This window comes from Oreochromis aureus, linkage group 7, assembly GCF_013358895.1.
Source record: "Oreochromis aureus strain Israel breed Guangdong linkage group 7, ZZ_aureus, whole genome shotgun sequence".
NCBI lineage: Eukaryota > Metazoa > Chordata > Actinopteri > Cichliformes > Cichlidae > Oreochromis > Oreochromis aureus.
The window spans coordinates 42,709,579-42,822,054 of record NC_052948.1 but is presented as its reverse complement, the minus strand read 5'-3'; the positions used below and the strand labels follow the sequence as shown (position 1 = coordinate 42,822,054).

The following is a 112,476-nucleotide window of genomic DNA, read 5'->3' as shown; positions in this document are numbered from 1 at the left end:
ATCTCTCAGAGCAAACTCTTCAGGGGCTTTCACCTCGCCGTACGTCATCTCCTCACGCACGCTTGCGTCAATCTCATTAAGAGCCTTCCACTGCTCTTGTGGGTCAATTATGAGTTGTAATGATTTGCTGATATGATTTTTCCGAAGTCTGCATTTGCGTGCAAAACAAAATTGTTGCTGGACAGTGCCAGGCAAAAATGCTACTCTTGTAAAACTAATCCAACCCAGTACTCCTTTAGGAAAGCTCACTTTTTATGGGAGAAACATGCATTTAGGAAATTATCCATCTTAGTTGTCTGAGACCTTGTGGACATTCCTGTTTGTAACCCCTCTGTATTTGGGGGGCTTTGATGAGAGGTTTCAAGTAGCAGAGCAGCACGTGTGGGACAGGAAGCGGAGTGGAAGGTGTCAGGGGGGCAGACAGATGCTCATTGAATGGACAGTGAACAGGAAGTGTGTGCGTTCCCTTTATCACTCTCCCTCAGGATAACAGTAGCTGGGAATATAACTCTGATGATCTCAGCTCCATCAGCTTTTTCTGACACTCTGTGATTTGTAATAGGAAATGATAGCACACACCTGTTTGGTTTAAGCCCGGGGTTCCCCTGATCTCTTTTATAGAAAAGTTACAGCTAAGCAAGCAATCACCTAAAGAAAGATTTCCTCTCTTTGCAGCCTGTACAGCAGAGCATGAAGTGCAGGATAGCAAAACTAGAGATTCTCTTCATACAAAAGATCCAAGAAGATGCAAAGAAATCGCTGCCTTTATAGGCTAAATATAATTTAAATTTATTGGGTCATGTCAAGTTTTACACATTAACAGAAAAAAAGACGTCATATAGTTTTGACTCAGTGAAATTATAATATTCTTTGGTTACTGCAGCTCTGTGCACTGGCACTGACAGTTAATTTGCCAATTTTCCACCCAATTTCAGTATGCTTGAAGTTGGCTAGGCTCTTGGTTACTGAAGCGAGATCGATCAACTGTAGACCAGACAACAAACGACGGAGGCCCAGAAAAGTGCAATCAAACGATGAGTTTATTGACAACGGAGAACAACCGTCAGCATATGGCTTATTTGCTCTGACAAAAATACACTGAGTTCTGGTTTTATAGCATAGAGGATCACACCCCACATACAATACAGGTCAAAAATACATTATGTCCAGTCATTGTTTACAGACAAGGGTACATCTTGTACATCTCTAATAACTATAAACAGACATATAACTTTTTTTTTGATAACACCTTCCTTTTAGGTAATAACTTCAAGCTTCAGGGCCTCTAAGGGCTAATAATGGACCCTCGTCCTCAATCACTAAGTAGACTGAATTGGCGCAGGTCTCAAATAAGAAGCAGAAGACACTTGGGATTCAATGCAATATGAACCCGGTAAACAATATTACTGATAAAATAATACTGTAGAACATGTTATTAATGCATTTATCATAAGGCAGATTATATGGCAGCAATAAAAGAATCTCTAAATCCCAACATTACACAATAAACAACCTCTACTCCTATCAGGTTTTCTGTTTTAGTAACCTCCATGTGACCTCTGACCTGCTGAACCTCCCCCTCTGTTTCAAGTTGTTTTCGTTTCACCGCGTTCACAATCTCCTGATTAGCCTTTGTGTTTCAATTTGCGCGTTTTCTTTTTGGGATGTCACTCAAACACTAGTGCCGTGCGATACTGCAAAGCCTGGAATCGATCTGATATCAAGTGAATACAAGGCCAGTATTGCCGATACCGATACTTTTAGGCAGCTTATGTAGGAGAGTGTGCCATGATTTATGACATGAATCGTCAACTCGCAAATTCTGAACACATTTTAATGCCGACTAAATCACTGTGATGTTAACTTTCTGCAATAATCAATATCTATCCTACCACACTAGTGTCTTTCCAATACCAATAACAGGGTTGGTATCGATATCATAGATATTTGGCTCTATCCACCTACCTATATCAAACACTGTATAACAATGTACATTTAAGCCGATGGAAGCCTGCAGGCTGGACTGCTCAGCATGTTTATTACATTCATTGCAATTGAAGCTGTCAGAGGATGATTATACTTTATCTATTTGCATATTTAAAACACAGAGGAATGCTTCATAACTTAAAAATACCTACAGCTCTAATTCACTGTGGTTAAACCATTCCAATTTTAACATATGATTATAGTAATTAGCTAAAGTCATCCAGTGATGCTTTTAATCTATAACGGGTGTTTAACATGCAACAACTACTCATTTTTTTGTTTTGTTTTTTGTAAATCAAAAGCCAGTGACAATGAAAATGTTGTAGCTCATGAGTAAAGTTTCAGCAGTTTCAGCATATTTTGTATTATGTAGGAGATGTTCTGCTGCTTTAAGGTGTAAAATATCCCATAACAAGACCCGTCTCATGTGAAGATTTTTTGGCACTGTTCGTGTGGCATGTTTATCTCTTCACTAGGGGATGTTTGTTGACTCCGCTCTGCTGCGTTGATGATGTTTTCCACTAATCTGTATTGATCTAAAGCCACTTCCTGCCATTGTTTTGTCACATCCCCACTGTCTCCTCTCTTCCTGTCCATCTAGTCCTCTTTTTCCCCGGCAAGGAAACCGGGGGCTTGAAGAGGATACACAAAGAAGGAGGGGGTGGTAGTGCTGTAGGTGAGTGTTTTAGGTCCGGGCATTACTCATGTTTTAGGGCCATTAATCTGTTTACAGGCACGTGAGGGGGACAAAAAGAACAATATTTCATTGAAATTTCATTCAAATTTTAAGATGAAGCTGTCTTTATTATATGAAGGTCAAACCTTGGGATATGTTAGTTGTGGCATGCATGTGTCTGTGTGGGAGGGACAGAGTCTGCTCTGACCCTGATAACGTAGCCACTGGTGAGTAGAAGCACTTGCCAGCATTTGATAACACCAACAGAAACGTCAGGCAGATCCTTACATCAACAAAGACCTGGAGAAGTGTGAAAAATACTGAGGTTAGTGAGTTGGGCCTGTCTTTATAGAGAATCAAAGTTCCTATCAGAAATGTATATCATTTGATTTATTATAGTGGATCTTGTTTTACTGGGTTTCCTGGGTTACAGCTGGGTTTGTGACCCTAAACTGGATAAGCAGTTATAATATTTTTAAATAACTGCATGAATAGATGGATCTTATTTTTAGACACAAAGCAGTATTCTGGCTCAGCTTCAGTGCAGTATACTTGTTGTAGCTGTACTTGTACACAGTTTTTATATGCAATTAGCGACCTCCCAGAAAGTAACACAGCAGTACAAGCTTCTACAAAAACAGCATGCTAATACAAAGCTAACAACCCTAGCTAACCCAGAGTTACGTTAAACAGCCAAGGAGTCACACTTGTGCGGTTGAACCCTTCATTTCTATTAGTACCTTCTTCTGTAGTAGAGCAGCAGCTACAGCAGCTACAGCACTTTCTGTGAAGTGTTCTTTGGGTTGTTTTAAAACTTTAAAACAGCTTTGAGTTAATCCTTAAAAATCAAATAATAGGTGTTCTATGTGTCCTCACAGAGATTGTGGCCAGTATGAGGGACTGTAGCCCAACATTTATACTGTTAACTCTTAATTATGTGATGTGTTTTCCGTTGGACATTGGTTGCATTTTCACCCATTTTCAGTCCAGTCCTTGTACTTGACCAGTTTCAGAGGATTTCTTTGTTCTTTTTTATTTTAAGTTAAGCACATCATCAAGAGTTTTGCACAGTACTGTACTAAAGGGAGCTAATAAGCTAATAAGTAATGTAATGCTTTACGTAACACACTTTTTTAAAATGACAAGTAATATGTAAGACATTGCCTAAAAAAAGTAGCAACCCCAAGCAGTTACCATCTTTATTTTCAATTATATTGTAACAAGCGTCTGTGCACATATATATGTTATTATTTTTATATAAATGTGGAGAGATATAAGTTGCTTACAACATGTACGTTTTCAAAAATAATCTTCAGGCGTCTGTAGCTTCAAATGTGGTGCAGATCGTCTGTCAGTGTTTCAGAAACAGAAATAATTAGAAATATCAGGTGGATAATTATGCAACTTTAGTACGTCCAAGTAGGGTCTGAAATCTATAAACAGCTGTCTGCACGTGTTCCCCACTATGTAGCAAACACTAGTGGATGAGTGAGTGAACAAGTGGACAATCTGACCACAGCATAAGAGGAGGATACATCATCAACCAGTAGTTAGCTAAGGAGCATTGAGTTTACATTTTCATTTTATGTGTATAAAAGTGTCAGACAGTTAAATGCTGTGATTATCATTCCTCTCGCAATGTTTTGGGGCCACACTAATCTGTAGAAATTCATGCTACACAAGTAAGTGCATAGTGCACATAGGATACAGTGGTAGGGAACTAATGGGAGCATCCTTCAAATACTGAAATTCTCAATAACAGTAAAAAAAAAAAACTAATAACAGGCACTAAGAGAGCCTATATTCTTGTCTTAATATTTGCTTTGTGTGAGTATAAGTGTGTCCACTCGAGAGACCGAGAGAGAGAGAGAGAGAGCAAGGGATGTACGTGTTAACACACGCCAGCAAGTGACCTCATAGCCTTTTATAATTTTGAACTAATGGCAAAAGCACATGTCCATCAAGACCTCTGGTTTGAGGTTACAATAGCTTATTGTATTGCATCCAGTGCAGCATGGGTGTAATTTTATGAACATGCAGGATTTTGTGGATGTGTGTGTGTGTCCATTTCTCAACCTTGAAACTAAACCAGAGGCTTGTGTTTCAAAAACTCTGTGAAGTTTGGACAGCCATAAAAATCTATAAAAATGTTCATGTTACATGTGAGGGATAAAAGACTCAAACACTTACTAAACCCTTGAGGTTCATTTGGAATAGTTCACACAGTTGTTAGGCTACCTAGTGATCTTGTGGATAACATTGGTCTTCCATCGAGAAGAAGAAGAAGAAAAATAAGGCGAAGGAATGCAGACGATAAAGTTTTCCTGCCTGCTGGATGATCCCTGCAGGAAGAAGGATGTGTAACTGTGGGTTTTACTGCAGGGAACCACTGGTCCTATCTCTATTGTTCCCAAACGGTTTGGATCGTCAAATCTGCATGCATCCTCTCCCTCAACACATAACATTCACATGCATAACTGCCAGTTAATGACACAGCTACAGATTCAGTTGCCACTTAGTCTGCTATCAGTAAATCCACTATGTTTTTCTTTTTCTGCCCAACACAAGTGGAAGACGGGTGGTTTAAAGGTATTTGACATGTCTAATACAGCCTATGTCCAGAAGGCAAGCCCATTAGCTATTGTTTTAATTCACTGAGACCACAATGGTAGAGCCAAAATGAGCAATCTTGGGTGATGTTGATAAGAAACACCTTTGAGAATTTTTAAGTACTCTTTTAAGTACTTTAAGTAAGATTGGTGAGACAAAGAGTTTTTGTTCACAATGACAAGAGGTATCTTTATAGGAGTAAAGGTGAGGCGTTCAAACTTAAGAGCAGTCGAGCAACTGTTAAGCATGGTGGTGGTACCGTCATGCTCTGGGGCCGTATGTATATATTTGAGCCTGTGCAGATGAAAGATGCGTGCTATAGAATCATTCTACTCTGGAAAAAAGAACAGTTACAAGAAATTAATAAAAACCCTAAAATTACCATTCACATTAACATTCGTGCCGATGATGATTGCATGAAAACTTCTGTACATTGCACCTCATAGATGGACTACAGCTAGTGTTTTTCAGTTATTTGTTCAGTTTTATATAGACCTTCTTGTTGTATACATACAGCTTGCACCTGCTGCTAACTAATATCAGTTACTTCATCTTTCATCACTCCTGTAATGTTACTATTTGAGCTTTGCATAGTCAGTAACTGCAGTTGTAATCTGTAATTCCTATCTACCTGATGCCTTAAAAACTTTCAGAGGGTCCCGTCCCCATGTCCTCACCCATCCCCCCATATTAGCAACAAACTGAGCAGGCTAAATCCTGCAGCATGCATAATACAACTCCAGTCTGCAGCTTCAAAAGACTTCAACACTCAAACCAATAGTGAGTAGTAAACATCGTCACGTTCACGTCTTCTAAACAGAGTCAGCTCTATTAAATAAGTAAATAAATACTCTGAGCAAAGCAGGTTTGCTCACCAAGGCTGTGACCTGAAGACGACACAGTCACATCTCATACTTCTGTGTCTTTGTAAACAAGGGCGGTACGAGTTACTGTACATCTCTCACTATTATATGCTGTATCTGTTTCCTACCATCACCAAACAAACAAACCTCCTTATAGGTCATTATCCTGCGGCAGACAGGAAATGAAAATGCACTGATACAGCGCTCTGTGGCTGTAAACAAGGCGCTGTTGCCTTGCAACAGTGCTTCTATAAATCACCAATTAGCTCATCACGTTTTGTTTATGATCAAAACTCTTCTCAGCTTGAGAGACGAGGAGACGCTCTCTGTAAATATTCTATTTTCACGAGCGATCCAGAGTGCAAGTCTGAGTTATTTATAAAAACAAAAAAATATTCAGGATTTTCCTGTCTTGTCCTCGGATTTGTATTTGATAAATATTTCTGTCTTGGCTCAGAAGACAGCAACACTTTGGAAAGCAGGAAGATTTCTATCAACAGACTGTCCCGGCCAGATGACCTACAAACAGAAAACACTAACAAGTCTGCAGTGGGTTGACCTGTTGTTGAGATTAGCTGCTGTTCTTCTTGATATCTGAATGACACGCAGGTCAAAAGTGCACAAAGAAAAAAATCCTCTGACCTCTTGCACGTGTGCTGCAAGGAAACAAGAAAGCGCAGTATTAGTATTTACACAGCTCGGGTGCTGCAGCATGGCTATTCCCTGATCTTTTGTGACCTTTTATTTAATATAATTGTTCTCCAAGTACTATACGTCATGTATTCATTATGCCAGTGAAAACGAAAAACAACTGAAACAGTGCTAAATGTGAGGAGGACAAATAGAAGATAAGAAAATCTATGTATTCAGTACTCATAGCTTCTGTGCCATCCTGCTGTATCTGGACCAAATGTGTCACTGAGGATATCATCTGTTCCAGTAATACAGTTTGCATTTTGTCAACAAATCCCACAAAGAGTCTGGAATCAACAATGATTTGTTTCTGTTAATAATAAAAATAATAATCCATCACCCAGTTATTAAATTCGGGAGGCATGGCTGGAGTCTAAGTTACACACTGGAGAGGCCATCAGTTCATCGCAGGGATAACACAGAGAGACAACCACACTCCCTAACATCCACACCTATGGCAAATTTACAATCACAAGAATACCTCAACATGCATGTTTTTCTACTGTGGGGAGAAGCTTGACTACCTCAAGGGAGAACATGCAAATGTCACAGAGAGAGTTGGGGGAACAACCAGGATGTTCAAAACCAGGATCCTTCTGCTTTGAAGCAGCAGTGTTAACTGCTGCTCTTTTAAAAAAAATAAAAATATAACAATAACTTAAAGTAGAGCTATGCAAGACTCAAGTGAGACATCCAAAATAAAAAAGTTTGATCGTTTTACTCTGTATCATCTGCAAGAGAAAAGCTACAGAGGAAAACTTTTTTCCCCACCCACAGTCTGGCAGGGCGACTGGGCACCAGCTGCCACAAGTCTATGCAAGGTAATCACTTCTTAAAAGATGAGCTCAACACTGGTTCAGCCAAACAAATGTAAAGCTGTAAAGCTCCGTAGTCTCTGCGGAAATATTTATGCATAAACTTCCACCCTGTTGGTAACAACTTGGTGTCAATCACCCCAGCGTCTCTTCTTAAAAGACCAGAATGACACCCAAATGGTCTCGCTCTCCAGGAGCGACTCAAGTGTTAGCTTTAATGAGTTTCTCATAATTAAAAGTGGATATCAGGCTGTAATTGAATTGCTAATATCACCGGTGCTGATCAGTATCTCCTCAGGGGTTATTTTATCATCAGGGCTGTTAAACTGCTCTCGGGTGTTTGTATCAGACGGGCAATATCATAACTTTTCCACACGAGTCTGACTCAGAGTTCGTCAGAACACAAATAAAGCCTTTGCGGAGACAGTTGCCTTGGTAAAGTGGGGGAAGGCGGGGGTGCTGGTGTGCATGTGGTCTGACAACTTAACACACACATCAAACAACTGTCAGACCCCCACCAACTCTCACACACACCTAAACAGAGAGAACACACACCTCATGCTCCTCTAGCGCTATAAGGCTATAAGTATCACTGAAAGAGGTCCATAAACACGCAAACACACGAGGCTGCGATAAAAGATCAGAGAGGCGTTCTGCAGCCCTGCAGACACACTTCCACTGTAGCGTGTGTTTATGTCTTTGTGACGGATGACAGCTGAGTGAAGGGCTGGGATTAAGAGTGAAATGCCTTAAAGTGCTTGAAGAAAAGGCAAAACACAAGGAGCATCTTTGTGCATTCATGGCATGTGGTTTACAGCACAAGGCCACACATGAGAGTGGACTACAACAACAAACACTACGGCACACACAGGTGGCCAATTAAAGAGGAAAAACAAGAGCTGGACATTGTGGAAACAGGCTCTGATGTGATTAAGTGAAGCAGTCGATGGTCTGCAAGGAGTTACTCAGTATCCAACCTTCAAGAATAAAAATAGAAGGAAAAAATACTTTTTTTGTGGTCTCAAGAAATGCATGCATCACACAAGATTCACAGATTCTGTCTTGATGTGTTTTAAAGGAGACTTTTTAAAAAAATTTCATCTTCCTAAAACTCCTCTACAAAGCATAACAAGGGTTTTATTTTTGGGAAAAGTGAGTGGGTGGCGGGCTGATTATCGAGGTCTGGTGTTTTATTCAACTATATGTTCACATTTCTGTCAACAAACAGCTAAAAACAGACTTCTGTCCCACCAGAGTACAAGAAGGAAGCTTGCTTTGATTCACTTTGCTTTGCTGTTTTCCTGTTCTGCCCAATGAACTCAGACCAAAAAAAAACAAAGAGCTGGATGGACAATCAAGGCTCACAATGTGGAGGCAACACAAATGCAGTCACATCACTGTGATTACCCAGTACCGCAAGCTAACAACACATCACAATAATTGGCAACAACAAACAGCTCTGTAACAGTAAATGATGTTGGTGAAAGGACGGGAGATGGGAATATATCCTCATCTTCATAATCAGAGGAAGAGGGGGATGACTAAGGAGAGGACAGGCGAAGCATGGTGGAGTGGTGGAGGAAGGGATCAGTGGAGGAAGATTGTTGAGTGATACAGTAGTTGTGTCTAAAGGTCTGTGCCCTGGCGCCACTGCTGCCACTGTGCTGAGAGACGGAGCCGACTGAAGACTGAGATGTTCCACCTGGGCCAGCAAAACAGCAAAGAAGAGAAGAAGACTTTAATTTGCTTTGTTTTGTTTTCTCAAGAGGAATTGAGGGTTGATTTTTAAATAAAAGCAGGGTGACCAGAGTTGTTTTTCAATTTCACACAGGGAAAACATGATATGAAGTGACATAGTGTGTGTGTGTGTGTGTGTGTGTGTGTGTGTGTGTGTGTGTGTGTGTGTGTGTGTGTGTGTGTGTGTGTCATAATTGGCTAAGAATTTCTAAAATTGACAGATGTGACTCAAAAAAGGTAATTTATGGCTGCATTTCTACTGAAACCCAAAGACAGAGCAGCAACTGAAGTAACCATGAAATCACAGAGAATACTGTGAATATATATAAAGACTTTCACATGAGACCCTAAGAACAAACTTCAGCTTTTTTATCATTCTTAATATAAAGTTGCCAAAAAGTTGCATTTAAAAATTTCATTTGACTGCTTCCCAATATAAACATGTCCCACTTTGTCCCACACAAACACTGTTTGTCCCACATTGGGATGTGGTCACCCTATACAAATGTATATCCAAGTTTCCAAAATTTAGGATTGGAAGACGTTCAGACATGAAACTGTAGGTAAACACAGGTGTTACTAATGGTGTTGATTAAAGCTCTGCACCTAACAGAACTTTGATTAATGTCATTAGCAGCACCTGTACCACCCACGGTGGCTACTGTGTCTTTTGTTTCACACTGGTTGTAAGTTTTGCTGCTTACAGAGGCACTTTTTAGCATTTATTTTTAAAATAGATGATTAGTATTACTATTGTGTTTTTATTTTTTTCATTTATAAATATAGATCTCCAGCAAAATAAAAATTCATCTCAAATAAATTGCAGAATCTATCTTTTAGTTTATCTTCAAAGGTAATATTAAGGCTGTGATTGAAATCTTTGCCTGTTTTAACGGTTTTTGTGTCCTTTAATTCAACAGACCAAAACCATTTTGTGGCTCCACATGTCTGAGCATGTACTGGCAAGATAAAAACAAAACAAAACAAAATCCAGGTAAAAAACCTTCAGTTTCTTATTCGGGTTTCGGGTAATCAGGATCGCCCACTACCAGAACGACTCTCTATTGATATGAAAATTGGCCACTTTAAGGAACTTGCTGTGCCCAGGTGTAACTCTGAGCTCCTGTCCAAACATGTCTGTTTATCTGATGAACTTTCATTAATTATGTTATATTTGTAAGTTAGATTTTAGGTTTGTTTGTTTTTTTTGTACAAACTGAATATGGGAAATTAAATGTGTGGTTTTTTTTTTTTTTTAAAGTACAAAAAATGTACAAAAAATGCACAAAAAAAGAACAATGTTACAAGTTTTTTTTGTTTGTCTTTGCTTTTCTTTGCTCATAATTACTTCATTTTTCATTTCCTGTATAGAATTTTATAAGACATTTTTTGCACTTTTAAACTACAGGGGGAGTCAAATTTGTAGTTCTTTGGTGGTTTTGTTTGCTGCTTTTCTGTCTGAGAGTCTGCACAGTTTAAGTTTGCCTCCAGAATTCTGTTCATGTTGAAAATATTTTGTGCACAAAAGTGAAAAATTACCTGTAAATATATAAAACTTTGACAGGCTTTAATGAAGTTACTTCACGGTGTATTAGCTAGTGTGGGAGTCAGTGGAGAGAAGGGGGTGTATGCAAAGGAGGAAGGAGGAGGGCAGTGGGAGGGTGCGAGTCGGGTGGGGGTATATAAGTGGAAGCAGAATTCACACACAGCAACAGACTTGAGTCCTGTCAGCTGCTGTGAACCAAGTGGGGGTTTTTTTTCACCCCGTTCTCAATTTTTAAAAAAAAAAATAAGGATAAGAAAAGAGGAAAGGGTGAATATGGAGACAACTGTGGGCTACGAGTACTACGAGGACTATGAGGAGTCAGACAACTCCTCAATGTGTGACTACTCAGAGTGGACGCCATCATACTCTGTCATCCCAGTACTGTACATGCTCATTTTCATCCTCGGCCTCTCTGGCAATGGAGTGGTCATCTTCACCGTGTGGAGAGCCCAAGGCAAACGGCGAGCTGCTGACGTCTACATCGGAAATCTGGCCCTGGCCGACCTCACCTTTGTAGTCACGCTACCTCTCTGGGCTGTTTACACAGCCATGGGTTACCACTGGCCCTTCGGAGTGGCTCTGTGCAAGATAAGCAGCTACGTGGTGCTGCTCAACATGTACGCCAGTGTCTTCTGCCTCACCTGCATGAGCTTTGATCGCTACCTAGCCATCGTCCACTCCTTATCCAGCAACCAGCTGCGCAGCCGGGGTCAGATGCAAGGCTCCCTGATAGCCATCTGGCTGTTGTCTGTTATACTGGCCGCTCCGACTCTCGTCTTCCGCACCACCAAGTACGATGCAGAAACCAACCGCACATCCTGTGCCATGGACTTCAGTTTGGTGGTGACACAGAAACACCAGGAGAACCTGTGGATTGCCGGCCTCAGCATCTCCTCCTCCGCTCTGGGCTTTCTTCTACCTTTCATGGCAATGATGGTGTGCTACGGCTTCATCGGCTGCACCGTCAACCGCCACTTCAACACCCTGCGCAAAGAAGACCAGCGCAAGAGACGCCTGCTGAAGATCATCACCACACTGGTTGTGGTGTTTGCTGCATGCTGGATGCCCTTCCACATCCTGAAGAGCGCTGACGCACTCACCTACCTGGACTTGTTTCCCGACACTTGTGATTTCCTGCGCTTCCTCCTGCTGGCTCACCCCTACGCCACCTGCCTCGCTTATGTCAACAGCTGCCTCAACCCCTTCCTTTACGCCTTCTTCGACCTGCGCTTTAGATCCCAGTGCTTGTGCCTACTCAACCTGAAGAAGTTCCTGCATGCGAGCCCGGCTAGCTCCCTGTCCTCACAGAAGACAGAGATTCAGTCTCTAGCCACAAAGGTGTGACTATGGATTAACACCCAGAGGCACGCTGGGGTCAAAATGAACACTGCAGAACAATGTAGGTGAATCAAAAGTTTCCAGTACTGAGTGCTTGTTTATGGTCCAGCAGCAGCCAGTTTCGGGGTGTAACCTTTGCTTGCTCTCGCTCTGGACTATTGACTGAAGGCTTGTGGTTTTGGTGTCAGACCACACCGAAACCCACTTTTTTTCTTTTTCTTTTTTTCAGCAGCACTGAAACTGAGCTACATAAGAGAGACTCATTTAAAAATAAGGGGAATGTACTTTTATTAAAACTGATATACTCATCAGTTCGTCTTCTCCTGTGGACTTTCTGCAAAAGTACTGAGCTATGAAGTCTCAAATCATGTTCTCAAGTCATGGGAAACTATATTAGGTTGATTATGACCATGCAATTTCCCCCTCCCTTTCCTGTTTTTTATTAATAAACTCTTGAGGTGGAGGTGTGACATATTAGAAACTGTGCTCTTGAAATCTGTCTTGACTGATCAGTATCTGCACCGCAGCCAGCAGGACTACGTCTGTGTGGGGGGGGTGTGTGTGTGTGAGTGTGAGAAGGGTGTGAGTTAGTCAGCAAGAGGTGTTTGAGTCTGATAAGAGTAGAGTAAGAGGTTGGGGGGGTGGACAGACCAGACAGACAGATGGCAGCTGACAAATGTTTTCTAGTTGCAGAAAGCCCCGATTAAAAGGTGGCTGTATCGACAGGCTCTGATGTGTCTGCCTTTGAATATGAATGAATTTGTTCACTAGTAACAACATAAAACCCATTTTTGTGAATATACATTATTTTTTGAATTTATGTCTATGATTTGTAATTAAAAGCCGGTGCTTTGAAGGGAAAAAAACCCCCAGTCTCTCTCGCTCTCTCTCACTTTGTTATACCCTGCTGTGATATCTTGTGGAATGTATTTTCTCCAATCCAGTGAATACGCGTCTTCCTGTTTGGTGAGTTGCTCAGAGGAGGCAGCCTTCCCTCCTATTGTGTTTCGGGGGGCCGAAATCAAAGCATACAGTATGTCTGGAGGAAATGCACGTCGGTCTTCTGTTTCCCTCTTCAGGCGTGTTTGTTTCTTCTCTTACAATTCTCCCCAAATTAATCAGTGAGCACAAATGGGATCAACCGCACGGCATTTGGCTTCGTCCCAGACAGAGTAGGATCTTAAGTGTTAATTACCAAAACTTCACTCGTAATCCGTGCTGCTGTGTATCCCAAATGCATCTGAATTATTTTGGTAGATATCAATATTAATGTGGTAGCACACTGAGCTTTAATTCAGAATAGGAATAACCAATTTGGACTCTAATGAGCTTTTTACAGGATAAAATCAGTGACAGCGGGGAGACTCGGGGATTGGATTAATCCTGGGTTACTAATTTGTAGTGGACTTGCCGTCTCTTTGTAAAAACCTTAGATGAAGCAGAGCTTTGTCTAAATCAGTTAAGACTGAACACCACATTTAAAGGTGACACTGTTGGAAATTATAGTAAAGAACTGGGAGGAGGATTTCCTTTAGCTTTGAGCTCTTACTTCAAAATATACCTACTATACTCTTCTATATAGCACAGAAACCCATACAGTACAGCACAGTATAACCTTTATAGTGATATTTCTCTCATGAACCCTGAACTCAGTTTCTTGCCTTTTTAAAAAATCTTTACTATGGTAACATATCAGCTTTGTTGCAGCAAAACTTTTGGAGAGGAACTGAGATCTTAATTGCTATATTAGTTGCACTCATAATAGTCGATACCTAAACAACAGATGCATTCACACCAGTCAATATCTAAACATTAAATAATAAAATACAGCTACAAAACGACTAAATTAATGATTTTAACTTAAACATTTACATTCCGATGAGTTTTGGCACTCACCACAAGTAAAATACCATATTACACTGTAAAAATTCTCAGGTTTACTTTTCTTTTTACACAAACATGTGACTGTATTTTGGGTAAATGTGACCAAATTGAATTTCTTGTAGGAGGAAAACTGCAGCTGTGACTTCAGTTTGGGAAAGTCGAAAAAGACTTTGTTATTTTAAAAGAAGGAACTTCAACAGCTGCAGCCACACTCGCTCTGCCTTCTCAGTCACAGTCTCAGTTTTCCTTAATCTCTTCTGAGCCACGACACACACACACAGACATGCAAGAAAAATCTTTATCCGAATTTAGTCTAGAGGACGAGCGCAAACATCTTGAGCTTTTTGTCAATTTTCAGTCTTAACATTTTCAAACTGGGACAAACATCCAGGTGCAAATTAACTAAGGACAAACTGTATACTCGAGCCAGTGCAGCTAAATATTTCTAAGTGAAACTTCAGAGTCTCATGCAATGGCTATTTTGTTTTACAAGATGGCCAGTCACATTATCCTCCACAGCATCAAAGTGAAAGCTAGCTGTGAAACATAATCTGCTCAGATTATTTTCATGGGTTTCCAGGATTTATGAAGCTCACATGTTCATGTTACAGATTTGCTAAACTACACCAGAGAAAAGAGAATTACTCCCTTTGATTGGGTGACTGACATGACTATTCAGGAATTATTACACCAATGTTTTCATTCTCCTGTAATTACAGTGAGCGTGAATTAAGCATGTCTAGACTGGAAGCAGGCTTGCCGCAGGGAATCCCGAGAGCAGAAACAGCCTTCATTTCCCACTCAAATGAATCATATACAACCGGGACAGTACGTTCTAGGATAAACACAAACATGGAGTTATTTGTTTTTTTAATCTCAGAGAAAACCTGACAATTAGCACAGCTTTCTGTTGGTAACTTCTGCAGCTTAAAGGTGCATTCATGCCTGCGCTAAGATGGACAGTAGCTGTCCTGTCTGGGGAAAAAATCGAAGCTATGGTGTATAAAATAAATTACCAATAATTATGTACATTCATAACCATACATGCCTATGTGCTACCGAGAAAATGAAAACCAGCCAAAGAGTCATTCAACAGTTTTAACGAGAAGAATTTCTTTGCCCTTAAGTCCTGAAACCAAAGTCTGAATTTAGTTTAGTTTCACTTTATTAAAGACACACACAGGCCCATAGCAAATAAAAAAATACATACAAAATGCATAAAAAAAAAAGAAAATGTAAAACAAATTCCACAATATCACAAAATTACACAGAGGCTATAACGCCGGTGATTCCATAACTTTGAATAAACTGAACTTAGTGCAGGGTCAGTCAGAGATGTAATTATACTGTTTCTGGAGTCCTTTACCCTACACATACAACTGTGCATCAGATTGTGAATTATAGCACAACAGATAGGTACTCCAACACTAACAAACATTTGGCTTGCACTGCTCCATCCTGGCAACTTGTGCATCAACCTCATTCCATTATTATATGCTACAGTGAGTTTCCGCATACTGCTTTCTCTGTAGCTCTTGCACAAATGAGCAGTGTACACTGGAGTGCAAAAGGCTTTGACGAGTCCAACAATCACTGGAACAGTGCACATACCAAACTTACAGCTCAACATTGCTTGTGCATACATTAAGCAGCATTGTCTAAAAATGACTATACCGTCCAACAAATCATGAGATATGTAATGACCTAAATATTTAATTGGAGTACACACTTTAAGAGAGAATTCAGGAATAACTAAATTCTGGTCCTTCTTACTTTTGTCAATAAAAATATTCCTCTTCTTGCCGTTATAATGAATATCGAACTCTAGACCACATTGAGAGCATGCCCTCAATAACTGTTGAAGGCCAGCACTATATGGTATTACCAACTACACAACCTGTTACACAGTCATCTAACAGCTTTCACAAATCATCCATATAAACATTAAACAAAAGAGGAGACAGAATACTCCCCTGTCTAAGCCCGTTCCTCACATAAAAAGGGGGCAGACACACAGTAAACCCATTTTATGTGCACGGACTGACGGGCATACGAGAAGGACAGAACTCTAACCAAAGATTTAGGAACCCCTCTGTTGTATGACTTATAAAATTGCTTTTCATGATTTACACAATCAAATGCATTTTTCCCCACTTTGTCCTTAATAACAGGTACAAACATAACAGCAACAACTGAATCCAGCAGAATACCATGAACTATGAATCCTGTGAAACAAAAAGCAACCAAAGGAGAAAGTTTCCTACTAGCAAATTTCAAATGTGCAGATATCTTATCCATCCCACATGCCTTATAGTCTTTTAATGTCCTAACTGCATCATAAATTTCTTGTTATAACACTACAACATCTTCCTTATTATCAATTTCATCCACTGCAAAAATGGCAACTCAATAGATCACAGTAATGTTTCTGCCACATTCGAGTAATTTCCTCAGAGCCACTAACACCATCAACATTAGCTGGAAAAGATGTCTTAACACTTCATTCCTTTTAATAAAACGGAGAGCATACTTAAATTTAGCATTTGTGTGTTTCCTATGGTCAAATAGAGGGCTGGATGTTTCCGCCCTGTCTCTGCCCAAGCCTTAAAGGACCTTCTGGCCTCAGCATGAAGCTCCTCTGCACGTAACTTGCAGCCTGATTTAATTTTATACGTCTTAGTCTTAGACAATGAACTGCTCAGCACAAGTAGGGACTCCACAATATTCACATCGAAGGAACACAACTCAGCCCCATGTTGGGGGATTTTACAGTTGACATCATAACATGCAGATGCATCTTTTGGTAGCTCAATCTTAATAAGCAGGAAGTCAGACTGATTTAGAGTTAAAGACACAGGCACATGATCAGTAAGAGCAAGATCATAATTAATGCTCATAAAGAGTCATGAGCATCAGCTCTGCAAATACAATGATCTAGCTATGATGTTGTGTGCCATGCTTCACTAATATATGTGCAGCTATTATCAGACAAAAAGACTTTACTAGAGAGAGTCAAGCCAGTATCAGAGCAGCACTGCAGTAAATGATTTGCAAATTAAGATCTACCATCAGATACATCCGCATTCAATGGATACACAAGTGGAGTCAATGTCCTGAATGAAAGACATGACACAGGACAGTCTATTAAGACACCTAACCTCATTCTGGGGACACTCATAGGGCACATATACATTTAGAATAGTAAACTTTCTATCTTGGCCAATAATCTCAATTCCTAAAGCCCAATCAAATTTCAGTCTGACAACATTCACCAGCTGATCATACATCTTGTGCCAGAGTGTAGCAACACCACCAGAGATTCTCCCACGAACCACCCTGGAGCTCAGATCAGAGGTAGATTCACCAACGCCATGAAAGTCTTTGTGCAAACAGTTCGTTTTTTCTAGATCTTGCTTAGATAGAAACGTTTCTTGGGCACACAATATATTACAGAACACCAAGAGTTTATCCATTAAAAGAGACAATATTAATACTCATTTATCTCAGCGTGCCATGTGCACCCCACTGAAAGCTGCCGCCCTGTGCTGCTTCAGAATAACCAGTGTTTGACTCAGTGCACTGCCGCTGCACCCCAGTCCTCCCTGTGACGGCAGTGACTCCGCTGCCTCTGCTCTTCTTAGGCCTACGAGCCTCAAAATAGCGGCGAACATAAATACATATCCTTTACGTCATCACATTCAGCAGTAACATGAAATGATCCAAATCATTTGTGGGCAGTGTCAATTTTCCGACATGTCACGGACTCACCCAACTTCTCAGTCAGATAGGAGCGCAGAGTATCAGCGTCGAGATCAGGGAAAAGCCATATTGCAAACACACAGTTTGGTTTTAACCACAACGATCTTATCATAACTGGGGTCATACAGTGACAATCAAGCTAGCCGCACCCACAATGTTGTTGTTTTTAACGGATATTACGGTAGGAAATATGAGCAATTCATACATTTATAATTCTTTCACTACACATTGAAAATAACAAAAAAGATTACAAATTCTGTAAGAGTTGACAATATATTTCTAAAGTATTGCCTTCTCACTAAACTGTACATTTCTATTCAACCTGACCTTATCTCCAAATAAATAAAATTGCAGTACTGTATTTTTGATATTGTGTATTTTTAAAATGTTATTACAGGAAACTGTTAGAGGCGACACAAATATTTCACTGGATTCTTACTCTGGATCACCCTTCCTCTTCCGGCTCACAGCTCTCTGAACTGTATGGTTTCACAGAAAATTATACATAGAGAGATAGACAGATACTGTATTGATCCTGTCACATAATGAAGTTATTATACATTTTTACAGAGAGAACCATAGAAAGGTTTCCCTAAGTGTTCTTCGTGGTTGAATCAGTTAGAGGGAGAAGGAGCTCTGCTGCTTCACAAAGGTTTAATTGAGCAGGTGTGATGGGTTGTCCATGATGGTGAGCAGTTTGTTCAGTGACCTCTGACCCTCACTCACTCAAACGCCTCCAAATTCTCACGAGTGCTTCTTCTAACCTTGCAGATTAATTGTGTGGATGCCTTTGAGGGCATCCACACTACTGAGTTCCTGTTTCTCTTTATTCTTTATTTTTCCAGTTGCTTCCGTACGTTTTTTGGCACTCAACTACTCCCTCAGTTTTCAGCCGATTTTCTCAGTTCAAACTTTAAAAAATTCTGCTGTTTCTGCTAATGATGGCTATGACTTTTGGTGCTCATAACTTCTATACTTTTTGAGATATTGAATTTTTTATGCAATATTTTTTGCCCATTTCTGCCACATTATCAGTGGGGTCACTAGTTTTCCTTGCCGGTTTGAGCTGTGTTTTAGCTCAGTGAGATGAGCAGCCGTTCTCAGACTGGGAGTCAAGTTCAAGTTCAAATCCTGCTTATGGCAACATTTCTTTCAGTTAACAGTTATACTTTTTTAACTCTTTTCAACACAAATTTCAGCTTTTTCACCCCTTTTCAGCAAAATTTTTTGTTTTTTCTGCTGTTTTCAGAAAAAAACTCTTTTCAGCCCAAATTCTGCTTATTCACCTCTTCTGCAAAATTTTCAGCCTTTTCACCTCTTATCAGCACAAATCTCAGCTGTTTTCAGAAAAAACCTCTTTTTAGCAGAAATTCTGCTGATTCATCTCCTTTCAGCGTAACTTTCTGCTTCTTTACTTCTTTTCAGCAGAAATTCTACTGATTCGCCTCTTCTGCAGAATTTTTAGCCTTTTCACCTCTTCTTTGTGAGAATGAGTTTGGCTCAGAGAGATGAATAGCTGCCTTGAGACCAGGAGGGCCAAGTTCGAATCCTGCTCAGGGCAAAAAAACCCCTTTTTCACCACTTTTCACCAGCAAAATTTCTCCGTCTTTACCCCTTTCAGTATAATTTTTGCTTTTTCACCTCTTTTTCAGCAAAAACTTCTGTTTCTTCACCTGTTTTCAGCAGAATTTTCAGTTTTTCACCGCCATACAACTTTTTGCAACTTTTCAACTTTTTGAGCTTTTTCAGCAGACAGCTTCAGCGTTAAGGCATCCACACAGCATTTTCGCAGGAAATGCAAATTTTTCTAGTTTGTTCTTCTTTTTGGCATCTCTGGCACTGATGCTGCCCCTGCTTACTTTAGACCTTGTACACAGCCTCACTGCTGGTCCTCCAGTCTAATCTGTCATTCGGGTGAACTCTGATTTCCACCCACAGTACCTTACTTCAGTTGGGATCAGTGGATGGAGGGAATCAGTACTGCATCTGTACAAATTGTTCGACCCTATAAACCTGAAATCTGTGTGGAACAGCTGATCTGTATGGTGTGCAGAAGAAGACAAAACATTATTTACCATCCCAGTTACTATGTTACTGTGGCTTGTGGATGAATGTGTGCATCACTTAGTTTTAATAGCACATTACAACATTCAGGCATCAGTCTAACACAGTAACACTTGTTACAAATTCAGCAGAAAGAAGTTGCTCATCGTGTGCACTGCTGAGAAAAAGAAGCTCATTTCATTCATTTCTGCTTTTTCATGAAAAGAGTGTCATTGAGGAACAATAAGTGGGGTTCGCTCTCAACACTCCTCGTGAGGACTGTTCCAATTCTTAGCACACTGCTCTTCTCTTTCCCTAAGTCCTTAGCAATTCTCCTACTCACTTTTCCTTTTCTTTACAATGGCATTTTCATTGAGGTTAAGGAAATGAGGTTAGGAACAGAAGACAGGCGGTGCTTTTGGTACTTGGTCAAGACAACCAAGTATCAAAATGTGGAAGAAAGAGGATTTAAGTGACTTTGAATGAGGCATAGTTCTTGGTGTCAGATATGTTGGTCCGAGTTTTTAAGAAACTGCTGATCTACTGGGAATTTCCCACACAGCTATTTCTAGGGTTTACTGAAAATGGTCCAAAAAAAGAGAAATTATCCAGTAAGCAGTAGTTCTCTGGTTGAAAATAACTGGGTGAGGTCAGACATTAGAAGAAAGCTACACTGCTGATAGGAAGTCAACAGTAACTCAAATAACAGCATATTATAACCAAAGTATGCAGAAGAGCATTTCTGAACACACAACATCTCAAACTATGAAGCACAAGACCACACCAGGTGTCACTGCTGTCACCTAAGAACAGGAAAGTGAGGTTACAGTTTTCAGTGTGTCACCAATAGTGGACAACAAAAGGTTAGAAAAGTGTTGTCTGGCCTCATGAACCTCAATTTGTGCTACGATATTCGAATGATAAAATTTTGCATAAATGAAATGAAAGCATGGATCCATCGCGCCTTGTACCCATCTTGGAATGTCTGCTTCCAGCTGGATAACATTCCATGTTACAAAGATCAAATAATCTCAAATTGGCTTCTTGAACATGACAATGATTTTACTCTACTCACATGTCCTCCACAGTCACCAGATCTCAATCCAAATGAGAACCTCTGGAATGATATTGAACTGGAGATTCCCATCATGGATGTGCAGCAGACAAATTTGCAGGAACTGTGTGATCCTGTCACGTCAGTGTGGACCAAAATCTATCAGGGTATGTTTCCATCACCTTGTCGAATCTGTGCCATGAAGAATTAAAGCAGTTTTGTTACTAAAAAGGGCTCCAAACTGTTATTAGCAAGGTGTATCTTATATAGTGTCCACGTGTACAGTTTATAATTATTATAAACCTTTTTTTTCACGATAGTTCAAATATTCACTACACAGTTTTTTATTTCTTCCTTTCTTTCTTTCCTACCATCATTGACCTTAGAGGTGACCTTTAAATGCAGAGAAAACACAACCCTGTGGAAATATGCAACCCCAGTCCATCAGCAGACTGGGTCAACTCTTTATCAAGTAAATTCAAATTGCTTCCTTAATGGCAAAGTAAGAAGATTTTCAACTGATTCAATGTCATATAAATGGGTGACAAACAGCTATTGTGTTGCTTTAAAAATCAGGCACTCTGTGTGCTACAAACACGTGTCCAAGTGTCATAAATCAGAACCCAATAATTCAGGTCAAGCAGAAAATAGTCAAAGGAAGTGTGCACACATTTCTCCTTGAGCCTAACAATAGCAACTTAGCGGCCCCGCCAGTAAACCAGACCTTGAGCCTGGTCTTGCAATAGTGTGGTAGGATGAGATGCTGACCCCTGGAGAGTCTTGGAAGACCCTCAGCTTCCTGCCACCCGGTATTCCAGATCTCCTCCCTGTACTGTCCCGAGAGATTAACAGACCCCATGGACAGGATAGGAGTCAGCAGCCCGAGCAGGAAGACTAAAAGGAGGGTAGGCAAGGTAGGAGTTCCTGCACTGGGATATCCTGTCATTCAAAAGCATCTCTCTGCATTCAGTGCCCTGTGCAAGACCTGCAAGCTCCACCTGAGGCCTGTCTGCTTTACATACTCTCCTGCAGTTTATTTTTAAGGAAGCAGACACATGATGTGAAAAGTTACTTTCTCTAAGAGCATGTATGACAATGAAGCAGTACTGCATTGAAGACAACAGAGTTTACAATAGAGTAAGCTGCAGATGTAAGACTTAAAGTGGCAAATCGGATGTGTCCCTCTTCTCTGTCTCTCCTGAGATGCCATTTCAAAAGCATTCACACAAGACAGCTATCGCTAGTGGAGACACGTCTTTTCCGAAAGAGCGGAAGTGCCCAAGCTTTGGGAGACTCCGGATCTTGGGTTAGTGAGTCTTAGAGGAGATCGTCCTCTTCACCGAGCACAAAGTGTCCCTTCATTCTCTCCTCTATCCTCTCCATTGTGCATCCTTCCCTCTCTCGAGCCTAAATGGAGGCACTGTCGCCCGCAGTGCAGCACTGAGCCAGTTCAGAGGCTCAGCTGCACTGACTTGAGCATTACAAGCGCTACAGGTAACGGTTGATGAGCATCAAATCGAAAAAGAACTTACATCAGAGCAACATCCAGAGAGGCTATGTGCTGCAGCTTTAATTCATTTCATCGGTGAGGTGAGGGGAAGATCACAAACCTTTAATACTCCCAACAAATTCATCCGTAGAGCGAAAACAAAATCAGAGTTTCCAGCTGTCGCATGTTGTTGCAGCCACACACTGGAGGGACTCTTTCCCAACAATCCACTGCCACACACAGTATGTTTGTGCTTCTGTGTGTTCTGACTCATTTTACATGTCGTGTGGACATAAATCTGTTTATACAAACAGGTTTTTGTTTATGCAGTCACACTGACGCGACCCTGCTTCCTTTTGGAGACAAAAAAAGCCAGTCGATTATTGTAAATCATTAGATTTTAGGGTAAAGACATTGTTTAAGGTTAAGGTAAGGCTTAAAATAAGTTAAGTGCTGATTCTGGGGTGCAGACATGTCTTAAGGCTAAAATAAATACTCTACTTTGAGTAATATTGAATGAACAGTGTGATTTTTATGTAATAATAATGCATTGGATTTATATAGCGCTTTTCAAGGGACCCAAAGCGCTTTACAATGACATTATTCATTCACGCTCACATTCACACACTGGTGGAGGCAAGCTACGGTTGTAGCCACAGCTGCCCTGGGGCAGACTGACAGAATCGAGGCTGCCATATCGCGCCATCGGCCCCTCTGGCCAACACCAGTAGGCGGTAGGGTAAAGTGTCTTGCCCAAGGACACAACGACCAGGACAGAGAGGCCGGGGATCGAACCGGCGACCTTCCGGTTACAGGTGCCCTTCCCAACCCCCTGAGCCACGGTCGTTTTAAAGAAGTTTCCACACAGCACTTTTACATTGGACCACCTTCTTTCCTATCCAGTTGTTGAACTTAAATGTAAGGTGAGCACAGTGAAACTTTCTCTTTTCAAATGAATTGCTGGGTCATATTCTGCACACGCATCATTTTGCACAACAAGGCTTAAACATCTGAGGTCAAAGGTCAAAGCTCCAACGACACTTGTAGTATAAAGAACAGTACTCTTTATACTACATGTGTTATTGGAGCTTCGACCTCTTCAGACCTTGTTCGTCTCCATGCAGTTTGGATAGTAGGTGAAGTTGTGCCAGAAGCCTCTGTTTTGTCTTTAAAAAGGGACTTCTGATTTAACTAGGTCATGCAGCAGTTTTACAGTAATACGTTTCAAAGTGGAGATGTTAAATAAAGAATCTTTCCCATGTTGCTTACAACTGCAGGATTGTCGCAACTAAATTCAAATTTGTATAAAGTTGTGATGACCCCTTAGGCACTGGGTTGTTGTTCTGCAGGGGCTCGCTGAGGAGCCGACACCAGCATTTTGGCTCGGACCAGCTTGGCTACAACGTGATTTCTCGGATTTCCTTTGCTCTCTGCACACTCCCACACTTCCATGCGTGCTTTACTCTAATGACCTACTGACAAACATGTTCTCTTCATTTAATTATGTTTTGTAAATAAATGATCACTTCCTGTGTTACAAGTCTCCCTCATTTCATCACACTCTATGAGCCGAGCTGTGATTCTGTGATAAGCGATTGATACGAGCAAAAAGGGCCTCTGCATCTAATCTGTGGACAAGCATCAAATTGCATCAACCCCTGATGTTCTTAGTGTTTAATTGATCTGCTGCTACTTCTGTTTTAATTCAAATAGTTGGTGTGATGGCAGCTCCGCTGAGTTTGCTTCATTAGCAAAAAGTCATCTTTGATTTGTGTCTTCATAAATTTGGCTGAGATAACCTGAATCAGAGATGTTATGAGAGAGGAAAATGAAAATATGGCCCTGAGTTTAAATCTGCTGCAGAATTCAAAAGTATAATTTCCCGGTTGGTTGGTGGGGTGTATAACATCAAAATAACTACAAAAATAAGTGCCCACAGGCATTTCCCATTGTTTGCCAATTGCAGATGCTTTCTTCTGGAAAGCTTACAACTAACATTTGATAAAACAACTTAAGATGTTACACTGAATGAAATAAGGGTAATAAAGATGATTGTTCCACATATATTTGTTTTCTTTTTGCATTGGTTCTTCAGTTTGGTGCCTGTGAGGTCATTTTATGCAAGAGCAGATATGAAGTTAGCCTGTGAGGCTGCTATTAGTGACTTATAATTCTTTCATTTTTGGAAAAGGCAGGAATGTTAGTGTTATAGGTTGGCAGTTTTGTTTCTTATGAACTTCATTTAATGAGTTGTGCAAACTTACAACTGTACATTTTGAGGAAAATTTCTTCTGCTTAGCTAAACTCAATTTGAAATCTGTGCACTTAAAGCAAACTGGAAAAGATTACTGACATCAGCCAAACTGTGAGTGATTTCTTTTTACAGTGTAGTCTCTCAGTAAAATGAATTCCCTGTGATCCTGTCTGCAGCTGACAAACTGAAGTGGTGCTTCTGAATAAAGAATCTTCATTCATGCTTCAGGCCCTGCTCTACAGCGAGATGCAGTCGGGCAGCTTTCAGGCAGCTGGAGCAGTTGTTTCTCTGCTCAAGGTTTAGTCACAGTTATGGACATAAAATCAAACTTCAAAACAATGTCCAAAGTCATGTGGCAAAGCTTTTATCAGGGAACAGTGGAGTGCATGACAATGCTCATTATTTGCCTTGTGAAGAAGCTGGAAACATTGCACTGAAATACAATACAATATATCTGTCTTCACATGATGAGGGGCAGACCTGTAACCTGCTTAGTTTATTTAGTTTTATTATTTATTTTTATCTGCATGCTATACTACGTTATCTTAATCCAAGACAAACATGTTGTAGGACCTGACCTTCTCAGCAGCAATGCAAAACGTAATTTTTCACTTTCGTAGTTAATGCTGCCATCTTGTGGTAACACAGGACATTATCGGTCCCCGGAACCTGTTTCCTTGCTCTTGCTAACTCCGGACCTATTAAAAAGACGGACCGAATCCTGTTAGCAAAAGCTAATCCAAATTAGCCTCGCATTTGTTTGTGTGTAGTAATGGTGTCCCGCAAACAGACGCGGGTGTGGAAGTACGTGAACGACGGCAGTTTGATGAAACTGAAATCATACCTACGGAAACACACGGATCTGGATGTGAACTTTTCCCAGGGTAAGAGACAGAGGAGCCCGCTGCACCTGGCCTGCTGCCTGGGGGACGACGCTGTTCTGCGGCTGCTGCTGAAACACGGAGCCGATGTTCTCCAGAGGGACCACAAAGGGGACACGGCGCTACACGTCGCGGCCAACAGGGCTCTTAAACACGGAAAAACGGGTGAGGATGACCTGGAGATTAAAATTAATAATTGAATAAATAGCTTTGTCCGCCGCTAATTGTTAACTTTGTGTATTTGGGGGGGCTCTTTCAGCGTTAGATGACCTGGTGGTGCCTCTGAGAAAACACTGCCCTGAAGCCCTAAACGTCCAAAACAGAGCCGGAGTCACACCGCAAGACCTGCTGAACTGGATGAAACATCCAGAGGTAAAAGTGAGCTGAAACTATTAACTGAAACCGGAATAAACAAATCCCATCAAACTAAACATGGGACATAGAGGTGGGACAGCTAAGATATGTAGCATATGAAGATGCAAGGAGGACAGGTGGTGAAGGTGAATAAGTTTAAATACCTGTGGTCAAACATCCAAAGCCTGACAGAGTAGAGGATGTGAAGGCTTTTACTGAGAGTACCCAGTATCGACAGGAAACAGTACGTCATAGGGACAGCTCAGTTTGAGCTATTTGGAGACAAAGTTAGAGAAGCATGGCTGAGATGGTTTGGACATGTTCAGAGGAGAGAGAGTAGATATATTGGACTAAAGATGTTTAGTATGGAGCTGCCATGCAGGAGGAAAAGAGGAAGACCACAGAGGAGGTGTTGTCATGGAATTTGTTTGTGAGTCACGGGATTATAAATAGCTCAAAGCTACGTGGTTCATAACATTACCTAAGATTAGATTTGAGGAAATGCAGGGTGAGTGTGTGAGGGTTTCTTACTCAGCACAGCCAGACCTCATTACCGATGAATTTGGTTGTAATAAACTGAGCTCAGCTCTGATGTGTTGGATTATCCATCTCAGATTGATTTCCATGCGTCTTCAGTAATATTTACATGTTTCCCTGACATTTATCGCAGGCTGCAGAAAACATGAGCCATCCACGTGAAGCAGACCCTGAAAAGGAATTCCTGGAGAAGCTGTTTGACGAATGCGAGGATGAATTCTATGAAACCTTTGGAGTATATGATGGTAAATCCTAAACGTCACCGATGAATCTGAGTTTGACTCTCTCTCTGCTTGATGATAACGCTGCTGTATTTGTTTCACAGCTGATGACTTTCTTCCCGTTGATGATGACGAGGAAGACTTTGGGGACTGGGCTGATCGCATCCGGAAGGAATACTATGATAAAAAACACGCCCAGGCCCAGAGACTCGCAGCCTCATCTTCTGGGTGGAAAAGAAGCAAGAGTAAACGAGAGAAAGAGGAAGAAGAGCGAAGCAGCAGGGAGCTGCACAAAAGGCTGCAGAAGGAGCACGAGGAATATCTGGCTCGTGCAGCTCGCAAAGAGGAGGAGACTCGGCGTGGCAAGAAGCGGCAGTATGATGAAAGGTGCGCGGCGACCTTTCAGGGTGGCACCTCGGCAGGCAGCACAAAGCTGAGCTTCGATGACATCCCCTGGCCGGCTCCGAGAGGCACGGTCCAGGAGATGATCGAGGTCATGCTGCATGGTGTGGACCGAAAGGACGTACCGACGTTTCGTAAAGCGCTTCGAAAGCAGCAAGCGCTGTGGCACCCCGATAAATTCGCTCAGCGATGTGAAGCTCGATTGGAGGAGAAGGACAAACAGAAGATCCTGGATACAGTCACCGCTCTGTCACAGGAGCTCAACAGACTGGCTCAGAGTTTGAAGACTTGAAAATCACACCATGAACGTTATATGTGCTGATGCACAGTCATGACATGTTGGTTGGTTTGTTTTTCTGCCCATTTGATCAAAGAATAAACTTAATATATTGTTTTACTGTACGATAGAGTGCCTTAATAGACACACATGGACACTCTCGGCCACATAATGTTTAGCAAGTTTTCCTGGATCTTATTTATTGTCTTTCTGCCTCCCCCACTGATGAGAACATGTCATATGGGTCATCAGAGCCAAGCAGCTTGTCTTTTCTTTTCCATAAAGAGGATCTCAAATACGCTTCTGGAAGAATGGTCAAAAGTTCCTATACACATGCTCCTAAACCTCGTGGAAAGCCTTCCCAAGACAGCTGAAGCTGTTATAGCTGCAGAGGGTCAGCCGACATAATCTACTTTACAAAACAGTCCACACCTTGTTACGACACCGCCACGTTCTCTGTTTTGTAAGCAGTGGCTCCGCTCAACCGGATGAACTGTGTGATGACAGCGTTTGTATAGTATTATATCTGTATTTTAGGTCTAGCGGTTATTTGTGAACATCCCTGGTTTGTCACTAAGAGGAGGAGACACAAATACAACCTTGCTAGCTGCTCCCAGTTACAAGCTCAGCGCCCGGATCCATCCGCTATGGTGACCCTTTGGGAAATAAGGGAGCAGCCAAAACCACCTTTCTTCTTACTATCTGACAGCTATCTGTCAAAATACTGGAAGCGGCTTGTCTCGCCATCTACGAGGAAAAAAATAAGTTGCTCAAAGAGATTTTAGTTGTTGTAATATTCAGATTCTGAGTGCGATCCTGAAAGTCCTAATGGATGAAGCTCTGACCTCTGGTTTATAAACTGGTCATATGAGAATGTGCAAAAACAAAGACATGTAAATGTAACTGATATGTGAGTCTCTGCTTGTAAGATGAAAACTCCATGATTTCTTTCTTCTTATAAAACATCACTCAGGTGACATTAGTGTTGAGTCATGTTGTGCGTGTCTCATCGATTATGTGCTGCAGCAGATGATTGGCTGCATTCAAATCCGCTGGAAAAAGTTATCAGAACTAAAACTCTATTTTAAAAACGTTCAAATCACCGCCCGAAAACAGCCCAAATAAAGACTTTCACATACAAAGAAAAGCATATGGTCGGTCGGTTTTCAGCGATGGAACCGAATAAGAAGATGCACTGGTTGCCAGGTTTGTGAGCTAACCCCCTTAAAAAAAACAGTTGCCATTCAAGAGACAAAAGAATGAAGGGGTTTGTTTATATCCTGAATTTATACTGTAGCTTTTTAAAAATAATATATACATAAAGTATATTTTATCATTAATTGTGATGCCTGCGCTTACAACAACCACAAATGAAATAATCGAGTAATATTCACTCATATTTCACATTCATACAAATCAGATACAGAGCATGATTTCCCCACAGTTAGATTACAGTCACTATACAGCAAACAATTAGCTTAATTAATTTGCTTGATTTGTTTTAATACATCAGGACATTACATATATTCAAAACGATCAATGAATATTATATATAGTAATTATTTTTTCATTTTTCTTCTGCTAAGTGTATGGTGTGTCACTTCTTCCTGGTTTAAAGCAAAAGAGGAGAGGAGGAGACTTTTTTTAATTTAAAGCTTATTTTCATGATTATGTATTTTTGATATTATTTTACTCTTTTTTTTGGAAATCATACCTGTGCCTGGTAAACTGATGCAGTGGGTATGTAGTGAGGTCACCTGGGCGCTACTGAGCTCTGAGGTAGCTTTTTTTTTAAAAAATAAACTGAGAACGACGGATTATTTCAGAGGAAGGGACCGTACCTGGCAACCCGGGGGACGCAATCTGTGTCAATTGCCGGGCGACGTAGCGCGAATAAAGGCCGTAGCCTATTTCTGACTGTGGCTTATTTTTAACCGGCGAGGCCGCCTTTAGCCCCGTTTGTCTGCGTGACGTGTTGATAATTTATCCTCTAGCTTGCCTGTTGCTCGTTTCCATCTGTGTTGTGTCGTTTTTCGGGTTTTTCTTTGTCTTTCTTTTTTTTTTTTTTTTGCGCTGTGATGATGACAGGTGTCAGAGGTAAAGATTCCTCAGGATGACGCCTTTCTCCGCGATCGCTCCGCGTAAAATGTGCATCGGGGAGCTTTCTTCCTTTGTTTTGCTGCTCTTTATTCAGTAGATACCCGGCGACCCTCCCGCTGAAAAACAAACCGGCGCAGTATGAGGACAGTCCCAGCCCCCCTCTTGTGAAAATCGTCGTTATTAATATGGATGCATTAATTAATCCCGGGGGCGAGTTAATTGGCTGAGGGGGCTCATTTCGCTGATTTGTTGCGATGTCGTGTTTTCGCTTGTAGTCAACGGCTCGTCGTCCGCGTTCAGTAGGCTACCGTGGGGGGTAGGGGGGAGAGATTACGAGGCAGGAGGATCTGTCTGTGTGGCAGATAAAGATGGTGTTCAGGAGTGAGGAGATGTGCTTGGCGCAATTGTTTCTGCAGTCCGGCTCTGAATATGACTGCATTAGTGAGCTCGGAGAGCTGGGGCTGGTCGAGTTCCGAGATGTAAGTAGAGAAAACACTTCAATGTGTGAATGGAAGATGTGTGTCACCAGTTTAAAGAGTATTTGCATTTTGTCACCTGATTTAATTGATTATGCATGCATATTTAAGGGAGGGGAGCAAGACGGGGCATCTATCTAGATAATATACAGTGACTATACCTGACCAGCAAAAAGGAGGATACAGTTTTAATGATATAAAAAAACACACATCAGTGAACCTCACTATGATGTTATTATGCATCATGCAGTAACCTGCATCCGTCTGACTTGTGATGCTCCTCTTGTTTCAGCTCAACCCAAGTGTCAGCTCATTCCAGCGGCACTTCGTCAGCGAAATCAAGAGATGCGAGGAGATGGAGAGGATTCTGGGTAAGAACGGAGAGCACCTGGGATGCGTGCTCCAAACCCTGAGCACGCACCTGTACAGTTAATTTACTCGGGTAGCAAGAATGTCGTGGTTGACTGTGCTTTGTAAAAAGTTTGCCCTCAGAGATTTAGGCTTCACCGCTTCCTCTGATGGCTAAGTAGTAATTAATATGAAAAACAAACAATCAGCAAATCTGTGTGCGCAGGCTACCTCCTGAGGGAGATCCAGAAGGCTAAAATAGCCATTCCACAGGAGGATGAGAGTCCACTTGCTCCACCCCCAAGACAGGTCCTGGAGATCATGGTGAGTTTATGCAAATATATTGGGAAGTAGGGGTGATGGAGGATTTACATTCATTTTAATACCCTACTCAGTGATTTTCCAGAACTCGACCCTCTACTGCATTTAGACATTTGTTTTTTTTGATCAGAGGCTTTGATTGGCTTGTAACTTTCCGCCTCTAAACGCTACATTGTGATGTTTTGTTGTGAACAGTGGCTAACAGAGCTGCAGAAAACTTGACGTGATGATGAAAATAGCTCAGGTGATGGCGAGGAGCCAGAATTCCTCTCGTTTTTTGATTGAAAACTATTATTAATTAATTACACTGGAATACCTGTTGTATATAAAGGAAACTGTATAGGTATGACAAGCACATATAGAGTCATGGACAAACAGTATTCGTGTATCTTCTTACTATAATATCTATTCTCTAACTCCTCGTAGATGCCCTAATCAACCTGGATGAGACTTGCTATATAAATTAGCTAGAGTAACAGGATTATCAAGCTCTAAATAGCATTTAGAACAAATTATAAATGATAAAACAAACAGCGATGTTACCTATACGTTGATGTTTGTAAATACAACAATTTTTAGTTTTGTGACTGCAATGTGTGACACTAAAAGTATCTGGAAGTAATTACTTTCTCTCATGCAATGAAAACTGAGCTTGTAAAAAAAGAAAAATAATTAATACATGTACTTATTGTTCATTTTTTTCTATCTCACTGTATGCATTGATAGGATGAAGATAAAATTAACACACGTCTTTTTTTTTTTTTGTATGTGATCCAGAGCTTCAGGCCTGGCATGAACTACTCATAGGATTATCATAAATGACCCCATTGGCCCATTTTAGTCTCATGAGAGAGTTAAGGAAATATGACATTCATATCTCTGTTTAAAAGATCCTACTGTAGTAAAGGAATTTGTTTTTTTGTCATTGTTTATCCAGTGATGGATAAACGATTTGTTCATCTCATCATCATGTAGATATATTTCAGACATATTTAAGCTAGTCTATAAAGTTTGTCTGCACAGCACGAGTTTGTCTCAGCGATCCCACCAATAGAAGTGAATAGAATTCACTTCTTGAACTTAACTGCAGCTGATGACTAATGTGTTTTCATTTATTCTTTTAGCCTGTAGCCCATTCTGACATCGTTTATTGTTGGATTTTGTGTTATACATAACTCAAGTGAAGGTTGCATCTGCATACATGGTGGTGAAATGGTAGAAAATTGGTCCCAATATTCCAGTTTAGGCTCTCCATCCATTTGTAATATTTTAGAAGAGATACTTTCCAAAGTATCGCTCATATTTTCACAGCACATAACCTCCACTCCATTTCGGGAACCAGTTAAAAATTTTATTTCTTGTTTTTAAGAGTCTCCGTGGTTTGAACTTTTGAAACCCTGCAATCCTGCCAGAGCGCAGAGGTGTACGAGCCAGCTCCTCTTAGAGCCAGGCTTTGAAAGCAGAGGCGATTGAGTCTTTTCAGTGTTGGCACAACCTGCCTTTTTGCAGCGAGCTGCCCAGTTTCTCAGTCATTTTAAAACACTTTTGAAAACCTACTTTTCTCATTTTCCTTTCGGGTCCAGTCGAGCAGAGTACCCTGGCTTTTATTATGCAAACGCAGTCTTAGAAATAAACTTTGACGTGAATCTGCTGGTTCACCAAGTTAACTGAACAGGTTTTTCAGCTGATGAACTGAGACCTAAAGAGACGGTTCACTCCCCCAAAAAGCAAATATTCTCCACGTAGATAAACTAGAAACTTGGTATCATTAGCTTTGTGGTGCACAACGTGACAAAAATGATCATAATATTTTTTTAAAAAGCAGCAATGTGCCATTTCACAAACCATGACCCGGTTACTCAGAAATCCACAAGGGTTGTGAGCAGTTTCATGTGAGAACTGCTTTTTTTGCTACTAAAATGCTCTCAAGGCTTGCAGCCTTTAATCGAATCCTCCTGCCTCAGCAGCAGACCGAGCCTGCTGTTGATTGTTGCAGTTGGGAGCGAATCACAGCTGACCCATATCTGATTGTCTAAAATGACAGACAGTCAAATATGGGTCACTCTTTCACGGCGTCACAAGCACGAGCCTCTCATTGCTGCTGCACGCATGCTTCCTGCACGCATGCTTCCTGCACACTGGCGTGGTTGCCTGAATGAAATAAAATACTCAGAATAAAATTTGTGGATTTATTTATTTAATTTTTATTTATTTTTGGCGTGTTCCTTGTCATGTTCAGGAGCAGCTTCAAAGGCTGGAGATGGAGCTGAGCGAGGTGGCGAAGAACAAAGAGAAGCTTCAGAGGAACCTCCTCGAGCTCACCGAATACACGCACATGCTGAAGATCACGCGGACCTTCATCCACAGCCGCTCCAGAGTGAGTGCGTTTCCGATCTTTTCTCGCATCAGTGTCCTGCTCCTTGGGCGAGGCGCCTACCCCTCGCCTCCCCGGCAGCATCTTGTTTTCTTGTCGCTGACATGTTTTATTTCCCTCAGTGACAGAGCTGGAACTAATGCTGACTTTAATTAATAACACGGTCACAGTGCAGCTGTTACCAGCGTCACCTGACTCACCCGGGCTGTGAGACAGGCAGCTGTGAGAGTAAACATTACAGTCCAGCGTGTGAACATTACATCAGCTTTGTGTGCTAGAAATGTGCGAGGAGCACTCGATGGAAGCCGTCATGAATGAAACATGTTCCTTTTTATAATTAGCATGAGGCTCTTGGTAACCAGTATGAAGAGTTCCCCACCATGGAGACAGACTCGGTCACAGGATCCACTGGCATGCAGAGGCTCGGCGCCAAGCTTGGGTGAGCTCCGTATTATTTATGTATTCACAGCCGCTCCACCAGATGTCGTAAAGTTCTTCCACGGACATTTTTAAAAAGAAAAACAAAAGCAAAACCATACCTGACCTCTCCTGGGTGTAGGTTTGTTTCGGGTTTGATCCAGCGGGTGAAGGTGGAGGCCTTTGAGCGGATGTTGTGGAGAGTGTGTAAGGGTTACACCATCCTCAGCTACGCAGAAGTGGATGAAAACCTCGCCGATCTTGACACTGTAAGTCGTCTGAATGTCGTCTTAATGTTGCGAGGAAATCTTATAATTACACTGCAGGTTAGAATTAGCTGACGTGTTCTGTTAGCGTGAGCTCAGCCTGAGTACTTTCGCGTTAACGGGTCTGAACTGTGCTGTTTCAGGGTGAGATAAGCAAAAGTGTGGTGTTTCTCATCTCGTTCTGGGGAGACCAAATTGGACAGAAAGTGCAAAAAATCTGCGATTGGTAAGAATTAGACAGCTTTACCCTTTAATAGTCAGTATATTCTCCATCATTATCAGCCTGGACATCTGCCTTTGTTTCCCTCAGTTACCACTGCCACCTTTATCCACACCCTGAGAATGATGAGGAGCGAGCCGATGTGTTGGACAGCTTAAGGACGCGCATCCAAGACCTTAACAATGTAGGACTGAAGCCCTTTTTAATCATCGCAAGTTCAGAGCTAGCTTGTAGTTAACTGCTGTTTCCTGCAGGTGCTTCATCGCACTGAGGACTACTTGAGGCAGGTTCTGCAGAAGGCCTCAGAATCGGTCTATACCTGGGTGGTGCAGGTGAAAAAGATGAAGGCCATCTATCACATCCTCAACCTCTGCAGCTTCGATGTCACCAACAAGTGTCTGATTGCTGAGGTGTGGTGTCCCGTCAGTGACCTCACAAACCTGAGGGGGGCGCTAGAAGAAGGCTCAGTGAGTACAACGTTCTGAATTTAAATGCTGAATATTTATTGCTATTATTCAAGCAAAATTATTTTAATGCTCTCCAAATTGTAAGATTTTCTCTATCCTTAATCTGACAAATTCCATCCTCATCCGTAAGATTTCCCTCTCCCCATCCACCTCCTCCATCATCCGACATTTAAATGTATCTCTCCAGCGTTGGAAATCTTCCTCCGGTGGGAATCCCGAACACCTACCCAGGAGGGCGCCCAGGGGCATCCTTGTTTTGGCTCCTTTCGATGTGGAGGAACTCTGAGCCCCTCCCGGATGGCCGAACTTCTCTCTCTAAAACCAAACCCTTGTTTTCTTGTTTTTCGTTCTCACTACATTATTATCTGCACCGCATTTGTTTTCACTCAGGTTTTTGCTTCAGTAGGCATCACTTTTCCGTCTGTCGATCTCCTCCCTTCTCCCATCACTAACAAGACCCCGATCCTCCTCCACTTGGGGCTCATCCCGACCCGGTATTCAGCTTAGATTTGGTTGCTGATCCTCATTCCCGCTGCTTCACACTAGTGCGAGCTGGAACCGATCTCAGAACCACATCATCCTAAAAAGCAGAGATGAGATTCAAATGTTCCTGTGATCACCTGACTGTCCATAAAAATTATGAACAAATCGGTTAAGGGCCAGAAAGGTTTAGAATATCACAGGTCTATAAAATGGCCCTGTTGGGCCAGACACCCCATACTCCCGCAACACCTCCCACAGGACACCCCGAGGACACGGTCTTTTCTCCAAGTCCACAAAACACATGTATCATCAGAGAAATAAAGGTGGTCGTGTTCCACCAGGGCAAAACCGCATTGTTCCTCCTGTATCCGAGGTTCGACTAACGGACGAACCTCCTTTCCAGCACCCTGGCATAGACTTTCCCAGGAGGCTGAGGAGTGTGATCCCCTGTAGTTGGAACACACCCTCCGCCCCTCTTCTTTCCCAGGGAGGCTGAGGGAGTATCCCCTGTAAGAACACACCCTCCGGGTCTCCCTTCTTAAAGATGGGGACCACCACCCGGTCTGCCAGTCCAGGGGTACTGCCCCTGATCTCCACGCCCAACATTGTAGAGGCGTGTCAACCAGGACAGCCCTACAACGTCCAGAGCTTTTCAGGAACTCGGGGCGACCACATTTAAATGTATAAGTTAGAAATCTTTGAATCATACAAATGTTTTCCCCGAGGAATCTGCGTACTGTACTGTAAAACAAAATGTTTCTTGTTTTTTTTTCTCTCAGCATTATTATCTGCAGCATTTGTTTTTCTAGGTTTTTGCTTCAGTAGGCACTTTTTTCTCTTCTTGTACCATCCTCCTGCTTTATTCAGCTTATTTGGTTGCTTAAATTTCTCTCACCTGAAAAGGTTTGTGATCAGACATAATAACGAAGAGGGCCTATGGGGTGGGGATAAAATGCCCCTGTTGACGGTATGTCTTTTATCATCAGAGAAAAGCCCAGGTGAATCGAAGAACTCCACCCACCATCCAACAAGTGTGCTTTTTCAGTGTGGAGGCTAGCAGCAAAAGCATCTCTTTGTTTTCTTAGCAGCAAAGGATCTCTTTGTTTCAGAATAAATAAATAAATCGATCATGTTTCCATCATCGGCAGCTCCCTACACCATCATCACATTCCCGTTTCTGTTTGCTGTGATGTTTGGTGACCTCGGCCACGGGATGGTGATGAGCCTCTTCGCCTTGTGGATGGTGCTGATGGAAAAAAAGCAGAAGAAGAAACGCTCCAGTAATGAGGTGGGAATGACCTGTTATGATCATCTGTAATGCAGAGCTGGAGTATTGTAAATCAGTTTAGGCTTATCATTTTCATTGCTCTCAGATATGGGCTACGTTTTTCAACGGTCGCTACATCATCCTGATGATGGGGCTTTTTTCCATCTACACCGGCCTCATTTACAACGACTGTTTCTCCAAGTCTCTCAATATATTTGGCTCTGGCTGGAGCGTCAAGGCTATGTTCACTCATAATCAGTGGACGTGAGTTATCAGTGCAAACGCACACACTTAAACATATCAGTGCACACAGTCCTTTTACTTGTTTCTAATTTATTTTCATCTTTTTACTCTGTAGAAACAAAACGCTCCAAACAAATGCTTTGCTCACATTAGACCCTAATGTCAGTGGTGTTTTTAATGGACCGTACCCATTTGGCATCGACCCTGTGAGTAACTGCACTTAGGCGTCATACTCAAAATGTAACCGGGTCCTCCTTCAGTCATTTTCACTGAAATGCTTTTTAATACACCATCAGATATGGAACCTGGCAGTGAACCGTCTGTCCTTCCTCAACTCTTACAAGATGAAGATGTCAGTTGTCATCGGAGTCATTCACATGAGCTTTGGAGTGGTGCTGAGTGTCTTCAACCATTTGTAAGTGACTCAGAAAATTGTTTTTCTTCATATATCTACACCATCATTTAATATCAGGTACCCAAGGCGCTGGAAACATTCCTCAGAGATGTTGGTCCATGTTGACATGATAGCATCACACAGTTGCTGTAGATTTGTTGGCTGCACATCATGGTGGGAATCTCCCATTCCATCATATCCCAAAGGTGCTCTATTGGACTAAAAGCTGTGACTGTGGAGGCCAGCTGAGTACAGTGAACTCATTGTTATGTACAAGAAACTAGTGTGAGATGATTTGAGCTTTTTGAGATGTTATGTTATCCTGTCTGATAAGTTTACCAATAAAAAATCCTTACACTCTACCACAGGTCTAAACTGTTGACACAGTGCAAGATGGATCCATGCAGTCATGTTGTTTACTCAAATTTTGAAACTGCTGTCTCAGTCTCAAAGCAGAAATCAAGACTCATCAGACCAGGCAACATTATTCTAATCTTCTGCTCTTTAATTTTGGTCAGTTCGCGTGAATTGCTGCCTCAGTTTCCTGTTCTTAGGTGACAGTCTTCTGCTTTTGGAGCCCATCTAGTTCAAGTGTGTGTGTTCAAGTTTTTTCTTCTGCACACCTTGGTTGTAACTAGTGCTTATTCCAGTCACTGTTGCCTTCCTATTGGCTCTAAACAATCTGGTCTTTGACCTCTAGCTTCAGCAAGGCATTTTCACCCAGAGATGTACTGCTAATTGGACGTTTTATCTTTTTGTCCTACTCTATGTAAACCTGGTTATGTGGGAAAATCCTAGCAAATCATCAGTTTCTGAAATGCTACATTCAAGGTCACTAAAATCACCTTTCTTCCCCATTCGGGGGACACACATAGCATTCCTGCTATGGTCTTATTACTCACAAACTACTTTATTTTTTTGTTTACATTAAGTCATAACACTTTTTTTTTTTTTATCCCTGTACACTTTTCCTCCCTTCAGGCACTTCCGACAGAAGTTCAACGTCTACCTGCTGTTTCTTCCTGAGCTGCTCTTCCTGCTGTGTCTCTTTGGCTATTTGGTTTTCATGATTTTATACAAGTGGTTGATGTTTGATGCACGTTACTCCAGCCAGGCGCCCAGCATCCTCATCCACTTCATCAACATGTTTGTCATGCAGGGGAAGGATATCACTCGTCTATACCCAGGGCAGGTATGTGTCCTGGTAATAATAATCTGTCGATCGGCTTGTATTCTGGCGGATACTCCCTATAGCATGAGTTTAAGCATGCCGCCTTGCTTCCACAGATTGGCCTGCAAATCTTCCTACTTGTCGTAGCGATGCTGTCAGTTCCTGTGCTGCTGTTCGGAAAACCTCTCTACTTGTATTGGCTCTACCGTGGAGGCAAAGGCCTGCGCAGACGCAGAGTGAGTCTAGTCCAAAATACCGCAGTCTGTTATTTTGGATCTTTATTCAGTACCTAAAAATAGTATTTGTTGCCACACCTCAGGGTTATGAGAGGGTGAGGCGTGTAAGCGAGGATGACGGCTCCACAGCACCATCCTATGATGATGATGATGAAGAGGAGGGACTTGATGAAGTGACCAACAGAGAAGCTCTTCCCAAAGAGGTCGGAGAAAAATGATCTCTTACATTAAGGAATCTGTCGGTTTAAGTGTGATTCATTGTGTCTTCATTTTTCCATCCACCTTGCTAATTGCACCTGTGGTATTCAGCATTATACAAGACAAAGTAGGGCAGCAGAACAGGGTCACCAGTGGAGCTAATTCAGTACCAGCATTACAGCATACTTTAATAAATCCTACATTTTTTTTAACAGTAGGAATTAGGCTTAATATTTTATACATAATCTGAACTGTTTTGCAGTTTGACTTTGCAGATGTGCTGCTGCACCAAGCCATTCACACCATAGAGTACTGCCTGGGCTGCATTTCCAACACTGCGTCCTACCTGCGTCTCTGGGCACTCAGCCTGGCTCATGCCCGTAAGTGCATTCAGGTCAAGCTGTCTTCCCATGAGCTGCCTGTGCCTCTTTCTTTCTGCTTACTTTGCATTTCTCTACATTTGGTATGCCTTCATTTTTGTAAATCTCGTTTGTTGTGCGCTGTTTCTGTCGGCTTCAGAGCTGTCGGAGGTGCTGTGGGACATGGTAATGCGCCTGGGTTTCAGGATCACCACAAAAGTCGGTGTAGTGCTTTTGGTCCCTGTGTTCGGCCTCTTCGCCACGCTCACCGTGTCTATCCTGCTCGTCATGGAAGGCTTATCAGCTTTCCTCCATGCTCTCCGACTTCACTGGTGAGGCCATGCGCTCCTTTTTATTGCACTGGCTAATCTATATGTGAGTTTTCTTCATACAGACAGATAAACTATATAAACAAAAATGGACCATACTTCTTAACCTTTGAATTTAGATGTTTTTTGTCACACTGCCACAGGTGTATAAATTCATGTCCCATGATCATGCGGTCTGTTTTTGCAAACGTGTGAAAGAATGGGTCGTTCTACAGAGCTCGCTGAATTCAAACAACCACTGCAACAAGACTTATGCCACGATCAACTGAAAGATGTATTAATTCATAGTGAAACGTTGGAACCACCAACACTCTGCTGACTCAGTAACTGCAGAGTTGCAAACCTCGTCTGACAATAACATCAGCACAAAAACTGTGCACTGGGAGCTTCATGGCATGCGCGACTGAGCAGCTCCTGTAGGTGTAATGTGTAGGTTGGCCACTACTTATGTTGATATGATGAACCTAGCATGAGCAACACCACAAACCACAGCATTCATGGGATATTTATACATAATATACCTACATTTCAGTGCCAGTCCCTAGAGCTGCGGTGTCAAACATAAGGCCCAGGGCCCAGAATCAGCCTGAAAAACTCCAACCTCACCCACAGAGATGTTTTAAAAAATGTGATCCTTCACATTTTCCAAAACCTCTCAGTGAGCCTGACAAAGACTTCCCCTATGTCCATTTATACTACACCAAAGTAATGAAGTATAGATAAACAATTAAATTACAAATAAGCTACCAGAACTTTTTTTGTAACTTAACACGTTTACTTCTAATTTAAATCCCAAAGAGTTCTGCTGACAGATGTCTTTCATTTACTACATGAACATTTTTTATCATGTAGAAAAAACAGTAATAGACTGTTAAAATTGCACTTCTTTTTCATATATCAAGATATCTGAGCGATCCAATATGTAGTTAAACTTCCTCACACTGACAGAAAGGGGAGTTTCATTGGTCTGACCCACTTAAGATCAATGTGGCCTGCAATGTTAAATGAGATTGGCACTCCAGCCCTAAAGCCTAGGTGTTTAAAATACTTAAAAATTAACACATGAACAAAAAACAGTACAAACCTAAATTCACCAACCAACAGAAAAGGCTATTTTCCTAAATAAGTTTAAATATCTCATGTAAGAGCGCAGAGGTGGAGGTACTATTTCTTTGTGTTCTTGAGCTAAAAACTCATATATGCCCAATTATGTAAGGAAGTAAAATTTATATTTATATAGCACCTATGGAGACAAATATCACAAAGTGCTTCACAGCAAAAAAATGATGAACAACAAAACGTAGAAAAATAAAAAGTTACCAAGGCAAGTTTTAAAAGATGCGTTTTTATCTGCTTTTTTAAAGAAATCACAGAGTCCACAGATTTCAGATTAGAGAAAGTTCCAAACTGTGGGCCTCTGTGGCAAAAGCTCGATCTCCTTTAGTGCTCAGCTTTGTATGCTGCACAGCTCCACGTCACACAAGCTTTGTAACTGTAGCTTCATGATGAGTTTATGATCAACAATCTTATGAAATAATGATTGTCTAACATTTTTAATCTCCTATTCATTTGTGAATCATTATAAGAGGCTTGGTTGATGTAGCTTTTGGTTATGAACAAGAGCTGAAACATTAACTTACACTTGAAGATGTCGGGAAACTTTTTGCAGCATGAAATAACCTCTAAGAAGTCTTCATGCAGGGACTTTTTTTTATTGTTGTTGTTGTTGTTTTTTGTTTTGTTGAGTCATTGAGCCTTAAAGAAGAAGCAAACTTACAGTTTCCTTAATGTTTAGTATAAGACTGAGTTTACTATGATGCTGTAGACTGACATCCTTTCTTTTTGGACCCAAATACAAACTAAAAACACAATTTAAAATAAGTACAAGCCATGAACTAAACCGCAGAAAGCCAAAAATCAGCTGTGAATCAAGGTAGTTCTGGAGTCAAAAGGCTCACAGGAGGAAAATAAGGGATCAAAAGAGAAAAGTGAAAGTAATTACACACAGCTGAAGACAGTTAGGGCAGATCAAAAGAAGTTAAACTAGTCCAGAGGTGAAAGATAATAGACAGGAAATAAACAGAGACTGAATGTACACAAGACTCCCTTAATTTGGGATGAGTATACAAACAGAAAGGAGACAGTGGAAGACTGAAATATAATAATATCAAACCAGTAACTGAATGACTGTTAGGGCACATGAACTAATCACCTGTTTACCAGGAAAACCTAAACTTATTCTCTTCAGTTGTTCTTTTAGGTGAAAGAAAGCTATTAGGCAGACAGGAAATAAACAAGAGACAACAATATCAAAGCTGAATGTTTTTGGAAGTAGTTTTTAGTTTGTGTTTAAGACTGTGTGCAGGTGACTATTACTGTAATAATTATTAAACTTAACAAAAAACAAATATACCCATTTCAGATTTATTTTTACAATATAACATCTCCAACAAATATACATTTCTGACATTCAAAAAAAAACAAAAACAAATCAGCGACCAATATAGCCACCTTTCTTTGCAAGGACACTCAAAAGCCTGCCATCCATGGATTCTGTCAGTGTTTTGATCTGAGAACATTGGAAGCACTTTTCCCTCCTTGTAAATCTCACATTTGATGATGGACCACAGGTTCTCAATGGGGTTCAGATCAGGTGAACAAGGAGGCCATGTCATTAGTTTTTCTTCTTTTATACCCTTTCTTGCCCAACCAGTGGAATTGTCCTGCAATCATGTTTTCTTGAAGGATGCAGACTTCTTCCTGTACCACTGCTTGAAGAAGGTGTCTTCCAGAAACTAGGACTGGGAAGCTTGACTCCATCCTCATCTTTGATGATACCAGCTGTATTCACCTGTTTACCCTCTGCCCTTTAAATCCAGCCATGGGCCCATTATCTGGCTCATCAAGACTCACTTCATTTCATCAGTCCATAAAACCTTAGAAAAATCAGTCTTGAGATATTTCTTGGCCCAGTCTTGACGTTTCAGCTTGTGTGTCTTGTTCAGTGGTGGTCGTCTTTCAGCCTTTCTTACCTTGGCCATGTCTCTGAGTGAAGCTCACCTTGTGTTGGGCACTCCAGTGATGTTGCAGCTCTGAAATATGGCCAAACTGGTGGCAAGTGGCATCTTGGCAGCTGCATACTTTTCTCAGTTCATGGGCAATTATTTAATCCACACGCTGTTATTTAGTTGACTATTTTGAATGAAACAAGATTGTTTGATGATCACGCTTCATTTGCAATTTAAGACTGCTGCATCCCTCTGCAAGATATCTCACTATTTTTGACTTTTCTGAGCCTGTCAAGTCCTTCTTTTGACCCATTTTGCCAAAGGAAAGGAAGTCTCTCGATGCACACCTGATATCAGGGTGTTGATGTTTTAGAACAAACCCCTTCTCATTACAGAGATGCACATCACCTAATATGCTTAATTGGTGTCAGGCTTTGAGCCTATACAGCTTGGAGTAAGACAACATGCCCTGCTGCCAAAATACTCATTTTTTAATTCTGCAGCAAGCTAAACTGGAAGCTTGCTTTGAAACCTAAAGCAGCAGATACATTGAATGATATAATCATGGCTGCTAAACAGAAATCTTTACAGTTGTCTGCCTTTGTTAAGCGTTACTGATTTACTGTTCGATCTCAGGGTGGAGTTTCAGATAAATTCACCAACCTGTCAAGTTTGTGCAATTGATTTGAAAGTCCCTCCGTTTTTGAGCAAGACGGCTTGCTTTGAAACCTCTGAACTACCGGACACGACTGGAAACAGACTTTACAGTTGGGAAGGTTACTGAAAGTTGGAACAATTCACACTGTGATAAACAAACCTTCAAGACAATTGATTTGAAAGTCATTCTTGTAGCAGCGTTTTTCACCACGACAATTTTTAAATGTCATCGGCTGTGCTGACTGCCTTACTACTGCACCCAGCAGACTTCTGAGTATACAGAGGCTCGCGGTCCTTGTTCTGTTATTTGGGTTTTGTAGGTGAAACATTGCTCAGCACTACTCATCTCACCAGTTGGGTTTGATTTCAATATTTCATTTACACTGTGCTGTGTAAACTGGTTTTTGCATTACTTACAACATGGTATTTAAACAGTTAATACAGTGCAACGTAAAGTTTCAGATGTTACAGCACCGTCTAAAAACCATATCAAGCATCCTGATGTAGTGCCATAGAGATTTTTTTTTGTTGTTGCTTTTTTTAAGACGATATCTAATGATGGGATGCCTCTGGGTTTGTTTGTTTTTTAAATTTCTTCTCCTTGTGATGAAAGAAATACTTTTAGGCAGTAAATTTAAAGACAAATTAAACCATTGCAACCCTTTTTTGTGAGGCTGTCACAACGCACTTTGCAGAAATGATTGTACAAATTGAAAGTTTTCACAGATAACTGCGATGATGCCAAATGAAAATAATCAACTGTTTGCTGTTTGCTTATTTACTTATTAATGCATTTATTTAAATGTAACCTCCCCTGTAATCTATAGAAGAAGAAAAAACACTGAAATACTACAGAAAAAAAAGCCTTAGGTCTTTCTTTCTTTGATGATACCGCTTATTGCATTTGTTAATGATGATTAATCATGGTATTTATTTAAATTATCGTCCGTACAATAATAGTTGAATATTTTACCATTTTGACGTGTTAAATAAAGGTTTCAAGAAATGCAAGCAAAAATAAAAGTGTTTGTTGTGATTTCACTGGCTCTGTGATGCACACATTTTACTGCAATTATTTTAAATGTAGGTTTAATTACTCAACCTGCTTCATGTCATTTTTACATGTAATATTTCCACATTTAAGTGGAAAATCTGAAGTCAAAATCTGAAGTGATTAATAAGCTTATGAAAAATAAAGCTATAAATTAAAATAATTCATGTTTAATGAGATATTTTGCATATATGCAAATATGTGCATCTGTTTGTCTATAATATGTCACTTTGGTGGTATATTATAGTAATACTAATAATACAAACAATGGACTAGCTTTAAACATACACTCACCTTTTCAACCTCCCATTCAGACCAAAATCTAACCAATCAAATTTCAGCAAACTATTCCATTTAGGGGTGTAGACCACACTGCATTTGCATTTATTTTTTTGGTAGTGGGATTTTGCCAAACAACCATCTCCAGGGTTTACAGGACTGAAAAACAGAAAATACCCATTGTCTGGGTGAAAATGCCTTTTTAATGTCAGAGGAGAATGTCCAGACTGCTTCAGACTAACAGGAAAACACTTGTATCCACTTATTGCAACCAGGGTATGCACAAGAGCACTTTTGGATATGCAGCATATTGAACCTTGAAGCAGATGGACGACAGCAGAAGACCACACTGGGTGCGACTTCTGTCAGATAAAAACAGAAAACTGCATCAAAACTAGACAATAAATCTGCAGCAACATGTCAACATGGATTGAAATCTGTGAGGGATGTTTCCAGCAACGTGTTGAATCTATTCAGTGAAGAATTAAGGCAGTTCTAAGGCTGGTGAGTACATATTTAATTAAAAAGCAAACAAAAATGAATACCTTCATCTTTAAAATAATTTTGAAGCAAAACTTTTATCTTTTAAGTGGAATTATAATTTTTACTTAAGTAAAGGGTCGGTTATTCTGTAAGAGTCACGGGAGTAGGAGCACCCACCTCTTATTCTGAGACAGAATAAGAGTCCAAAAATCCAGAACTTTAATCCAAAACAGGCAGCGGTTACATGCAGGGAATCAGACACCATCAACAAACAATCCAAATGAGGAGCAAGCATCATGCAAATTCTATGAAACATCCAGAAGCACAAAAGGAATATAAATAACACTGGACTACAAAAAGCAGAAGATGATCTCCCTGCGAATAAAGGACGTCTATGATTATATTCGATACAGGTGGCGTGAATGTAGACAGTACAAATCACAAAGAAGGGAACATTTTTAAAAAGACAGTAAAACTGACAACAGAAGAGAAGAAGAAAACAAAAACTTGACATACTCAATATAAAATAACAGGACTGCATATAAGCTTGAATGTCTGGTACCCCCGTCCCACCCCATTTAGTAAACTCTGGAAACGCCCCTGACAGGCACGTAAAGAAGCAACGGTGTCCTCTTTCGGCGTCACGCTCGCGGTGCACCTGAGGGGCCATAGAGGAAGTAATCATTTAACTCTGAATTATAAAACTTCTGCCTCCGGAGTGTGTTTCAGCTCACAACCCCGACAACAATTTCTAAATTAAGACTTCTGTAAACCGCGCGGATTAAATGTGATTCGGTGGTTTTGCAGTGATTTTCTGCAGCGATGTAGAAATATGCCATATGCCACACGCGCACGCGCGCACACACAAACCCGCATCCATATGCTACAACCCTGCGAGAAGGACGTCATCACCCCCCCTCACATCCTCTGCCTCTGTCCCTGCACGCAGTCAAAGTGCAGCCCCTGAGTAGTTTTGTGCAATAATATGCTCTGTTGTTCCACCCTGGCTCCTGAAACAGCCGACATTTTCAAAGTGTCTCCGGGTGGAGGGGCACACAGACGCTGCCTCAGCACCACACAGCTGCGAGCAGGCAGTAGCTTAAGCGGAGGGTACAGTGTTGCAGTGCAATAATCTGGCTCACTCGCAGCTAGCTTATCGGTACAGCTGTTGACTGGCAGCAAGTCCACTGAAACTGCACCGACTCTCCTCCGTCCATCCCGCCGGAGCACCGGCCGAGAGGGGCAAATGAACGAGCTGGTGAAGAGTTTACCCTCCCCGACTCTGCCCGGGCTGCACCTCCCGTCTGTGGATACCCACAAAGGCTGGCTCTTTAAATGGACCAACTACCTGAAGGGCTACCAGAGGCGGTGGTTCGTGCTCAGTAACGGCCTGCTGTCCTACTACAGGTGACGGTGATTTACTCAGTTAATAATATCAGAAATAATAATGGAAGCTGTTAGCAGTATGTCAGCAGCGGCGGTGGGGAGACAGAAATTATTTTTATCTAAAAGGAAATTAAACTTTTTTGCGTACCGTATCTGGAGGAAGATGTTTAGCAACAACAGCCTAAATAAATAAATAAATGAAAATCACATGAGTCATAACTACAATGAGATGACCTGTGAACGATGTTAAAACCTATATAAGTTTAAATAGGGTGTCTAATAGCACTTATTGCGTCTATCTATCTATAAATAGATAGATGCTGTCTCTAAGAATAACTTTATTGATCCCAACAGGAAATTCATATTTCTTCTTGATATTTGATATGATATGATATAGAAGTTTTCTATAGTATTATATTCTATAATAGATATATTAATAGATATATTATATTAGATATATTATTATTATTATTATATATAATAAGGTAATAAATGTCTATCTTGTGAACAGCGATCTAGTCTTTCTAGAGGGTCTGGCTCACTATCTCAGTAGATAGATAGCATAATACAACTAATAATATATAACATAGTATTCATATAATTTTATATGTAGTCTCTATGTAGATAGATAGGCAGACAGACAGACAGACAGACAGATAGATAGATAGATAGATAGATAGATAGATAGATAGAAATTTAGCCTTGTAAGTCGTGCAAGGCAAAGCTCTCATTGTTAACCTACAGTACATATTGTCCTGAGATGTCTCCTGAGGGAAACTTAAACTTGTTTGGTTTGACACTTAATGCGACTCTTTTAAAACTGAAATAAGTCAAAAATGGAGCTGCTCCATTTTATAAATGGGGCACATCAGCATGGAGCTGAGCAGAGAGGCTGGTGTATTCTTTTGTTTTGTTTTTTTTTGTTTTGTTCACGCTGCTGTTATTCCCCTCAGGACTCAGGCAGAGATGGCACACACTTGCCGGGGAACAATTCCCCTGGCGACGGCGCACATCGAGGTGGGCGACACCTGCCACTTGGTGTTAACCAGCGGAGGCCGGAGTTACCACCTGAAGGCCACCTCCGAGGGAGAGTGCCAGAAATGGGTGTCAGCACTGCAACAGGCCAAAGCCAACGCCACTCTCCTCATGCATCACTCAGGTGTGATGGGCATTTTATAGTCTTTGTGATTCGTGGTTTTGGACAGTAAATTTTAGTTTAGTGTTAGTGTTACTGTTCTGTCATGGTACTTTTATTTTTTTTTGGGGGGGGGTTGTTTCTTTTGGGGTTTGGTTTTTTGGGGGGGAATTTAAACAAAACCACCCACTGAGTGTCCCAGAATTTGCACTTTAAAGGAACAGCATGGTTTAGCTGAGAAGGTCTGAAGCAGTCAAACTAATTTTAGCTGTAACCTGAATGCAGGCTGACACAACCAAGACCCATTTTCCTAAATGCATATTATATTTCTACACGTTCTCTGTGCTGCCTTTATAGTTATGTAAACAGAAGGACACAAGGTGGCAGTGTTATTCAGTATGTCCTTATGAGAACAGTCCGTTGGGGGCAAGGGGTGTGATTAAAGGTAAAAAGAGGAAGCTGTATTTAATCTTGTCATATTAAATTACACCTCACCTTCAGCTATGATCATTCTAATACTCCCTTTTTTACCTTCAGACAAATAGAGCATCTTTCTGTCTTACACAAATGCAGAATCACACATGCAGCTACCGCCACCTACCCTCCCCACCACGCTGTCTCCTTTCTCCTCCCTGTCTCCTTCACTATGACGACAGTGAGTGCTGAATGGAATGACCTTCCTGCAGACTCCTCCTCCCCTTTCTGAAAGCAGGAGGGGTAAGAGAAAAAAAAATAGAGCAAGAGGGTGTGAGCATTTTCATTGAAAATATTTTCCACTATACACTCTGTGGACAATAGGAAGACACGAGGGCAGCCTTTTTCAGTGAGTGTGTCACCTTGTAAGTAGCCTGCTCATTATACTACCAGTGGCAGGATTAGAAGTGAGACAGTCGCTGTGCATTTGCTTGCATGCTTTTTTTTTTTCATCCATGTATGCATTAGTAATCATAGCTTGTTTATGGAGTTCGGTAAGTTGGGCAGTCGCTTTAATTTAATGCACATGCACGGCAGAGCAGTCGTCAACCATCTCTGTAGACGTTGCCTAGTTCGATTTGAGGTCTGCAACACCCAAAAATGTTGTGTAAAATGTTTGAACTCGGAAGGACTGATGTGTGAGATGTACATGAAATACTGGTTCAAATACAGAGCTTAGCCCATTTGTCGTTCACACAGCTGTGGCTGATGTGCTCGTGTGCATGTGCAAGAGGAGACAGTGCCTTGTGTTTTTTGGTGTGATGTGATTATAGATTATCATCAAGTGAGCTTTTTTCATCTGGGCTCATTAGCGGGGCAAATTAATTGGCTAAAAGTGGATTAGAACAGCATCTGTCTGTCTTGTAATAGCTATTACCAAAAGCTTTAGGCTCCTCTGAAATATGTATAAATAGGTGTGTTGTGAAAAAATAATGTTTCCAGCTGGTGTTGAAGACAAGATGAAAGCGTGAGGATGAATCCAAATAGCCTGTCCTGGAGCCGGCTTTCAGCACACACAGTCAGACTTTAGATGGTTTTTCCATACTGAGGAAGCTTACAGTGCATCCCCTGATTTTTAACTCTCTCCTCCCACACTCTGTCCATATTGATGCTCCCGCTATCACCTGTGGGTGTTTTCTTTTTTTTTTTATGATTCAACGATGAGTCACCAATTGGACTCTCCAAAGTCCTGTGTGGAAAATAACCAGTCAGTGCACAGACTAGACCAGTATGCCTCTGCCCTACATGTATACTGTTATTCTATGCCCGAGCACTTCCATATAAAAACATCGGATGGCAGATGGCCTCAGATCGCAGATTCATAGCGTCTTAACACCTTGCGCTCCACCAGTAGAGTGCGATTATTCTCTCTCTATACATATGTGGGTCATGAAACCATTACAGATGCCTGAAGGATTTTTCACCCTCTCATTTTTAATCTTCTCCTCCAGAGACGTTGTTAATCCACTTTGCCCTGATTGTTTTCATTTCTTTGCCCCTTTAGATTGAAGTAGTTTATGTCCCGTACATAGGCAAGGTTTTCTTTCAAGCACAGCAGGAATATTTTGACCTAGAAAAGTTTCACTGCATAGGATGGAAGCAGTTACATGAACTTAAAGCGGTTGTTTGTTTTGGCATTTATTGCGCCCTATATATATGGGTCTGTTTTTATACTGCATAAGAAGCTTTAATAGAGCACAGAATTGTGAGCAGGTGCATCATTCAGTCTTCAAAGTGCTTATGCAAAAAAAAAAAAAGAATATAAATGGTATATACATATATATATATATATATGTGTGTGTGTGTGTGTGTGTGTGTGTGTACATATATATATATACCTCAGCCAAGTGACGTACAAAGAATTGTTACATCTAACTTTCCATAAGTGAAAATGGGACTGTGAATGAGATACTTTCAGGTAAAAGCATTGTCATAAATCTCTTCATGATGCTTTGTAATTAGCCCAGTCTCTCTACACTCCTCCATTAAAGCCTCAGACTGATGGTTTGGCTCACTCCAGCAAACGGGTACAGGGAGAGATAGTGAGGGGGAGACAGAGGAGAAAAGGGTAGTGCGTCATCTTTTTTTTTTTTCTCCTTCTTCCTCTAAAAATAGCCTTGCCTCCTGATTGCACAGACCTACGTTTCCAGGGCAACAGTGTTCATTCACAGCTTTCCAGTGTTGTAGAGAGGAAGGCTTGTGGTGGATCAGGGTGTGAAGTGTTATTATCTTTCTCTAGCCAGTCCCCGTTAATGCTCTCTCAGCTTGTCTCAATCTAAATTTTAAATGCATTTCTCAATCTGCCATTACATCCCAGTGTGCTGTGTACTACACCATCACAAACACCCACTCTGTTTATATGTAATAACCTCTAATGATGCTATTTTAGTAAATGAATAAAATTCTGTACTGGCTCTATTTATTTATTTATTTATTTGCATGTGTGTTTAAAGATGACTCGGGGGATGAAGTCCCAGTACCTCAGGAGGATCGTACTCTAACCCAAGGGGTGCTTAAGACTCTGGCCAGCAAGCTAGATGACCTGAGCACCTGTAATGAGCTGATAGGAAAGCATGGTGCTGCCCTCCAGCGCTCCCTCAGTGAACTCGAGGACCTGCGTGGATCCACTGACAGCACAGACAAAGTGAAAGCCGTTAATGAGCGAGCCACTCTCTTTCGCATCACCTCCAATGCTATGATCAATGTGAGCCATTCAGTTCTCACCCACTCTAATGGGAGGCTAGCAGAAATGCTTTTTTTTAACAAAGGGGGACTGGAGCTTGAGGGTGCCGCCTGCATCCTTTGATGTGTTTTGTGTTCACACCTCAGGCTTGTCGTGACTTTGTGGACGTGGCAGAGTCTCACAGTCGGAGGTGGCAAAAGGCCCTGCAGCATGAGAGAGAACAGCGTCACCATCTGGAGGAGACCATCGAACAGTTAGCCAAACAGCACAACAGCTTAGAGAGAGCCTGGAGGGAGAATCCCACCTCATATACAGGTGAGACTCTCTCTGTCTCCCAGACATCCTGTGTCGCAGAAGGACAAATGGGCCTCTTCAACGGGTGGTGCATAGACAGGTTACTTGAGTTAGACTTTAACCTTTTTTAAGCACATTTATCAAAAATCTGCACGAGAAACTACAGTAACCAAATCAGCTATTATTTTAGTGATTTTTGCTTTTTCTGATGTAGTTTGTTATGTTTTACTGTTTTTGTGATCAGTAGTTAATCTTTTGGAGCACATTTTTTCTGTTTGGTATAAATTATGCTAACAGGTTAATGGTTACAACCTGAGCTTTGCGCACAAAAGTAACAAAGCAGCCAATGTTGATGTTGAAGTGGGGCTTCAGTGTTTGTTAATCGTCCCTGGGCTTGTGCGTATGTGTCTCTGAGCATGGAAGGCCTCATTTTGCTGCTCAATATTCTTGCAAAATGAGCTGCACAGAGTGTGAACACAGAATTAAACACCTGCAATTTTAACTGCTGTAAATAACATTTATAGAAGCTAAACAAGTCATTTATATGTTAGTTATGTGAAATGCCTCATGTCAATTAAAAGCAACCTGCAAAGCAAACATTACGAAGCTACTAATAGTTAAACAACTTCTTCATACCGCTTTGAGGCAAGTATTAATTAAAGTTTTGTTACCTGAAGCAAACATGCAGGTCTTTTTAGTCTCCGATATTTTGCTGCTTCCTGTGTGGATGTAGATGTGCAGGACTCTCAGCTGACCTGTCCTGTGCTTGCTGCCGTAGGCGTGGAGCGATCCCAGGAGGGAGATGCGAGCGACGAGAATGACGAGGCAGAGTTCTTCGATGCCATGGAGGACTCACCCGCGTTCATAACTGTGACTGCTACTGGTAACATAGAGCACAAGTGAGAGCCATCATCTCTACACAGTTACTGTATGTCTAACCTGCTGAACTATTTTTATGATTTTAATGGGGGGGTTTTTTCTCTTAGGCGCTCAGGAAGTAATCAGAGTATGATGAGTGGAGGCGTGCCCAATGACTGGACTCACAATGAGAATGTACGTCACAAGAATACGGATATTAATGAAAAGCACTTTACTGAGTAGCCCTATTCATCTTAGCTTGTCCTTTTCTCTACAGGACACCTCAGGCACAAACCACATGCAGCTACGAAGAACAAGGCGCAGCCGTATTCCTGACAAACCAAATTACTCCCTTAACCTGTGGAGTATCATGAAAAATTGCATTGGGAAAGATCTATCTAAGATACCCATGCCTGTAAATAGTAAACTTATCTCCATTCCCCACTAATGAGCTCTAGTCAAAGCTTTATGTGGCGGAACCTTAATTAGATGTATATGAAATGTGCAGGTAAACTTCAACGAGCCGCTGTCGATGCTCCAGCGTCTGACTGAGGATCTGGAGTACAGTGAGCTTCTGGACCGGGCCGCTCGCTGCGACTCGTCCCTGGAGCAGATGTGCCTGGTGGCTGCCTTTTCTGTCTCTTCCTACTCCACCACAGTCCATCGCACAGCCAAGCCTTTCAACCCTCTGCTGGGGGAGACTTATGAGCTGGATCGACTGGATGAGTATGGTTATCGCTCCATCTGTGAGCAGGCAAGGAAACACTTAATTACTGCGTTTATGCGTCTTTGATCACATTTTATAAGCAATGGAGAGGAGAGCAAACACCCAACATATTGTGCTTATATTGGGTCTGCTGACACCAGCTGATACACTTCACTTCCAGGTTAGTCATCACCCGCCAGCTGCTGCCCACCATGTGACATCACAGCGAGGATGGACCCTGTGGCAGCATATCACTATTGACAGCAAATTTCGTGGGAAATATATTTCAGTGGTGCCGTTAGGTAAGAAGCAGTCGGAGGGGAACTTGCAGAGATAGTGTTCACGATGACAGTCACTTTATATGAGCACAAATGCTACTACATCTGAGATCAGATTTATAAATACACTGAAATGTCTGCGTGATGTTTTGTATGCATTTTTTTTTTACCATAGGAAACATTCACCTGCAGTTCCACTCGAGTGGAAACCACTATGTGTGGAGCAAAGTGACTTCCACAGTGCACAATATTATTGTAGGGAAGCTCTGGATTGATCAGGTGTGTTCCTCTTGTGCTCTATGCAGTGTGTGCAGAAAGCTGAAGAACACAGCTTTGTACGTTATTGTTGAAAAGTCTTCATTTTTTAATATTTGCTTATAAGGAGACAGACAGTTCTTGGACAGTAGCTCGCAAAGCTTTCTGAAGGTCCTTTACATTTTTTTTAAAGTATTAGCTTCTCATTCACTCATTTGTGGACTAGTCTTTGTACTAGTCTTTGTAGCTTAAGTTACATGTTATGCTCATGTTCAGAGGAATATTTTTTATGCTTGTTTGTTTAGTCCGTTACAACGGACCTATGAATTACTCCAGGGTAAAAAAACAACCTGAATGAAGGGATTTAAATTGCATCTCTATGTACTCTATTTCTAGCAAAAACAAATAATTTGCTCAATCTCTTTAGTCAAATCTATTTAAAAAAATATAGATAACACAGTCTGACAGGCAGAAAAAAATAATTCTGACCAACAGTGACAATATTAGCTGAGAAAACTGGGGAAACTGAAAAAGTGGTAGGCCTAAACATGATCCACAGCAAATGATTTGAAAGTAATTTCCTTAAGAAATAAGGAAAACATCCAGCAAACAAAAGCAAGAATGAAAATTTCCTTTTTTTTCATGCATGAAGGAAAGTAATTTTAGTCACTGCACGCTTTTAAGTCACATCTGTTTTTTTTCTTGTTGGCAGTCTGGGGACATTGACATTGTAAACACCACAACCAAGGACACCTGTCGCCTCAAATTCTCCCCCTACAGCTACTTTTCCAGGGAAGTCCCACGCAAAGTAAGTCTCTGATAAACTAATAGACAACTAACATTAACACAGTCTTACATTTGCCAAATGTCTACTGGTACACAAGCCCTTTTGAGAGAATCTGTAATGCTGTTTTAACAGATACAACTTTCTCCTAATATTGACTGTAAAAAATAGATAACCTACTTAAAACAAGGATTACCAACCTTACAGCTGGAGAAATAAGAAAAAGGAGGGCACAAAGTGTCAAACTAACAGAACAAGAGCCTCGCTTTGAGGGCTACGACGTGTCGTAGCACTAAAGATCATAAAGGCAGCAAAATTCAGGAGGGGTGGCAAAAAAATGTGTGATAAATTAAATAAATTTAAAGCACATTTTTAGTACTTTAAAGCAAACAATGGTTAAAAAAAGATGAAAGAAATTACAAAAGTGAAAGATTGCAATATTTCTATTAATATTCTCAGCAAGTGCCAACAACCAGAGACAACTGGGAACAGATTAAAGTAAAATATAGTCTTACAGTCGGTCTGTAGGCCTTTTCTTCTAACCCAAGAGGTTACACTGAGACAAAACACATGGCTGAAAACTCCATCTAGCAGCATATCTCCCTTTGGAAAGCCAAATTGCCTTTCACGGTTCTTTTTCCATGAGTTCTTTTTCTATTTCTGCCAGCCTTAAAACCAGTAACACGCAGCGAAAATCCCCCTTAATGGAGAAAAGCAGCAGTGTTCAGCAGCAACAGCTCTACTAATTTCCAGTGCTGATTTGTGTCTTCACTTTATGTTGTGGAAATTACATCTCAGTAGACTGAGCTGTCAGGTTTAACCACAGCTGACGCATCAGAGGGATACGACTGCTTGCACAAAGAGACAGACCAGCTTTATCCTTGTTATGACAACTTCTTTCTATTCTTAAAAAAATTCCCGAATCACTCCCAAATGAAAATACCTTCAACTGTCACTCTAGGCTGTCTAGCCTTCGGCAAGGGCATTGATATCCCCAGACACCCTGAACCATGTGAATAAGGTTATATAACCTGCTTATTAGTATTCTATCACACTGCATAATAGAACATGAAACAAGTAACTAATACGAATAGGAAAACAGGATCATTAAAAGAAGAAGAAATAAGAGAGGATCAGCTGGGTCATACTCGGGCAGATTTGACCCCATCTGAAAAGCTGGCTATCCACCTAAATGTTTTTCACATGATTTCAGAGGTCATCTAAGGTACTGGCAGGATGTAAGGGCATGGGTAAAATAAAGTCTTATCACAGGCAATGATATTAACTAAGTATATTTTATAAATCCCTGTAATGCTGTTTCCGTGGTATGCAACCACGCTCTCATTCTCATATGGCTTCCCAGTCGCACGTCATTAGCTAGTGCACATGCAGTTTCAAAGTCGGACATTTTCAAACAGCAAAAACTGAAACTAAAATGGATTTTTCTAAAAAAAAGAAAGTAAATAAAAAACCTAAAGACCCTGATGAGGGCTGATCTCTTCTTGTGTGCTATGTTCTTTGTTATTTTTAGGTGACAGGAGTGGTAGAGGACCGAGAGGGTACAGCTCATTACATCCTGTCCGGAACCTGGGATGATAAAATGGAAAGTGCCAAGATAGTGGATAGCAGCCAAGGATGCGGAGGCTCCGAAGGGAAACAAAAGACGGTTTATCAGACTCTTCCGCCCAAACTGCTGTGGAAGAAATATCCCCTTCCGTATGTAACACATTTTGTGCTCCATCTTAATGATTGAGTGTGTTGGCTTCTATTTCTCCTTCTCTGGCTGCGTTTTTTGTCACGCTGAGTTCTCTAATCCATCCTCCAGAGAAAATGCAGAGAACATGCACTTTTTCTCCTCTCTGGCTCTGACCTTGAACGAGCCAGAAGAGGGCGTCGCACCCACTGACAGTCGCTTGCGGCCAGACCAGCGGCTGATGGAGGCAGGTCTGTGGGATGAAGCCAACAGTCAGAAGCAACGTCTAGAGGAACGACAGAGGCTGGAGAGGAAAAGAAGGGAGGCGCAAGCTAACCAGGCCCTGGAGGAGGGTGAGTGCAAGGAAATGAACAAGAACAGTGATGACAAAGACTTTTCTGGCTTTTGCATCATTTGCACCAACCTTCAGCACAGATCGAGCAGCTGTTCAGAGCTTTATTTTGCAGTGAGCTTATAGCAACAACAGATTTTTCCTTATTTAGAAACAAAGAGCACAGGTGAAAGCTCTGTTGTTATAAAATGAGTGATTATTGATCTTTAGCTTTGGTCAACAGCTGACAAAACCTGACAAAAACTTGCAGTAAGTGGCAAATTTGACAATATTTAGAGTCTATGAAGAAAGAACTTTGTGATATCCTGAAAATGAGCACATATGTTCTGTCTTCAGGGCAAGATATTGAGGGTTACCAGCCACTGTGGTTTGAAAAGAGGACAGAGGATACAGGCGATAACATCTATATCTACAAAGGCGGCTACTGGGAGGCCAAAGAAAGACAAGACTGGAGCCAGTGTCCTCAGATCTTTTAGGACAACATGCCTCTTGCACCACAGCATCAGTCAGGCTGAGCGTTTCCTCATGGTTTAAGGATACTCTGAAGGATGGAGAGTTGTGTGTATGGGTTTGGATGTACATGTGTGAGTGAGTGAGACAGCTAATCTCTCCAGGGATTTTCAAGCACAAAAACATCTGGTTTCTAATTTACTTGCTCCTGCTCTTTTATATCTGCATTTCCAAAAATGCATGGCCTCAGTATAAGAGAGTTAAGAGCAGCGAATAATATATATACACTAAAGGGAGTTCTGCGAAACACACGTCATCAGGTGTGTGTGGGGGATAATTCTAGGCTGAAGACCGATGTTTTATGTTCTTCAAAACTGGCACAACTTGGTGAGATCTCTCAGTGATGCTGGGTTTTAAAAGAAATTTAGCGGGACAAAGCCTTCTTCTGTGCTAGAAGACTTCAAGACCAATCCCTATGATTTCTTGGTGTTCTTTATTAATCTGTTTCTCAAAACTGCACAAACCGCAGTTTGAAAGGATTAACAGTTATTGTCTGACTGGCCTCTAAAGAACAGTCACGCCACCAAATCGTTTTACAGATAATTGCTTTGTCTCCCATAATCTTGAAATTACAGTATGTCCCCCTCCATCACTGTTACATTTAGGTCAGTAGCAGAGAGCACCACACACCCACTGAAAGCACTTGAATAATGTCTTCACTGACCCTGGAGGAGCCTGAGTGTGAGAAAATGACTAAAGCAACATATTTGTGTAATCTCAGCTTGGACTCTATATAAAACTGTATATTCAAAAAAAGTGTGCTTAAGCTGAAGATGCTGAAAGGTTTTTGCCTCATATCAGACAAAACTGCCAGCTCATTAGATTGGATGATATTATTTTCATTGCCACCAGGGGCTTCCCTAATCAATTGCTAACACTTGTAAACAGCTGGAAAGGAGTGTTAGTCCCACTCACGGCGATAATCGCTCGTTCTTCCACAGCAGTCATCTGGACAGGTTTAACTTTTTCTTCCAGAGAAACTGCTGTTTCACGTCAAAATGCCTAATCAGTCAACTGCAATGGACTGATTTTAAGGTCTGGATCCAGCAGCAAATGTTTACCAGATAGGGGAAAATCGAGTTGCAGTGTAGGATCCAGGATTTTTGGAGCTCCACCATTACCAAGGACTAAAATGTAGGATGTTGCTGCTACGGCTGCATCTGTTTAACTTTAAACTCTGGGGGGGGGGGGTAGCCAATGTCATTCTCCCTCCGAGTATGCTGGCTTTCAGTCCAAACACATGCTTGTCAGGTTAAATGGCTGCAGGTGAATGTGAGTGTGATTGGTTATCTGTTTCCATGTGTTAGCCCTGCAACAGACTGGCGACCAGCCCAGGGTGTCCACCAGTTCTCATCCTGCGAGAGCTGGGATAAGCTCCAGCTTATTTCTCAGCAGGTCTCAACAATAACACAACTGACACTGACAGAGAGGGTTTTTTTATAAAGTCCCAGACTTTGTAAAAGTGAAGTAGTACATGAAGCACCTGGAGTACCCCTTCAAATATCTTGAAACAAAACCGTAAGAGTTGTAAGTACAAATCTGCTAAGCTTGGGATTTTCCTCAGCAAGGGATTTCATTGCTGCTGGTGGCAATTTTAGCCTTAATTATGTAACAGAATAGCAATTCCCCAGTAGCCCCCACATTGAAACAAAAAAGATTTTGTACAGGTTAAAACGGTTCTGCGGGTATACCTCCAGGTAAATTCAACTGAGTAATTGTTTTTAAAATTGAATTTACCCATTATCAGGGTTTAGCATTGTGGCAAGTAGCAATGAACCTGTTCCCTTGCTTAAAATGGTTGCAAATGACTCTATTAGTTATTTGTATGTTAAAATTGTTCTTCATTTGCGTTATGTTAGCAATAAGAAATGCTGCACGGTCACTTGTGATTAAAAAAAAAAAACACTCCCCAATCAGGGAGGTGTTTTATGCAGCCCAAATATTAAGTTGTATTAACATTATTTCATCATATCACTCAAAAACATTACACTTGCTCACGTTTTTGTGTGGAGGCAAGCACTTGTGTAAACTGGTAGTAAATACACTCTATAACCTGTTTATTTATAGTTTACTGTGTATTACAGCAGGGCATGATGCACAAATATGGCTGCCTGTTTGGTTTTGGCCTGTAAATAGCTAGAATATACTAGAACTAAAATTGCAGTATTTGTAATCATTTTAAGAAGATATACAGTGCTTAACATCCATGTTGTCATATATTAATCTCTATTGTGTATACATAACAAGTCAAGATTGTATGCCAGCTAAGGAGATGTTGGGTAAATTAGATAATGAATCTTAAGTTTATAAGCGTACATAAATGATGCAATGAGATGTTGATCAAATAAAGCACAATGTCATGTTTACCTGACAGGACATGCTACATAATTTCAAAGTCCACAGCAAAGTATAGCTATGCATGGTTTTAGCCTGCTTGTGCACTAGGCCTCTTCACCTAGCTAGCTGTTTGTGGATTGTTACTGAAACACCTTTTGTGCCCAACTGCCTCAGAAATTTCACATTTTTGAGCTCAAATAAAGACTTAAAGCTGCCAGTGTGCAACTGTTTACTGTCACACCAGTGGTTTTTATAATCTTCTGTCAAAAAAAGCACAGGTAATAAAGAAGAAAACAGAGTTTGTCACAATGCTTTCAAGTGGGTATTTCTGTCTGGAGCTTTTCTCGACTCCAAAGCAACAAACACGACACTTCCTGTCCTGATCTACAGAAACATGTAAAAAAAAAAATGTATTAGTTGTTTAACTAATGTATTTTACTCGAAAAGAATAAATAAAAAGTAAAAAACTGAATTTCCTCATGTGCTCAGCCATCACTCGTACATGAACTACATGGTTTTACGAGAAAGTTTAGCCCACACACTGACAGCAGTATTTCTAACCTCCACCATTAGAAAAAAATATTAAACATGCAAATCTGATTGTTTTGTTGTACCATTGCTATAGTGACGATGAGTCATGGAAAGGACATTTGCATATTTTACAAGTGCACATGCAAACCAACCTTTAACTCATTCAGCAGCACCTGACGTAATGCACAGAGTAGAGCAGGGGTGTAAAAACATCCCTCCAAGTACATCCTGAAGACTTAACCAAGATTTTTAGAATGAAACTGAACCCATAAGCTCCAGTGAAAGATGCTCTCTTACAAATTTGTCAGATAACATAAATTTGTATTTTGATTTCAGTTATTTTTCTCATTTCATCAGCAATCATTTACAAACCAGATGATGGGCAGCCTGTGATTGACAGATGCAACAGTGTTCAACATTTTTCCACGCTCACTGTATCTACTGTCATGCAATTGCATGTGCATTAAAGTTTAAAGCCCATAGCAGTAGTTCAATGCATGTATATGTAGACATGGTCAAGATGACATGGTGAAGCATCGGAATGGGGAAGAAAGACATTTTAAGTGACTCTGAATCTGGCCGGTTGTTGGTCTGAGATGATCTGAGTATTTGAGAAGCTGCTGATCAACTGAGACTTTCCCACACAGCCATCTCTGGGGTTTACAGAGAATGGTCTGATAAATATAAAGTGAGCAGCAGTTCTCTGGGTGAAAATGCCTTTTAAATTCCAGAGGTCAGAGGGGAATGGCCAGGCTGCTTCAAAGTGAAAGGAAGGCTGCAGTAAGTCAAATGACCACTTGCTACACCCAAGGTATGCAGAAGGGCATTTCTGAATGTACAACATGTTGGAGCATATGGGCTACAGAAGCAGAAGAGCACACTAGGTGGCACTCCTGTTAGCCAGGAAACTAAAGCTACAGTTTACACAGGATCACCAAACTTTAGAGTAGAGGGCATCAGATTTTTGAGACGTAAGGTCAGAATTTGTAGTTATTTATTAATTAACTAACCTGTCCTGTCAGGCATCTTCAGCAAGCACAATCATGGTCTGAATGCACTGTTGTGCCAAACACATTTGATTTTCAAATAGGAACTCTATTCAAGTTTATTATTTATATATATATATATATTTATATATATATATATATATATATATATCATATATATATATATATATATATATATATATATATATATATATATATATATATATATTTATTATATATATATATATATATATATATATATATATATATATATATATATATATATATATATATATATATAGGCATAGCGAGAGTAATAATTCAAAAATAACTGATACCCATCTATCAAGGTGTCAGAGAGTGAGAGAGGTGTGAGAATCATTCCTAGTGTTCTCTATAAAACTGTACAACAACTCTTCTTCCTGTGACAGGTGAGCACTCCTGTCAGGTATAAGATTCAACACACATATTTTTGTTATACACCTTCATGCAGCCGGTTTTTAAGATTTCTTATTATTGCACTAATGTCGTGCACAGTTTTTTTTTTTTGTTTTTTTTTATCCTAGACTCGATTATTCAGTTCTTTAACTGATCGGAGCCACTTAGGATTAAGCTGGGCTAGATGGAGCTCGTGAACTAAAAATGAGTGTGACATACTAAAACTCTGTGTAGTATGTCATAAAAGGGCAATGCCACAGTTAAAAACAGTGGCATTGCCCTTTAAGTGAACTGTCCAATGACACCACCCGGCTCGGCTCGGCTGACAGTTTGGTGACCGAGTGACGGAGATTTGGGGATGCTGTCAGAACAAGGTAAAAACGGAGAAGCTCATATTCTGATCAAGTATCTCTGAGGTGTATCTAACTGGTTTCTAACTCGTCGCAAAGTCTGTAGGATAAACTGCTGTTTCCTTTTTTCCTTAATATTCTTGTAGCTAACAACCTGCTGTTAGCTAACACTGCGGTTTAGAGTCTCGAGCTAGCGTTAGCATGAGCATAAAGGCATTTAGCCGTCTGGTGTCAAGTGTCAGTCCACAGTAGAGGTCAGATAACTTCAGACACATTATTGTTAAACTGTGTCAGGCTGGAACTGTTAAATTTAAAGCGCTCGGGGCCATGAATGAAATGCTGTCAGAGTGCACTGCACTTAGCGTTATATGTCGCTTCTGATATCAGGCTCTCGCTCTGCTCCTCCAGAGCTGGGAAAAAGATGCTATTTGTTGCCTGTATAAACGAGAAAAAACATAATTCCCCTGATTTCATGTGTAGATTAATACTTATAGGCTTTAAATGACAGGCGCATGGCATGCCCCATCGTGTTTACAGCTCACTGGCTCGTCACTTGCGGTCCTTTTGCTGCACGTCGGGATAATAATAACCAATCCAGTCATTCCCCGTCGTGTGTGGGAAGGCGCGGACGGTTTTCCAGCCCGCCCCGAGCTCCTCTCCTCCGGCTGTCTTACTGTTGGATAATGTCATATTGCCAACGCAGGGGTGTGTTACACAATCAGGCCGTCATGTAAAACAGAAACACGTGTCTATAGGCGGTGCTGAAAAACGCACTTTTTTTTTTTTTACTGGGCAACAAAAAGACCGCAGAGTGGGTAAAAACAGCCGCCTCTCGGTTATTTTCGCAGCTTTCAGCCGGTTTTTATCATCCATTTGTGATTGAGATGAGAGGTGCGAGCTGAACATGTGTTTTCCTTATAGAGAGGACAATGATACGAACATGATCAGCGCCGATGGCTTCTCAAAATGCGAGGCGACCCTGCAAGAGACAGGGAGGAGGAGGAGGAGGCCACCCGCAGAGATGCTCCATCTGCTGTCAGCTGTCATTGTTTGGCTGGTGACCGGCACCACCATCTCCAGCCTCAACAAATGGATATTTGCCGTTTACAACTTCAGGTACCCCCTGCTGCTGTCAGCTCTGCACATGCTGACAGCCATAGTGGTGGATTACGGCCTGATCAAGCTGCAGGTGATCCGCCACAGAGGGGTCGGAGAGCAGGACCTGACCCCCAGCGCAAAATGTAAGGTGTTCCTGTTGAGCCTGACGTTTTGTGCCAGCATCGCCTTTGGAAACATGGGTCTGAACTATGTCCAGCTGTCATTTGCACAAATGATATACACTACAACCCCGCTTTTTACCCTGGCCATCTCCACACTGATCTTAGGCAAGCAGCATCACATCATCAAATACACAGCCATGATGCCCATCTGCCTGGGAGCGTCTTTCAGCATTATGGGAGAGGTCCAGTTCGATCAGACTGGCTGCTTCTTTGTGTTCGCAGCAACCATGCTGAGAGGGGTCAAGTCCATTCAGCAGAGTGAGTACCACTTTCACTGCATCACTGTCCCGTTTTGCCACGCTGGGAAGCGGGCATGTTGTTTTGTCCCGTTGCTAAAGAAAACAATAACCCTCTCCACAACTGACATCAGGGAGCATTTTAGACACTGCAGCCGTCTGCGGTCCTGGACCTTCTTAGAAATTTGGTGATTCACTTCTCCGTTCATAAACGCACCCTAGCATTAAGGTGGAATGGCACATTGGCTGGTTTTTCCGTTGCTAGGGGAACGTGATAAATAAACACATACGTTTTTGTGGTATGCCCCAGTGACTGGCTGATCTGTTGTATGTTTATGTTGGTTCCTAATATAAACTTTAATTTCATTATGAAGATTTTATTTTCTTTACATTTGCTGCTCAGGTTTCCATTTACTGAATGAGCTTTTTGTACAGTCAACATTTCAGAAAATCCACCACAAACCGAGACGTTTTTCAATTACAAATCAGTTAAGTTTAACACTTTGGTTGTTCTTTGCAGTCCTGTGTGTCCCTCACTCTCTAACTTTCCTATCTAGCTATCTAATAAAGACCTAAAATGCCCTAAAAATAATAATAAAGGCCAGATTGTTGCTTGATTTTGTTAAACCTTTAAAAGATTCTTAAGAGAACTTTAAAGTTCTTGATTGAATTCTCTAAATGACGTAAAAATGAATGGCTTTCAGTTGAAAAACCATGCGAGAGATTCCTTTCTTAGATTGATGTCATGTGGACTAACTTTTGCCCTTGCTGCATTTGTCCGGTGTACTCGTTCACCTAATGTTCTGAGCTCTCACTGGAGCTTTCATTACATAAATTGCTTTAAAGCTGCAAACTGATTGCGCCACAGATCGGTAGCTTAGCTTCTGCAACGTCATCAGTCTTCATAAGAATGTGGTTGTCAGAGAGGGACAAAAAGAGTCTCTAAACACACGTATAAAGAGAGGCCCTGTCTTTAGTCTGTTGCACAAGCAGACATGCAGGTTGCTCAGAGGAATGTAATGCTGCACACTTTGTTCCTGGTGGAGCAGAGGGACGGGCACGCTCATAACCTCGGGGGTTATCACTTCAAATCCCTTCTTAACAAATTGCAGATGGTTTTGGCTTGTTGCTTTGTTTAAATGCTGGAAGGAAAATGTAGGTCCTGCTTTTGCTTTTGGGATGTAATATGTAAACGATGTCCTGAACATTTTATTTTTAATCATGGCTAAAATTTTATGCCCTCAGATGTTGTCTCAGGTTTCAAGAAGCTATTTTAAGCCTCTTACGCATGTTGTCGCAACAGTTTATTTTTCTACTCTGACACACTTTGTTAGGGGATTTTTTTTTTTTTAAACATTCAGCATTTAGAGTTTTGTTTTGTTGTTTAACAGTAATGTGTTTGATTTTCCGCTGACATCATGGCATATTACACAAATTTCCCAAAAAGGAGATTTACATAATGAGCTTCTGACTGATTTTTCTCCCTCCTTTTGATGGACACCTTTTTCAGTTTGCTCATAAAAGCACACGGACCTGCTGTTATGAAAGTACTCCCTGTGTTTTTGCTAGGAAATATGTCTGAATCTGATTGGTAGCAGTATCAGTAACATTGCCCGTTACAAAAGTATCTTTTGTAATGGGCAATGTTACAGTAATACAGAATTTTTTGTTGCCTCTCACACATTATGCTAACTAAATAGACTGTATATAAAGGCTGGACATAACTACCACGCTGGAGTCATTTTAAAGGCTCTACGTTCGCATTTGGCCCCTGTCACGTGAGCCAGACCTGACCAAATATGGACGAGAGAGTGGAGCATTAACTTGTCAGTTAGTGCTAGCAGGCTCTGTTAGCATGCTATGTCCATACCATACTGCTGCAACACACTGATAGACATATTTGCTAATTAGACTAATAAAGCACTAAATTTCCACTTACCACAGCTGATGCACAAGCTTCTGGGATGCTCTGCACCTCATAGCAAACCATAACATTAGTAGACTATAGGGCTGCCACGATTAGTCGACTAGTCACGATTACGTCGACTATCAAAATCGTCGACGACTAATTTAATAGTCGACGCGTCGTTTGAAGCTTTGTAAGATCCCAAAAGATGCAGGAATAAGTAGTAGGATTTAAGAGTGTAATAACGGACTGAAACAGAAGATGGCAGCACTGCATGTACAAGGATGCCAGCTGCCGTTAAACCCGAAGAAGAAACTGTCCCAGAATTCATAGCGCAGCTCAGCTCAGTTTCCAACAATGGCGGCAGCTAGTTAGTTTTAATGTTACTGTTATTATTCTTTCTGGGTCACAAAATAAACGTTTAACATATTTTCAGGCGAGAATGTAACTGTGTAAACTTCAAATATCTGCTCAGTTTATCAAGACACCACATATTTGCAAAAAGCGCTCCGACGCTCGTCTGTTACCCACTAGCTCCATAGCTAGCCGGGGCAAGGCTCACTAGAGCTGAGAACACCGGACTCCCGGCAAATCTTTCGCTACTCAGGTTAAACATGATATATAAGCCACTTAGATAACTTAAAAATGTTATTGTTTGGCTTTTTTCAGTATTTTATTTGTTCATGAGTAAATCGGTTTGGCTGAAAGTTATAGTTTTACACAGCTGAATAAACGTCAAGCAGACACCTGATTATCAGAAGTGTGAGATGCTCCAGAATATACTCCGGTGTCCTGTTATATTTTAGATAGCAAGGAGCAGACGGCTGCGTTTATTAAACTCCACCAAAACAATCTGCAAATTTCATTTAAATTTAATAAACTATCATCTTGTCTTCATTTTTAGTTAGCACATACCTTAAACACTTAAAGTTGTAAGCTAATGATAGTTATATAAGAGCAGATGCATGCTGGTGCAATAAGCTGTCACGGAATGGATGCATGATCTGATTAGTCGACTAATCGCAAAAATAATCGGTGACTAGTCGACTATCAAAATAATCGTTTGTGGCAGCCCTAGTAGACTATTAAGCATGTTCCAAAAAGTAGGAACAGCACAAGCATGGTGTAAAAGGTCCAGCTCAGTGAGGCACAGCAGATAATTATCACCTGTCTGCGATGTTATGAAAATGAAAACTATGAAATTTATCTACTTGTATCAGGCTGTAAACATGTGGTTAGTGTTGTAATCTTCAGCAACTTTTGGCATGGGAGTATATTGGAATTTACTGCTTTAAGTGGTCGTTAAAGGAACTTCACTTCAATGTTGATTACATTTTGACAGACTGAAGGGTAATAGCCATTTGAATTGTGTGTGTGTGTGTAGCATTGTTGTTACAACAGATGCAGCTGTCACAGAGAGATTACAGATGTAAATATAAAGTTAACCAGATAAACTGATTTCCCCTGAATGAGTAAAGATCAGGACATTGATGTGACTGGATAAGCTTGAAGTGTTTCCTCTTTCTATTGCAAAGCCTCTGCGTACTTTCAGTTGTATACACGTCTTTTCTGTATATGCAACTCTTTATGTGCTGGGGTGGGGGTTTGTTGTCACCAGTCTCATCAGACCATTGATGCACCTGCAGCTCCACGTTGCTGTTATTGTGCAGCATCTCCACCACTTACAGCATGTGTGGGACTATTAAAATGAAAGAACTGCTGTCATGTTTTTTAGCTTGTGACACCGCTAGCTGTGACTCAGTATCTTTACTTTGACACAACTGGGCAGTGCTTAGTTTTAGGTTTTCTATATGGGAATAAGTAGTGTGTTCTGTTTGTAACTGCTGTGTACATTTGTCTGTTTTTGTAGGTATTTTACTTCAGGAGGAAAAGATCAACTCCGTGTTCCTGCTGTACCTGATGTCCATTCCCAGTTTCTGCATCTTGGCCATAGCTGCTCTCGCCTTGGAAAACTGGGCCATGCTCGAGTCGCCGCTTCATTACGACCGCCACCTGTGGGTCTTCATCTTGCTCAGCTGCCTGGGCTCGGTCATGTACAACTTGGCCAGCTGCTGCGTCATCACACTCACCTCGGCCGTCACTCTGCACATCCTTGGCAACCTTAGCGTGGTGGGAAACCTGCTGTTGTCTCAACTGCTCTTCGGCAGCGAACTGTCGGCCCTGAGCTGCGCCGGCGCAGTGCTCACGTTGTCTGGCATGCTCATCTATCAGAACTCAGAATTTATCGTTAGCTACCTGGATGCACGAAGGGCCAAAGCGAAAGGCTCTGTACGAGTGGATTTTCACAGTGCACGTGGAGAAGACTTGGTTAAAGCTAGTGCATCTGATAAAACATATCATCCCCATCATCAGGGCACAGACAGAAAACAGGAAGACAAAATAGACTGAAAAGAAAAGAGGAGTTGTACACTAATGTGTGACTTTATACAGCTATAGTGTTGCTAACAGTGACAGATGTTTTTTAATTTTTTTTTGACTTCCTCACTGTGCCACTTTATTTATCTCCTGTTCACACAGAACTGGAGTCTGCAGAGAGGAAAAGCTGCCTTTTTGCATTAGTACTATTACTATTATTTATTTATATATATATTTTTTTGGTTCACAATGAAGGTAACTTTTTTTTTTTTTTTTTTTTGCCCTTATCCGTGTCACATATAGCCTATAGCGGTATATGCATGCATGAGCACACTGAACTCTTTGATACCTCATCAGGTATTCACACTGTCACTCTTACTACTCCACTGTGAAAATGTTCTCGTATCCAGAGGGCTCTAATCAACGTTTTGGGTGTCTGTTGTGGATATTATCCACTATAGTAAAGCCTCATAGATGGGGTGGGGGGGGGGGTGGGGGGGGTGGCGGGGAGGCGGGGCCTCAGATCTGAGCGGGCACAATTTGTAATAAAAAGCTATATTTATGGTACTGTTACCTGACACTCTCCCGGCCCTGTTGTGGTAAGGGACTGGGTAATTTTGGCAGCTTTTTTATGTAGACATGTAATGTGGGTAGCTTGTTAAATAAAGGCAAAGGCACTGCTGTTGTGAGTGTTGGTAAGTTATGAGTATGGATAGAGCTGACACTTCTGTGCAATGCCACACCACATTTCCACTCCTGAAGCACATTTTTAATAAGAGGCTGTGTTTCGTCCTACTATATGAACGTCAGTGTGGCTTTCCTCTTCAGGCCTAAATTTTGTTCTCGCACCAACCTGGAAAGACGGTCTCTGTAGAGCTAGTCCAATTATTTCCAACTTTTACAACAGTGGACCGATAATTAGGTTCACAAGGTCTCTAAGGAGTGTCACTCAACCTTAGCTGGCTTTTCCCTCTGGAAGACCCGAGGACGGAAAAAAAAAGACTTGAGATGTACTTTAAGGTCGCTTCTTAAATCCTAACCTTTGTGTCATTGTTAAGCGGGCAAGTCTTAGAAAAACTGACTTCTTTTAAAAAGTGTTCCGTTTTCACTCTCAGTATTTAAAAAGCATCTTATAATGACATATTTTATCACCCCTCTGATATTTATGTGAAAGAAAATATTTATTTTTTAGGACCTTAGCAATAATCAGAGGTGTTTAATGCTGTGGAATTTGGTCCTCAAGTGTCTTACAGCTGTATACATGCTTGCATGCTTTTGCTCCAGAAAGCATCCAAAATATCCTCGGATGCTTGTTGCACACCTTCCTACATGCACGGTATGCCAAATGTTTACTTTAAAGCTCTTTTTTTTGTTGTTGCTTTTTTTGTCTTGTGAAACCTGTTCTGTCAGTGACCAGATACGATCAGTGCTCACGTACAGTCTGAGCTCTCGAAAGATGAAAACAACAAAGCCCTACGTGGAGAAAGGCTCAGTATGACGCACCAGTTTTTTCAGCATGTTTCACCGTAAGAATAAAAGCAAACAACGCATGTTGATTCAGCTGAATAACATTTCAAGGATGTCATTCATGAAAATTACTCAATGTGTAAGATGCTTTTATAATTCCATGATCAGTTGAAAATGGTTGCATTTAATTTCTTTTCCAGTTTGTATGGTTTTACTGGTTTTATATTTCTTAATAACAGCACTCACATTTAAAAGTGATGTTCAACAGATCATTTCACTGGTTTTAGGCTACTCTACTGAATACCTCAACTGTTAAACAGGACTTACCGCCCTTCAGCTTTTCAATAGTCATAAAGAAACCACAGCAAGGGAGATCGATCACAGATAAAATAGTTCATATTTACATTTTGACAATTTAATAATCGGTAAGCTGTAGTTGGTTTGCAGGTTTATGATCTAATTTCACAGTCTCAGCTCTGTTTGGCAGGTTTGGCTACTTGTTCTCGTCATGTTTGAGTAGATTATAAGTCTGGAGAAGATAAAAACAATACAATTGTTGCATTGACACGGTACGAAGACGCTGCCTTCAAAGCCTACAGTTCCTGTGCATACTGGGTTTGATTGTTTGCAAAGCTAGTTGGATGTAAATAGCTATTTTATTTTGTTATGTATTTTATAGTCATATGACTGGTTGAAACTATACTGGTTCAGGAATGAAACGTCTGCCTCATGCCTTATTTGGACATACTGTAGATGAGAATGCAGGGTTTTGATGAATGCTGTAGGTGTTTTTCTTGTTTACAGGCAAAGATACGGCTCATCCATGTACACGTGACCTGCAAATGTATGAAAAGAAAAAAATGGACTGGTATAATAAAATAACAAAACCAAACACCTAATTTCTGAATTGCCTTGTTCTTGAAACTGCATTCATATCTGAAATGAATTCAACACCAACTTCCTGTTTTGTGGTTCGAGAGACCAGCCACATCCTTTGTAATTGATGTAATTATATGCTTAGGTTGGGTAAGTGAGCTTAAACTGAATCCTAAACACAGTCTAACTCTATCTTAGGAGACATTAGCATTTTTTACTATTGTACATACACTTATTGGATACTTTATTAGCCACACCTTGCTAATACTGTGTTGGACTCCCTTTTCCTTTCAGAACTGCGTTAATTCTTCATGATATAGATTCAACAAGGTGCTGGAAACATTCCTCAGAGATTTTAGTTCCTATCGATATGATTGCATCACAGAGTTACTGCAGGTTTGTCGGCTAAACATCCATGATGCGAATGAGGGGGATGGCCGTGATCAGCCAACACAGGTAGGCTGTGTTGTTGGTACGAAGGGGCTCAAAATGTGCCAAGAAAATATCCACTGAACCATTGAAACAAGTCAGGATAGATCCATGCTTTCATGTTGTTTACACAAAACCACGGCTCATCAGACCAGGCAACGCTTTTCACATTTTCTGTTGTCCATGTTTGACGAGGCCGTGGCATCAGTATCCTGTTCGTAGCTCACAGTAGTGGCAGCCTGTGTGGTCTTCTGCTGTTATAGCCCATCTGATATAAGATCTGATATGTCATGTGTAGTCACAGGTGCCTTTCTGCATACCTTGGCTGTAACAAGTGGTTATTTTTGTTACAGTTGCCTTCTTATCAGCTCAAACAGTCTGCCCATTCTCCCTCCTCCTCTGGCATCACAAGGCATTTTTGCCCAAGAACGGCCACTCGCTGGATATTTTCTGTTTTTTTTGGACTGTTCTCTGTAAACCCTAGAGATGGATTTATGGGAAAATCCCAGCAGATCAGCAGTTTCTGAAATACTCAGACTAGTGTGTCTACCACCAACAATGTTCTTTTATCAACTTTTATCGCCTGTCTTCTTGATTCTGATGCTCGGTTTGAGGTTGATTAGATATTTGCATTGATAAGCAGCTGAAGAGGTCCACCTAACAAAGTGGGAGGTGAGTATCATTAAGGTCCTCAGCAACTTTCAGATATGTGCAGTTCACTGATTGGGAAATGAGTAACAGATAGAATAGAGCTGGAACTCATTTTCATTACTGATTCAAGATCCACTTGTTAGAAGATTTGAAAACTTTGAATCAGCTTGTATAACTTTAGCAATACCCAGCTTTTCCTGCAGCTTGAAAAATCTGTGCTGGGAAAAAAAAGGTCTATTGAGCCACCTCATGTTGGTTCTTTCTCGCTTTGAGGGCATTTTGAAGCAGTTATGCATGCTCACCACTGGGTGGAGCAATTTGTGTGCTTTGTGATTTATTGGCACCATATCTTAGGCTCTAAAACTTTTTAAACACTTAACAGAGTCACAGCTGAAGTTGAGCATATTTTTTTAAGCTGTTTTCTCCCAGACGCTTGTTTGTATCCGTCTCTCTGTGTCTGCGCGCCGTCCTCCTTTACAGACATTCTGACTTCTGTAAACAAAAGTCCAGTGGTCATACTTTTGCCTCAATAAGGCAGTGCTCCTCACTTTTTTGCCACTGTTAACTCCTTATTTTCCACCCCGATGATTCGTCTGGAGCACTCCAGTAGAGCCATGGTTTATATGAGGTTATGCGCCATAAATTTTCACATGGCATCATCCAGAATCCACTAACAAGAGGAGGAGGGACTCTTCTGAAGGTGACAGAGATGGATGAACCAGGACCTGATGTGTTTCTTTCTTCTTCTCCTCCTCCTCTTTCATCCCTTTTTGGGTGGTTCGTGTAAGCAATCTGCACTCTCTCTCCAAACATGCATCTTTACGAAGCGCTGCAGTGTGAGGTGTGATGTCAGGGCTGAGCTCCCACAGCTCCCCAGAGAACTTTAAAGGAGGATCAAGGAGAGGAGCAAGGCGTGCTGACTCCTGAAGATCACTACAAAACGCACCCTGAAACAGGTGAGTCACACCAAACCTCAGCAGCTGCCAACCCCCGATCTGAATCTCTAATTTTCAGTCTTGTTACTTTGTGCTTCCCATGTCGTGTCATGACTGAGTACCAGATTTTTCCAGTGTCTCAGCACATAGTTGCACGCTGTTATCAGATTCTTTTAGTAATGCTTGCTACATTACTATATTTGTACGTGTTTTTCCCCCCTCTGTGCCGTAGTCAGGCATCTGCTGTGATAAACTGAGGCGTCCTTCTGTGTCGGCAAAGTCTCACAGAGTAGTTTGTATTAGAATTACTGACTGCATGTAGACAAATTCTTCAGATCTATCTGTAAAACTTGGGCTTTATTTTTACTGTAAACAGTGAGCACTATCTGGCCTGGTTGGTCAGAAATAATTCAAGTATTTTGAATCCTGTGTCAGTGATTAACTTTGGATTATTATGGCAAAGCTTTTGCTAAAAAACAACAACCAAAGAACCCAGAAAGTCAAGAATTATTTCAGTATGAGTCAGAACAGCTCTGTTTTTATACAGCCAGGTTCACCTGTCAGACATGGAGTCAAAAACTGATGGCAAATCATTGCTAACCAGCGAAGAACTGGCTGCTATTGAGGATGAAGATGTTCTCAACAAGATGGTGAGTGAGTTACAGGTGGCTTCAGCCAATCAAAGTCTCCATATCACATCTATGCAAAGAAAAAGCAGTGAGCGAATTGTTGTCTTGTTTCCATTTTTGCCATCCTGTGTGTTCTAAACTGCGTAATTTCTGACATTTAAATAATTATTTAAATTCAGTTTTATTGATACAGCACCAAATCACAACAACCGTTGCCTCAAGATGCTTTATATTGTAAGATAAATGCCCTACAATATCAGAGAGACATGACCAGCTGGGTGTTGAAAGGAAAGGAAAGGAAAGGAAAGGAAAGGAAAGGAAAGGAAAGGAAAGGAAAGGAAAGGCAGACAGGACAAAACACAAATTATGGGAATGAGAAGACTGGTTTGTGACCAATAAACACAAGGAGAATGAAAACGGGTGAGCGGAAAAGAAACGCTCAGTGCTCATCATGGGAAGTCCCCCAACATCCTGAGTCTATAGCATCATAACTATGGCATAATTAAGGGTCACCTGATCCAGCTGATTGCTGTTATAAGCTTGTTGTGATCCTCATCTTAAAAGTAGAAAAGGTGTCTGTCTCCTGAATCCAAACTGGGAGCTGGTTCCACAGGCGAGGGGCCTGATGGCTGAAGTCTCCGCCTTCCACTCTACTTTTAGAAACTCTACACTGTATTTGATGTAATGCATTTTTTTAAATGATTCTCACTCAGTTTTCTGCTTTAGTTTAGTATAATTTGGGGGGATTTCTATCAACTTTCAATTCAAGTTGAAATTAAAATCTATTTGTTAACTTATTTATGTTTTTGTTTTGTTTTTTTGTTAAGTGACAATGCTAAGTTTCATTTATTGTGTGTAACTTAAATCTGTTGGGTTGATCTGATTTGTTAACTTAATTTAATTAAATCACGTGTTACCAGTTGACATAATGATGATCTTTTTTTGGGAACCACAAAAAAACTTATATATACGGAGAATGATTTTAAATTCAATTCAATAACTCTTTTAGTAGTTCTTTTATTTCTGGTTTAAATCTGGGGCCAATGATGAGAAGCTAATATGGGCGAAAGATTATGTTCTCCCTCTCTCTCCTGAGAGAATAACTGCAGCACTTTGGATTAATTGAAGGCTTTTAGGGAGCTTTCAAAACAGTCTGATAATAATGAATCACAGTAGTCCAGCTGAGAGGTAACAAATGTGTGGGCTAGTTTTTCAGCATCGCTCTGGATTATTGCACAGACGACAAAAAGCAGTCCTACATATTTGTTTAATGTGCGCACTGAAGGACGTATCCTGGTTAGAAAAACGACTCCAAGATTCCTCACAGTGTTGCTGGAAGCCAAATTAATGGCATTACTTAGGACTAAGTAACCTCAGTTTTATCTGGATTTACAAGACATCCCTGCAGTCATATAAAAATATTCTGAAAGACCGGATTACAAGGTGGTTTATATCTGTTTCTTTACCTGTAATTATCTTTTTAGCTCGACAACACCTCAGATTTTGAAGAGAGACGGATGATCCGTTCTGCATTAAGGGATCTCCTGAAGAAAAAACGAGGTGAAATCTCAGGAAAAGTTTGACAGCTCTGTCAAATAGTGAGGGGAAGTGCTATAATCATTGCTCATTTGGTGCTTTGCTTTTTTTTTCTCTCTTTAAATTGCCTATCATCAGAAAAACGGGAGCAGGAGCGAGGGTTAAGGCAGCAAAACCTAAGACAGCAAGGTCTGAGCAAAGCGGGAACGACAGGCGGGACCGTTAGCATAGGAAGAGCATCCATGAACCAGCAGCCACCAATAAACAGTAACCGTGAACCCCCTATGGTTTGTGAACGCATCATCCTGCACTTCAGTTTTAATATTTTAACACTTTAATTCTCTTCATCATTTTAGAACCAAGCAGCCAGCCATCTCCATCAGCATCTGCTCCCTTTAACAGGACTGGAGGCAGGTGAGTCATGTGCAAGGCAGCGTAGGTGAACATTTTTGCAAAAAGAGGATTAAAGAACAATCATCTGCTTGTTTGATATAGGAATGATGCTTCAGCACTGCCACTCAATGAGGGGGAAAAGCATTTGTGCTCAAAGCATTTGCCATGTGAAAAGATGAGGTGACCCGTACTTTTGTGATCAGCGTGTGTCTTTGTTTCCTCTCCTCAGCAAGGCCAGTTCTGCTGCTGCTCCTCCTGCTGCGGCACCCAACGCTAAGAATGTCAAACAGATGCTTCTGGACTGGTGCAGGGCCAAAACAGAGCCATATGAGGTAAATAAGCCCTACCTCACTCTGTCTGTGAATTATTGCCCCGTGGAGCTATACATAGCCCTGACTCTTATGTCCCTCTTGCTCCCACTTTTCCCTCTAAACTTATCCCGCTCTGGTATGAAACAGGGGGTGGACATTCAGAACTTCTCCTCCAGCTGGAAGGACGGCATTGCCTTTTGCGCCCTGGTGCACCGCTTCTTCCCTGACGCTTTCGAGTACTCCATCCTCAACCCCTACAAGCCCAAGGAAAACTTCCAGCTGGCTTTCAGCACTGCGGAGTGAGCTCTCCTTCCTTATATGTCCTATCTGCAAAAACTCGAGCTTTGAATTATAAATAACAAAGTAACTTTACACTTACATTGTTTCTCTCAAGTCATTTTTCACTGACATTTGCTCTTTCTGCAGGAGGTTGGCAGGCTGCCCCCCTCTGCTGGATGCCGATGACTTAGTCCGGATGAACGAGCCCGACTGGAAATGCGTGTACACATATATCCAGGAGTTTTACCGCTGTCTGGTGGAAAAAGGCCTGGTTAAAACCAAGAAGCGGCCATAGACTCAGAGCCTTCGGGAGTTGCTGTGATTACAGTTTTTACAAATATTACACACATTACCGCAAGCTGATGTCAAAAAGGGACAATGTTGTGTGCTTTTTTTCAACTAAATATTTACATCTCGCCTCCGATCACATCTGGCTCATGCATCACTCGAATGTGCCGAATGTGTAGTATTCATATTGGTTTGTGTGTGTTAGCAGGGGCTTGTGGGTGTCTGTGCTCTCAGTGGACAGCTGGCGCTTTGGATCAGTACATTCCAGTGAGATTACACATGTGTATTAATCCCACAGTCACAGGGAGATTCTGGGAACAACTTTTATGATGATGCTGTTAAGGGCCAGAGAGTGTGAGCACTACAGATCCATTTAATAAATATTAGTTCCATTATATGCGCTGTACCCCCTACTGTTATGTTGATAAAAATGGTACTAAAGCATTTCCCTGATCCCATTTTCTCCAGCAGCTGGTGGTGTGCTGGATACTTTAATGAACAGCTTACAATTTGCCTTGACACAAACATGTTTAAAAGATGTGGGCTGTCTGTGGCTCTGACTATCTCACCTTTAAAAATTGTGATCAGAACTTAATATATATACATTATGGACATGAAAGGGAATGATTGTACAGCCTACATCTTTACAAACTTCAAAAACAGAATTGGGTACACAAGTTTGAATTTATTCTGGATTGTCCATAAGCGACACATTATCAACAATGTCTTTAAACATTGACAAGTCCAAGGCCTGTTAACTCCTCATTAGTGATCATGATTGACTACGACTGGTAGTTTGTCTTGCAGCATTTATTTGATAGGACTCACTGATCAATACTCGGAATATTGAGAAAGTCTAAAGATGGAAAATTGCCAATTTACACAAGTTGGAAAGGTTTTTCTGAGCCATTTCTAAGCAACTGCAGAGTCCAAGATCATCAGTTCAAGCGACTGTATGCAAATACAAGTTATTCCGATATGTCACCGCTTTGCATAGATCTGGAAGAAGATGAGAGGAAGTTGGTCTGCATTTTCAGGAACAATCCCGGAACCTCTGAGGCTCAGCCTGCCTGCCAAGCCATAAACTGGAAACTGCTGAGAAAACCAGCATCACTATCCACACTGAAGGGCGTTTTACATCGCCATGGAGATAGAGGATGCTGACCAAGAAAGAAGCCCCTGCTCCAAAATCAACACCTTCAAGCTCGACTGAAATCTGCAGATCCCCACACGGACAAGGCACATGCCTTATGAAGAAAAAAATGTGTTATCAGACAAGACCGAGATTAAGCTATTTGACTACAGTGACAACAGGTGTGTTTGGAGTAAAGGTAAAGCTTCCACACTTACCAGCTTTTAAGCATGGTGGTGTTAGCATAATGCTCTGAGGCTGGGCTGCCAGTCGTACTGGTACGTTGCACAAACTGGATGGAATATTGAAGGAGGAGAACAACCTCCAAATTTTTCAACTTCACCTCAAATCAGCAGCTGGATCATTGAACAGTTGATGGTTCCAACAGCACAGTGATCCCAAACACATCAAAACAGGTTTTTGAATGGATAACGCAGGCTTATGCTAAGCTTCTGGAGCAGCCTTCCCAAAGCCCTGATCTCAACCCTAATGAAAATGTGTCGACTATGCTTGAAAGCCGGGTCCAGTTAAGGAAACAAACTAATTTAAATGAACTCTGCCGGTTCTGCCAAGAAGAGTGATCAAATATCCAGCCAGAACTGTGGCAGAAGCTTGTTATGCTTAAGCTTAGCAGCTTGCTGAGAGTCCCTGTACGAAATATTAGTGGGGTATATATTTGAATCTGTGTGGATTAGAAAAAATACAAAATTAAGTCAAACTTGTGCACCCAATTCTTGATTTTTAGAGTCTTTTTCCATCCTGGAAAAAGAACAGTACAAAGAAAGCATTAAAAGCCCCAAATTACCATGACATTCGTGCTCATGGTGAGTGGATGTAAACTCCTGATCACAAATGTTCCCTTTTTGGTGATGTTTCTTGTGATGTCTCACACTTTATTTTCTGGAATCTCTTGTATGTTCACAAGAGATTTTCTGATGTGCATTTAAATGCAGTCCAGCAAAATCTGTAGAATAATTTTCATACCTTGCAAAGAATCAAAATTAAAGGCTTTATTAAATGCTCTTTTAGAGAAAATGTTGCATGTAGTCAGTTTGGTTTGAATGCATTGTCACTGTATAGACTGCCCCTACTACCGGCCCAAACAGTAATAACAGTACTTTGGAGGTAGTATGTTATGTTTTCTGTTGAGACACAGTTGTTTTGTGCAGTTGTTTACTGCACCAGCTTGTGTGTAATAAGGAATATAATACAAACGTAAAAAAAAAATGCAAAGTCACAAACATTATACATCAAAATTCTGTTTCTTGATAGGCTCGTCAAAAACGCGTTTCCAGGAGCTCGGCATAACCACCATCAGTTGCTATTAACGCTTATTATTTTTGTTCGTTTAATGGATTGTTGTGATGTACATAATATTACATAATATTACCAGCTGCCAGTGCCCAAAGTGAAATTTAAATATTGACATATGGATCAATTTCTCGTATCAGTGACGCACTAATGTCAGATTAATGCGTCAGTGATAGGACAGATGCTCAGTTATTTCTGGCCGGCTGCACTTTGGCAGCTGAATTTTGTTTTGCCTGTCCTGCTCTGCCCACCCCCGGGTGTTCATGCTTTTATCTAGCGTGTATGTGTGATGGAGAGAGAGAAGGAGAGGGTGTGTGTTGGGAAGAGAGAGAGGGAAAGAGAGGCGCTGGGTCGGTGTGCGACTGCTGTGCAGGAGGTGCAGGCGGGATGCTGACTAAAAAGTGCACAGCTGCACCGGCGAACTGCGCGGGGTAGCCAGAGCCAGCGGTAGTAAGTAGGATGAGGTATAATCAGCTGCTGTATTACGGCACAGGCATCAATATGCAAGAGTCCGGGCGCATCAACCGTGACCGTTTTCTGTCCTGACAGCCCGGCGGCGGCGCAGGCTGCACTGTGACGAGACGATCCACGGTACCGACGGGTCGCATCAGCCCTGCAGACCGGACGGGTAGGTCTGTCTCCGGACCTCATCGATTTTACTCTGTGACAGCCAGCTCACGTTCATAAGTGTGCGCGAAAAGAAAAGAAGAAGAAGAGGACTGATGAATGTGTGAGCTCACCTTTTCGTTCACCTTGGAAATATAACAACGCATGAAAGGTAATTTTCTCCCCTCACAGCGTCAATGAGCCCGAGCAGCCGCTGTCTTTGTGTTTCTCTTGGCTGCACCTGTAAAACTGCGTTTTTTGTTGTTTTCTATAAGTCTCTTACCTTTGTGTATAATTATATATATAATGGAGCTGTCATTCAGACTTGCAGCCTCATGGGGGGGTGCATATGTGAAAGGCCCACCGGCACCGGGTTTTAAGCTCCAAAAGTTTCCTCTTCACTTCAAACCTGTGTGATTGCTATTACTCACACTTCTGTTTCACGGGTTATTGCTGTGATCACGTGAATTTCTCAGTTACAAAGATGTCCTCATTTGAACGTCATTCATTATTAACAGAGGTGTATAATTTATGAGTGGAAGGACTTGTAAACAAAATGGAGGGAGGCACCGGTCCTTCTTATGTCACACATCCTCTTCCTTGTAAACACAGGTGTAGATTTTAGGGTTGAACACATTTGACCCCATAAATAAAATCATGAAAGGAGCAGAGAAAATGCCTCTAAAATGCAGCAATGCTTCGTTCTTTTACTCTGGAAATATTATTTATTCAATATTCAAAGCTCGCAACACTGGATCTTTTCTGCTAAATGTAATTAATCCCACTGAGAGCACAAACACACACCCTGTTTTGATGTCAGTCAGAAGCTGCAAAGCTTGACTGATCATTTGCTGGAGCTCAGAAAGAAATGATGAGGATGAGGTCTAATGTTAGGACATTACAAATGTTGTTAGTTTATTAAATAACCTTAAGTTTATGTGATTTGTTATTTCCGGTAAGTCTCAATAACATAGCCAAAAAATACTGATTCTATAAAATGTGCAGGAAGTTTTGAATGTGGGCTTATTAGTGAATCTGTGAATAGATAAGAGGTGTGCATTTACTTTACTCCAAAGAAAAGGCACAGGAGTAGCCTGATATCATGCAAACTGTCAACTTGTTAAGCATCAAGATCCAGGCAGAAACAAAGGAGTGCAGGAGAGTAAATCAGCCTATATGTGTTCACTCACCAGAGATGGAATGAAATAAGAAAAGCTCATATTATACACATGCACACACACACACACACACACACACACACACACACACACACACACACACACACACACACACACACACACACACACACACACACACAAAATTGAGACACAAAGCCTGAAAGACTCACTGCGTTATATTCCAGGAGGCTGTTGTAAATTGTTATTTGTTGGGGTAGTTTTGACATTTCTAAACTGAAAGAAACAAATTGGAGCATTAAAATCACCAGAATGCAGGAAATGAAGTGTACAATGCTTCAAATTTCCTAGGGGACTAACACGTACCCCAGGTTAATGTGTTCCCTCCTGAATATTCAAGCGGAGCCGACACCTATGCTTGTGACCCACAGCATCTGTTGACATTGCCTGATGTGCTTCATTATCTGCAGCTGTGTCCCATCCGCTTTGCTTCCCTTCTGACTGAACTCAAATCTTAAAGTGAGAGATTACAAAAAGCAGTGTGCTCTAAAAGCACATTACAGCCCTATTCCTTATCTAAATAACCACTAACAATCTTTTCTTTTGCTTTGTAAGAGGGTCAGGGGCTAATTAACTTTGCTTAGCAGCTAGGGTGTAATCCAGGACGCAGCAGGCCTAAAGTTAGTTCCTTAGCCCAGTTGCCTAGTCATGATAACATCATCAGTGACGCCAAGGGAGCATGATGTGGACAGGTACTCAAAATAATGTAATACTCTTTCTCATTTTCCACTCACTGCAGGCACTTTTTTTGCTCTTCCACTTGTGTGCTGACAAGCGATGTTACAATTTTGTGCCTTTTTACATTCTGCAAGCAGAATCACTGTGATTTCTCTTTCCTTTAAACACCATTAAGAAAAATGTCATAAACACGATGTTACAGGTTGATGGATCGCCTGCCGCAGAAACAAGTTGGCACGGACTCTTGTGGCCATAAAGTACAGCCCGGAAACTGTTCATTAATTGGAGCTGGTCTGGATTTACCTCCACAACTCCAAACACAGGAAGCACCTCTGAGCAGCCAGTCGGAGAAGCTCAAGAAAGAGTCTGGATTGAATCCCATGCAGGTGGTTGTTATGCCAAAAAGGGGGACTGAGCAGATGCAGTCAGGGCAGACGAAGCCTGCATCCACTCCAGTAACACTGGCATGCATAAGCCGACCAAGGCCAACTGCTCTTGGAAATAAACCAAGGCGGACCAGAATTTCAGTGGAGCCATCCAACGAGATAGATTTGATCCCTATTTGCATCCCAGGACCTCAGAGTACAAACATACTCCTACACTCCCCGACAGATCCTTCATTGCCTCCACACAGTCCTCATTCTCCCCATAGCCCTCAGCCTTACCTGAACCCCACCCCCTGCCTTCCTCCACCACCACCACCACCACCACCCCCTCCTCCCTCTCCCCCTCCTCCCCCTCCTCCCCAGCCATCACCCAACCTGCCCTCCAGCCTCAGCTTCAAGTCCAGCCTCAGCCCTCAGCCCCAGAAGACCCCCTCGCCTGGAAGCTCAGCACAGAGCCAGATTCAGTCTGAGAAGCCAGGAGGAGAGAACAATGACTTCAGGTGAGAGAAACAATGTGTGTGACTGTTTGTCCATTTTGTGTTTAAACACAGCTACAGATGCTGTCCTCCAGTCAGGGCTGATAAGAGAGCTGATGTGTGCCAGACCACATCACATAAATCACAGCAGCAAATTTCACTAAAAGCTTTTTGAACTGACAGAGTGACACGGCCACATTGTGTTGGTAGATTTCCCAGAGGCACTTCTGTTGTGTTTATTTATTTATTTATTTAACCTTTATTTAATTAGAAGGTCCCTTGAGATTAAAAAATCTTTTTCAACAAGGGAGACCTGGTGGAGGAGGCACACCATTATGAAATTAGAAATTATAAAATCACATCTAACATGCTTACATGTTATACAAAGTAAAGCAAGTCAAAGTCAATAAGTAACACAATACAAAATCAGCTTATGAATAGCAGTCGCAGTCTTTGGTTACAGAAGAACATATATGAGTGCTCTGAAGTCTCCCAGGGAGATAAAAGCATTCAGCTTTAATGTGCTGTGAAGGTTATTCCAAGACCAAGGTGCAAAACAGGATACTGTTGTATCCTATGCTGTTCTACCAAGTTCAGAAAATCTCGAGTACCCTAAAAAGGAGCCACTAAGAGAAACGCAAATCATAGCAGCTGTTTAAAGGTGTTAGGAGTTTACACAGATAAGAAGGGAATTTACCCAGTATGGCTTTGTACAAGTTATGGCAGTGCTGTTGTCGCCATAGGGTTAACGAAGGCCAAAGAAGCAGACAAAGTACACAGTGATGTGTACCAGACAATAAAGTGTAAATATTACACATCGTCTAGACAATGACATGCATTGGTGGCAGCATGCATGTAAATAATGTCACCATAATCAAGTACATTTAAGAGTATAGCCTATGCAAATGTTCTCTTAATTGATCAATTAAGACAGGCCCTATTTCAATAATAAAAACCAAGCCTGACTTTCAGCTTTTTCACCAAGTGCTTAATATTCAGCATTAAAGGAAAGTTGGCATCCAACCAGATACTTCTTCTCCTACGGTTCGAAGACAGACATTGTCTAGGATTTGAAAGCGATTTCTAGAAACCAACATGAGCTCAGTTTTTTTAGCACTGTGAATGAATTTTAAACCTTTCAGTGATGCCTGCAATTCCTGAAAGTCATCACTCATTTGTAACTCACAAACAGCCTAAATCACAGTAACGACTAAAGAGGAAATGATGGTGTCATCTGCATAAAGGTTCACTTTAGCTCTTTAGCTTGAGGCATATTCTTCCCAGTGTTCTCAATTAAAAATAGAAAATAAAACAGGGCCTAAAAATAAACCTTGGGGTATTCTGTTCTTTAGGAAACTTGAACTGGCACACTGTGTTCTATATAAAGTGAAGCCCCATTACTCAAATCAGTATCACTGAATCTGCCTAACAGTAACTCAGGTGAGTGTTTATTTCAGACTCTAGAAATATGGCAGGGTATAAAGTTTATATATCATTGGCAATAATTGTTTACATCTAAAAGGTGCCCACTCTTAAATAAGAGGAGAACACAGGCTGCTTTCCAGATTTTAGTAACGACATTAGTCTGCAGACTCAGATGGAAAAAAATGTAATTAATAAGCTCAGTATTAAAATCAGCTGCAAGCTTTACAAGCATCCATACCGTCAGGTCTAGTTGACTTTTTTTTTGGATGAATGGATTTCAAAGCTTTACAGATTACAGCAGTAGAATTGGTTCTATAAACAAATGGATCCATTGATAAGGAAGTAGAAGACAGAAAAGGCAGGATTCAAATTAGTGCTGACACTTATTTATTGCCTGTAGCACATTTAAACAACAGAAGTTGACCTAAAGTGCTTTAGAGAACGCCACAATTACATTTTAGGTCTAAAAAAAAAACAGTTTCAAAATACATGAAATGCTGAAAACACTGCTTTGATGTGTTAACTCATTATTGTGAAAAGAAAAAATCACAATGATTTAGTTTTCATTAAAATGTGTTTAGAATTTATAGATTGATAATAATTCATATCATAAATCAGGACACACTGATCTCCCTACTTAAGCTACCCTTAAGTATCAGAATTGGTATCAGCAATACTGCCCCTGTATTTATCTGGTATCAGATCTATATCAAAGTTTGCAGTATTGCACAGCACTATTGTACATGTAGAATTAAAGGTTGCACTTCAAATGTCTTAAAATGCCTTTTAACAACATAATGCAGTTTGAGCTTGGGTGATTTTAAGTTTCTTAAACAAGCAATGGCACAGTGATCGCCATTATAATTACAAAATTCTGCAGCAGATGAATATTTGAAGGGTGCATTTGTAAGAAAAAGGTCTAATAATGAGGAGCTATTTGGATCTTTTGAGATGAATGAATGAATGAATGATGTCAAAGACTCTTTAGATGGCACCACGTTTTACCAGCCCTCAAATTCATCCAAAGACACTTTTTTTGTAATGTAGCTCACAACAAATCATGTCTGCACACTTTAAATTATGAATAAATGGCTATCGGCAGAGCGGAATATTAACTCTAATGATGTGCTTTTATTTCTGTAAATACGCACTGTAACTGACAACTGGATGTCCATTTACATAAATTGTTTGACCCCGAACGTGTGTCTGTGCTAATAAAACCATTTTTTCAGTGCAGAAATTGCATATCCAAATAATAACAAGCAAAATGTGCAGAGGTGTAAAGCTGATTCACTGAGTCCATTTAACCACATTCACTCAAATAGTTTTTTTTTTCTGGGGAAAAAATGCCAAATACTTTCTGGTTCCAGCGTTTCAGAAAACAGGATGTGCTTCTTTTTCTTGATCTCACATTAAAGCAAAGTGAATCAGTGATTCTCACTGTTGCTGTTAACTGAAGAAAATCACAAAGCAAAGAAACTGATGGTTAGATGGAGTCTTAATTAATTATTTTGGATATTTCAGCACAAACTAATCAAACTGGTAATTCAAAGGATGATTAGCTCCATACTTTCTTTTTATCTTTGCCAGAACTCATCCACAATCACACATGCACACACACAGACACACAGGCAGGCAGAATACTTAGTCATCATCAAGGGACGCAGAGGTGCTTAATTGTGCTTATCTTTTTTTTCTGTACACAGAAACCCTGATGAAAGCTCTTTCTCTGAGGATTACAGCATGGATTACGTCCTTGTTTACCTTAAACTATAGAACTAATGCAGTTTTTCCACTGTTTCTGTCCTTTCAAAGGGTGTACATCATCACATGGAACGTGGGATCAGCTGTGCCGCCAGATGACATCACTTCTCTCTTTGGACCAAATGTCTCAGATGGGAGCATTGACATGTTTATCATCGGGTAAGCAAGTAATTCTGCACGGCTCAGCGGTGCCAAAGAGACAGCCGTGAATGCCCACTCAGTCATCTGTGTTCATTTTGATTCTTCCCCTCCTGTTACCCATCACTGTTCTTTTTTTTTTAAATATTATTATTTTCATTTTGACATTTCTCTACTTTCTGGCACCATCCAGACTCCAAGAAGTCAACTCCATGATAAACAAAAGACTGAAGGATGTTCTTTTCTCAGACCAGTGGAGTGAGCTTTGCATGGACACGCTCAGCCCTTTTGGATATGTTTTGGTCAGTAAGGAGTGAAATCTGTTGTCCTTCATAACCTTTAGCACCATTAGAATTGTAGTTTGTTTTGCTACGGATGTATTATTTTTCATCTATCTCATCTGTTCAGGTGGCGTCCCAGCGAATGCAGGGAGTGCTGCTGCTGGTTTTCTCTAAATTCTGCCACCTTCCATTTCTCCGAGGTGTGCAGACACAGAGTACACGCACAGGACTTGGGGGATACTGGGTACGTGCTACGCATTACAGAGTGCTGCTTTGAAACCAACCGAGATTCATGATGTTGCAAAAGTTGAAGTGGGCTCATGTCACTGGGGGTAGCAAGGGAAGATATAGTGTGTGTGTGCTCCCTCCTGCCAGCAGGTGCATGCATGCGTGGGTGCATATGTCAGTGTGTGACCTTCCTGTGCGTGTTGATGTCAGCATCACCCCTGGCTGCTGCTGGTGCAGTCTCCTTCTCTTTGAGGTCAGTGCAGCAGCAGCAGACTGTCTGGCTTTCTGGTTTTGTGAGTGTTGGTGTTAAAAAAAACCCCCACAACCTTGTCCCCGAGCACAGATCTGGTTGATACACGCTGATGTTTGTTTAATTTTAAATCTTGTCTGCATAAGAGGTCCCTTTGACGCTGCGTGCTTCGCCCTTTCCTGTCACTCTAAGGGGAATAAAGGCGGCGTCAGTGCAAGGATGACCATGTTCGGCCACCCTGTGTGCTTCCTCAACTGTCACCTGCCAGCTCACATGAGGAACCTGGAACAGAGGATGGAAGACTTTGAAAGCATCCTGCAGCAGCAGCAGTTTGAAGGAGGGGCAGCTACTGGTGTACTAGACCATGAGTAGGTGACTTTTCTTTTTAAATAAAAGGTCTAATTAACTGAAAAAAGCTTTGCATACCCATAAAAAGTGATGTCATTATTAAGTTATAACAATGAACAAACCCCACACGTATATTTGTTAAAAATATTTTCTGCTTTGATCAAACCTCTTGAACCGTCAGCGTGATGTGTGTTTATGTGAACATTTATTAATTGAATCTACATAGGCACAGTGCACTAGGGTGGTAAATTGACTGTTTTATTCTTTGTATCTGTGCTCTCTTCCTTAAGTAAAGGCCTCTTTATTCTGTTCCCAGTGTCGTGTTTTGGTTTGGGGATTTAAATTTCCGTATTGAAGACTATGATATCCATGTGGTGAAATGTGCCATTGACAGCAATAAGCTGCCTCTTCTCTGGGAGCGGGATCAGGTGAGGCACCTTCAGCATTTTAATAAAGCATTCACACATTCACAGAGACAGATGGATTTTTCTGGAAGGCTTCACGCCACCTGTTTGTTGTGCTGTTTAATCAGACGCTATAACCAACAGAGGGAGCTGTAGCACAAAAACTTGTGTTTGAATAATAATTATTGCTAATATTATAATTCTGGAATGCTCTGTTTGCCCTACTCTGTAGCTCAACATGGCAAAAAACACAGAGTCCATCCTGGAAGGCTTCATGGAGGGACAACTCAAATTCCCACCTACTTATAAGTTTGATGTAGGCACTCATACCTACGACACCAGGTTGGTTCAGTCATCTCCATCTAGACCCTGTTTACACTTGGTTTTAAAATGTATCTGAGGCAATCAGATCACAAGTGGAGACACACTGTGATCCTAAATCCTAATATGTCCGGATGTTCCTCTGATAAGGACATAACACAGACTGTCATGAGTGCAGTCATCTTGTCTTTGACTTCGAATGACATCCTGTCAGTCTCATCAGGTGGAATAGCACGGTATTGCTATTGCCTGGTAATTGCATTATTGTTGTCCCATCTGGCAAATGACTGCCAAAGAATGAACATGCAACACTTTAAACCTCTGGACAACAGTTTCATTTGCAAGGTGATAACACAAATCAGCTGGTCGGAGGCAACCTGCCTCCAAACAGTCACGGTCAACCAGTCAGACCGGCTCGTACAGATTGATGGAGGTTTTCAAATACTTGTCATCAGATTGACAACACAACAGAATCAAACTGAATCAGTCTGATCTCTTTGCAATAGGGGACTGGACTCAACTGGTTATATTTTGGTCATATTTCTATATAAAACTAAGGTTGCGGAGCCTATGTGTCATTTTGCAGTAAAATTGCTGTCCTGCAGAAACTATGTAATGGAATTTCTGTTTCAAATGAGGATCTGAATGTAAGTAGTAAATGTGAACTTCTGTGCATGTAGACAGCAGCAGATTTGTGATTTTCACAGTTTTATCACAGTTAGTTCCTACATCATCACAAACAGACTGCATCTATTTGCCAACTTGACCACATTCAGTCTCAAACTAATAACAGACTGACTCCATCCTAATGCCGTTGTATCACCATCTTGACTCAACTTGGAGACAACAATTAACTGTGAGTGGTCACAAACCTGGTCCTCATCTTTAAAGCAATCATCTCAAAGGCAACAATGTCACAAGTTTGATAATAATTTTGGTCCTGTTGCTGTTTCCAGCCATTGTTTTCCCTTGTGGGAGCAACAGCATTTATTCTTGAAACTGATCTTAAAACTTTTGTAACTACTGTGTGTGTGTGGGGAAAAAATGGTTCTTGTTTAGTGACAGAGTGACGTGATAACTGAGGGGCTCTTTCACCTTCAGCTTATCAACCTTGGCAGTAATGCAGCGTAAACAGAAGTGAACATTAGGGTTGGAGGAGCAAGTGTAAACGATGATGAATTATCAGCTGTCCAGTTGGTGTTCAGATGTCTGAAATGCATTTTAAAACCAAGTGTAAACAGGGTTGTTGATTTTATTGTCTAAAAGCAAAGTTTCCACCGCTTATAACCGTGTGTCTGTTTCTCTGTCAGTGCTAAAAAGAGGAAACCTGCCTGGACAGATCGCATCCTATGGCGTCTTCGCCGCACTGGTTCACCAGTTCCTACCCACAATGCCGCACTGCAGCGTGGCCTGACCTCGTGGTTGGGTGGGGCAACTAAAGTGACACAGCATGCGTATCGCAGTCACATGGGTTTCACCATCAGTGACCACAAACCTGTTTCTGCCCTGTTTTCACTACATGTGAGACAATGATTATCATATGACCTCAGATGAAGCATGCCATAATTACATCTCTGTGTTGTTACATTGCTAGGTTGTGCTTTATCTAACTATCTATAACTCATCTCCTAGTTCCCATTCAGGGTGGATATGCCTCTGGTGGAACTGCAGGTAAACAAGGAATGGTGCAAAGCCTCAGATGCTACAGTCAGATTCACTGTTGCATCAACTTATCAGCGCAGCTCATGGGACTGGGTAGCAATATACAAGGTAAGTCTTAAGTTTATAAATTCTTACACATATTTCCCGCAGTGTCAGCACTTCCAAATCTCTTCCTACAGGTTGGATTCAGACATCACAAAGATTATCAGGCGTATGTGTGGGCCAAAGGGGAGCATGCAACGCAGGTGAGCCTTAGCGCAAATTCACAAATATGTTTTGAGCTGAACTCAGAGATAATGTGTCTGGTTTTCTCTCCACAGGTGACATTCTCAGAGGAGGATTTGCCGCGAGATGACTGTGAATACATGCTGGGTTATTACAGTCATAACCTGAACAGCATTGTTGGACTGTCATCACCAATTCAGGTAACATGAATTATAGAACAACGTGAAGCAAATGTATTCCTGTTACTCAAGAACAGATTCAGGTACACAAGTACAATCATCAGCCACTTCATTAGGTATGTCTCCCTAGTACCAGGGTTAGGGTAGGTACTCTTATGCCTTCAGAAATGCCTTAATTCTGATTCAACAAGGTGCTGGAAACATTCCTCTGAAATCTGGGTACATATTGACATTATAGGATCACACAGTTGCTGCAGATTCATGAAACATAGCCATAGTTTTCTGTTCTTAGCTGACAGGAGTGGCACCCAGTGTGGTCTTCTGCTGCTGTAGCTCATCTGCTTCAAGGTTTGACATATTGTGCGCTCACTGATCATCTTCTACATGCATTGGTTATAACCAGAGGATATTTGGATTATTGTTGCTCTCCTATCAGCTCAAAACTGTCTGGCTATTCTCCTCTGGCATCAACAAGGCATTTTCACCCAGAGTGCTGCGGCTCACTGGATATTTTCTCCTTTTCAGTCCATACTCTGTAAGATGGCTGTGTGGGATAATCCCAGTAGATCAGCAGTGTCATAAATGCTGAAATGAGCATGTTTAAACCGATTTGAATCACCTTTCCTCCTAGTTCAGATGTTCAGTTTGAACTTCAGCAGGTCATCTTGACCATATCTACATGTCTATATGCACTGAGTTGCTACCACATGATTGGCCAGTTGGATATTTGCATCAATGAGCAGTTGAACAGGTATAAATGACATGGCCAGTGTGTACTGTATAAATAAGTAAACTGTATAGAAACTATATAAAGAATACAAAAAGTATGTGGACATGTGATTTGAGGCGACTTGTTGTGATTTGGCGTAAAATAAATAAAACTGAATGGAACTGAATTAGCCATTTCAATGCAAATATAATAGCAAACAAATCTGATTCTATCCTCTAAAATGTGAATATTTCCAGGATCTGTTTGTCCTGAGAATGAAGTAATATCTGACAAATTTCCAACTGTTTGACTGACAAAACAGGACACGTGAATAAGGCAGCTGGGCTTTACAAAGTAGTAGAAGTACCTGATATCTTTAAGTTAATTATTATTTTTAATTCAGGAGTTACACTTGTCCTTATTGTACTAACTTGAGTAAAGCATATTGAGCGTTGTGCCAACATACGTGTTGTCCTCAACAGATCAACATGCCAGTTCACAGTCCCACTGTGTGTCGCTCCGAGAGCTCCGATGTCAGCTCTGAAGATGACAGCACTCTTGTTCTGCTGGCTCCAAACTCCCGCAGCCCGAGCCCTAAAGCGGGCAAACACCACCATCGTCACCGGCGCAGTCGCAGCCCTGCGCTTCCTGCTCTTTCATCCAATCCCCTCCCTTCTCTGCAGAGCCTCAGCCTCGGGCCTCGCTCCAAAGAGAGCCAGACACGAAGCCTCTCTCCCTGCTCTAAAAAGGAGCGGCTGGTGTCCCCCGACGCCGTGCCATCGCCCACCATCAGCCCGCTCAGTCCTCGCAGCCCTGTGTCTCCAGGTAGTGTGGTGACTGCCCCAGAGGCCCTGGTTGCTGCTATCCTAGGTGAACCCAGACCAGCTCAGGTTAGCCCCACAGGGGTAAAACGGATAGGAAAGACAGGGGAAACAGACACTGCAAAGAAAATGAAGATCAAGAGTTAAAATGAGACTGTGTATGAGCGAAAAAAAGCAATATCCATCAAATCAGAGTCTGATCCGACACCTGTGTCACTGTGCTCATAGAGGCACCATATTTATTGACTCCTAATGTAGTTTGCAAACATTCCACATTGTAGCCCTGCAGATCCCTGTTTCTGAATCGACCATCATCATCTTATACACTACTACTGTATGTGTATCCTGGAGTCAAACATGTGACCAGACTCTCAATGACAAGTGCTTTTATAGACTCATAAGCTATATCATTATGTAAACAAGCATATTGAATGTGAGGCCAACATTGGAGCAAACCTGTGACCGTTATGAACAGATGTTATTGACAGCAATATGGGTCCATGTAAACAGTCCTGCATCAGAGTAAGGACCTTGGATCACAAGTATTGATGGTATCACAGTTAACAGCAGAGAGAGTGTGTGTTTGTGTGTGAGTGGTTTTGTGTAGACCTTTGTGCTAAACCATAAATATGTCAAACTTTCGTTTTGGAGCACATGATGGTTTAAATGTTTAACTCTATAGGTCTTGGTCTGTATTCATAAAACAAGTCTAATGCATCCAAAAGTAGAGAAATCATCTAATTCTATCTGAAATCTACATGTGACCGTGAAAACTTGAACATCGCTTTTTGTGGATACAGCCCCTGTTCTATAGAGCTCCTTAAGTGTCTGTTTAGGCTAATAATGTGTTTCTTTGGCTCCCAGGAAACTGTGTTGTGTCATCTATGCGAGTGTGCAAATAAAAGAGCAAATACAAACTAACAAATGCCGATTATTGGATGACTTTAAGCTGTCAAGAAAAAGCATACGTTTGTACATTTGTGTGAACTCGCTTAACCCTCAGTTCAGACATATTTCACTTGGATTCCTGCTTTAAGTGAACAACAACTCGTGACTCCACTTGGACTTCAATATTTTGATTCAGAGAGACTTTGAATGACCAAAGGTCAAAATTAGCATTCGTCTTCAGTCCCCTGACAAATGTTAACAGCCAAACATGTTACTAGAGTCACGGGGTCACAGGGAAATGTGTGTTTGATAAGTCATTTACAAACTATTATGGATCACAGGAAAGGGAATCACTTGTCTATGATATGCAATACAAGTTGACACTTAACCTTGATTTAAAAATGGCGATTAATTAGATTCAGTTCAGTTCTATATATAAAACATCACTTCACAAGAAGTCATTTTAAGATGCTTTATATTGTAAGGTAAAGATCTTACAATATCAGCTGGAGAAGCCCAACAATCCAATAATCCCCTATCAGCAAGCACTTGGCGAGAGTGGGGAAGAAGAACACATGCAGAGACTTTCGGGTGTAGTCTCTATGTAGGGGCAAACACGTAGTTGGCCATCCATCAGTCATGAACAGAAAAAATAAGAGACGTGGACTCGACTTCCATTTTTGCATGTATGTGTAGAGTGCATGCTAGACTAAAAAGGTGTGTTCGAAAAGTGTTTTCAAAAAGGTAAAAAGTCATTTTCTCGTATGTCCAACAACAAGTCAATGATATGTTAAGAACTCTACCGAACAAGATCCAAGCTCCAAAACCACAGATGATGAAACAGCATAAGAAAGAAGGAATTCTTATCTGAGCAAGTTACATGAAAAAGAAACTTTACCACAGGACTATCTGTGGTCATGTGAAAAAATAAGTACACACTTACTGCTTCCATAGTGATTAAGAGGGTAAGTGTCAAGAGATTTATTCTAAATGACACTTCTTCAGCTGAGAGTCTAAGAGTGAAGACACACACAGAAGCTGCAGTTTTAACTTGCAAGGGCGTTTCACAGAGCGCTCACATCAGAGTGGGGGCCCTGTGAAGTGCGCGCTCTGCTCTTGCACCTGCCTTTATTTATACACAAGAAAAATGAATACATTTGTTCAGTGACGTGAGCATATGCGTATGTGATTGTGTGTGTGTGTGTGTGTGTGTGTGTGTGTGTGTGTGTGTGTGTGTGTGAGGTCAGAACTGCTTGTTTGACTTCTTACTATTGCTGTGGGAAGATTCAGATACAAATATCAGAACACGTTTTATAAAGAACAATCAGTCCAAAACAATGAAAAGTACAATCAGTTCTAAGCTAGGAAATGATCATCATGCAGCATTCTGTCACAAGCAAACTTATATCATTAAAAGCTTATACTGACTAAAAAGTACAATTTTCTATTGACAGTAAGTATCAGCCAGATGTTGCTGATCAAATGCACTTGATGGACTAACCATACAATGGCCAGAGAAACTGAAATAAATGGATAAATAAATAAGACAAATAAGAGTTACATCTCAGATCCTGAATCAGTTAGCATGTTAAATGTTAATATTCATGGCTGTATTGTTAGAAAACAGGATTCTGTGCAGTCCTGTGAAAATCTCTTTTTCACCACACTGTAATTCCAATTCACTTTACCACTGGAGAAGATATATTTCCATTAGATACTTATGTGGTTCTACCTAAATGAAGGTGAGATGCCCTGATGTGGTTGTACAATTTTGGAGCTATTTGGTGTTCCTTAATAATTCATTAATTAATCTAATGGATTATGACACCAATTCTAGTTTTTCTATCTATCCCAGAACACAAAGAACAAGTTTGGATAACAAAAACATGGAGTGTGATCTCATTACATTAACATTACTTTTGAATTTCTTCAGCATCTAAAAAAAATAAATGCTGCACCTTATTGAAAAAATAGATGCAAAGCTTTGACTTCCAAAAGTACATTAGATCTTTGGTCAGTGACATATCTTTTGTAGTTTTGCCTATGTACACCAACACGGTGGATTTAAAAGTGGATCAAGATGTGAGTGGAGTGCAGAATTTCAGCTCTAGTTTGTGGATTTAATAATAGTATTACATAATATGATTAAGAATTACAGAAATCATGTGACTGCTTCACCACTGAAGACATTTCTTTACCTTGTGAAACTCTTGGGTTGCTTTGAGTCATCGGTTTTGCAGCATATGGCTGAACATGAGCAGCGAGTATAGCCTTGTACACTTCACAGTTCATGCTGTTACTTCTATCAGCGGTCACATCATCAATAAACACTAGTGACCCAGTTTCACTGGTACCCATACATGCCCATGCAATATCATTGACTCCAACATGTTTGGCAGATAATGTGATATGCTTCAGATCATGAGCTGTTTCTCTCCTTCTCCATTATCATTATGGTGCAAGTTTGTTTTGTTTTCATCTGTATAATTTTTTTTTCCAGAACTGTGCTCTCTTTTGGATGTTTTCTGGCTAAATCTAATCTGACTTTCCTATTTTTGGGTGTAACCAGTGGTTTGCATCTTGTTGTAAAACCCATTTGTATTTACATTCCTCCTTCTTGACTATGTTAGATGTTTTGTTAGCTGTTTTTCTTAACCATGGAAACAATTCTGTCATCATCCACTTTAGCTGTTTTCTGTCATGTTTTAGGCCTTTTGGTGTTGCTGAGCTGGTCAGTGAATTTCTTCCTAAAGTTGTTGCTGTTTCTCTGGTTTTTCAGTCTTCGCTTGCACCATCTTTCCTTTGGACCTTTTATTGAGTGTTCCAGTGGAAAGCTACCAAAGGTTGGATGCTTAGAATCAACTTATCTGCTTATTTTTTTGTGAATTATCGGGGAACATTCATCACATGGCCATGAAACTGCTTGTCAGTCAATTGCTCAATTGCATTTGAGCCTCTGAAAAGTGGCTGTACTTTCTAAACAGTTAATGCAATACAATTGCTAAACCCCTTGAATTAAGTCTGAAAGTCTCCACTTGAATCACATGTTAATTGTTTGATTTAAATCCATTGTGCTGGTGTGCAGAGGGAATTACAGAAATTGTGTTGTTTTCCAAAAAACTGTTTGACCTCTTCCCATTCTCTTTACACATCTCATAATGTTTTCAGTACAAATAAAAGATATGTAAACACTTTGCACACAGTACAGTGGAAAATATTTACTTTACATATTTACAGTCTCGCTATAAATTAATCCCTCACATGGCACATATTTTAATAGTGCAATCATGGTTTATTAGGGTTCTTAGTTTTGTATTTCCACATTCTAGACCATAACATCTTGTCACAAACGTTGGAAACTGCTTTCCAAATACTAAACGCAACAAAATACAGCGTGCAGCAGATCTCAGAGTTCACTCTTGAGTTTTTATTGCCATTTGTCTTCAGGGCCATTTGGCATTTAGCTCTTGGTATGAGCACGCCCATGAGCACCACATGGGCTGTGCTCAACAATAACATTGGCTGCAGAGCAATGACTTGAGGGGTCTGGGGAAATTTGTGCAGACCATAAATTCATCTGCTCTGGTCCGTCCTGTTTTCGCTGAACTTAACTGTGGTTGTCGCATTGTGTGTGTGCGTGTGTATGTGTGAGAGAAGAACGAGCAGGTGACCCGGGTGAAGGTGTAAAACGTGTCTCCCGGTTTTCTATCAAAGTTGTATAAGCAGGTATATAGTCGGCTAGCTTGTTAGCTAAGAGTAGCTAAAATGAACTACCAGATGAACGGTTTCATTAACAGCAGCAGCTCGGTTTACGATGAAGACTGCTTCCTCTTCACTTCTGAGTCAGTTGGAGAAGGACACCCCGGTAAGTTTTAACGTGCCATTCCCTGTCTGTGAGGTAGTTCCCTCCCCCCCTCCTCCTTGACCATAATAATTAGCCTAGCATCCTGTTAGCCTGTCAAACAAGGTTGAGTAGCGCTGCTAGCTTGGCATGTCTGAGTGGAGTTTATTGAAAAGGTAGAAATAATAATAATTTCAGTGGCTTGTTTAATTTATTTTTGAACAGTAAAGTCAGGGGATATTAAGTAAAAGGGACACAAAGAAGCGGACACAACTTAATTTAAGTGAAAATGCGGCGAAAACTATAAATGTGAAGTTTGTTTTAAAAGGGAAATGGCTAAAAGTTACACTGGCTGGAGCAGTCTAATATCGGCTAAACTCTAAAGCGATGTAAATATCAGTTTTAACTCAGAAAACATGAATGAAAGAATGGCCTGCTCAGCCTCTCTGTAGAGTTTTGTGGACTGTTAAACAGTTTATACAAAATGTAAAGTATCCCACACACCTTACAGACCCTACCTGTAATCATTTATACTCCTTGGAAGTTAAGGAAATCGTTTATTTGAAAGCTCAAAGTCACGGTTGCATGCTAGCTGCATGGCGGCTAGCTGGCATGCTAACATCACGTTAGCCCGACTGTTGGTGCTTGTCAATCACATCCACCCCATCCCTCCGTCGGTATATAGCGAGCAGTCAGATGTTTTAAACCGTTGGGGGTGTTGGCAATAAACGCAAATTTGTGTTTATTTGGGACCCTTGGCTACCTTTTAGCACTGCATCATAGCATAGGTTCAGGCAGGTAATGGTGCTTCATTTGTCGGAGATGTTTAGGAGTTGTTTTGTCCCGCTTTATCGCCACTTTTCAAGCCGCTCTTATGTTAGCAATGCTACCCCCAAAGTAAGACTGACACCGCTCCTAAACAGCTCAAACAAAAACTTAACTTAATAAGCTTAATGAGGCTTGGGCCCGTGGCAGGACTGCTTTTGTGTTGGCTAATTCACTGTAAGGGCTTACTAGAGCACTCAAGCCATCATTGAAAACGCTGTGCTTTCACTGCTGGGACAAGACTAGTTAAATCTTTTCAGTGAAAAGACTTACAAGAAGCCAAAACTGAGGTCTTGCATGCTTTAATTGCAGAATTATTGAGCAGCTTGGGGCACAGCGTGCTGCAGTTCTCAGTCTCAGACTGGGGCAGCTCTGTTGCAACAGATAATAGGCTTACCAGTACTCCTAAATATAGGTACTGCAGGGGTAGTGCTCAACTCTGAGGGCAAAGTAGTCCCATTCACAGCCTTTGCAGTTGTAAGGGAAGAAAAATTGGTCTCAATTTGTGAATCCTGTCACACCGGTTCTATAATTTGTTTTTTGGAAATATTGAAGTTGAAGACCAACACACTAACCACTACTATGGTTAAAGGCCTCCAAATATGTGGATATGGAGTTTAGGCTACAGGTTTCAATTTCTTTGCATTCAAGCAATCAAATGTGGAAACGACATCATGAAGGGGCAAAAACAAGCACAAATATCTTTGCATCTGTTTTGCATTGAAATAATTTTTGCTTTTGTTACAGCTGATTGAAAACTAGTCATTATCCATTAAAATGGTTTCAACAAAATGCCTTAAGTGGCAAGAAGTGTAAAACCTCTTAACGATTGTGACTTTTAATTTGAGACTTGGCTTGTGGATAATATTCATAATTTAATGTTTCATTCATTTAATTATAAAGTAAAACATCAGCTGTTATCATCATTTTACCAACCAAACTAATGAATTGCATTAAACTGTTGTGCGTATTTTGCTCCACAGATAAAATCTGTGACCAAATCAGCGATGCTGTGTTGGATGCACACCTCAGACAAGATCCTGATGCCAAAGTAGCATGTGGTAAGTCAAAGAGGCAGGGCAACCATAAAGGCTGCTTTTGTTGTTTGTTTGTTCTTTTTACTATGGCACACGATTCACTGTTGAACCATATGTATGCAGAATTGGGCATGTTACAAAAAGGGTAAGGAACCACCCATGAACACATTTAACACATTTAGGGACACTTTCTTATGCATTCCCTCCCTGTGAAAAATCTCTCAAATTTCAAATGAACTTCAAGGACTAAGGAGCCACTGTAAATGAACTGTATCATGAGTCAAAAGTCCTTGGCAAATTTTTAAATGTTTCCTGGATTCATGTAATAACGCAAACTTTTATGCAGGCGCACTACAACCTAAGATGCTAGCTCTAAGGATTAAATCTATTTATCCCAAATTTTTAATGTTTAAACCTAAGCTACTACTTGGCTTGTGTTGTGTAATTTTTCTGGGCCTTGAGGTGCTCCCACACAAATGAGACATTGGTATTCACCTGGTCACAGGAAAGAATGTTGGTTCAACTACATCAAGCTCATCTTTAAAAGATTCTCTGGGTTAAATAACCTTCAGCCACATATTTCATATTTTGACAATACGTGCATTTGTTATTGTTGTTCTCAATTGGAGACATATTTCTGCATGAGTGTTTGTTGAAAATCTGTGCTGCTGGACTGAAACCTGTTCTCAAAATCTTTCCACAACAATATTGAATGACCTCTCATATCCTGATCATGAAGCTTGTAGGGAGTATTGATGTGAAATGCAGAGTCTTATGCCACAGCAGTAAGTATACAAAACAAGACCAGCACCATCTATTAGTCATCATCCACACTGAATTAGCCACTGGTACACTGGTATGGTAGTGACTTATTAAACTCAGTTAAGCTTAGAATCGACACAGGAGTCCAAATTATGTGGCACATATAATGTAGGCTATGCAAATGGCCAATGCATGCTTTTGTTTGTGGTGTTCCTCCATTGCTCCAGAATACCAGTTGACTTTTCTCTTTGAACTGATTTATTATCTTCCAAAAATGGTAGCAGAAGTAGTTTGAAATGCACTGGAGGAAACTGGTATTGTTGTATTGTTGGCTGCACTGGTGTGATGTATAGAGAGATTTCTATGAAAAATTTCAGAAGGGCTTTTGGTTAAGAAGTGCCTGCCGTGCCAAATAAACCCAGAGGCATGAATCCACTGTTGGGTAGGTTTTTTTTGTTTTGTTTTGTTTTGTTTTTTTTAACTAAACTGACGTCTGCAGACATGCAGTCCCAATACCTCATTTTAACCTTGAAATGTCAGCTTGTACAATCATGCCTAGGATCTGCTCTACTTCTGCCTTTTAGGACCCCTTAAACTGACACATACACAACTTTTTAAAACCCTCTTTATGAGGGTACTGCTTGTCTATGATGTCATCAAATTGTAAATCTGGCTTTTACTGCCAAGAGCAATTTCTGCTAGAGTTACTTTCAGTATCTGTTGCATTACTGCTCTTCCTCTAAAGTATATCTTTCAAACAATCAGCCCTCTGCTTCCTGTTTGCACTGGTGAGTTCTGACCAGTGTGAACAATGTGAAATTTATATTCCAGAGTTGATGTAAACTGACATGATCACTGAAACAATACCAGTCTGAAAATGTACTTTTTAAAAAAAAAAAATGTTGTTTTTAGGGGCTTGTATTCAAATGATCTATCATGTGCTTTCAAAGTTCTGCCCTAGGGTGGCATTTAGGTGCAGACATGGCGACGGTTATTAATGAACTGCCTTTGCTTCAGGCCATTTGCATTATTGCTTTTAGTTTCATTGCTTTCACTGCATATTGTTTTGGGTTTTCTTTTTTTTCTTTTTTCTTTTTTTTTTGTCCTCAGAAACTGTTGCCAAGACTGGGATGATCCTGCTGGCTGGGGAAATCACCTCCAGGGCTAATGTGGACTACCAGAAGGTTGTCAGGGACACAATTAAACATATTGGCTATAACGACTCTTCCAAAGGTAAGAGCAGCTAGCTGTGAGTTTAGCTCAGGTTCATATGTGTGCAGTTATATCCAAAAGGCCAAAGAAGGAAAAGTAGTGGTAACTCTCTTCTCTCTTGGAGATAATTACAGTAAATCTTAAAGTCTGATTATTACCTTTTGATAAAAACACTTGTGCCACCACTTGGGCTTAATGCCACTGATATAACGGACGTAGGCTGACAGATTCTTTAACTTTTTTTTTATTATTATCAACTATAGTTGGTCTACAGATCTTGTTTGCACATAATGACAAACACAGTTGACGTAAAATTTGTCCTAATACTACTTTATTTTGACGTATAATGATAAGCTTAAACATTTTACTGAGGCTTATTTTGGGGGATTTATAGGCTTTGACTACAAGACTTGCAATGTGCTGGTGGCTTTGGAGCAGCAGTCCCCTGACATTGCCCAGGGAGTTCACCTGGATCGCAAAGAGGAGGATGTCGGTGCCGGTGATCAGGTCAGCTGATTCATACATTTTGTCTAGAGCCAAGTAACTGAAGCCAGAAATGTAACAGTAATGTACTTTAATGATCTGACACATTACTACAACTGTGGCAGGGTCTGATGTTTGGGTATGCCACTGATGAGACTGAGGAGTGCATGCCTCTTACCATTGTCCTGGCTCACAAGCTCAATGCCAAGATGGCTGAATTGCGGAGAAATGGAGAGCTGCCCTGGCTCCGCCCCGATTCCAAAACTCAGGTATGTGGTCAAAGTATATTTACAGTTTGGAGCCAGTTCTTTAAGTTGTTTTAAGTGTAGGTGGAAGATAAATTTGTTTATTTCTTTCTGTTGGTCGGCTTTTTTGATTTCTTTTTCTTTCCCCTCTTCAGTTTGTACACTTATGGTTAGTTGGTAATTGGCTGTAACTCTATTTCTGACTGTACTGAATAATTTAGACAGTATTTGCAGATTTAAGTGTGGTTTGAATGTTGAGTTCCTGCTTTGACACTCTGTAAAAGGGAAATCTTAATACTGTGTATAAATAATGAATGGTAATGTTTTACATTCTGTGTTTAAAGTGCTTGGTGCCCTCTGTTCCTGTTTTGGTGCATTTGACGTTGACTCTTGTACATTTTGATGCAGTTTATAAAGGTTCACACAGACGGTGTAAAAGGTGGATGTAGCTACCATGATGCCACTCATTAGTTCTGGAAGTCCAGCTTTGAAGCCTCAAAACGAGTTTTTTGCCATCTTGGTGGTTTTTAAAACCTGATGTGAGGAGAGAGCAGGTTTGACGGTGAAACTGCACACTCATTGGCTAACAACATGGTAGATGAAAGTCATACCATGGATTATCCTCCTTTCTGATGGAATGTGTGAAGACGGTTTATAAAACTGACTTGCAAAGAGTACATTCTGACTTGAACATGTTTACTCTTAGTCTTTCCTGGGCACCAGTTTATCTTGCATGGTAAGCAGGTGACTGTGTGTTGAAAAGCTAAATGCAACAGCCCAAATTCAACTCCAATCAAAGGTCCACTGCTGCATGTCTTTCCCATTAAGCCCTCATTTTCCCATTACTGTTATCTAAAGCCAAAAAGCAATGTGCAAAAGGCAGGTATCTCCACCTGGTGGACCTTAAAAACATTGCAGATTTAAAGCTTTTGTGCACAGATTTCACTTTTCAAACACAGAAGCTACAACATCTTTATACCACTTATATTTATAGTTCTGATCAAATTGGACAGTACTATCTGTCCTACATTTTGGGAGCTCTGCAAGAAATGAAGATTTGTGTTGTGGGTTTTTTTTTTTATGCTCTTTTTGGAAAGATACTGTTAGCTAAATGACATCCTCACATTAACTATCAATGCTTTAGCCACAGGCAGGGAAAATATTTGCAGTAAATACAGATACATGTCTTTATTACTCAAGGGATGTTCCTGCAAACTGTTTTGCTTACGTTTGTTCAAACCTATGATCATACTAGCTGGAGCCATCACCTGTTTTTGTTTTCTCCCCCAGGTGACTGTTCAGTACAGGCAGGATAGAGGAGCCATGGTACCTCTGCGCGTCCACACAATTGTGATCTCTGTGCAACACGATGAGGGCGTAGGTTTGGATGAGATGCGTTGCTCTCTGAAGGAGCGGGTGGTGAAAGCTGTGGTTCCCAGCGGGTTTCTTGATGATGACACCATCTACCACCTGCAGCCCAGTGGTCGCTTTGTCATTGGAGGACCACAGGTGAGGCAAAAGCTGTAAACCTTTTGAAGGCAGCCATGCTGTCACACTGAGGTCATTAAACTTTCTAGTGAGATTTAATGGACTAATACCTCCACCTTTACTTCTGGCAGGGTGATGCTGGACTGACCGGGCGTAAGATCATTGTCGATACTTATGGGGGTTGGGGAGCCCATGGCGGTGGAGCTTTTTCTGGGAAGGACTACACAAAGGTAGACCGCTCTGCAGCCTATGCTGCCCGTTGGGTGGCCAAATCTCTAGTAAAAGCTGGGCTCTGCAAGCGTGTCTTGGTCCAGGTGAGTACACAGTATATCAGTTTTACTCCATCTAAAACCTGCATATAATGGGATTTAAAACTCGGCTGCCTCTAGAACTGAAGGTACTCAAATTCATGGTTTTACATCTCACAAAGAGCAGTGATTACAGCTCCTAGTAGACAGTCGTGCACCAGCTTGTCATCTATCGAATTCTGCTTGTTGGTTTAATCACCTTTTAATGTTTTCATATTTAATTTTTCTGCAAAAACCTGTTACCATTGTACATGCATCATTGCATCTTGCTCTGGATTTTCATTTGCTGGTATTGGATTCCTGTGCTTTATAAGAGCGTAGAAAATATTTTCTGTGTTACTGCCTAGGCTTGAGTTGTTGATCAGTGTATACAGTATGTTGTAAAATGTACTCTACAGTTAAAAAGTTCTCAATGCTGCACTATTGGGAAAGCAAATCAAGTGGTGAGCAGTTCTAACTGGTCTCTGTAGCTTGTCCGTAAGCTCACTATTCCTGGGCTTGACTGCAGCAATTATCAGCTCTGTATTATCACACTCATAATTGAATTGGAGAAGATTTTTGACTTTGATCAGTGTACTAAAGCACATGTGGAGTGGTTTGGTGTTAAAATGTCTCCCCTGTCATTATTTTTGAATGATGTGTGTATGATTAACAATTGTTTTAGGTATCCTATGCCATTGGTGTTGCCCATCCCCTCTCTGTCTCAATCTTCCACTACGGGACCTCCCAGAAGAGTGAAAGGGAGCTGCTGGACATTGTGAACAAGAACTTTGACCTCCGTCCAGGAGTTATTGTCAGGTATTCTGGGACAGTATCAGATCTTTGCTACCAAACCTGCACTTCAGTTCTGTTTTATTAGGATTGCTGTCATTTGGTTTTAAACAAGAGGCATAAAAAGGCTAGTCATGTAGTCTAAGTCCATAGCTGTACAGGCCTAGAAACTGGTCAGTGACCATCTGGCAGCCTATGGTTACTATGGAGAAAAATGTGGATTCCTTGACCAGCTGGCAAGTAGTTGGTAGGTGAAATTGGGCACAAAGTAGGTGGTTTTACTTCTCTATATTTTAGCAGTGAAAGTCTCATTCACCCAATCAGACATTATTCTCTTCACCCCCCCTAAAATCCACACACTCAAATGGATGAATGTAGCAATTTGCAGTTTAATGTCTTGCCCAAGAGTCCTTTCGCATGTGGTATACTTGAAGTTGGAGCTCAAGCCTCTGCTTAGTATATCACCTACTGAACCTCTTGGACAAAATACTACACCAAAAACCTTGTACTTGCGATTACTACTTCTGTGTTTGCAGTTTGCAAAGAAGATGCCAACTTGTCTGCAGACGATTGCAACAGTCTGTTAGCAACCAAAGCAATCACAAGGTTTTTGGTGCAAAACTATACACCTCTTTCCCAGCAGTCACAGGGTGAAATTGATCACAATCTCCACCAAGTGCTTCCTACCCTTTTGAGAATGTTTTTTGCTCATGACCAGTCGTTGCTGGTGGATCACTGACCGGCTTTTAGGTCTGGGGCCTAAATGTCAGAAAACTCTCAAAATGGAACCTAGTCTGTTAGATGAGGTAAAACACTGGCTGTGCAACTACTGCATGCGTATTTGAGTTATATGAAATAACATTCCTCTACAATCATGTTGTGTTTTTAACATCTCTAAACAACAAGTTTCAGCTATTGTATGTTATTAAACTAGTTCCTTTAGCCAACTAGCATTTGTGATGCCGACTACCAAGAGCAGAAATGTTTAAATGTTTAGCTGGAGAGTCACTCTATTTAATTCTTGTTTCAGGGATCTTGACCTGAAGAAGCCCATCTACCAGCACACAGCAGCTTACGGTCACTTTGGTCGTGATGTCTTTTCATGGGAGGTGCCAAAGAAGCTGATGTACTGAACACCCCCCTCCCGTTTAATGGGCCTTGTATCTGTCATCCTTCCTCCTTCCAGTCTTCTCCTTTTTTAAAATTCTTCACCTCACAGCCACACTTTGACAGCCTTTGCTACATAAAAAATGCCCTTTATCCACATGTTGGTACACATCCCTGCAGAGAAAAAAATAGCTATTTCAGTTCAGTTGCCAAGACCAGAATTTAAGCGCTGCAGCCAGACTCAAATCATTTCTGGTGCATTTCTTTTTCTTTTGCATAATTAATGGAGATCATGTTTCCTGGCACACCTATGAAAAGAGTGCACCGATTTGTATGTCAGCAAATCTGGTATTATTGACACCTCTATATTAAAACATACTTGCATACAGTAATGAAAACACTTCTAGTATTCCACAACCTTCCAATTCAGAATCTCACTGCAGTGTAGTTTTAGAAGTGATCAGTGGAAATGTTTTGTCTAACTTGACGGTAACTTCACAGTACAGTAACATCTTCTATTCCGCTTTTTAAAAAAAGAGAAAAAAATTTTTTTAAACTTTTGATGGCACAGATGGGTCAAACACTACAGGTTTTTTTTTTTTTTTTTTTTGGTTTTTTTTTAAAAAATCTATTTATTTAGATTTTTATTTGTGCTGTCCCTTCAGGCCAGTGTTTTCTGACGTTTTACAGAGAAGTCAGAAGCTGCTATGATCTCGTGGTTATGTTGGGCTGTACCTCGATTTATTTTGTAGGTTTTAAAACAATGTGAATGTTACAAATTATGTTAAATGTGTCAACGTTCTGCTGACCAAGATGAAGGCACAGTACTTGGCATTACTGAGACAGAGTCTGGGTGTATTACAGAGAAACCCGGGCTCCCTCACCTCTAAGCAGGGTTGCCTTTATCTCATGGAAACACCGTACTTGAAATAATTTATGGTGGTGTTTGAATGTGGGACCTAAGTTTGCCCAGCAAGGAGGGACAACTGAATGTTTGTCAAGTCTATATTATTTTTTTAAATTCAGAAACATTTTCCCAATCTTGTTGCCTATCCTGGTTTGTCCCGCCTGAACTCAATGGGAAAGTGGAACATGAAGAGTAAAGCTACATCACAAAGATGTGAGCGCCGCACAGCTGCAGTTAGTAGTTCTTAAGGTTACCTAAATTACATATTGCATGTACAGATGCTGTTAATCGAATGCAGAAGTTGTAAAGGAAGCTTTTCTTTTAAAATATTTGTTTTTAAAGAGATGTATTCATATTTAATGCCATACATTGTGGACTGTGATTGTGACAAATCAAATGTTTCCACGAGAAACAGTTCTGAGATAACTGCTGTTCTTTTAAAGAGACTGAGACACTTTTTACTAAAACTCTAGATTGTTCATGTATGCGTTATTGTCAGACCCTGGCTAGATTCAAACCTGAGGCTTTTATAGAGTATTTGCCTTTTAAATGCTTTTCCTGTTGCACTTCTCACCTAAATGCTGATTGAACTCAGGCTTGCAGCATTTGGATGTTCCTGTGTTGGTTATTGGCAGGTTTAAAATATACCTGCATCATGCAGCTAGATGGTGCTGTGTTCCCCAAAATTATAGTGAAGTAGGTTTTTAGTCTGACTCCTGTAGCACCACCTTGTGGCTCTTTGCATGTACTACAGATTTAAATTGCCCCTACAAATCTGTCAAACATGTCTGAAAGAGGGTTAATGTTCCCCCATCTTTGTTCAGACACTCCCACAGTAGTGACGGTCATCCAGCAGGCTTTATATCTGGCATTTGTGCACTTATTGCTGTGCTAATTAAATTTTCTCCTGTGAAGTGTAACCACACTTTACTGTTCCCATTTTGCCGTCTGCTGCACTGTGCTTTTGAGAGCTGCACCCTCACACACAGCCTCTGACAGAGGGATCAGTTGTAGACGACTGTTTTAATCTTGCCGCCGAGTGGAAGAGTTGGTGTCCAGCGTATTTATTTCTAGGTTACGTTCTTGTGAGTTGAGCAACCCACAGAGATGCAGGTGTCGCATTTATGTGACCACGTTCATTCAGACTTGGCGCATGGTTAAAGTGATATATTAATGTTGCAGTGTTTGGTAAGATTGCAGTTTTATGTTTTTTATCATGCTCTTTCAGGCATGCAGCAAACGCATCAGGATACAATCACAGTAACAGGATGCTGTGTCTAAAAGGGGCTGATGTCTCAGTGGTTATTTAAATTAAGGAACCTACTTTTTAAACTTTGTGCCTCCTCCCGCTCATCCACAGATGGAGAAAATGGTAGTTGGTGTTGTACAGAGAAACCAGCCTGTTTACATGTCTCCTGTGGACGATGTGTTTGAGGAGCACTCCCTCCCTTGTTCACTGTTTTTTAAATCATTTAAGTCTGTCAGCAGTTGCTAAATGTGAAAAAAGTGCCTTTTCTCCTCTTGCAAATTTCCTCTTCCCCTACCTCCAAGTACACTACTTACCTTTTTGACCCTGACCTCCTGACAACCCCAAGGCTAGTTTCCGTCTTTGGTATTTCTGAGTGTGATTTGTTGTTGACTTTCTCTTAAACTGTTGAAATAAAATGCACCCTTGCTTTGTGCTTACAGGCTGTGCTTGTTTTATATGAAGGGCTAACTTCAACATCTTTAAATTGCGTTGCTGTAGATTACACTTTGTGTTTTTGAATAAAGCAGAAGTGATCCTATGTCTGCGAGGTGGTAAAAACGAGCACTTCCTCAGACAGAAACTGTTTCTATTTGTGCTTTAGTACTTCTGCCAAACTGCTGACTTGAAAGTAGGAAGATGACTAAAGACTAAAATATCTGTGCCCACCCTACATTCAGCAGTCAACTCAAACACTTTTACCTCGTTTGACTTCTAAATCTCAAACATAAGTCTGTTAAACAGCAAAGGATGAGTCGTCAACTGGGAAACACTACAAAAACACTTTATTAAAGAAGAGACAGGAAACTTGATAAATGTTTGGTGTATAAAAAAAAAAAAAAAAAAAGCACATAGGCAAAAAGTGAAATTTAACTCTGTGAGCCAGTAATGTTTACTGTGCTTCAAGAAGTAGCAGTAGTGGAGTAAAGATGACACTTGAGCACAATGTTTTCTGGATTTCATAACTCTGTGCAGGCTGAATATGTAATGCAAAAATTACAATATGCAGTAAGAAATCAAATTGGGATGTGAAATGCTGTTAAAATGCTGCAGATGTCAAGCTGATGAAGATTTGGTGCACGATGAAATATCGGCTGCGTCCCCCACGCTGACTCTTATTAGAGCTGCTTTGAAAAGAAGTTGTGTTATTGATACTGCATGTTTTTTACTTTGATTACAGTTTGCGTGAAATCAATGTACACCCACCTTAACCCTTTAGATTGTGTTGTAGTTCAGAGGCTTCCAGGCAAATTTGTGGCAGTAGAAGAGAGTCTGCACAGAGTGAGACATGGATCGCATGTAATACTGCAGTATCTGAAAGCTGAACAAGTGAATTCATTGTAATAGAGGTTTACTTACTCCACACTTGAGAGCAGTCTTGACGTCTCTGCATCTGTATGTTGTCAGAGTGCATGGATCTGCAGGTTTAAAGCAGGAGATGGAAGGAAGTTCACTTGGTAACTGAGAATTCTTTAAAGGGAGGTTTTGTGCATTTTGATTTGTGCTTTCAGATTAGACGGATGCATCCAATTTAAATCTCAGTTCCTGGGCCTAAATAGTACTGTAATGCATGAATGAAGCAGTTGTAACTATTGTATTATGCCATATTAGGTCTGCACTTAAACTTTTTAAATATAAAGCATGTACAAGACAAATTAATGGACATCCTGGTCTCTGGAGATCTTGTGTCCAACATATGACAGATTGAGTAAATAATCACAATCGCTGCAATAAAAGCAAGGGAGGACAAACTGACCCACAAGCGGAGATTCTTCCCCTTTGCAGAAGTGCATGAGGTGACAGATGGCCTGCGGGGTCGCATAAGCCAGGATTGCATCCAGCACTGTCCTGCTGACCTTGTCAATCACAGTCTCACACTGGTTGCGGTAGGCGGCCGGCAGAATATGGCAGATCTCTTCCAGCAGCTTGACCACAGCTTCCTGTAGAAGAGGAGCAGAGTAAAAAACACGGAGAGTGATTACTCTCAGCTGTGTGGTCTGATGGCTTTTAAGTGTCTGTGGGCAGCACAAGGAAGTACTGTTTTCATGTGCGCCACACAACCGTGTTTCACCTCGGTTCTTTCTTTAGGAAGCAAACCCTCCAAAGTCTTGATGAGGAAGGTGCAGAAGGAGCATTCGGTTGAGGGCTTCACCTGTTTGAGGCACATAAATGGCAAGAGTTCAGCACAATGGGGATTTTTTTTTTTATTTTGTCCCCCCCAAGTGTGTCTTTCTAAACTTCAGATACTCACATTATCACTTGTCACAGCAGCCTGAAGGGCCTCATGGGCAAAATAGCTGAGCATCTGCTCTTTATCACAAGAGCTGCAGAGCCCAAGGACTTTACACACCTCTGCTGGTTTCTGTGGAAGAGAGAAAAACATGTTTACTGACTTCTCAATAGTGTCAGAAATGCCAAACTCAAGGATGCATCCAGTCTCTGACTTATTAGACTTACCAAGATGGAAGTAACAAAATTGATGGCCAGTGGGAACATCTTCTCCACCTCTTGTTTGCAGAGATTGGCAGCTGGACCGTGCATGAGTGCACACACGCTTTCAATGCCATTCATGATCTTTTTCTGTGCAGAATAAAGCGGTGAGTCAGATCATTGACTTAAAGACTGGTAGCCCATTTTGTCTTCAGCTAAATAAGCAGAGAAGCAGGTTTCGCAGTTTTTCGTTTTCACATTATATAAAAATACTTGTTGACTTATTAAAATGCATTTAAATCTGACTTCTGCCCCTTTAGCTTTCAACCAATCACAACATGCTCATTAACTACCTACTAATACTATGTGAGGCCCTAAAACAAAATCAAAGTGTTGTGGATGTAAAGCTTCAGTACAAAATCTTAACAGTCAGAGTTAACAAGTGAACTGATTGAATACTATTCAGTTTTCTATTTGTGCCTAACAGTAGCAGCTTTTTTTTTCAGACTTGTTTACTATGGTGTCATGTGGTAGTGTTTGAGAACAAGGCATTACACAAATACAGTGGCTTGCAAAAGTATTCGGCCCCCTTGAACTTTTCCACATTTTTGTCACATTACAGCCACAAACATGAATCAATTTTATTGGAATTCCAAGTGAAAAACCAATACAAAGTGGTGTACATGTGAGAAGTGGAATGAAAATCATACATGATTCCAAACATTTTTACAAATAAATAACTGCAAAGTGGGGTGTGCGTAATTATTCAGCCCCTGAGTCAATACTTTGTAGAACCACCTTTTGCTGCAATTACAGCTGCCAGTCTTTTAGGGTATGTCTCTACCAGTTTGCACATCTACAGACTAAAATTCTTGCCCATTCTTCTTTGCAAAACAGCTCCAGCTCAGTCAGATTAGATGGACAGCGTTTGTGAACAGCAGTTTTCAGATCTTGCCACAGATTCTCGATTGGTTTAGATCTGGACTTTGACTGGGCCATTCTAACACATGGATATGTTTTGTTTTAAACCATTCCATTGTTGCCCTGGCTTTATGTTTAGGGTCGTTGTCCTGCTGGAAGGTGAACCTCCGCCCCAGTCTCAAGTCTTTTGCAGACTCCAAGAGGTTTTCTTCCAAGAATGCCCTGTATTTGGCTCCATCCATCTTCCCATCAACTCTGACCAGCTTCCCTGTCCCTGCTGAAGAGAAGCACCCCAGAGCATGATGCTGCCACCACCATATTTGACAGTGGGGATGGTGTGTTCAGAGTGATGTGCAGTGTTAGTTTTCCGCCACACATAGTGTTTTGCATTTTGGCCAAAAGTTCCATTTAGGTCTCATCTGACCAGAGCACCTTCTTCCACATGTTTGCTGTGTCCCCACATGGCTTGTGGCAAACTGCAAATGGGACTTCTTATGGTTTTCTGTTAACAATGGCTTTCTTCTTGCCACTCTTCCATAAAGGCCAACTTTGTGCAGTGCACGACTAATAGTTGTCCTATGGACAGATTCCCCCACCTGAGCTGTAGATCTGTGCAGCTCGTCCAGAGTCACCATGGGCCTCTTGGCTGCATTTCTGATCAGCAATCTCCTTGTTCGGCCTGTGAGTTTAGGTGGACGGCCTTGTCTTGGCAGGTTTACAGTTGTGCCATACTCCTTCCATTTCTGAATGATGGCTTGAACAGTGCTCCGTGGGATGTTCAAGGCTTGGAAAATCTTTGTAGCCTAAGCCTGCTTTAAATTTCTCAATAACTTTATCCCTGACCTGTCTGGTGTCTAAATCCAATCGAGAATCTGTAGCAAGATCTGGAAACTGCTGTTCACAAACGCTGTGACTGAGCTGGAGCTGTTTTGCAAAGAAGAATGAGCAAGGATTTCAGTCTCTAGATGTGCAAAGCTGGTAGAGACATACCCTAAATGACTGGCAGCTGTAGTTGCAGCAAAAGGTGGTTCTACAAAGTATTGACTCAGGGGGCTGAATAATTATGCACACCCCACTTTGCAGTTATTTATTTGTAAAAAAATGTTTGGAATCATGTATGATTTTCGTTCCATTTCTCACGTGTACACCACTTTGTATTGGTCTTTCACGTGGAATTCCAATAACATTGATTCATGTTTGTGGCTGTAATGTGACAAAATGTGGAAAAGTTCAAGGGGGCCGAATACTTTTGCAAGCCACTGCATGTTACTATTTATTAATGTTTTCATATTTGCTTACATTATTTTTATATAATACTATTTAAAAGTCTTGAACCCCTTTTTCTTGTTAAGACCCTTAATACTGACCTATGATGCATTCAAGCATCAAAACCCTAGTATTAGTAGTATTTTTGCACAAACCTAATCAAAGGTTGGCAGACATGTGCAGCGTGTCCTTAAAAAGTTTCAGGAAACTGGACAAATATAGGATAAAAGTGTTCGTTATAGCCTAACAAGAGATGGTCTGAGTGGACAGGGTGGTTGGCAGGAAGCCATTCATAAGGAAGGGAAATAATGAAAGAAGGTTGACCAACGGGACTTATGGAGTGATGAATCATCATTTGAAACATTTTGGGTTTAAGTCATTTTCAGAGGAGCTCAGTGAAGAGATCCAACCGTGAGGGTTTACAGCCATCTGGCATCTGCCGTTGTGTGGGGATGCATTTCATCCAGTGGTGTGCCTGCCACTAATGGTCATGGATGGGCCTCCCAGAGCCCAGACCTCAGCATTATTGAAGCAGTGTGGGATCATCTTGACAGAGAGCAGAACAAAAGACAGCCGACATCCAAAGAAGAGCTTTGAATGTCCTTCAAGAAGCCTGGAGAACTCTTTCTGAAGACTAATAAGAATATTAAGAAATAACAAGAAAACAGTTTAGAGTGTGTTGAAGAATAAAGGCAGTCATACCAAATACTGACTTTTAACCTTATTAGAATCAGACTGGTTTTGTCTCTTACTCTGTATTTCCATGTATGTTTGCACATTTTAATGAACCACTGCACCTTTTTCCCAGCAAAACACAACCAAACGAGGGGTGGTTCAAGACTTTTGCACAGTATTGTGTAACAGTTTTTTTTTATGCTAGTAACAGATATTTAGCTGATTTCTGTTTTTTGTGATTAACAGTGTGCACCGATACAGTGACATGTGATTAAACGCTGGTATTTTTTAGGTGTTACTTCGTAGCTGCAGAGCCGAGCAGATTTAAAGATGAAGCGTGGACACTGAGCAATGCTGTGTTTGGGGGACCTCAAATATTCAGACACTGATGTGTTGTTTATTATTTTATATATACATCACTCCATGTTAGTGTGAAAAAGGAAAAAAGGGGGCTTTCACAATACTGCTGTGTTCATTAAATAAAGGCATTGCTTGACTTCACACGAGTGTGCGCTCCGCTTTTCTCCATGCTGCTCTGCTACATAAGCTCCAGACAAATACTATGTAATAAATCCCAAACATCTTTTTCTGCATCTTTCCATGTGTTCATCCTCTTTTATATCAATGTCCATCAACATAAGTGATAAAAAAAAAATCTTATTTCTGTCTTGGAGCCTGTAAACCAGATCAGGCTAGATCAAAAGAGGATCTTGGAAGTCAAGTGTGTGTGTGTGTGTGTGTCTGAACAAAATTTGAATGGGAAATTTCATTTCAACTTTTCTTAGAAAAAATAGGAAGTGGCTTACCACCAAAACTATGAAGTGACCTTTAGTTTGGGGTGTGTGTGTGTGTGTTTTTAAGACATGCACAACTGGTTACAGATTATTTACATCTCTGAAGGTGAAAAATGTGCTTTAGATGATAAGATTACACTAAAAATTACTGGAATGTAAAAAATTTAGTTTTTCTGTATTCATGCCACAGGCCTCATATTTTATTCTTATATAATCTATTTAATATGGGCATGGAAGATGTGGATAATATTATCAGTGAACAAATTTGAACATTTAGGAATGTTTGCTCCTCGGGCACCAGGTGTACTCACCTGCAGGTCTGCATTGGAAAGCATGTCAACAAGGAGTTCAAATATTTTGGTGCAGTCCTGGCAAACATCTCCGGTCTAAAACACAAAATCACATGATGAACATAAATGAATACCCTAAATCTAGGTTTTTGCAGTGTTGGGATCTCTGTGCTGTGGGCACAGTTTAGTTTGGTTTAAAGTTTATTCAATCTGGATTCGAAAGTAGGTGGTAAAACTTTTACAACTGTTTATAACTCGACACGTGACAGCAGACTCCTTCATTTTGAAGAAATGAAAATCTCACTTCTCAACACTGCGCCCTTACGTTTGCTTTTGCCCTCACTGTGAGCAGTGCTAAAGTATCTCACAGTCCTATAGTGTCATTACAATTCCCCACAAAAAAAAGAGTTTTAGGGAAAAAGTCTGCAAAACATGTTCATGGTACTCAGGGAAATTATGTGAGTTTTTTCCTAACTACTACTAAATTTTAAATCACAGATGTCCAACTCTTTTCACATCGAGGGGCCACATACAGCCCTCTTTGATCATAAGTGGGCCGGACAAGTGAAGTTTCCCTTCCTGTGAGTTTAAAGGCTACACCCTGACTGCCTGAGATATTTTAACATAAGAAAAAGAAATGCAATTTCCACAGTTCATTTCAGGTTTTCTACACGACAAAGAAATGCCGCTGTAGTAAATAAAAGACCCCGTGTTAGCACGAGGGGCTTAAATTGTAGAAAAAATTCTATAATTAAAAAATGGAAAAAAATTCTTCCTGTGCACGCATTGTAAAAATTAGAAATTTCTATAGTCAAAACAGCAACAATTCTGTCTTCTACTTATTTATTTTGGTCTACTTTGAGTGGCCATGCAGGAGGCCTTCATTAGTAGGCAATGCTGTAAGACTCATGAAAAGATTTTCCAAAGTTGTGCAGTGGACCGAATTCTGGCCCCCATCACTTATGTTTGACACCCCTGATATAAATGTAAAACATGGTTTAACTATGAGAAATCACTTACTTTTAACTCTTCAGGAACGCTTTCCAAACCACCGCTGCTGTAAGTCAAGGCTGCAGGAAGAAATTTTCATTAATAACCTCCACTTTAATTAATCTTATCACTATACTTTATTTTATTGTCTTACCACAGCCTTGGAGAGCAATGGAGAGAAGCAGGGCAAATGTAAGCAGGGCCATCTTCTGTTAATCTCTGGAAGTCTTCCCTCCTGACATCTGTGGGTGAACTGCAAAAGCTGCTTATATCTGACCCACAGCTGTGGTCTCCACCAGTTAGATTTTTTTTTTTTTTTTTTTTTTGGTGGTGGTGGGGGGGGCATGCTTGAACTAATTTGATAAGATCTCATTCAGTTAGCGGAAGTTTTTTTTTCCCCTCCCATTCTCAATATGGTAATGTTAGTCGAGTTTCATATTCACTTCCTCACACAAAGGTGCAAAAACAAGTTATTATTTTATCTTTCAAGACATGTGTGGGCTTTTTTGTAAGTATGTTCTGTATTTCCTAATGCACCACACTATCATATCCAGCGCTGCATACTTTATCGCTCTTTCTTTAAAACTATACCATTCACAACATAACTGTTTCAGATTCTAATCTCAGTTTGCATTTGACAAACATAAATGGGGGAAATGTTTCTCCTGCTAACTAGTTCCTTTTAGCTTCCCAGAGTCTGTGCAATATCAGCATATAATATAAAACATGTAGGAATTTGCCTTACTGCCTTGACCTAATGCTAAACAACGAGCTTTGATAACAACATATCTATGACTGTAGGTCATTGTTAAGTTTATTTTACATTTAAAACTTCTGTGACCTGCCATTGGTTCTACTACTTCCTGTGAACTGGAACAAATGAAAATAACTTGCTCAATACTGTCAGACAGAGTAGATGCTTAAAACCAAACAAAATGTATTGTTAGACACTAAAAACCCGGGTAAATATAGAACACATTTTCCAAATGATGGTTTCATTTATTAAGAGAAAAAACTAAACACACCCGCCTACTGGGCCTACTGTTTGTAAAAAAAGGTTGCTGTGACTAATCACATTTGTAGAAACCTGAGGTTAGTTTCACTAACCACACCCAGGCCTGTTGAATCAAGAAAACACTTAACTAGAACCTGTCGGACAAAGTGAAGTAAAAGATCTCAAAAAACGAGATATCATGTCACAATTTAAAGAAACTCAGCTGAGAACAGCTGAGAAAGAACAGC

General features: G+C 40.9%; 9 protein-coding genes across 11 annotated transcripts; 8 read left to right on the top strand and 1 right to left on the bottom strand.

The window, feature by feature from the left end:
• The first annotated feature begins 2,835 nt into the window (after positions 1–2,835).
• LOC116322532 (apelin receptor B-like) lies at positions 2,836–22,999 on the top strand. 2 transcript variants are annotated; one of them, XR_005613779.1, is made up of 2 exons: positions 2,836–2,987; positions 21,039–22,999. XR_005613779.1 is itself a non-coding variant. In XM_031742622.2 (2 exons), the coding sequence occupies exon 2, from the start codon at positions 10,951–10,953 to the stop codon at positions 12,268–12,270; it is 1,320 nt and encodes a 439-aa protein (XP_031598482.2). In that variant the 5' UTR covers positions 2,909–2,987; positions 10,301–10,950; the 3' UTR covers positions 12,271–13,132. The 2 variants fall into 2 exon arrangements, 1 of the variants encoding a protein (XP_031598482.2); XM_031742622.2 differs by lacking the exon at positions 21,039–22,999 and adding an exon at positions 10,301–13,132 and having other exon boundaries at positions 2,909–2,987.
• A 2,248-nt stretch (positions 23,000–25,247) lies between these two features.
• Positions 25,248–27,705, top strand: nfkbil1 (nuclear factor of kappa light polypeptide gene enhancer in B-cells inhibitor-like 1). The gene is made up of 4 exons (XM_031742536.2): positions 25,248–25,793; positions 25,888–26,000; positions 26,653–26,764; positions 26,845–27,705. Exons 1-4 carry the CDS (start codon positions 25,520–25,522, stop codon positions 27,432–27,434), a joined length of 1,089 nt encoding a protein of 362 aa, XP_031598396.1. The 5' UTR covers positions 25,248–25,519; the 3' UTR covers positions 27,435–27,705.
• A 1,445-nt stretch (positions 27,706–29,150) lies between these two features.
• atp6v0a2a (ATPase H+ transporting V0 subunit a2a) lies at positions 29,151–42,880 on the top strand. Its single transcript, XM_039614754.1, has 21 exons — positions 29,151–29,159; positions 29,840–29,998; positions 30,288–30,366; positions 30,570–30,667; positions 32,904–33,041; positions 33,380–33,477; positions 33,598–33,724; positions 33,865–33,947; positions 34,032–34,125; positions 34,196–34,408; positions 35,878–35,935; positions 36,040–36,179; positions 36,265–36,422; positions 36,517–36,607; positions 36,698–36,816; positions 37,777–37,987; positions 38,083–38,202; positions 38,286–38,405; positions 38,663–38,780; positions 38,920–39,091; positions 42,733–42,880. The coding sequence occupies exons 1-21, from the start codon at positions 29,151–29,153 to the stop codon at positions 42,878–42,880; spliced, it is 2,553 nt and encodes an 850-aa protein (XP_039470688.1).
• A 2,420-nt stretch (positions 42,881–45,300) lies between these two features.
• Positions 45,301–58,773, top strand: LOC116322517 (oxysterol-binding protein 2-like). Of its 2 annotated transcripts, none has more exons than XM_039615569.1 (14): positions 45,301–45,973; positions 46,906–47,111; positions 50,015–50,265; positions 50,391–50,559; positions 51,272–51,437; positions 51,525–51,591; positions 51,674–51,811; positions 51,905–52,150; positions 52,284–52,404; positions 52,556–52,659; positions 53,348–53,443; positions 54,951–55,135; positions 55,245–55,465; positions 55,801–58,773. In XM_039615569.1, the coding sequence occupies exons 1-14, from the start codon at positions 45,813–45,815 to the stop codon at positions 55,938–55,940; spliced, it is 2,271 nt and encodes a 756-aa protein (XP_039471503.1). In that variant the 5' UTR covers positions 45,301–45,812; the 3' UTR covers positions 55,941–58,773. The 2 variants fall into 2 exon arrangements, with proteins under 2 accessions (XP_039471503.1, XP_039471504.1); XM_039615570.1 differs by having other exon boundaries at positions 45,302–45,973; positions 51,317–51,437.
• Positions 58,774–60,466: 1,693 nt separating this feature from the next.
• On the top strand, positions 60,467–66,908 carry slc35e4 (solute carrier family 35 member E4). The gene is made up of 3 exons (XM_031742563.2): positions 60,467–60,640; positions 61,538–62,154; positions 65,909–66,908. Exons 2-3 carry the CDS (start codon positions 61,557–61,559, stop codon positions 66,445–66,447), a joined length of 1,137 nt encoding a protein of 378 aa, XP_031598423.1. The 5' UTR covers positions 60,467–60,640; positions 61,538–61,556; the 3' UTR covers positions 66,448–66,908.
• A 3,664-nt stretch (positions 66,909–70,572) lies between these two features.
• Positions 70,573–76,363, top strand: smtna (smoothelin a). The gene is made up of 8 exons (XM_031742449.2): positions 70,573–70,793; positions 71,320–71,422; positions 72,886–72,961; positions 73,076–73,204; positions 73,294–73,351; positions 73,560–73,662; positions 73,789–73,940; positions 74,068–76,363. Exons 2-8 carry the CDS (start codon positions 71,339–71,341, stop codon positions 74,213–74,215), a joined length of 750 nt encoding a protein of 249 aa, XP_031598309.1. The 5' UTR covers positions 70,573–70,793; positions 71,320–71,338; the 3' UTR covers positions 74,216–76,363.
• A 3,493-nt stretch (positions 76,364–79,856) lies between these two features.
• On the top strand, positions 79,857–89,647 carry LOC116322518 (phosphatidylinositol 4,5-bisphosphate 5-phosphatase A; the record flags this gene model as incomplete). Its single annotated transcript, XM_039614753.1, has 12 exons — positions 79,857–80,017; positions 83,234–83,341; positions 83,514–83,622; positions 83,729–83,845; positions 84,272–84,447; positions 84,744–84,855; positions 85,064–85,173; positions 86,463–86,673; positions 86,785–86,922; positions 86,994–87,059; positions 87,135–87,239; positions 88,410–89,647. Coding segments are annotated over 12 exons (1,899 nt in total), but the record flags the coding sequence as incomplete, so codon positions are not given.
• Positions 89,648–93,151: 3,504 nt separating this feature from the next.
• Positions 93,152–104,715, top strand: mat2aa (methionine adenosyltransferase II, alpha a). The gene is made up of 9 exons (XM_031742482.2): positions 93,152–93,501; positions 95,286–95,363; positions 97,212–97,334; positions 97,708–97,820; positions 97,922–98,065; positions 99,332–99,550; positions 99,661–99,843; positions 100,502–100,635; positions 101,639–104,715. The coding sequence occupies exons 1-9, from the start codon at positions 93,402–93,404 to the stop codon at positions 101,739–101,741; spliced, it is 1,197 nt and encodes a 398-aa protein (XP_031598342.1). The 5' UTR covers positions 93,152–93,401; the 3' UTR covers positions 101,742–104,715.
• On the bottom strand, positions 104,637–111,538 carry LOC116322530 (prosaposin-like). Its single transcript, XM_031742620.2, has 10 exons — positions 111,389–111,538; positions 111,265–111,314; positions 110,266–110,340; positions 106,326–106,448; positions 106,120–106,230; positions 105,940–106,020; positions 105,625–105,808; positions 105,228–105,286; positions 105,075–105,140; positions 104,637–104,992 (listed from the first exon to the last, which is right to left on the bottom strand). Exons 1-9 carry the CDS (start codon positions 111,438–111,440, stop codon positions 105,084–105,086), a joined length of 792 nt encoding a protein of 263 aa, XP_031598480.1. The 5' UTR covers positions 111,441–111,538; the 3' UTR covers positions 104,637–104,992; positions 105,075–105,083.
• Between the last annotated feature and the right edge of the window lie 938 nt (positions 111,539–112,476).

Excerpts from the sequence above, each read along its gene's own strand:
- LOC116322517 (XM_039615569.1), top strand. The coding sequence starts at position 45,813 with ATGAACGAGCTGGTGAAGAGTTTACCCTCCCCGACTCTGCCCGGGCTG. Across the intron at positions 50,560-51,271 it reads GAATCCCACCTCATATACAG|ATGTGCAGGACTCTCAGCTG; the intron begins GTGAGACTCTCT and ends GTGTGGATGTAG. Across the intron at positions 52,405-52,555 it reads TATTTCAGTGGTGCCGTTAG|GAAACATTCACCTGCAGTTC; the intron begins GTAAGAAGCAGT and ends TTTTTACCATAG.
- atp6v0a2a (XM_039614754.1), top strand. Across the intron at positions 33,478-33,597 it reads AGGCTCGGCGCCAAGCTTGG|GTTTGTTTCGGGTTTGATCC; the intron begins GTGAGCTCCGTA and ends TCCTGGGTGTAG. Across the intron at positions 33,725-33,864 it reads ACCTCGCCGATCTTGACACT|GGTGAGATAAGCAAAAGTGT; the intron begins GTAAGTCGTCTG and ends GTGCTGTTTCAG.
- LOC116322532 (XM_031742622.2), top strand. The coding sequence starts at position 10,951 with ATGAAGTTACTTCACGGTGTATTAGCTAGTGTGGGAGTCAGTGGAGAG.
- mat2aa (XM_031742482.2), top strand. The coding sequence starts at position 93,402 with ATGAACTACCAGATGAACGGTTTCATTAACAGCAGCAGCTCGGTTTAC. Across the intron at positions 93,502-95,285 it reads AGTTGGAGAAGGACACCCCG|ATAAAATCTGTGACCAAATC; the intron begins GTAAGTTTTAAC and ends TTTGCTCCACAG. Across the intron at positions 98,066-99,331 it reads GCCCCGATTCCAAAACTCAG|GTGACTGTTCAGTACAGGCA; the intron begins GTATGTGGTCAA and ends TTTCTCCCCCAG.
- smtna (XM_031742449.2), top strand. The coding sequence starts at position 71,339 with ATGGAGTCAAAAACTGATGGCAAATCATTGCTAACCAGCGAAGAACTG. Across the intron at positions 72,962-73,075 it reads TCTCCTGAAGAAAAAACGAG|AAAAACGGGAGCAGGAGCGA; the intron begins GTGAAATCTCAG and ends GCCTATCATCAG. Across the intron at positions 73,352-73,559 it reads TTTAACAGGACTGGAGGCAG|CAAGGCCAGTTCTGCTGCTG; the intron begins GTGAGTCATGTG and ends TCCTCTCCTCAG.
- LOC116322530 (XM_031742620.2), bottom strand. The coding sequence starts at position 111,440 with ATGGCCCTGCTTACATTTGCCCTGCTTCTCTCCATTGCTCTCCAAGGC. Across the intron at positions 106,231-106,325 it reads ATTTTGTTACTTCCATCTTG|AAACCAGCAGAGGTGTGTAA; the intron begins GTAAGTCTAATA and ends TCTCTTCCACAG. Across the intron at positions 106,021-106,119 it reads CTGCTGTGACAAGTGATAAT|GTGAAGCCCTCAACCGAATG; the intron begins GTGAGTATCTGA and ends TGCCTCAAACAG.
- nfkbil1 (XM_031742536.2), top strand. The coding sequence starts at position 25,520 with ATGGTGTCCCGCAAACAGACGCGGGTGTGGAAGTACGTGAACGACGGC. Across the intron at positions 25,794-25,887 it reads TCTTAAACACGGAAAAACGG|CGTTAGATGACCTGGTGGTG; the intron begins GTGAGGATGACC and ends GGGCTCTTTCAG. Across the intron at positions 26,001-26,652 it reads ACTGGATGAAACATCCAGAG|GCTGCAGAAAACATGAGCCA; the intron begins GTAAAAGTGAGC and ends CATTTATCGCAG.
- slc35e4 (XM_031742563.2), top strand. The coding sequence starts at position 61,557 with ATGATCAGCGCCGATGGCTTCTCAAAATGCGAGGCGACCCTGCAAGAG. Across the intron at positions 62,155-65,908 it reads GGTCAAGTCCATTCAGCAGA|GTATTTTACTTCAGGAGGAA; the intron begins GTGAGTACCACT and ends CTGTTTTTGTAG.